The sequence below is a fragment of the Labeo rohita genome, chromosome 5 (assembly GCF_022985175.1).
Source record: "Labeo rohita strain BAU-BD-2019 chromosome 5, IGBB_LRoh.1.0, whole genome shotgun sequence".
Classification (NCBI taxonomy): Eukaryota; Metazoa; Chordata; class Actinopteri; order Cypriniformes; family Cyprinidae; genus Labeo; species Labeo rohita.
Window position 1 is genome coordinate 27,924,142 of NC_066873.1, and position 110,239 is coordinate 28,034,380.

The 110,239-nt window shown below is 37.2% G+C and overlaps 2 protein-coding genes and 1 long non-coding RNA gene across 3 annotated transcripts; 2 read left to right on the plus strand and 1 right to left on the minus strand.

The window, feature by feature from the left end:
• Positions 1 to 325: 325 nt before the first annotated feature.
• On the plus strand, positions 326 to 81,171 carry spns2 (SPNS lysolipid transporter 2, sphingosine-1-phosphate). The gene is made up of 13 exons (XM_051109435.1): positions 326 to 769; positions 23,750 to 23,815; positions 46,384 to 46,520; positions 52,301 to 52,452; positions 57,148 to 57,214; positions 60,568 to 60,710; positions 61,701 to 61,853; positions 61,940 to 62,129; positions 65,462 to 65,527; positions 66,041 to 66,139; positions 71,193 to 71,356; positions 75,715 to 75,751; positions 78,834 to 81,171. The coding sequence occupies exons 1-13, from the start codon at positions 538 to 540 to the stop codon at positions 78,843 to 78,845; spliced, it is 1,518 nt and encodes a 505-aa protein (XP_050965392.1). The 5' UTR covers positions 326 to 537; the 3' UTR covers positions 78,846 to 81,171.
• Positions 81,172 to 95,459: 14,288 nt separating this feature from the next.
• On the plus strand, positions 95,460 to 102,208 carry LOC127166215 (uncharacterized). The gene is made up of 3 exons (XR_007827867.1): positions 95,460 to 95,606; positions 97,950 to 98,108; positions 102,059 to 102,208. It is a non-coding gene; the product is annotated as an uncharacterized LOC127166215 (long non-coding RNA).
• ruvbl2 (RuvB-like AAA ATPase 2) lies at positions 99,753 to 108,854 on the minus strand. Its single transcript, XM_051111334.1, has 15 exons — positions 108,750 to 108,854; positions 108,024 to 108,078; positions 107,771 to 107,826; positions 107,509 to 107,650; positions 107,191 to 107,320; positions 106,796 to 106,862; positions 104,969 to 105,075; positions 104,493 to 104,586; positions 104,266 to 104,389; positions 104,043 to 104,137; positions 102,534 to 102,652; positions 102,322 to 102,441; positions 102,088 to 102,217; positions 101,871 to 101,985; positions 99,753 to 100,032 (listed from the first exon to the last, which is right to left on the minus strand). Exons 1-15 carry the CDS (start codon positions 108,759 to 108,761, stop codon positions 100,007 to 100,009), a joined length of 1,392 nt encoding a protein of 463 aa, XP_050967291.1. The 5' UTR covers positions 108,762 to 108,854; the 3' UTR covers positions 99,753 to 100,006.
• Between the last annotated feature and the right edge of the window lie 1,385 nt (positions 108,855 to 110,239).

The following is a 110,239-nucleotide window of genomic DNA, read 5'->3' on the forward strand; positions in this document are numbered from 1 at the left end:
TAAGTCGCACCCCGTCTCGAGTCTACATAAAAACTGACCATGAACTGCTTCCAAGCGTAATGTTTCCCCACGGCTCGCACGCTTTCTTTTCAATAACACCTTAAAGGACAATAGAATATTCCACGTCATTTCACTCTGAGAAAAAAGAAAACAACAGAGACAAAGCAACTTCGGACGAGCGCCTTGGGCGCGCTCTGTCACTGCTGAATTTCGGTGACATTCCCTTCTTTCACATGAGCATTCCATGCACACTGCTTCCTTCAGATTGGGAGGGGCGGGGTTTAACACGCAGCCACGCCTCCATCACACAACACACTACAGAGTGAGAGAAAAGCGCTTCCCGAGCGCTCAATCCTGTCACTGCACAGACATGAACGAAGCTCAGCGAGCAATAATCAGATCAATGATTTATATTCTTCGCGATTAACACTTAGTTTTTCTTTTCCGCTCCAAGGTGCTACACTTTTTCCGTCCTAGCCGTCCTGTCTCCGTTCCGAAATCGTTCAATCGTTTGCGCTGGATCTGTCGTGCCAGAAGATGTGTGTGGAAAGCGATGGATGTGAAATCGAGGGGTGCAGCAGTTCGGATGAGGTGCACACGCTGTCTGGAAGCATGAGTCCGACTCTCAAATCCAGTCCAGACCTGCATCCCTGCAAACCTGGGCAGAAATTCCGTGCCGCATTACTCCGATGCCGGTCTCCGCTCGTTGCCGCCGGGATTCTGAGTTTTGGAAATGTGCTCAATTACATGGACAGATACACCGTAGCAGGTAAGACCAGTATTTTCTTGGCGCATGGACGCTCGTTTTAGTGTCTGGCTCGGGAGAGCGAAAACCGGGCTAGTCATCATTTGTATTGTTTAATGTTTCACTTACAGAGTGGTTTCAGTTCAAACCACCGACCTGGGAAATCACATTTAAACATTAACATAAGTCAAGTGATCATTTACATATCTCGCTGCACACGTGCTGAGTTTTATTGAGCAGGTTATGACAGTCTTATTCTGTGTGATTTAATCAAGCCATCCGGATTGAGAGGTTACCATTATATCGATTACCACTGTGAGTGATCTTAGATCAATCTAATCTGACCCTATGCCTCCCAAATGACTGAAAATCCAAATCCAAATGACAATGCTTCCATGTATAATTTCATATCTATTTATGAAGCTTTTCTTCCACGTTACACATAGGCTCCTATAATCAATTAGCTACTAGTGACAATGTATACAAACACAGCAGCTCCACACAGTAAGTACGTAAATAATCTTAGCTTTGTTAGTATTGTGTGCAAATGTACAAAGCGACCTAAAATCACGTAACGTAGCCGATTTATTAACCCATCTGATGAATATGGACAATGGACACCGTCCGAATATAATACGCTTACACATACATACACAGACCTCAGCGTTAGCGATATACCCGACGATATTACAGTGTGAAGTAATTTAGAGCAAACTTCTCGAGGGACACATCTTATATCCAGGGGTTTTATAAATAGTAACCTCAGCAGCGCTACACACAAGATGCCCTTGGTATCAGGAATCAAGTTATTCAGGAATAAAAGGCAGAGCGCAGCCGCGGTCTGACATGTTTCCATAGAAACTAGAACAGATTTAATCTACTAGTTTTTATGTTGTGTCAAATTTAGCATCCCTCAGAAAGTGTGGATTAATTCGTTTATTGGATGGGTACTCGGTGATCTGAGACGACATGTCAGCTGGCATTTGCTCCAGCACACTTTGTGAGGGGTAATTTTCATAAATAACTAATGATTAGAGAGATTTGGAACAAGGTAAAAGCGCGCTTTTAGCTAGGGATTTTTCGGATAACCGTCAGGATACGGTACTTTATCCATTTCCCTCTGCTTTACTTGTAATAGGCTATAGCCTACAACTTTTTTGAGCTTGTGTGTGTTTCTTGACAAAATTAGTCACATTGTAGTTTTCTTAAGTTGCATACTCAGATATACAAACCAGGTATTCGATACGCAATTATTTGTTGGAGCTTGTAAATTAAAAATTAGTAGTGTTATTTTTAATTGAATTAAATACGCCTAACATGTTGTATAGCTTACTTGGAACGATTTTTTTACTACATTATAAAAAAATAATAATTTTCAGTTTATGACGATTGCATAAGTGAAATGGAAATGTTCGCATTGCCGGTTCTTGCCGCGCTGAACAGCGTGTTCCCTCTAGCGCGCTTCAGACACTTTTGACAGAGCAAGATGCTTGAATGGCGCGCCGCTGCAGCATGTACTTCATTGTAATGGGGGGCTGTAGTTATTCAGCATGCATCAAAAGATATGAATGCAGGATCCGCTCTATCAAAGTATTCTCTCATGCTTTTAAACATGCAAAGGTGCGTTGCCAGACGCTCGCGCGTTGAAAGCGAACAATTAAGGATGTCAGTCAATAATTCAGGGAATTAAATTTGCGAGGAATTGAAAGAAAATTAGCAAAGGCAACGTTATCACCCGTGGCGGTGGATTGTACAGGCTACAACAGGGTTTAGCAGCATTGCATAAGTCAACCGAGCTGTGATAACATTATGAAAACGATGTGTTTACGTGGGATATCTCATCTAATCTCGCCTTCTCCAAAATCAATCCCTTTTCCTAAATAGATAGTTTTTTTCTTTCTCTTTCATAGATAAAAGCATCAATGTGAGGTAAATTCCATCAATTTTTACTCAAGTGATGTACACAGTTATTCAGCCTTTTGGCTTTTAAACAATGAGTTGCATCTGAACAGTTTAGATGAATGAAGAGAGTGAAATGGAGAATATGTGTGAGATGATGACTGCAGAGAGATTGCAGCAAATTGGTCATTTCTCAAGAGAGGAGTTGTGTGTAAGTGTATGTGTTTATCTGTGAGTGTTGCAGCAGCAAACTGCGTCTTGTTGTGCATCTCTTCTACACCTCAGTTCCTGATTGATCATGCATTATGGGATGTGTGTTTATGTAAGGGTGAAGCCCCCTTCTTGGGTAAAGAGGAGAGGGTAGAGCTGACGCAGCCATCCTGCAGTGGCAACGACCACTCTTTACTATGAGAGAGAGAGAGAGAGAAAGAGCGAGAGAATTATCCACATGGTTGCTGAGACAGAAACGGTTGTCCTCACCACTGCCGTTCAGTCATTTGTACTGCAGTCAGACTGACACAGGCAACATATTAATGACTTTCAGCAGTGGCTTGTTTGTGGGTTTGTGTGTCTGAGGGTACATTGGGATAGTTCACCCCAAAACAAAAAATCATGATGTCATATTTCATATTTAAAACACCAAAATGTTTTTCAGACATTGAAAGTCGGAGGTTAGTGTTGTTTGGAATTTCAAAATATCTAAAAACAGAAAGTTATACGGGTTTTGCAACTAAAGTGATTAAAAAATGACAGCTTTTTGTTTTTGGGTGAACTATTTCTTTAGGGCTCAAAGAGAGGTTAAGCCATCATCCAGACGTAATTCCTGAAGCATGATGCTTTAAGATTTGCAGCGATGTAGTATAAAATGGTAAAAGTTTTAGTGCAGCAGAGCAATTTAAGTTGCACACATAAACTCATGCACGAACGAAATAAAATCAAATGTGCATGCAATCGCTGCTTGTAACATCAAACAACTTTGCACTGCTAAAATATAATTAATGCAGTTGCAATGACTGAAATTGGGTCCAATAAATACTGTCACTGTGAAAACTCTTAATTTGAGTTTTCTTGCTGTTTTAGTCATACTCATTTACTGCCAGTTCAACTTTTTACAAGCAGTAGGCTGTGGTCGTCTTGGATCAACCAAAATCGCTGTTAGCTAGAACCAAATGTTAATTCTCAAAAAAGAAGGGGAAAAAGCAGCGTGTGTCATTTTAGCCTTGTCAGCCTTATGTTTAATTGATTGATATTTATGTGTGTGAAAGGGAACAGCAAAGCTCTAATTTGGCTGTTTTCTCCACCTAAACAAAACTAGTGGGTGTGCAGTTTTTATAGTGGAGGAAAGACAACCAATCCCTCATGAGGAACCACAGAACAGACTGAAGCATAGAGGAAAACCATGCTAGTATGTGAATGTGTACTGAATCTTGTGGGGAAAAAACTGCTTATCGCCTGACAGGGTGTACTAAGGATGTAATACGGTCACTACAGGCTAGACTATCTACTAAAACTCATATCTGACTAGTCAAAGTCATAGGAATGATTTTATCCCTCTTTATGTTTAGCCCGAGGTGCATTCTGCAACATTTGCCCACTTCTTTCACTCCCTGTTGGCCCATTATATTTGTCCACTATCTATATCTGTCTCTTTCCGTCTCTAACACAGCTTCCAGTGGGACAGAGAGATCAGATTGATGGGACTGAGGTTGTGAACCATTTAGTTTGATTAAATTTGTGGTTTGGCTGTGATGGCTTCGACCCAGGGAGGCTGGTTGGCTGGCTGGCTGGCTGGCTGGCAACAGTCCCTCCAGCAGACAGACTGAGCTCAACAACAGATTACGGTTAAGACAGGGATTAGGAGGCACGGGGAATACCACAGGGACGTGCAGACGGAGGCCACTTAACATTATTTGATCTAAGATCCTTCATTGAGCCACCGGCCTGACGCCTGCTCTAATGAAGGCAGTTCGACTGGTAATCTGGATTATGAGGTGCAGCAGGTACTGAAAGGTGCAGTTTTTTTTCCTGAAGGCATCTGAGGTATGAGGATGTTTAATCTCAAGACAAGTGCTTAATTAAGTGTGACAGGTAATCCAGCAGCCAGAGGAGCTCCCTGAGGTAAAATAAGCATGTCTGCACATTCATATACACAGACTCACAGTTTATGAGGGAAGTGGAGACTACAGTAGTGTACATTTTGCTGCATTGCTTTTCTGCATTAGATGGTCCAGTCTAGCTGGCTCAGCTCAAGTTCTGCCTGGACACACTCTTTGGCAGTCTCTTCTGTAACACACACACATACACACACGTGCACACTGTCATTTCCATTTGTGCCCCTTGTGGTGCGAACTGAAGGTGTGATAAGGCCTATCAGCAACAAAACAGTGTGCTGTACTGGAGGAGGTCAGCAGCAGTAGCACGTAGCACATGAGCAGCACATACAGTAATGACACCAGCTAAAGCGTTACATCATGTTGAAAGAGATCCAATATGTTTATACATTTATTTAAATAAAAATGTACTACTCAGTAGGTTGCTTGAAAAACTAGCTCACTAATCACTTATAAGAAAGCTCTGTACCATGATGTTTTTAGGACGAGTTTGCATTAAGGTGCTGTCACATTTAACATTGTTCAGCGAATTTTTCCTGAAGTGAAATCCAAACACTTTAATAGGAATCCACCTACCTGATCTCATAATGAAAATGTACCTGTGGGAACTTATTTGCAAGACACAAAATACGTAGTAAGTACATATAACTGTAGTTTCAAACAGAAATTAACACTAGAGGCGGTAAAAAAGAGAGAGCTTGCAATTTCTCTCATACACAGTTATGATCAAAGCTCCATATGTTTTGTTTTCCGAACATAACAAGCTTGCTCGGTAGCTTGGCACGGAATTGTACTTAGGATGTGGAATCATTGGGTAAGAATAGAGTGAAAAACATAACTTGTGATGAAAAAGCTGAAAGATGAGAGATCGAAAAACAAGGTAAAATGGCATGCTTGTGATTGCGTTTTTGCGTCACATTCGCTTTTGTACTATCGGGTAGGTTTAGGTGTAGTGCAGGTGGTACGTTATTTTAAAATGTCACGGAGCAGTAGAGTTATAGTACCACTCAATGGACACTTTAAGTCAGAACTGACGTATAAAACTAACATCACATAAAACGTACGTTCATCTGATCCGGGAAAAAAATTAATACTCTTTTAGCACCACGCAGTGGAAATTTCACATCAAATATGTCATGGAACATACATGGTGGTACGTATTTTGCGTCTTGCGGCAAAGTTCCCACAGGTATGTTTTTGTCATGAGATTAGATTGGAATCTACACATTTGGAAATTTCACATGAGGGCAAAATATATTCCTGCACAGACTTTAAAACTGGTTGGTCACTCAAATTCATTGCACTGACCAACAGAAAGATGCTTGATTTGAGAGTGGCTTCTATGTGAACTGTGCTTTATACATTGCTATACTATTGACAATAGACAATGGATCATTTCTAGCCAAGAAACTTGGCTGACATTTCTGTACCTTAGAAAAAAATGTTTAAAAAATGGCTTTCTTACTGAAATATTACATAGAAGAACCATTTTTGGTTCTGTTCAGGGAACAGTTCATCAAAGAACCATTTTTATGAACACTTGAAGAGCATTCTTCCACCATATAGAATCAGTGTGCAATGGAAAGATTTTGTGGATGTTAAAGATTCTTCATGCAACCACTGATGCCAATGAAGAACCTTTATTTTTAAGAGTGTTATTTATTTTTAATATACCTGCAACAAACTGACTGTCAGTATTGAAATGAACCGTTTAGGTTTAGCTGTGGTGTCTTGCTCCTACTTGCTCATTTTACCATGCTCATATGAAAGGAATCTCAACAACAAAAACATGAAAGTAATGGAAACACTCTCAGTAACTGAGTTTATAAGTATGTCTCACTCTTCTGAAACCCTGATGCAGAACAAATGGCTTCCATTTCTTCTAAAGTTAATTCCCATATGTACTGTAATTGTTTCTCACAGAAGCAGTTATAGAGCTGTTGTGTTTACTACTGATGTCTCCCTCAAACTTCAAATATAAATCCATTAAAGTAAACCCGTTAAAAGATGATTACAAGTTAGCTCTTAATGCTGGAGTGTATTGATGAAGATGCAGTGTATTTAATATCCCCCATAACAGCGCAGTACAATATTAGTGTTTGCAAAATGATTGGCGTACTTTAATGGGTTTTTTGTTTTAATTGAACAGATTTTGACCTCATATATAAAGTTCTCCCATATTAAGATCTCTTCTTTGGTGTGTGTGTGTGTGTGTGTGTGTGTTTTTATGGGGTTTTATTTAGCTGATGTATGTGCTGCTTGTGATAGAAGTGGTTGGAATTAGACAGCACCTCTTCCTTTTTTTGACACGGTGCTTTTCATGTGGTCACAGCATCCATTACACAAGCACGCAAAGCTATTACTGTGACAGCTTGGCTGCTTAAACCTAACCTAGCCCTAAAAGTTAGGGAAGAAAGTGAGCTGAAAAAGTTCCAGCCTTCCCGAATCATTTATTTTCATTCATCTGCCTCAGCTGTTTTCTTATAAAGAGCGCACAACCATGACCGCCTTTCTGACCTCAACAATAAGGTCAGTGTATAAATATATATAGACACGAGTGGCGTTCAGCGGTACAAGTTCTCATCTTGCTCCGGAGAGGCTGTATTGGGCAGCCTGACGACTCTCAAAATAATCACCGACACAATCAAGTCCACTAACAGCCTCTGAGAACCCGGGATGCGATTTTCCCGGTTTATTTTTTAACGGGCTTGTCTTTCATTCGGCCCATGTGATGTTCATTTAATGTAGCGTGGATGACCCAAACAAGGCAGAGAGTGTTTGTTATGTTTTTGCACCAGAGCATGGCTGCCGTGCTTGTTTAAATGGCATTGACCCTGTTAATATAATTGGTGGCCCACTTTTAGCTCACTGCATGTCCAAACAGATGCGTACTATGTGTGGGTGTTTATCTATTTAAAAAAAGGGGATTTGCTGTGATTCTCAGTCTCAACGTGTGTCTTTTGATGGAGTGTGTCTAAGGGATTAAGGGCGGAGAGTTTGACAGACAGCTGTACAGGAAGGTAAAGGAAGCGGGGGGAGGGGTGCCTGAGGGGGGAGCGCACCTGTGAGATTTGAAGTCTCAGGTATGTCACTGTGTATTAGATCAGGACTGTGCAGAAATGTAGTGTGGGAGACATCCTCAGGCTTGACCTCTGATCCTATCATGACCTCAAAAGGCCAAAAATACTTCAACCACTTATTCTAATGCAATTTTTACGTTAATTGACAGATTACCAAACTTACAACATTTTTACTGTAGCGTTTCTCATTCATTTTCCATTAAAAGGATGGACATTTTTTGTCCTCCATATATCTACACACAAACTCAGTGACCTTCACTTGTTTCCGGATGCAACGTAACAGCTAAATCATTGTGAAAGCATAGCAAATCCCCATAGGTGCTATAGAGATACTATAGAGATAAGCTCTAAATATGAATGACGTGAAATCATATTTGAGTCGTTACTCTAGTTTTATGAGTGTGGATAATATTCATAGATAAGTCTGATAATCTGTTCTGCTTTCAGATAAGACTTCTGTGTAAATATTGACCAAATCAAATCAAAAAAGGGTCAGTAGGGTAAACTACTCTACTAAAGCTCAGCTTTGTCCTTAAAGTAAGCCTTCAGACGTGCTCTGCATTGCCAGGACAAATATTTAAACTGGACTTTACTGCATGTCTGTATTTGCAGTCTTATTAAGGAGGAAAATATGTCATCTTTCCCTCTATTCAATAGTGATTGAGTAAATAATCAGCCACCGGTATTACATAACATGTTATTTCCCAGTAGCTTAAGCGTGTATGTGTTTGACTGGCTGCACAGTGCAACACAGTGTCAGTAGGTAAATAGGTTCAGACCTCTGTCTATTTAGTGAAATACAGTATCTGTTAATGTAGGGCCCAAAAGACAGATATACTGAAATATCATCTCATCAAGCCAGTGTTTGCCTGTTGTTTTTGTTGTGTATTCCTGTCATTGTATGCCATCTCGTTTTGTTTGTCACCTCGACGCATTGCGTGTCAGAAACACTTTCGCCTTTCAGTGGGAAATCTAGCTCTGTTGTTTCAGTGTGTGTGAAGAGTATATGTCTAGGGTTTAAAGGCTCAGGTGTGCACAGGGGAACAGGCTGTGCTTTCTTAAAACCTTAGGACAGACAGTTTCATGTCAACATACTGCCCTGTACATTTAAAGGGATAGTTCACCCAAAAATTCTGTCATTAATTACTCACTCTCAGTGTTGGGGGTAATACATTACAAGTAATGTGAGTTATGTAATCAGATTACTTTTTCAAGTAACTAGTAAAGTAACGCATTACTTTTTAATCAAATAAGTAACGCCAGTTACTTTGTTTACCATTTACTGACTGACAAGTCTCCTGTCCCCATGTTGAGAGAAATTGGAAGTACAGAGGCGTTGCGCGCACTGTGTAAAAAAGCATTACTGTAGTTCTAGACTAAATGTGTACAAGCATTAATTAATCTCAGTATTCATCAAAATAAATTAAAACAGTGAAATGCAAACTCAGAATATGACGCAACCATACTAACAAGAAAATATGACTTTAGATAAACTAACATTTGTGCTTCATTGTTTTTTTATTGCTGAAGGGTGTTGAACCATCATCTCCTGCGTAATACTGTACAGACGTGAATTTACTTTTGCTTCAGCCTGAGGCTTGTTAATTTCACTTGTTGGTGTGAATGGGCTTTACATTTTCAATTCTAACTTTTTATATTAAAAAACAAACAAGCAAACCCTGCCCAGATTTAAAAAGTAACACAAAAGTAATGCAAAAGTAATATAATGCATTACTTTCCATAAAAAGTACCAAAGTAATGTATTTAGTTACTATTTAGAGACCTTCGTTCATCTTCAGAGCTCAAATTTTTATCTGAGATCTGAGAGCTTTTTGACCCTGCATAGACAGCAACGCAACTACCACGTTCAAGGCCCATAAAGGTAGTAAGGACACTGATAAAATAGTCCATGTGACATCACTGGTTCAACCAAAATTTTCTTTTTGCTTAATGCTACTTTATTCAAAAATTTCTTCTCTTCCGTGTCAGTTTTTGACATGCGTACATGAAAGTACCACAACAGATCAGGAGCTGCCGTTGTGTCGTAGAACCCGGATGTGCTGCGCCTTGTTTACAAGCAGAGGATGATGCATGCTGTACATGTCTTTGTAAACATGTCTGAAGATTTCGACAGAGGATGACTTAGAATTTTTGGCCCATCCTTACTTACTTGAAACAGAATATACAGACGATGAACTAAGAGAGATGGACATTCCAGTGAGACTCATTCATTTCTCAGAGCTATTCATTTACCAGTCCTAAAAATAACCCCCTGCATACTATGGAAACAAGAATGCCTTTATGTATGCTGAACGGTACGCAGGGGCAGACTGTCGTTCTATTCATCATAGTAGCATAGTTTCCACAAACATAATAATAGGAAATGTTTCTAATCAGCATATTGGATTTCTGAAGAATCATGAAAACTGGAGTAATGGCTACTGAAAATTCCGCTTTGCATCACAGGAATAAATCACATTTTAAACTGTATTTAAAAAAAAGAGGAGTTATTTTAAATTGCAGGATTAGTCAGCATAAGTCACTGCTGTGCCTCCTGCACTTCATTCATCAACAGAAAGAAAAAAAAGACTATATATGAACTACATAATATAGCAGGCTATATTTTTAAACTGATATAAGTCTGTGTTTAGGCGCCCCTGCTATATGACAAGTACTTAAAGATCTTAGTTTCCTTTAAGGATTAATATGGTATTCTTACCAGGTAAGCCACAATAGATTGAGTTATTTAGCCACACCAGAACATAATAATTACCCAGAACTAACGCCTAAAATACCTGCGTGTGTATGTGAGGTGTGTGTCTCCACCTCAGTGATGTGGAATGTAGAGGTAGAGCTGGAATTCCAGTGATGCGGTTGTTTTGTTTTCCCACAGTTACTTTAACTCCGATCTATAGTTACCAGTCACCAGCCCACGCGACAGAAAGGTGCTCAACAATACAGAAGAACCAAGCCAAAAACGCTTCTTTGTGGCACTTATAATCTCACACCCTCTTTCTGTCTTTCTCTTGGGTTTCGATGGTGGAACATTTTGGTGGCCTTTTTTATTTGCCTTCAGGATCAAATCTAAGACATACTGTCTCTCGAGAGTGTCTTGCACTGTTCTGCATTAAACTAGACCAGGAAGAAATGAGATTTATCTCTAATTCATGAAGGAGAAAGTGAGATGGATCACTGCGCTGGAGAGTTTCAGCTGTTCTCAATGAGAGTGGATGAAAATAGTGCTTTGCATAGCAAGAACATAGATGTAATAAAAGACACTGGGACAGATAAAAATGATCAGGAGGTTTGTGTGGGTGTGTGTCTGCGTATTGATTGGATAGAATAGAGGTTTATGGGGCTACAGTCAATTACTCAGACTACAGTATCCCTTGAATACATGCCACATGTGGTTCTCCTGTAGATATTGATTTCAGGCAGCCCAGTTCTGGTGCTTGTGGGACATTCAGAATTGAACTGAGAATGCTTTTTAAATGAAAAAGCATAATGAGAGATGCTGAGTCAAGAGGGATTTATGACAACTTTCCTGCCATATTACATTTTATAGTTATTAGTGTCTTCTGTAGGGTTCGCTGGGGTTATGAATGCTTTATCATCTCTAAACCCATTTTTGACCCTTAGGTATTAAGTTGAATAAAGAATTCTTTATTTAAGAAATCATATTTTTTTAAAAGTATAGCTATAAATGGCCTATACAACATAAATCAAAAGAGAAAACCGTGAAACATTTATATGTGTAGTTTTCACTCAACTGGTCATTATAACTGACCAGACTAAACTATATATATATATATTCTTTTTTCACACACATTTCTCCTACTTCCATCACCCTCAGCTGTCAGTTGTCTGAAGCTCATAGCCACTCACACAGAGCAGTACAGCTACAGTCTAATGTTAAATTGAGCTTGAAAGACCAGCTCTCAACATAGGCTTTTTCAGCCCTAAGTGTGCTGAAATGCCTCATCCAATTTGGCACACTCTTTTTTTTCCTTTTCCTCTTTTCCCAGCTTTCATTTACCCTGTCTCGTGACACCTCTTGACTCTGTTCTCTCTGTTTGTTGCTCAACGCTGTCAATTACTGCATTGAGAATGGTTTGGCTCGCTATTCCTTTTGAAGCTTCATTGATTAAGCTCTTCTTCTTAGACATTTTCTGAATCAAAGAGCTCATAGAACGTAGTTTGTATTTTAGTATTCAAACACTGTCCGTTGACACTTTCAGGTAGTATTTTGAGTGTCCAAATTCTTCTTCTATAACTGATGTAATTAATGCAAAATAAAACTAATATAAAGAAATTCAATTTACCATCTCAACATGTTTGTCAGAGGAATATGGGCTAATTAATGATGCCTCACTGTAGGTTTACACTTCGAATGGGAACGGCAGTGATTAAGAAAGATAATCAAGCACTTCAGCAGTTTTATTCAGGACTAATTATTATTCACAGAAGCGGGCACTGTTGACGCCCCCCTGGGTGAGACCCACCCCACTCCTACACAGCTCTTACAGAACAAAGAGAAGACAACGAGAATAAGCAAGAAGGCATAGTGAGCGAGAAAAGCCAAATTAAATCTCATTACAGGCAAACAACAAAAAGCCCTCATAATTACACTAATCCCTTTCTGTGTTATGTAAAAATAAAAAAATAAAAGCAAAGCATCAGGATTAGGCTACAAACGAAGCACGTCTAATGTCAGTCAGCAAAACGCTAAGCCAGTTAATGGCTCGACGTCATCAGACGATGTTGCAGCTGTTGGTGCAAAAATGGATGGTGATGAGATTAGCATTAAGGTAGCATGAACACTAACAGGAAGATGTTAAGGATCCCATAAAATCAAAGTTTTAGTCATGTCTTAGAGTGTATTTATTTTCACTACCATTACATTTTTTTTTTTAAATTCCTATGCTCACCAAGGCTGCATTTGAACAAACATAAAGTAAAAATGGTAATATTGTAACGTTATTATAGCTAATTCTATTGTCATTATTTCTAAATATAATTTATACTTGTGATGTAGCCTATGTTTTTTTTTTGCAGAATTCTTTGATGAGTATAATTTTTTTCTGATTATTATTTTTTTAATCATTATATATTTCTTTACTACATGCACACACTTTACTAATTTGTTCCCTTTGTTTACTAAATTGTGTGCACAAATGACTAATTCATTCTCTAGTTTTTAATTAACTAATAATTAGTTTTAAATAAATGAAATAATAATTTGCTCTGCTTCCTGTCCGCATTCTCATAAACCTGGTGCTGTTACAGTTGAAGTCAAAAGTTTACACCCCCCTTTCAGAATCTGCAAAATGTTAATTATTTAATTATTTCATTATTTATTGGTTTTCCAGCATTTTTGTGTATTTGAACCCTTTCCAACAATGACTATATAATTTTGAGATCCATCTTTTCACACTGAGGACAACTGAGGGACTCTTATGCAACTATTACAGAAGTTTCAAATGCTCACCGATGCTCCAGAAGTAAAAACACTGCATTAAGAGCCTGGGGGTGAAACCTTTTGAACAAAATGGAGATTCTTCTTATTTTGTCTAAATATCATATTTTTTCATTTAGTACTGCCCTTCAAAGGCTACAGACGATAGTTACATGTTTCCCAGAAGACAAAAATTAAATTTACCCTGATCTTCAAATTCAAAAAGTTTTCATGGCTGTAACGAAAGCAAAACTGGCTATACATAAATGGACCAGCCCTTTAACATATCTCAGATGTATCTCTAAATACCTTCAACATAGTTCTAAATCAGTTTTAACTGTCATTGGGACAGATAAAAATGATCAGGAGGTTTGTGTGGGTGTGTGTCTGCGTATTGATTGGATAGAATAGAGGTTTATGGGGCTACAGTCAATTACTCAGACTACAGTATCCCTTGAATACATGCCACATGTGGTTCTCCTGTAGATATTGATTTCAGGCAGCCCAGTTCTGGTGCTTGTGGGACATTCAGAATTGAACTGAGAATGCTTTTTAAATGAAAAAGCATAATGAGAGATGCTGAGTCAAGAGGGATTTATGACAACTTTCCTGCCATATTACATTTTATAGTTATTAGTGTCTTCTGTAGGGGTCGCTGGGGTTATGAATGCTTTATCATCTCTAAACCCATTTTTGACGCTTAGGTATTAAGTTGAATAAAGAATTCTTTATTCAAGAAATCATATTTTTTTTAAAGTATAGCTATAAATGGCCTATACAACATAAATCAAAAGTGATGTAGCCTATGTTTTTTTTTTGCAGAATTCTTTGATGAGTATAATTTTTTTCTGATTATTATTTTTTTAATCATTATATATTTCTTTACTACATGCACACACTTTACTAATTTGTTCCCTTTGTTTACTAAATTGTGTGCACAAATGACTAATTCATTCTCTAGTTTTTAATTAACTAATAATTAGTTTTAAATAAATGAAATAATAATTTGCTCTGCTTCCTGTCCGCATTCTCATAAACCTGGTGCTGTTACAGTTGAAGTCAAAAGTTTACACCCCCCTTTCAGAATCTGCAAAATGTTAATTATTTAATTATTTAATTATTTATTGGTTTTCCAGCATTTTTGTGTATTTGAACCCTTTCCAACAATGACTATATAATTTTGAGATCCATCTTTTCACACTGAGGACAACTGAGGGACTCTTATGCAACTATTACAGAAGTTTCAAATGCTCACCGATGCTCCAGAAGTAAAAACGCTGCATTAAGAGCCAGGGGGTGAAACCTTTTGAACAAAATGGAGATTCTTCTTATTTTGTCTAAATATCATATTTTTTCATTTAGTACTGCCCTTCAAAGGCTACAGACGATAGTTACATGTTTCCCAGAAGACAAAAATTAAATTTACCCTGATCTTCAAATTCAAAAAGTTTTCATGGCTGTAACGAAAGCAAAACTGGCTATACATAAATGGACCAGCCCTTTAACATATCTCAGATGTATCTCTAAATACCTTCAACATAGTTCTAAATCAGTTTTAACTGGAAATACACAGGAAAGAAAACAGCTCGTCAAGTGATTTTATGCAGTCTTTAGCATGAGTATCTGATGGAAGGGAAGGTAATTGAAGCTTCTGGTTGGCAGTTAACATTAGCACATAACCAAAGAATGCTATCAGATCAGTCTGATAGTAAGGGCAGCCGTAATTGCACTCCAGTTTCTGTCAGCTGCTTTCTCTCCTGCTAAATTGCTCAGTGTAGTCAGTAGCTCATTTAATGAAACAAGCAGCTCATTTAGAGCCTCGGTGTGAAACATCCCCTATTTAAATGTATAGTGAACATTACTGTTTGCTGTTGCTAACATCTACACTCATGCATCTCAGTGTCTGTAAGTAGAAAACCAATCTCTATTTTTGTACCAGTGTATAAGGAGCAAGTATACTAATATGTCTGCAACCATACGTTTACTGACCATACGTACTCCTATAGTGATGGGGAGTATCTAAGGGGAAACCAGGCAACCTAGGGAATTTTTTGTTTGCGCTCGAGTGCCTTCTGACCACTGCACAGCTATACATCTGACACATTGGCTTACACTCCAGAGGATAATTCTCTTATGAATTATTAATGCACAAATACTATATGCTGTTTCTGCATAGCACCTCTGCAAGAGAAAACCTCTTCCTTTTTTTCTTTTTATGCAATATTTAAAAGCAAGTGATGTGGTCTAGACTAGCTACGGTGAAGAAGCCTTGCAGTGCACACCTTATTTACACTATCCAGGAATGCTTTTAGTATAAACAGAATATATTTTCTGTGCATTTGTGATTTAATATGTATAAATTGTTAATTTTTTTATGCACACACGCATCTTAAAGCTAGTCTCAGATCAGCAGCGCAGCATACAATGCAATACACCGACAAGCAGCGTTGGCAGCCTGCCTGAGGGTGAGGCAGTAATGAGGAACTACTGGTATAAAATGGTGAGGGAATTCCAAAACACCCACACCCGCAAACGCCCACTAAAACACACACCCCCGCTCCTCTGACATCTGCATTGTGTTTATATGGACTGCGTGGTGGTTAAAGGCAGAGTGGAAAAAGCATCCGTCGCTTCGCGGGATATGTATGGACCCGGCGGTCAGGAGCTCGCCAGAGAACAGACAAGCATGCTTGTGGTCAGCTCTTACCCTGCCTCTGCACTCTCGTAGGTTTGGCTCAGTGTAAGAGAGCAGACGCTTTGCAGGGAAGCTATGAAGGGTTAACATGGGAACAGTCTTTTTTTGCTTTCGCACATATGTAAGTTCTGTGAGCTGAGGTGTTGTTATATCAATCCCTGTGACACTTTTGAGAAGGATCACCCTTAGCTGATGAGAAAAGCAGAGAAGCAGGGGATGGGAAAGGAGAAAAGGAAAATAGGAGGAAGAGAGCTTCAGGATGTGTCAGCAGCAGTATAGTGTACCCGTGGTTTGCTAGAATGAAAAGAATGAGGGAAAGAACTTCATAACAGAGCAGAGAGGAAACATTCTCTTACCGCAAAGAGTAGCATTACACAGGATATGGAAATGTACGTTTGTACTGCAGTTTGACCTACCACATACACACACACAGGGCAAATTCGAAACAGTTGTGCCACTTTTGAATGCAGTACTGCAGTACGAAATCCTGCGTCTTATTTACTAACCACCTGCATTCCAGTTTAACCAAGTGCTACTCGTTTTGTTTTTCTCAGCACGAATACATCTCAGTTTGTATATAAACTATTTACTGTATGTTTATAGTTTGAGCTTTTTTCCCCACATTGCACTGAAGTGAATTTCATTCAAAAGACATGTTTGTGTACACTGCTATGGCTGCAGTAATTCATCAACTAGTGATCAAATGATAGATGACAATATGCACCGTGCACTGAAATGTATCATTAATGTTGTTTCTTTAGTTATTTGGATGCTAAAACTACACACACAAAGGCAAACAGCAATATCCAAGGGTGAGCTCTTGATATCTGGCAACCGCACACATGAAAGCTCGAGTAGTAGACGAATGTACAGCAGTCCGCAATAATATTTTGTCTTCTGTTTTTCGACTAAAAAAAAAAAAAAAAAAAAAAAAAATTACTACACACACAAAGGCAAAGAGCACTATACGTGTACAAAACCAACATCACATAAAACGTACGTTCATCTGTTCCCGGGGAAAACAACAAATACTCTTTAAGTGCCACCCAGTAGACATTTCACGTTGAATATGTCACATATTTCATGTATTTCACGTCTTGTGGAAAATTCCCACAGGTACGTTTTCGTTATGAGATCAGGTGGGTTATTTATCAAATGATGATCTAGTGATGTAGGAGAGCATTATAACAAAGCTATTTTAGACTATTGGATTGTAGTGGTGAAGCATGCTAATAACCAACACAGCAGCTACAGCAGATGCAATTTATTCTCAGTAAAATCCCCTCACAGAGTTCTGCCTATATCTAGCTTTGCTGTTCTCCCAGTTGCCTTTCCTCTCACCTCTCCTCGTCTTCTCAGTTACAGTATATAGGGCGGCCAGCCTCTCTGTTGCTATGCCTTTATCCTAACCTACTTCTCTCAACCCTGAAATAGCACGGGGTTGCTCAGGTCTATCGTCTCTCTTTTGGGGATTGTAAAATGAGGTCTGTCCTATCACTCAATGATCCTCGTTTTCGTTCTCTCTCCCCAGACGACTAGACAGTCCTCTGGGTCTACACTGTGACGTGTCTGTGTGTTTATAAAAACAAGAACTGGGTGTAGTACATATTAATGCAGTCTCCCCATGTTAATGAGCTTTTGTCTGGATTGTAAGAAAAATGTTTGCCATTGTTAAAGCTTTTGACAGCTGAATAGATGATGTTTGCGTTTCAGGATTTGACTGTATTGGAATTTCAGCCGGTGAACCACTTCCTGTTTGAAGTGAATAGATGGTTTATAAATGTAGACGTTTCCCACACACAAAATTGTGTTGACATATTGCCAGTTCACCTTAAGAGTAGGTTAGCATATCAAACCTCATGGATGAGCTCATGCTCACTTGATAAAACAAGCACTTAAACTTACAGCCTGACTTTCTCTTATCAGATCAGACAACTGTGGGTCCAAACAATGTATGTATAAGATAGTATCATGCCAGCTTGCGTAAATCAAATGCTGGAGGGCTCTCCTTGAGCTTCCAGGATCCATTAAACAGCTTCACTCCAATGAACTCCCCTGAGATTTGAAATAGCACTAGACGCATTAACAGAACTGATTTGCTCATCCTGACCCTGCTATTGCTATTGGTCAGTCCACCGGTCAATGTCCAATGGGTCTCCTGGGGCGCCACTATAGTGAAAGCATTATATCAAGAAGCATCATTCATATGCACTGCATCTTACGCAGTTGCCTTACTATTAGCATATCGCCATTTCACTGCACCAATCAGCTGATAAGATGGAGGCCCACATCAATGGGTCAATGTTTCATTAGCATTAAGGATAATGAAACTAGTGTGTAAGAAAACAAAAGGCGCTCTTTCTCACACCACAATCTGTTTGCATTGCAGTTTTACTGCGTGATTGTAAGCAAATGTTTATTTGAATCTAAATTAGCGGATTTCGTTTATTTTGTTACTAATCCATGACTTCATTAACATTGCATGGAATTTGCAAAATGAGCATTAGAGGCTTTTTGCATGAATTATTTGTAAAGCATGGGTTAAATAACAATAAATGGCATCATAAAGTATATATACACTACCAGTCAAAAATCTTTAAAAAAAAAGATTTTTAATGTTTTTAAAGAAGTCTCTTCTGCTCACCAAGCCTGCATTTATTTGATCCAAAATGCAGCAAAAACAGTACAATTTTGAAATATTTTTACTATTTAAAATAACAGTTTTCTATATATATTTTAAAATGCAAAAAAAAGCTAAATTTTCAGTCTTTAGTGTCACATGATCCTTCAGAAATCTTTCTAATATGCTGATTTGCTGTTCAAGAAAAGTTTTTATTATTATTATGATCAATATTTAAAACAGTTGAGTACATTTTGTTCAGGATTCTTTGATAAATAGAAAGATCCAAAGATCAGAAAGATCATCTGAAATAAAAAAGTTTTTGTAACATTATGCACTTATACCATTTAAAAGCTTAGAGTCAGTATCATTTTTTTTTTTTATTTTGGGAAAGAAATTATAAAAATGAATACTTTTATATAGATCAAAAGTGATGAAAAAGACATTTAAAATGTTACAAAGATTTCTGTTTTAGATAAATGTTGTTCTTCTAAACCTTCTATTTATCAAAGAAACCTAAAAAAATTCTACTGTTTTCAACATAATAATAATACATTTTTTTTGAGCAGCAAATCAGAATATTAGAATGATTTCTGAAGGATTGTGTGACTCGAGTGATGCTAAAAATTAGGCTTTGAAATCTAATCTAAATTTAATTTTAAAATATATTCAAATAGAAAACAGTCATTTTAAATAGTAAAAATATTTCAAAGTTTTACTGTTTTTGCTGTACTTTGGATCAAATTAATGCAGGCTTGGTGAGCAAAAGAGATGTCGTTTTGATCTTACTGTTCAAAACTTTTGAGGGGTAGTGTGTATATATATATATATATATATATATATATATATACATATACATACGTTTGAAAGTTTTATGTATATCCACACTGCTTCCATAAGTGTGTTTATCTGTTATCATGTAAAACAAGTTTATTTAAGATTATTAGAGCAGATACATTTTTAAAGAAAACTGATTGTATCTCATGCAGAGTTATGCTGTAATTGTACACTCTGTTCAATGACTGTTGGTTCTCAAAGTCATTCAGTGATGTGTTTTGTATGCAATAGATCAGTCACAACAGGCAGGGCAGCATTCTTTTACCTTCAGTATCTGTTGCGGTTTCTTCTTTTCAGTAAGTAGCTCTAAAATAGGCTGCAACAAAGTGCAAAGCAGGTGACCGTATCAGCCAAACCTGACTGATATTTCCATGTAAGAATCAGATAAAGTTTTTGCTAAGCCAAAAAAAAAAAAAAGAAAATTTCTTTATCATTGCAGAGTATTTTTTACTTCCCTGACCAGGCTGACTTGACCAATCGGCAGCCGACCTTTCCCTCCTCTACGTGTGTGTGTGTGTGCGTGTGCCCGTGCCGTGTTACTATGGCAACACCTCAGGGCTGGTGGCATCGAGGCGGACACTAGAAGGTCGATGATTCTACTGGTGCCATTTGGGGCATTTGCATCACCTTGTGTGGCATCGCCCACATTGCCTACAGTATGATGCAACATGTAGTCAGAGCGGCTGCACCTCAAATGCTTTATGACAGCTGTCTCTGAAAAGTTTCAAGGTGTTGCCATGTTTTCCCTAAACAGTACATCTTTATCAGAAGAACCAGAGAGAGAAGAATTTAGGGCAGATCACATACGGGCAGTATCGCCTGCCAAACACAGAACATAATTTACTAATAAGACAGTTGCTCTCATGGCCTGGTGTTGCGCTGTGCACGCACTGACCTACTAGTACCAGTCTCTTTCAGTTAAAAGTCCTTACTTTATCATGTTAAATAACGACATACTAAATCATATTATCAAGTGGTTTACATCAGCTGTGCCTGTGGAAGTTTTGGTGGGAAGAGCGTGGTGGTGGTTGAGGTTGTGTCTTTGGCAGGCGTGAGGGTGGGCAGGTGCAGTCTCGGTTGAAAGAGGAGAAACGCAGCACCATCTGGCACAGGGATCCCCCTCCCAGTGGGAGGAGAGGGAGAGACGGAGAGATTGAGGGATGGGGGGCAATGGAGGAGTGTGACCAAGGTAATTAGTACACTGCCTTAGATTAGATGGATGGAAAGAGGGCGGGACCACCCGCTCCTGAGCATAGAGGAGGATTGCAGAAAGCCAACGCCCCCGTCTCTGCCCCATATCCAAATCAAGACATTTTGCATGGAACTAAAAAAAGATAAATCCGTCAAGTACTTCAAGTTTATCAGCAGCCTTTTAAATAGCAAGTCAGGAATTTATACTTTATAATTAGGGATGCACAGATATAAAAATAATTCATTTTAAATGCTACAAGTTAATTTAGAAGTCTCAGTGTTATAATGTAAAGGATGAAGAATGGATGTACCTTTGAAATTTTTTTTCTGAACATCTTTCACCTTAAATATTTAACCTGAAGTACCCCTTGAGGTATTAAGTTAAGGAGATAGTTCACCCAAAAATGAAAATTCTGTCATTTATTACTCAACCTAATGTCGTTCCAAACCTTCAAGACCTTTGTTCATCTTCAGAAAACAAATTAAGATATTTTTGATGGAATCTAAGAGCTTTCTGACCCTGCATAGACAGCAATGTAATTACCACATTCAAGGCCCAGAAAGGTAGTAAAGACATCTTTAAAATAGTCCATGTGACATCAGTGGTTCAACCATAATGTTATTAAGCTACGAGAATATTTTTGAGCGCAAAGAAAACAAAAATAATGACTTCAGTCAACAATTTCTTCTCTTCCGCATCAGTCTTCGCCGAGCGTTCAGGAGTACAACGACGCATATGCGTGACACTGCTGATTAAAAAAGAAATTTTTTTGGGGGGTGAACCATCCCTTTAATCTTTTAATAATTTATTAATTTATTTCATGACATGCAACTGAACAAATTATATAAATATTTTATATTATATTATATTATATTTTTTTCATTTTATATTTTTATTATTTAATGAATTCTTAGCTTTTCATAAATCCACAAACCTCCAGGGGTTCATGAACTCTGCTAAAAATGACACTTAACACTACCAATAAACACTTTAGGTAACAGCCTATTTTTAAACCATTTATTCATCTTAGTAAATGTTAATTTCATCATTTACTAACACATTACACATGTTAACAGTATTTAAATAAACTTAAATTATTTAAATGAACTAACAATGAACTGTTGTATTTTTATTCATTAATGTTAACAAAGATGAATAAATACTGTAACAAATGTATTGCTCATTGTTAGTTAATGTGTGTTAATGCATTACCTAACATTAACTAATGGATCCTTATTGTAAAGTGTTACCGGTTTTTCAAAGACTAACCGTGAGTGTTACGTGATGGCAAACGTGATCTAAATGTCTCATTTTACATTAGTACATTAGTAATCATTTTTAGAAGATGTACCCTGGTGACTACCTGACCATATCATGTATCTGTGTGGTTTGTTGCTGTATTTGTGTGTGTTTTGGCTAGGAGTGTGAAGAGCTCTTGATCAGGGCATTACTCCCTTTTCAGTGTAATTGCAGCTTACGTGTTGCTGCCTTTAAATCATCAGTCCCTCTCATCTCTGCATTCCTTCTTTCTGATCACTTTAAAGTGAAAAATTAAGCCTCTGGAGCTCTTTAACTGTCTAAGTCTTCTCAGACATACGCTTTGATCTTCCATTTGTGAAAAGCACACAGCATTCAGACACTTCTAAATGCAGGAGAGGCTGTAAACAGGGTCTGTGATTGACAGCCAATGAAATTAGACAAGAGCGATAAAGATCCAACATGCTTGACGTTATCTCTGATGTTACATCTCTCTAAAACGCTGAACAGTCTTGTATGAGAGAGAAAGAGGCATCTGCTTCACAGGCTTCACGCACCCAGATCAAACACCTAATGCTGCCGAAGCGTCTCTTAATTAACCGTCTCTGGCTAATCACGTCATGCTTTTTAATGTCTTGTACAAACACAGACACATAACACAGGAGTGGCTGTGAGAAATAAAAATAGCAATTTGTTTCTGTTGCTGCAGTGGCTTTAGTCATCTTCGAGTTTCGCCTTGATCGCTTCGCGGTTTCCCATCGCCACCCGTTTTGACTTGTCACTGGCACGTTGTAGTAAAGACGTACTGAGAAGAAGCACTTTGGCAGGTGCAGGCTTGTCCGCACACAGTGACAAATGCAACATTCTTGTCACACGAGTCACGCCACCTGCTCGCATTCCAGCGCAGCCAGTGTCTTTTCTGACTGTCTGCAACTCAAGGTACATTCAAAGTGCCTTTCCTTCGCTTTTCTTTTTTATTCGGAGGACATACAAATGCTTTTGCTATGCTTTAGTACAACAGGTCATTTGCAATTTATATTAGAGCATATTTGTATTTGATTTTTTTTTTTTAAGTTATCTTTATTTTTTATATATATTTTATTAAATTACACTACCAGTCAAAAGTTTTTGAACAGTAAGATTTTTTTTTTAAGCTTTTTGAACATTAAACTCTATACCATTCAGAAGCTTGGAGTTAGTACAATTTTTTTTTTTTTTTTGATGATGATGATGCTAAAAATTCAGCTTTGCAATCACAGGAATAAATGACATTTTAAAATATATTCAAATAGAAAACAGTTATTTTAAATAGCAAACATATTTCAATTTTTTTTTTAAATAATGATTAGAAAGTTATTCTTTATTGTCTGTATTTAGGGTTTTATTTTTCATGTATTTAAAATAGTGAAGACATTAACCTGGAAAAAAAGAACAGTTTACTGTTAGAATTGTAATATCTGTACACCACCAATTTTGATTAAAGAACACAATTACTGTTAATAATGTGCATCAATAAATCATACACAATAAGACCAGAAATATTTATTAAGAAAGTCAATTAAAGAATGCTGAGAGTTGAAGAGTAGTCCAGAGTTGAAGTGTGTGTGTCTGTGTGTGTGTGTGTTCATCCATAGGATCCCACATAAGCCTATAATTGTTCTGTTGTTGAGGATCACAAAAGAAATATTATAAGAAACACCTGTCAATATTATTAATTCTTTAAAATGTTTAGCACATTCATTCTGTACTTATTTCTTTAAAAAGAGACTCAAATAGTTTTAACACTAATTGTTGCCCTTAAAGGCCAAAATTTACATCAGAGAACAAATACTAATGTCTCCCTGTCTCTGTTTCTTAGGTGTCCTCCTTGACATACAGAAACATTTCGACGTTGGTGACAGCAGAGCGGGCTTGTTGCAAACAGGTAAGTCTCTCATAATCCCATAATTACGTGGTTTTGCAATCATGCAGTGTGTGCACACAGACTCACTGACTTATATCACTGACATGAGGTGGAAGAGCAGACTAAAATCCATTAAGCTCCCTGCAGCTGGAATGACAGGGATAACAAAGGAGGAAAAAAAGCTGTGAATGAGGTGCTCCAGCTCCACCTCTCTACTTCCCAAAGCCAGTGTAATTGACTGTGCTTGAAGCACTTGTTTGGGTCTAAAAAAAAACAGAGGACTGCCACAGTTGTTTGGATTGGATGGAGACCCACCCTCCATCATGATCTGTCTATTATTCAACAGTGCATGGGCATTACATAGATTTTCCAATATTTCTATTAAGGAAAAAGACCACAGTATGGTGCAGTAAAACTCCAGTGAGGTACATGGGAAGCTATAAATGTTATTTTTCAGTCTGGTTGTTACAGGAAACTGTAATCGTACTGCAGTGGATGCCCAACACTGTGAGTTCCTTTTAATGGGAGGAAAAGACTAGTTTACTCTGGAAAACAAACAGAGCTCTTGTTAGCTCAGCGATGCTTGCGGTCTTTGTTGCTAACGTTTATAATGTCTAAAATTAAAAAATGACTAATAATCGTCCACTCATTATATGCAGATGACAGTGAAGTGTAACACATTATGACATCATTAAAGGTTATTTGTGGTGGGTGAGGAATCAGTGTGAATGTGTACAGAGAGAGGTGAATGAGAGGGTTCAGTGTTCGAGCGGCTGGCTTGTGCTGGGTCAGGTGGGGGGTTTTGGAGGCTGTTGGGTTGGGCTTCCTGAACTGGGCTGGGTCCACGTCAAGTGGCTTTTGTGAAGGAGAGTTACTATGTTGAGGTCCTATTGGAGAGCTTACCAGCCCTATGAACACTAGCACACACAAATTGTACCTGTGTGTGTGTTCACACACATACTTGCGTGTGCAAACAGAGACACCGTCATACAAACGAATATATACAAAAAGCACACGCTCACATACAGAGGCTCATTGAGCAGCTGCACAGACGAGGATGTCTAGGATTCAGATCCAACTCAGTGTTTATCTATTGGCCCTATTCATTAGGTTTGAAAATATTAGAATAACTGGCCCATGGAGACCTCACATAAACCTTTCAGTATTTAAGAGTGGGATATTTTAATTCTGGGTGAAAAGGGTGAAGTAAATAGAAAAATCCACACCTCTTAAAACAGGATAAATCTATGGAAGCCCCTTGCCACCACTAAATAAAAATTAAAAAAGGTAATTACAACTTTTTATCTCACAACTGCGAGTTTATATCCTTCCATTCTGATTTTTATAACTCTCAAATGTGTTTATATCACACAATTCGGACTTTATGACTCACCATTGCAAGTTTATATCTCAGTTCTCAAGAATTACAGAATTGCACAATACAAACTTGCATTTGCAAGAAAAAGAGGTCAGAATTGCGAGTTTTCATCAATTCTGACTTTATTACTCGCAATTGCGAGTTTATATCCTGCTATTCTGATTTTATAACTTGCAAATATGTTTATATCACTTAATTTGGACTGTTTTTTGCAACTGAGAGTTTATATCTCGCAATTCTGAGAAAAAAAGTGAGAATTGCAAGAAAATAATTTGCCTAACTACCTTTTTAATTTTTGTTATTCAGTGGTGAAAATGGAAGAAAAAAGAAAAATTGCTGTTTATTAAAATTTTAATTTTGTGAAGTCAATGCTTAAGACAGAAAAAAATGCCAGCAAATAATTGTAGAGCAAATAAATAAAATATAAGTGTATGTATATTATTATGTATATATACTACTATTTAAAAGTTTTAAAGTGAGACATCAGATTTAATTCAACTCAATTATATTACATAACTCACTGCAGAGATGAGTGAGATGTAAAAGGAAAACTTTATTCTGTCAGGCCGTAAGAAAGAGTTCTTCCTCTGTTTTTGCTTAGCTGACCAATTTAGACTGCAGAAACTGTCCTGTCACTCACTGAAGAAAATGTGTTTTTGATTAGTCTGTAATTGGAAGCAAATAAACATTACAGTTCTGCTTGGCTCAGGTTAACCATAGTGAATGACTGGCTGGAAACGTTCTATAGGTTGATTCTCAGCAGGGAATCGGTGCTTTGACAGCATGGCAGCCAATTATTAGTCTATATGCTACAAGAGGGATGGCACCTCTCACGCTGTGAATCTGTCAAGAGATTCACTCTAACTAGGGGTTAAATTGGGACGTTTGAGGTGGGACGCCTTAAAATCTGGCAAGACATGGCTCCAGCAATACAAACAAATACATGTACCATAGGTTTTACAGCACATTTGCTAAATTTAGATGGAAAAAAACACCAACAAAATCTGGACTGGAGCAAGGAGGAGATGGAATGGAATAAAGAAGTTGAGATTTCTTACTCTCGTTTAGCAGCATGACTGTCTTTGCACTAATAAAATGGTGCTATACAAAATATCAAAGCAAACCACATCCTGAACCACCTAGAAAAACATGAGCAGGGTAAAGTCCCTTTGTTAAGCAGTGCATGTGGTCAGTGCTTTGAGTGTGGAGAAAGTGTCTGTGGCAAGTTAAGTTTGGCCTCTGCTCCCAGTCTGACCTCAGTCTTCACACAGCGCAACGAAATTTCAGATGCTCTGGCCACTGGCTGAGAACCTCGGTGTGAAAAGTTGGTTGAAGGGATGGCATGAGATCAACCGGAGTGTGTCATGTTGTGACATACTCTGATTTGTCTGAGTTTAACTAACAAATGAATGTTTTTTTGTTTGTTTTTGCACACACATCTGTTAGTTTGACAGAGCTGGGTTTCCAAAATCCACAGACTGTGGCAGGATATCTTAAAAGTGCACATGGCAAGGAGAGATGTTGAGATTAATGTCTTAAGGAATGTCTTGAGGAATAGCTGACTAAGGCAGTGTACCATTAAACAGGAGGTGAAATATAGCGACGGGTTGGGAGGAGGAAGCTTTCTTTAATATAATTAAACTCACAGGCTTTTCTTTGAAAGTCAATTTGTCATGATGGTGTGTCATTGTCATAACAAAAGGAAGTAAATATACAGTAAATTAGTGAATGATGGGCTGTGGGAAGACTGGAGTATCAATTATCACAAAGATGAGGTCATACCGCAACCTCAACACAGTGTGATTCAGGCCTTATGCATCATTAATTTAATGCGGTGAGTACCAACACACTCATATTAACAAAATCGAGTAGATAAAAGATTCAGTTCCTGCAAAAATATTTCACATATGTAAAATATGGGTTATACGATACATATCTGCGTTGTGTCCTTCAAGTGATGACCAGTGTCATATTCCCAGACAAATGCGTGTCTATACTTGATATTGACACACAGACCTCTCTCGTGTAACCTTATGAGGGCAATATTGACTTTACGCGATGTGCTTTTGCCTGTGGCTGTCATACCTGTCAATCACCTTCATGTCCACAAAGATAAAGCTTTTAGATCTGATCCCACACACAATGCTCTCTCATGCTTTTTTTTATTTTGCCCCGGCTGAGTTTTAACCATCAGACTAAGAGATATTAATTTCAGATTAGCTGGAAAGAGCAATTATTGTTGACGGTGAACAAGAATTGACTGTTTGCTAGCCACAACACCTGTAGGCGGTCCTGGATGTCTGCGAGATGGAAAATGGAAATAATTAAGATGGAATGAGGAAAGAAGAGAGGGTTAAGCTGGATGCTATTACTGTCCCGAGGGCCTCCTCCTTGCTCTTTTGTTTAGTAGGTGACATCGGCATTTTAAGGATGGGTGTGGGGAATCTAGACGGCCTCTCTTCGTCTAAAAGAGAAATATTTGCTGAAGATGGATAGATGAGGATGAGCTTTAGACAGGTGAACGTTAAAATTTCCTGTGGTCTGCGGGTAGGTTTACTAGGTGGTCCTAGTAAACCTGGACTCATTTTTAATCCTAAAAAGGTTTGCAGTTGTTTTGACAGAAATAATTAGAAACTAAATAAGTTTCCTCACAAAAATGTGCTTGCTTGACAGTGCAATCATCAACTGCTATGCAGTTGATAAAGGAATTCAGAGTAGGGCTGCATGATTTTGGGGGGAAAAATGCCAATGAGTGTTTGTAAATATTATGATTGAAAGTTAAATACTATAAATAAATATTAGGTTTGCTGTGCCTGTTTGTAGGGTTGCACAATTTGGCCAAATATTTTGTGATCATATATTAATATGACTATAAAATACTACTTCTACTACTATTGATAATTAAGTGAAAATATCAAAATAAGAAATGTTGTAAAATTACAATATCAAAATGTATTGTTTTTACACATTAAACCATCAAGCATTTATGTTAGCAGTAAACCACGGGTGCTTTTGTTGACAACAACAGGTTTATATAAAAAGCCCGTTTCCACCACTGAATAAAAAATTAAAAAAAAAAAAAAAGGTAACTGTGACTTTTTCTCTCACAATTCTTACTTTTTTTCTCAGAATTGTGTGATACAAACTCCCAATTCTGACTTTTTTTCCTCAAAATTGTGTGATATAAACTCACAGTTCTCAGAATTGTGAGATATAAACTCAAACTCTTAGGTTGCAAGGTTGTCTCACAATTCTGACTTTGTTTCTCACAATTGAGGGTTTTTATCACGTAATTCTGAGAGAAGTGTCAGAATTGTGAGTTTATATCACTTTATATCTTTCAATTGCAAGTTTATATCTCACAGTTATGATAAACAAAAGTCAGAATTGTGAGATAAAGAGTCACAGTAACCTTTTTTATTTTTTATTTACTGGCGGAACAGGCTTCCATAGGTATATGATTTCTCATAACAAATTTGGAAAGACGGTTGGTTCTATATCATGATTTTTATTTTGATTAATTATCCAGCCCTAGTTCAGAACAGTTGTTAATGTGTTGTCTACAGGCCCAAGTCAAAAACGCCGACCTCAAATATCAGTGATATATGTATCCACATAATTTTTAGATTTTAAATATTTGAAATCAATTAAAAAAAAAGTGTTTTTATTATTTTGTTTGCTTGCTAGGTTAAAAAGTCCAATTTCTTAGAAAAGTAAAAGCAAACATCTCAACCAGATGCATAATTTGATGTATTATTCATGTCCATAGCACAAAAGCTGTTTCCAGACTTGAATACTGAAGGTTATATGTTTTGAGTATGAGCAATAGTAACTAATCTTTTTTAGAATGACAAAGATATGATACACTATGTTTCACTTCTCTGACGATACCGTAGAGACTCTAATTAGACTGTACTGCTCTAAAGGTCAAAAGGTCGGTGCCCTTTGGTCAAAGATGGCAGCTCTTGTCTGCATGTGAGGTGTGTGTCTGCCGTTGCCTCCAGTCCCATCTGTCACAGCAGGAGCGAATGCTGCTTTTGAATCCTGACACGACTCCGCTGAGCCTGTGCCTTCGTCTAGCCGCTCTGTCTGGGGCATGTGTTGTATATAGCTGCAGTCAGTCTATGGCCGGTCGGTCTGTGAATGAAAGACTGCAACCCAGGTGTTTGACTACATCCACCCAGACAAAGAATGCGCTATACTGAGAAGAAATTTCTGTGGATTGTGACCGTCAGGATATTGGCTTACATAGCCATGAGCCATTAAAAGACGGTGAGATGTCAACCACAGACACACAGGCCTCCTGTAGTACTGTACTTCCACTGTATGTTTACACAGCCACAATTGTCCCCTTCTCAGCTTTCGTTTTAATGGTGGATCTTACAGTTTCTGATTTCTTTGGCCTGGACAGCGTGGAGCTACCGTATCTGTGTATTATCAGCTGTTCACACTCCAACCACAGCTGTACTATGATATCCCTCCGTTATTCGTCTCTCGGTATCATTAGGCTTCTCACAAGACATTGCTCTGTAGCTGTTTTCGCTGCACTGTCAATTTGACTGGCATCTAAAAAAATGAATAAATGGATTGCACAGCAGGAAAGAGACAGCAGGAGACGTGCTCGAAGGAGACGGACGTAGACTAAGCGAGAGGGGTGGAAATAAAAGAGGGAAAGCGCAGCACCTGCTCATCATTCCCATAGTCAATGGCAGAGAGATGTAATGATCCACAGCCTGTGTCAATGCGAAAACGGGGGGAAAAAATAAAAACCAATTTCTCTCTCCATCAGCCTGGCTTTGACACTGGGTAATGAGCAATCAATACAGCAAATCCACATCTCTGCACATGCTATGAATAGATATGTAGGTCTTAGAGCTTGAATCTGCTTTAGATCAGCCTGATGGGTAAATTGCACAATTTCCACACAATTTTAAATAAATAGCTTTTTGACATGCATAATTTTCATGAGAATTAAGCTCATTTTTCTCCAGAATTCATATGTATACCCTGCAGCCAATCAGAGCAAGCATTAGCCCCAAAGTCAGGGAATGGCCAGCCTCAAGTGAAATTCACAAAGGCATCCTCTCTTTCATTTAAAGAGTCTGCTTGGACAGTTTCCTTTGGACAGTTTCCCACATGTAATACAGGAACAGACAGAACAAATCATATCATCAGACCCAATCATATCTGCCCTAAAGCTCTCTCAGTGTTCAACACAACAAAGCATTTTTGACTAACCCAAAAGACGTTTGGCGTTGCACAAAACCTTAAGTATTTTCTTGTAAGATGAAGACATGCACAAATCAATACAAGGCGAGGGTCTGTTCTCTGTCCCCTGTGGACTCAACCACCCATTCACACACAATACATCTCTCAAGGTCAAACCGTTTATTACAGTACATTCAGGGAGAGGGAACATGGGTGTGATTATTTGATATATTATGTGTGTACGTGAGGGTTTGTGTGCATTTGCACTTACCAGCGTGAGTAAATTTGTCACATTGGTTTGAACAGCTTTAGACAGACACACACACATTTACACACTCTGTCATTTGAACGCTGGCCTATCATTAGATGTACAGCTCTGGGCTGGAGAGGAAAACTCCACACCCACTTTAAAAAAGCCCATATCCCACGCTTCTCACACACCAGCTCTCAGCTACAACACGGAGTCTAACCAGCCGTAAGCAAGGAAATTACAGGATATTATCTTTTCTCGAACTCAATTCTGGTTTCTAACCAAGGCCAGTACTGTAAAAATACAGTTAAAGCTCCATTTCCCATGTACGTCTGTCTTCTTTTACCTTTAATATCCATAGTGAAGGAATTTTAGTGTCAGAACATATTTCCTGAGGACTAGTGGGAAATAACTGACCACGAGTAGTGTTATTAAACTGCAGCCAGTTTAATAACTTTTTTTTTGCAGGGTGACAGTGGTTCAGCTCTTTACACAATAATATAAATTTGAACCATTCATTAATTAATTCATTTAAATTCATTCATTAAAAAAACTGTCCAAAGAACCAACACACTGCTTCACAGGATTCATTTTAGTGAATCACTTTGTTCACGAAATTCATTTTAGTAAATCACTTGTTTGTACAGTTCATTCAAAAGAACCTATCCAAAGAAAATAATTCATTGCTTCACACGATTCATTTTAGCAAATCACTTTGTTCGTACAGTGCATTCAAAAGAACCTATCGAAAGAAAACAATTCACTACTTCACAGGATTCATTTTAGCGAATCACTTTGTTCGTACAGTGCATTCAAAAGAATCTATTGAAAGAAAACAATTCACTGCTTCACAAGATTCATTTTAACAAATCACTTTGTTCGTACAGTGCATTCAAAAGAACCTATCCAAAGAAAACAATTCACTGGTTCACATGATTCATTTTAGTAATCCGTTTGGACAGTTCATTCATTAATTAAAAAACTGTTCAAAGAAACCGTTAATCTGTTTGTTTATACATTTCTTTCAAAAGAATCTGTTCAAAGAAATGATTCACTGCTTCATTTCATCATTTCAAAGTCGTTGAATGACATTTTATATAGTGAAATAGGTGAATATTGCCGTTTGTCATTGTATTTACATAAATTTGACTGTTTATTTGTTTTATTTGTTGCATTTAGTGACAATTACGGAAAAAATGAATGAATCATTTAGGTGAAAGGAATCACAAGATTCTAGTTAATTAGAAATTGAAAACTAAACCGTTCAAAATGAATTACAATACTTAAAATTATGATTGTCTTGGGAAGCTAGCTTCGAAATAGCTTCTCCAACACAGTTTCTGTGCACCAAGCTGATGAAAATTCAGTACATAAATTTTCATCTGGATTCAATTTAAAACCTCCAGTGGACATTTACAACATCTATGCTGTGGTGTTGTTAGTCTATGTGTGAAAGGTTGTAAAAGTGCAACTGCGTTTCTTCAAAGAAGTATGTTCCTGTGCATAATGTGTGCCTACACACCATGTAAATGTCCCACACACATTCTCTCTGCTAATACTATTCAGCTGGAAAGTGTTGAGTTGATCTTCCCTTTTATCAGCAGTGCTCTTCTCCTCCCTCTCAGATCTGTTGAAAGGCACGAGTGCAGCTGAGAGCTAATAGTGAGTGGTGAAAAGCGTAACAACCTAACACCATTTACCACCACTTCCACATGTGGGCCACACAATCGCAAGGGTTCACCCCAGAACCTTGGCAGTCCCAATCGTGGTGTTTCAAAAAAAAAAAAATGTCATTGGTACATTCTGGTAAGCTACAAACCGTGTGGCCTATTTCAGGGAAGCTTTACCCAACAACTTACATATAATAGGCCAAGAAACATATGCGCTCTCACACACATAAATCAAACACACCCACCGGTAAGCCAAGACTACTGAAGCCTGAAATAGTTTCTTTGAAATGGTTTGCAATGAAGTAAACGAGAGGAATGCGGGTGATGTTCAGCGGGTAGCCAGTCCTGTGTGTTTGTGTTGTGGCGAAAGCGTGAGCTAAACCCTTCATTGAGGGGGAATTCTGACAGAGCGTGAGCGTGTTAGGTGAGAAAAATCCAAAGGTGGAGTCTCTAGGTAGACACACAGATACATCCGTCATAGACATGACAGTGGCTTCTTTCTGGATGCCAAACATCAAAGCAAAAATGTAACTAACACTACAAAAATGGCCTGTAAGCCTTTCATGATAAGTGTTTCCAAACTCTTCACAACAGTTGTGTTGACACTTTCAACATTTTAGAAGTTAATTAGCATTTCCATCAGATACAGTACATCGGTAGACATTCTGATATGATAAACCTTCTTCACAAAAACATCCTTGGATGTACACTGCTTTCCTAGAGATAAGAAAAGGAGAATAAAACTTCCTAAACACTCCCTTCTTCATTCTCTTTAATTTAGGCCTGATGCCTTTGAGGCTTTTATTAGACCACAACTTCTGTGACGATGGATAAAAGCCGGACAATGTGGCATTGTACTAGTATTTGATTTTCCGAGTTGTATTGTGGTAAAAATAGCAACCGGTAGTGCCAGTAGCTCACCCAGTGCAACCATTTGATGTCATCAACGCAAAATGTGCTTTGCACCGAAAGTAATGGCACCCTCCATAGTCAAAAATGTAAATAATTGTAATTCTTTCAAGGGTTTTCTACTACATATTTCAGTAAGAAGTTATATTAAGCCTACATTAAGCACACAAGTCTTAAAACCCAGGGTTCCTTTTAAAGGCAAAGCATTAGGTTTTACTTTAAAATGTTACATAATTTTAAGGGGAACTCTTGTGGTAATTCTACACTGAGAAGAGAGCGTATAACACCTCCCTGAGAGATTTACAGTAAAGAGGAGAATCTTGACACAAAACTGGAGTATTTTTTCATACTTTTGTCTGTGTTCTCTTTCAGCAGAGATATGCAAAGGTGTATGTGTGATGTGAATATGTTTTTGGGTGTCAGGCTTAGTCACTGCATGATTTAAAATTGAGTTGTCAGTTGCAATAGCGCATTTCACAAGAGATATTGTTCCGAAGCAGATTTAGAGAGTGCCTTGCATAGTTTTGATACATCATCATTCAGAGCGTCATTCAGAGCATTCTGACTCTGAGATTGTTTGACTAGCTAGGTTTTGCTTTATAAATAGTTTCTGTCTGCTTTCTCATTGTCATTATGGAGATATGAAAACTATTATAACCATTGTAACTATTAAAATGACATAAGAGTTCCACTCCATTAACATCATCTATATCCTATCCTGGACCTATATGGGCCATTTTACAGAATTGGTTCAAACTGATATTTATTTAATTTTTTCTTTGTAAATTATGAAACTTTATGTAAAAATGTATCCTGCATTTTGTGTCACTACTAAAACAATGCATGTTTTAGTCTATTTTAGTCTAACTAAATCCATTAATTGATGATCAGGAAATATTCCTGTGTCCCCCTCTCTCATAGCTACAACATGTGAGTAGATAGATCCAATCATTTTGAGGTAAATGTGTATAAAAGTCTGAGTGTAACTTTAAGGAACGTCACTACCAAACACCTTTTTTCTTTTATTGCATTTAAGTACGCTTTTTTGGGAGTTATTCCATAACATTCAGTTTTTATATGTATACCACTGTTCAGTTGATTAGCATATTTGGGCTAGGTTCAAAAGTATCTAAAATTGTCACTGCTGAAACAGTCACTACCGAAATATTTGGTGGAGTTTCAGTAGTGACATCTTTGTTTTTTTGGTGTTATTCCATAGAATTGTCACCACCGAAACAGTCACGACCGAAACATGTCATCATTGTTTTGTCAGTGACAAAAGGGAACAATCCTCATCTTTGGGGGAAATATTTTTTTAGTACAGCTATGCAATTTTTTTTGTATTTTAGTATGTGAGTTAAAATTCTGTAATGTGACTGGTCGCTACCAAAGCATTACAGTCACTACCAAAACATGGGATGGAATTTTTTTATAAAACATTAAGTATACTGAATTATCAACTAAGATGTTATGATAGTTTGTGGTTCAATGTATATTCGAACTAATGAATCCTTAACTTTGAAATCAGTATGATCAACTTTTTGCCTTTTACAAAGAAAAATTAGATTAAAAATAAAACAAATCTCATAAATTACACTTGAAATATTGTTAAAAATAGATTTTTTTATGGATTTACCTCTGAAAATAATAATAGGTCAATATAGGTCAATATAACCCTTCCAATTAAATTATTATTACTGTGTTTCAGTAGTGACAAATTTGGGGAGAGGACAAAAATTCCAAAACTTTCTGAAAATACAATATGATAATTAACAGCACAATTACTAGAAATGTGTACTTTGGAAATTATACAATTTGCATACATAAAATTTTTTTGGAAAAATACGTTTCCAACTCTGACTCTGGACCAATTCTGTAGAATGGCCCATATAATCATAACTCATTAGTTTGCAAGCATTTTTAATTTTTTGTTTATTTGTTTTTTACCTTGTGGTATTGTTGCTAATTACTAATTTGCCATTTTTGTATCTAAAAATGACCCAGGACAGCTCAGCCTCATTTACCAGCAATAATCCACGAATTGTTCCCGCTCTCCCTCCCACAAACCAACGCAGACACACATTTTTGTTTCTAACCACTTTCACATAAAAAGTGCAGTTAGCATGGGCGTGCAGTAACAAAACAGCACACTCCAATTCAAATGATACTGCGTGCTATAAACCACATGAAAGTGCTTTTTGTTATTTTTCATTCAGTGCTCAATGTCATTCTCACTCTGTCTTTCTGAAAACTTTTAGCTGTCTTATAAAACACATTGCATGCTCGTAAAAAAACTGTAGCCTTGTGAATGCCACAATAAAGAATTCTTCAGCCTTGTGACATTTAACTGAATTAAAAATTGTCGCCACTTCGGCCTTATTGTGATATAACTGTCCATTTAGCCATGTTTTAAACACAGCTCTATTAAAGTCCGCTTCACTCAAGCACATTTCTAATGAGGGATGGAAAAAAGTCTTTCTCTGTGTATGAGGAAGTGGAGGGATGGATTGTGGGCAGCTAATTCATGGACAGGCTGCCCCTGAGCTAATGGCTAAGCATTTGTCGTCAGCCTTTTTGAACAGTTTTGAACAGAACAGAGTAATAGTCACTTGAAAGCTTTCCATCATGGCAGCTGTGACGCATCCGTTTTCCTTGCTGCTAGCACTAAACATTGACAGAAGTGTATGAGAAGTGATAGTGGATGATGTATTTTTGCATAAATCTTTCAGTGGCTAAACAGTTATGTAAATTGCAGGATTAGGAGTATCAGCTGTTTTAAAGACAGATTTATTTTCTACTTTTACAGCAGCAGCTAATATAAACTACCTATCTTTTTTCCCCCAATGTGATGTATTGCATTTCACTGTTTTAATGCTGACTTTTCAGAACCATTTATCTTGTTATATTAACACACAGTATACATGAGGTGACCTCTGTTTACTGTGTTATTATATCCTTCGTGAAAAGCTGAGCTTTGAATCTCTTTGTTTAGCTTCCACTATACTTTTATCTGTTTGTTTTGGCTTGATTCATTGCGCTGTCTTTTTACTCTCAAACAACTCAACATCCTCTCATATTCTTTTGAAGCCTCTGCAGATTGTAGACACACAATGAGAAAAGACACATGCAGGTATTCAACCATCCACATATACAAATATACACAGACGTCAGACAGTTTCCTGTTTAATGTCACTTCCTCAGCATCTGTCTCTCTGCACCTGCAAAGTCCATAGACTGTCATTTGTCTGAGCACGCTGAAGAATGAATGGATCCGACATGCATAATTCACTGTGTCCGATTGTTCTGTGGCTTCAGATGTATTACAACAAATAGGTTACTGTTAATAGTACAGTGCTAAGATTTTCTAAGAAATTAAAACCAAATGCTTTATTTATTTATGCTTTATAAATTTCTGACTAAGTGTGGCCATTCCTTTTTCGTTAGAAGTGCAATACCAGCATACCTTCATGCACCTGACGCAGTTGTCCAGTGAAAACACCAGTCAGGTGTTTTTAAGCTGAAACCAAAACAAAACTGTGGTTCAATGGTTCCTTCTTTACCACCACACAGCCTCTTAACCATTTAAGGACTTGTTTTTCATCTCAAATATTTTAAATAAATATTTCCATGATCATTACCTGGCATCCGCTGACACATCAGCAGTACATTTGAATCAAGAAAGAATGTCACTTGGCACGTAAAAGATCACAGAACAAAGCACTTGCCATCATGGCACAAATATGCCATCAAATTTAATGTGAAAACAAAATGGAAAGTAAAGATCGCATGACATGGCCCAAAATGAAACAAACAAACAATCAAGGAAACTAAAACTTCTGCATACTGTAAACATCTCAGGTGAAGCATCACTTTAAACACACTGTACACAAACACTGCTGTAAAACATAACAGCTGAGTGCTGTTCTCACTGTCTATTTATATTGGTTGAACATCACATTTAAAGGCCAAGGTCTGGCTATTCGATTACCTTAAATGTCTGGCTATAAGATTATGAGATCAAGAAGTGAGCTGGAGTGAGCCGATAAGAGAAGTATGACGATTTAGTATGATGAACACACTCCACTGCCTTAGCGGAGAGATTCCAGAACAGAAGGAGGACAGAGAGAGTGTGCCCTTCATCAAGGTCAGATCATGGACTTGACTGTTAACTAAAGAGTTTAATGAGTTGAATACAAAAACAATAGGCTTAAAGACACAGTATGAACAACTGTGTGTTTGACATGTATTTTACTTTCTCTCAGGGCCTGTTTACACTTAGTCACCTTGTGTGTTTTTAGTGATCAGATATCTATCTGATTTGTTAAAATTGTCCCATTTACATTTGGCCACATAAATGTGTCTCTGCAAAACGGATATAAATTCCATCTTCAATTCCTGTGCTATATGCAAATTTAACAGAGTTCACGTCAAAGAAACAGATATGCAAAGCACATTTATTCATCATCAGGTAATATTAAGATCAAAGCCTGCAACAGGAGAGAGCATTATCATAAGATAATTTAGTATCACTATACTTTTAAGGGATTAGTACACTCCTGAATTAAAAATTCCTGATAATTTACTCACCCCCATTTCATCCAAAATGTTCATGTCTTTCTTTCTTCTGTCGAAATTAAGGTTTTTGAGGAAAACATTCCAGGATTTTTCTTCAATGGGGATCAAAGGGTCACAATCTGTAAAGACTCTACGTTTATTTGTGTGCACTTAGAATAACAACGAAACGTTGTGCTTTTGTAAAATAATGAAAGCAAACAGGATGTGCTTTCTGCCATCGCAGTCTCTGTGAACTTGTGAGCGTAACTTTGAAACTTTGTGTATACTTGTCTTACAGACTTGAAAAGTATAGGCTATCTATATAGAGTGAAATGTCTACTTTTCAGATTATATAATCCATATGAAACATTTAGGCGCATCATAATATAAGCTTTTTTTTGCATGCGTTTGAGCACTTACTAGACTATGTAGGCAATTAAAGGCTCATTATTATGATTTATATGGTTTATTGAACGTTCAACTAATAGTTGACTAATCCGACCAACTACTAGCAGACCAGAAAAATATTTAGTTGAAGGCAGAACTAATCAATTTTTATTTTTTTTTAAAAATGATGCAATCATTTTAATAGATAAGATCCTTATTCTTCGTCTGGGATCATGTAGAGCCCTTTGAAGCTGCATTGAAACTGCAATTTGGACCTTCAACCCATTGATCCCCATTGAAGTTCACTATATGGAGAAAATTCCTGAAATGTTTTCCTCAAAAAACTACTTTTCGACTGAAGAAGGAAAGACATGAACATCTTGAATGACATAGTGGTGAGTAAATTATCAGGACATTTTAATTCTGGAGTGAACTAGTCCTTTAATGAGGATGATTGTGTATTGAGCGACTTTCAGTTTCATTTACGGCAGTTTGCATATTAGCTTGCTTTAGCATTAGCGCTGTCGTATCTGACTATAACGTCATACATATACACAAAAAGAGATAGAAAGTGCTCATTAGGCATTTCTGAAATTTATCCTACAAACTAACTTCTACAAGTTTTACAGCAAATAATCACGATCCTCTTGCTTTGTCTCTATAGATGCAGTTTCACATTATACATTTTTCATGCAATGTTGCATTCATGACGCAAATGCATTTTTCCCCTAATCTAAGCCTTTTAAATCCGGGGTGTCCCTGACATTTTCCAGCTAATTATGATGTCTTCACTGAGCTCAGCCTTCCCCTTATTAACCTGTTGTATAAAGGCAACCCAAAAATTTGCATGCAAAAGGTTTTATAACACTTTCTAAATGAACTAGTGGCCCTGACGGCTTTGCTTTCATAAAGTTAAAACTCTTTCAGTGCATTCAGCAGTGCAGTTGAAACTGTGTTGATTCCACCCTGAAGTGATGCTTTTGTGTGCGTCCTCCTGACTAGCTAGTCACGATTTTTCTGTGTCCAAACACCCACTCGCACACCGTCCGAAAGAAATTATTAGAGGAGAACAGAAGTCATTGTCACGCAGGTGAAGGCTTCATGGCCGAGCGTGATTCTCCTTGACGGCGGGACAATGCTGGTTAAAGCTATGGTGATTCTTGTAGACTGAGTCACAAACTGCATAGTGCGGTACAGGTATAGTCCTCTGTTGTCATAGTAACATGTCTCAAATAAAGCTTTGGTCTTTGATCAAAGCAAGCATTAGTATCCTTCGATTCAGCCTACACAGACACTCAAATGCACAATTAATTGAATAAGATTTCATCTGATCTGTTAAATTAAAAAGAGCCTGAAAATGACCATCGACTGATATTGATTTTAATATTCTAGGTGTCTCATAATTTTTCTGAGGCTACTCCTACACTTATTACATCACTCACTCCTACGTCAACTGCGATTGAAGGCTGAGTCACGAAGTTGAGGCGTTTTTCAACGCTGCGAGTGAAAGATATCCAAGCAATTAAATGCAGTGTGATGTCATTAGTTTAGTCATCCACAGCTATAGCCGACCACACATGACCCACTTCTGCCCGTTAAATCACACTCGCGCCCACACTGGTTTAAATCGCCATTGGCTGTATGGGGAAGGCCGAGTAGGAGCTCTGGATGCTTCATTCATTTTGCCACAGCCCAAGTACAGTATGTGTGGTCTAGAAGTGTCAAACAGCCTAATGAGCCTATTAAAGCAACTTCTGAAGAGCTTGACATTACAACACGTTACCAGCGTAAGGTTTCAAACATTACAAAAATGTTGTGGCCGCTCTGCCATGCCCGATGTGATTTAAAGTAGATAATCACGCTATGTAGCTTGCATCGCGCTGTAATTTGCATCAACAGAAGCAGGTTGGGTTTCTTCCGTTTACAGTGATTCACAGGTAGCGGAATGCAAACTGGCATCTTGGCTATTTCATTACGGAGTTCTGCTGTCAAGCATCGACCACAAATTCAAAACTGAGCTGTTTCAGGCGTGTGGCATTTCAGGCACTGTGGGAAAATTCTGGTTGTTCCTTTAGTCAATGAACATTTTAAAGAATTTGCGTTTAGCTCAGAGGTTTGGTATGTTGCTGACAATTAGACTTAAATAAGGTTGATACTAATGCAGTATGTAGAATGCACTGAGAGTGTTGTGAAAATACAGGAAGTGCTGTCAAACAATTAATCACGATTATTTTAATTTACATAATATAAAGGGTTCAGATGCAAAACCCTCTAAAAGCAACCTCAGTCAAAAATGAGATAATGGTGAGAGTGAATGCTCTCGACATATAGTATACGTCCATCAAATACTTCAAACTCAGAAGTACCGGTACTTCGGTAGAAACCTATATATAGGAACCTGATAAAATGCTTATTTTAAAGAAAAACGTCATTCATATGTGTGTGTACGGTGTATATTTATTATGTATACATAAATACACATGCATGGATATATTTAAGAAAAATATGCTATGTTTATATGGTAAATATATTTATATATAATATCAATTATATGAATAAAAATATATCCACTGCCCTCCAAAAGTTTGGAAACACCCCTGGCAAAGTGTGGTTTCGGACAATATCAGCATAAATCCTTATTATTTTTTGGTGCAAATACATTAAAGTAACTTGACATTATCATTGAAGACCAGCAATAATAATTTTGATTTTGATTACATAATAATGGCAATATATACATGTCAAAGTCAGACATGCCCCTTTGCCAGCTGTGATGCCTGGTTACTGGTTTAAACTTGGCCCAGGTTTTTAAAAGATTTTTGGGTCAGCACACCTTAATAGCTTCAACAACTGATTGCCAATTAAGTTTACAATACAATGATTTTAGGCCCAGATTATGCAGAGCTGTAATGGCTGCTAATGTTGGATATTTTGATGAATCGAAAATGTACGTTTTTTTCTATGTATAAACTGTTTATGCAATAAAATATGTTTTCATGGTTTGTGTTGTCCCTTATCAGTGCAAAATTATCACAAATTAAAAACGACTCATGCCAATGTTGTCCAAAACCCCACTTTTCTAAGGCGTTTCCAAACTTTTGGAGGGCAGTGTACATGTAAATATTTTCAAAATATATACTGTATGTGTGTGTACTTATATATCCATAATAAATATACACAGTATACACACATATGTAAACAAAAACTTTTATTTTGGATGCGATTAATCACGATTAATCGTTTGACAGCACTCATTTTAAAATGTTTTTTCCAGTGTACAGCAGTGTTCTAAAAATTAGTATACACAGTTTAAAGTTTTTAATGTTTTTGATAAATGTCTGTAATCCTCAACAAGGCTGCATTTGGCATTTGGAAATACAGTAAAAACAGTAATGTGAAGTATTATTATAATTTAAAATAACTGTTTCTGTTTCAACAAATTTCAATAGATATGCCATTTATTCCTGTGATGGTAAAACTTAATTTGATTTCTTTTATGAACAGCAGGTTCAAAAGAACAGTATTTCTTTGAAATACATTTTTTAGCAATATAAAAGCATTAACTGTCACTTTTGATCAATTTAATGTGCCCTTGCTGCGTAAAAGTATTTCTTTTAAAATAAACTTTCCAAGTTCATTTATTACAAAAAAACACAAAACGATGATAACTTGCAGTTCAGTAAGTGAGTCAGATGCTGATTCAGTAACTTCTCTGTTTGATTTAATTCAACGAAAGATCGGTCAGATTGTTTAAATCCAACTCCAAACACATTCATTAAAAGAACCGGCTCTTTAGTTCATGAATCGGAAAAGCAATGCGGGAAACACTGATGTACACAAGAATATGGTTTGATCCTATAGAATCATATCAGGTAACAGTAGGAGTCAGTAAATTACTTTATTTAGTCGATCCTAAAATAATTAACCATTTGAGAAGCTTCATTCACCAGCCTATATACTATCCTATTATAAATCCATTCACCTATATCTCCTGTGTGCCTATTATTAGTATAGTGTGAATCTCACATGATAAGCCTACATGCTTGCCATAGAGAAGTACAGTAGCTAAACTGACTCCCTACAATGAATCACTGTACCACAATTACTGAAACCATTTCTTCCACTGCAAACATAATGCAAAGTTTGTGTAAAACCCAAAGAAATATTCCAGTAAAGGACTTTTCCTTGAACTCCAAGATGGTTTTTGATATTTGTGGGTGTGATAGTGTATATACAAATAATCTACTGTATATATTAAGCAGTTCAGTTAGCCTCCTTGGTTCCTGTTGCTAAAAACAAAGCATGGAAAACATAACTATAGCAGTGGAATATAAAATTGAAGAACTAGTGGGCTGTTGCATGACAAAGACCAAATATAAAGGGTCACCACGCTCTGACAGACAGGTTAAAGAAAGCAAGTAAGAAAGGGGTGAAGGTGCAGTGTTTGTCATTCTCTGTCAGAACTGTGACGGGACGTAATCCATCTTTATATCATGTTTCATCCCTCAAGGAAAAAAAATGAGGAGGGTAACGGAGGAGTATGAGTGTGTACACTCATCTATCTGAGACCTTTTCTGACAGTTTCAAGACAGCATGAATTTTTAAATAGAAGGCAAGTAGCGGTGAGTGACAGAGGAACATTGCACTCTAAACGAGAGGGAATCTAGAATGACATTTACAGGCGGTGAATCAGCCGTTTGAAACACATTACATACTTGCTCATGTTTTCTTAATAAATCCCCTCAGAAAAACGCCATTAGAGGTCACATAAAGCAGCGTGCTTGCTTTAAGTTAGATAATTCCCACAGCAGTCACCTGGAAGGACAGGTGAGGTGTGTGACATGCCTCGAGGCATCTTAGAAATACCATTATGAGGAAGTATGTTCGTGCTGAAGAGCTTCAGGGGAATAACTTCAGGTCAGAGCAACTTGCAAAAGGCAAACTACAGAGCAAAAACCTCTTTAGTCAAACATGCACCAAGTGATTTAACCCTTTAACTGTCACTCCCATTTTTGAACACAGACATAAAAATGCACTATCCAGACTTAATTTTTTATAATTAACGAATGAAAACATTTTGTAATATGATTTTGATGTACATTTTCTGTGGTAATGCAATGTCTGATTTTAAAATTTTGAGATTTTACGTTTTGCACCGATATATAATTTCTTATGATTTCTATTGCATGATAGGGAAAAAGGCAATGAAGAAAATCTTTTGTGACAAAGGTCAGAACTCATGTTATGATGTAGATTTTTTAAGTTGCACTCTTAACATATATTAATCTATTACTTTTCCTACATAATTTCTAACACAAAAATATGCTAAAATATCTATTTAGGAGTCTTAGACCTTTCCATGATGTATAGTTTGTCATGATTAGATTAGGATTTATTTGTAATATGGTGAAGTAAACTTAGGCGTCCCACTGGGTGGACGGTGACAGTTAAAGGGTTAAATAAAAATTAGGAAATTTTAGCTGCAAAAGAATGAGGATGACCAATCTAAATTAAGTATTCTGGAGAGATGTTTGGGTAACACTTTACAATAAGGTGTCATTTGTTAACATTAATGTATTAACTAACATGAACAAACAATTCACAGTACATTTATTACACTATTTATTAATCTTTGTTAATGTTAGGTAACATAAATACAGTCTTTCATTGTTCATGTTAGTTCACAGTGCATTAACTAATGTTAACAAACACTGTGATTTTAATAATGCATTAGTAAATGCTGAAATTAACATTAAAAGCATGCAGGGGAAAAGCTTAAAGTGCATACTTGCTCTTTTAGCTCGTCTACTTTGTTTCTCATTTGAAAATCGCTCTGAATCAGCATCTGCTAGATGACTACGTCAATGTAAATGTCTACTCTTTGTCCCTCAGTCAGAAATCTGTCCTTAATGTGAAACTCGCCCTATAAGAAAGAACACCCTGATCTGTCTAACATGCTAATTCAGAGCAAAGACTTCATCGGGGAAAGCTGAGGCATGAATATTTCAGGAGCCGTTCACTGCACACATGTTGTGCATTCGGTGCCGGTCCATATGTTCACTGTCTCTGGATACTGTGTGTCTCTGTATCTCTCTCTCTGTCTCAAAGTCCCACACAAAGACACAGGTGTAATTGATGTGCAGTGTTATATGATGTGATGAACACAGACAAGAAGTGAGGTCATTAACAGAGGAATTAGCAGAGGACACGGCTCAGACGGCTCAGGGTAATGGGAGGAGATCAACATCTCAGAAAAAGGGAGAGGTGTTGATTGCTTCAGTTGAGCTGTGCTTAAATGAATCACAGCCTGTGGGATTGCTGTTCATTCAGAATATCATCTATGAAAATCTATCCTCTGATTAAATGCAAATATATATGAGACCCTGGACCACAAAACCAGTCATAAGGGTGAATTGTATGCATCATCTGAAAGCTAAATAAGCTTTCCACTGATGTATGGTTTGTTAGAGACAAAGGACAATATTTGGCCTGAGATTTACTATTTGAAAATCTGGAATCTGAGGGTGTAAAAATCAAAATAGTGAGAAAATCGCCTTTAAAGTTGTCCAAATGAAGTTCTTAGCAATGCATATTACTAATCAAAAATTAAGTTTGGATATATTTACAGCAGGAAATTTACAAAATGTCTTCATGGAACATGATCTTTACTTAATATCCGAATGATTTTTGGCATAAAGAAAACTTTTGACCCGTACAATGACTTTTTGTTCCTCCTGTGTCTTCAATTTTGAGATATTGCTGCACAACAGAGTACCAGTTTTTGCTATCATCTCATTTTACACAGCATCCTCATTATCAAATCAGACCTGCCCCACAGTATATTTTTGTAAACGAGTCCAGCTTTGACTCATTTAGACCACACAAACACAGTTAACTCACTTTTGTTTTGCATTTACTCAACACGGAGCGTTCTGAAATCTTTTTCATTTTTGGAACCATTTTCAAAGGCAGCCTAATTACGATCACTAAGCGAGAGAACTCAGGGATGAAATAGCAGATCATTTAGCATAGTGCTGCTGTAATTTGTGCAGATTCGAGTGTGTGGAGAGAGTGCTGATTTCCCAGCAGGCTCGGTGTGGGCTCCGTGCCTCTTTCTAGAGTGGATATACTCAAGTCGGGCCGGGCTTTGGCTTGAACTAGCAGCCAAGGATAACACAGGGCAATGTTTCCGGTGGCTTCAGCAAATTCAGCCTTCCGCAAAAATTGGAAGTTATTAAATATCCAAACATGGCCACTGATCAAGGGTGAAAGATTGCTGAAACTTCAGCCCAGACTTTTTAGCCTCAGACTTGGTGTGTTACCAAGGTCTCTCAAAATTGCACTGCATTTTGCTTTCTCTGTAAGCTTGCGAACACATCCTCACATTGCATAACACAAACACAACCACTTTAATGTTTATGCAGATGGCAAAAATTCTTAGAATCTGCAGCTCTGAAGTTTCAATATAAGCATTAGTACCTTGTGCCATCTATGCAAACTCACTACGAAAGCATTTCAGATGCAACTTCCTTCAAACCCGAGTGGAATTTTCGCATCAGCAACTGCAGGATTAAGAATCTTACAGTGTTATTACGGTATCTGGACACTTTTACAGGAAATATTTAAATTAGCTACATCCAAATTTGCTTTATTTACTGCAACATCTGAACACAGAAACACAGACGCAATGTGAAAAAAGGAATTTACTTAAGAACTATAAAACAGAAATATTCCAAAAATTTAAATATGAAATTATAAAAATGGAATAAAACAAATTAAACAATTAAATATATATTAGAAATGATCAAAACATGAAACAAATTGAACTATAAAATGCAATAAAATCAAATTAAAATCTAAAAAATCCTTAAAAGATGCATGTAGCATCCTAATCTATGATGTGAATTATGACAGCATTAAGCAAATGTACAGTCGTGGAAAACTGCTTGGTTAAAGCAATCTTATCAGAAGAACAGTCTTGTGAGTAGGTTTTGTTTGACCATTAGTTAATGGGCAGGCATACATAAGAGGATTGTGGGTAGGAAGTGAATTAGGGAAACAGAAAGGGAATCTTAAAGCTTCCTCCTCATTTTAAAGAATAAGGATGTGGATTTACAAGCTGCCATGAGTGGACTTCTTTTTTAAGAACTGACTATGTGATTTTGATGCAACCAAGTATGAGATAAATGTGAAACTCAAAGTGAAATATTTCTGCTTCTGTTTTTATTTCCAGTCTTCATCTGCAGTTTCATGGTGGCCGCACCCATTTTTGGATACCTGGGGGACAGATTCAACAGGAAGATCATTCTGAGCAGTGGAATCTTCTTCTGGTCCTTTGTGACAATGCTAAGCTCCTTTATTACCAAAGATGTAAGTGTCATACTCTCTTTCTCCTCTACAAACAGTAGCCTAAACCTTGCTCAGAACATCTTAAAGCAATCATATCATCATGATTATCATTTTAGGAGAAGTTTTAAAATATAAATGTAGTTTGTTTTTGCTCAGAAGGGGTTAGGTTTGTTCTTGCAGTGCTAGTTGGGTATTTTTAGAAGCAGAACAGCAACCCAGCCCAGCAGTAGCAGCATCTCTAGAGCTCATTCAGTTTCTGGCTCATTTGAGAACACTTGCAAACTACATCAGAGTCATTCAGCAAAGAAGGACTCATTTTAAATATAATAACTGAATGCAGTGTACTTTATTATTTAGAAGTCTCTCGTTCTCACTCTCTCTCTCTTTCCCCTTTGCTTTGCTAAGATGAAATGATTAAATGACATGCTCACTTAGCATAACACTGGGCCTGTCTCCGAAGACCTCTTGTTATAGCTCTACTGCAGTTCGTCATCCTCTTTGTCTTCTCTCTATATCTTACTCTCTATTTCATCCAGGCCTCACACAATCATGTCATTAAAGCTACTAAAATTACAAATCAAAAAGCATTTGTTGCCACTGGTAGAAGATTTGACTGCAAATACAGATGAAGTCAAAAGTTTACATACACTTTGCAGAATCTGCAAAATGTTAATTATTTTACCAAAATAAGAGGGATTTTTTTTATTTAGTACTCACCTGAATAAGACATTTCACATAAAAGACATTTACACATAGTTCACAGTCCTGTTCAAAAGTTTACATATGCTTGATTCTTGATTCTTTGTCCTGAACAGTTAAACTGCCCACTGTTCTTCAGAAAAATCCTTAAGGTCCCAGAAATTATTTGGTTTTTCTGCATTTTTGGGTGTTTGAACCCTTTCCAACAATGATTGTATGATTTTGAGATCCATCTTTTCACACTGAGGACAACTGAAGGACTCATATGCAACTATTACAGAAGATACAAATGCTAACTGATGCAAAACAATGCATTAAGAACTGGGGGGTGAAAACTTTTGAACAGAGTGAAGATGTGTACTTTTTTCTTATTTTGCCTAAATATATATATATATATATATATATTTTATTTATTACTGGCCTTTAGAAGCTACAAAGGATACTTACATGTTTACCAGAATAAAAAATAAGGTAAATTTACTCTGATCTTTAAATTCCAAAAGTTTTCACCTCCCAGCTCTTAATGCATTGTGTTTCCTTCGGAAGCATCAGTAAACGTTTGAACCTTCTGTAATAGTTGCATATGAGTCCCTCAGTTGTATGATATTTACTTTAGCAATCAACTATAGTTAGAGAAAATATCATAAGAACAGAAAAGCTATCTGACATACAGGCAGTATTTAAGCTGTTTCTTTAAACATCAGTATCTGATCTACATCAGTAAACCTACTGAGAGGAAATGCTGAGAGGAAAACTGAACCAAACTGAGAAAGGCAGGCAAAAACCACAAAACTTAAATTGATGCTTCTTGTCTAGAATCCCTCACAGACCATCTCAATCAAATTGTATGTGTGCGTGTGGGGCCAGTCTCCAGGGAGGCTATTGCAACGGAGATAGAGAGTGGCAGCTAATTAAAAGGCCATGTTAATGAGAGGAAGACTGCAAAATGACAACAGAGGAATATTCCTTGTAGCTATGATAACTGATTTAGTGATATCTAATGACGTGTGTATTTGTGTGGGGTTTGCCTCTCATTAGCCTTTTTTGTTTTGTCAGTGAGCATGTGGAGACTGCATGCTTGTCTATAAGATGTGTGTGTGGTTGGAATATGACGGCCAAACGCCACGGGGGGTATAAATGCGCTAATCCCCTCGATCTGCAATGCTGAGTCGATACTGACAGGACAAGCCACTCTGCATCAAAGTCACATGATCCTCCAAGACCGCACACATGTGCACATATGCATACATGAGTGTGGAGACTGCAGATATCCCTTTATCTGTCAATCATCCGACGCACGGTGGGCTGTTATATAACGTTCCCCACCAAGAGAAATCTACAGATCATCTCGCATTTACATACAGACTCAACATCATAACCATCAGGCTAATGTTACCTCAGTGTTGGTGCAAGGTCTGCATAACATTATTCGTAACAATCCTAAAGAGAGTGCTGTGTTTCATAAGAATACACTCAAATGATGAAAAATACTATTATGCCAAGAAATCGTCTTATGGGATAAGAAATCTGAATGACGTAAAAGTGTTCTCTTGTATTAGTCCGATGAAAATCATAGGTTGTCCAGCACTGATACACTTTGCTTTGAAAAGAAAATATCTACTAAATCTCTGTATGGCTTAAACTGACCTTACAACCTCTTGCTGATCTGTTCATCATCTGAAATCCCTCGTAACTCAGTGTTCGGCTTCTTTTAATGAGATTTCTCAGGGCTTTGGGAAAAGACAGTCAATTCACTGCACTGTGTTGCTGCAACAATATTGAAAGACAGTTTTTGTTAAGTAAAGCATATCCACATTTTTCTTCCCGTAAGAGTGGGTATGGCCATTTGTACATTTTATGGGTCTGACTTCTGGTCTCATCCGCGTCCAGCTATTTTTAGCTGTACAAAACGGCTCATTTTGATATTGCAAATTGTTGTGTCTTACCTTATTATTTTAATGTATTATCTTAATTATGAACACACTAGTTTGTAATGCAAACATTTTTGCGATTTGCTGCACACTGTTATTCTTCTCGTTATTTACCTATAGCGGATAATGAACCGAAGGTCTCATCCATAGGCTTACTTCCACGTTGAAGAAAAAGGTGGATAATTGGCAAAACTTCAGGATGTCTGATTCCCATGACCCTATTTAACATCATTGTGTCACTTTTGTCAGATGACAAGAAAACAAAACATCAGGGGGTGTCAGTGGTGGATTTTAGTTAGATATGCACATATTCATGCAGAATGTATTTGAAAGCTCATGTTTATGTATATGGTTTTGAGGGATGAGGGAAGCCAGACGTGTACAGTCAGTCCTACAATACTGCAGCCTCATGAATTGGTTGTGGTCTGGAACAAAGACAAAGAGGCAGATGTGCCGACTTTGTTGTTCAAGCTTGGGGTTTTAACCACTTAACCACAAGCTCAAATAAGCGGAAGTGTGAATGAGAAAAAAATCTGACTGAATACTTAGAAAGAAAGTGATACCGAAATACATACAATTACATATACATCCATTCTGTCAAGACAAAAATCTAAATAATTAAGATAAATAATTTTTACTAAACCACTTTTGCAAATAATCATAGACGAAACATTGACTCCTGAATTGAAATTTCCTGATAATTTACCCACCCCCATGTCATCCAAGATGTTTGTGTCTTAAATTAAGGTTCAAGAAAAATATTCCAGGATTTTTCTCCATATAGTGGACTTCAATGGGGATCAATGGGTTGAAGGTTCAAACTGCAGTTTAAACACAGCTACACGATCCCAGCCGAGGAATAGGGGTCTTGCACTAGCTCTGCGATCCTCGACTTCATGCATTGCATAATCGCGTTGGAAAGGTCACGTGCGGTTAGTTCTTCGTCTGTGTACTCGGGTTCAAAATGTAGGGTAAGTTGAAAACTCCATCTCATTTTCTCCTCCAACTTCAAAATCATCCAACATCGTTGTTATACCTTTCTTGTAAAGGGCGTTTGACTTTCTTTGCACGCTCGCTTTGTAAACACTGGTTCGGTACTTCTGCCTACGTCATGCGTGACCTTTCCAACATGACTACATAATGTGTGAGGTCGAGCTAGTGCAAGATGAGCATTTGTGGTTAAAAAGTGTATCAATTTTCTTTCTTTTTTCTTTTTTTTTTTTTGAAAATGACAGATCGTTTTGCTAGATAAGACTCTTATTTCTTGACTGGGATTGTGTAGAGTCCTTTAAAGCTGCATTGAAACTGCAATTTGGACCTTCCACCCATTGATCCCCATTTAAGTCCACTATATGGAGTAAAATCGTTGGAATGTTATCCTCAAAAGCCTTAATTTATTTTCGATCTGAATAAAGAAAGACATGAACATATTTGATGACATGGGGGTGAGTAAATTATCAAACTTTTTATTCTGGAGTGATCTAATCCTTTAATGTGTGTGTGTGTGTCTCATCTCAACTAACAGTTCTCCAGACGTGTGTATGTTCAGCAAATGACAGCCCAAGCATTAATTTTTCATGTGTGTGTGTTGGGGTAAAAGGAGGAAAGGTTGTGTAAAAACAAACAATCAGTCACTCTCCCTCTCCGCCATCCCTCTATTCTCTTATTCCCTCACAGCACTTCTGTCAATAAACAACAAGCACATAGCTTTTGTCATTTCTGAGTCACGAAAAGCAGGAAAGGAGCTGAAAGAGAGAGTGAGCAGGAGGGAAAAGGGAGGGATAGAGAAATCCTCTCAGTGCCAGAGGATAACCCAGCTTGCTGCAGTCTCTCTTTGCTGATTCCTGTCACGTACACTAAAGAAATTCCCCTGCTGAGAATTATGTAACATTCAACAACAAGTAAAGTTGTTTTTCTTTTGGCTGTATGTCGTGGGGCTGCTGTCACACCAAAGACTGTCAAGTGAAAAAGAATAAAGGATGAAAAGCAGGAAAGGGAGCGAGGGAATCCCAGTAATAAAAAGTGACCATCGAATGGCCGGAGGACATGAAGGATTGCTGCCTCTGTTTTGAATTAAACATAAATTCATTCATTTAGATGCATTCATTAAAACTTTCTATTCATGAAAGAATCCATAACTGTTTCTTTACCACCAAATCAGCATACCAGAATGATTTCTGAGGGCATGTGATTTTAATAATATTTCACAATATGACTGTGATCAAAAATGACTATATAGCTATATGTGCACAAGCTCACACACATCTCATTAGCACTTACAGGAAGCTTGTTAGTACACAAAAGTCTGACACAAGAGCATCTGGCCAGTCAGGTGGCTTTGTGAGCCCCCTCAGGAGATATCACACATGAAAATGGGCTATGACAGATCTGTATGTGTGTGTGTGTGTCTGCTGTATATGTGAATCATATCATAATGGGATGACCTGGTGTCTCTAGAGGGTGTCCATGTTTGCTCCTTACATTTTGCCTCCCTCCATCATTGTTGGGTGTGGCTAGACTCCCCACTGCTTCCAGACTGACATTTTAAAAATGAGATATTGTTAAGGAGAGTGAGAATAACACATAAAATGAGGTCAACACGTAAAAAGAAATGGACTCTAAGCACAAGCAACAGAAAAATCTATAACTAGCCTCCTCAGTTTGGGCGACTGCCAGGGTGACCCAAATTCTCCACAGCAGTATGGATGTCCATTACACGCCCACTGTTAAAAGTCTTCACATGAACGACTATATATACACAACAAGTCTAGGCCATTTCAGGGAAGGGTGGTTTCTTAGTCTGGCTTCCTTTCTCGCCAATAGAGGTCAGAGGACAACAGCCACATGTTCTCACTGTTTCACAAATGTAGGACACTTGCTCCTTTGCCACTAACACATGCTCAGTTTGGATAAAAAATATTGAACGTCTAAAAAGCCACACAAACTTGAACACACTCTCAATGTAATATGTCAATTGATAGATTTATGAATAAGTTTCAGGGCTCAGTGAGCTGTTACTCCTCAGATGCACAAGAGACTATTCATTTTTTTTCAGACAGGTAACATCTGTAAGGTGACTAGCTAAAAAATGCTACGAGGCAGTTGCCAATTGAATACTATATAAAATAAATTCCTTTGATTTTTCTAATCATGTGACCTCTTCTTTTACAGTATTACTGGTTGTTAGTGCTGTCCAGATGCTTGGTGGGTATTGGAGAATCAAGCTACTCATCCATCTCTCCAACCATCATTGGAGACCTGTTCACAAACAACAAAAGGACCGTGATGCTCTCTGTCTTCTATTTGGCCATCCCACTAGGAAGGTGAGTATTAATGGACATTAATGATAACCAATAGCCTTAATTGCTTTCCACCCTACTACCAATAGCCAACCAATTCACATACATCTATTCATTTCCAAGTATAAAATGGATAAAAGGACTCATTTGTCATATTTACAAGCCATTTTAAACAATAAATAAACAGCACTTAAGAGTGGTTTTGTGGTCCAGGGTCACATTCATATACATTTTTTTTTCAGCTAAATGAGTAATAAAATCACTGGTTTAAAATAAACCTCACAACATCAGATGTGTGACTATTTATTGGTTCATAATAGCCAAACAAATCTATTTTCCACATACTCCATGCTTGTCTCTTAATGATCAGACAGAAATATAAAGATTCACCGTTAAAGCTGGCATCACACTAAATATTCAGAGATATGGGTTCAGGGAAGGGAAAGGACAGAGTCCAGGCGGTCTAATTTTGCTTAAGCAATTTAATTGTAAGTGTGCAGATGTTCATTAGAGGTGATTTTACAAAATCTGATATCCAACCTGGACATTATATTGCTATTTAACCAGCCATGATGAGAAGTGTAATGTAAATTAAGACATTTCATGTCAGGGTAGGTGAACTGTAGCTGAGGGGAACAGCTTCTGACAGCCAGATAATCTCAGATACCATCTCAACCCAGTAAAGGTCAGTTGTGGACAATTGAGCTCAGCATTTTGTGTGGTCATCGCCTCAGACGGGCCAAATGGACAGTGATATTCTAAATCTGCTACTGCTGCTGCTGTGAAAGACTTTAAGCTCACCTATTACGGTCACTTAACATGGGCCGTGGCATTTTCTTTTGTTCACTGAGCTGGAAAAAGACGAGAGAAAAGGGGGAAAATAAACAGAGGAAAGGTGATAAAAAATTCATGATTGTACGTGCGTAGCATTTTTAGCTGCATTGTGTTCACAGACAACATCTTGCAGTTTAATTGTTAATCTGATGGGGAAGACAACAACACAAAAGAGTATATGTATAAAGAGTTTTATACATGCAGTCGAATAACACCGCATGGCTGTTCCCCCACTAAACTAAGGGAAAGAAATATCCGAACACAGCAGCTGTCGCCAAAAGACCTGTTCTGAGTGCTAGTAATAGTATCGATGAGAGATTGAACGCAGTTAGAGGAAAGGACGGGATGGAAAAATAGCCGGCCCAGGAGATTTGAGGTATTTGCAGGCTAACAGGGGTTCGGGCCTAACAAAGCGATCGACAGTACGAACAATAAGAGGTGAAAGACTACAGCGCTACAGTGTGCCGCCTCGCTTCCTGTCTAGCGCACTGTTTATTTGCAGTCAGGTTGTTACTGTTTCCAGGAAGTGACTTCAGCCATGGGAGAAATGTTTAGCAGGAAATTTGAGTCCTCTTATGGGCATACAAAACATTTTAGTTGCTAATCAACATGGAGACACATGGTAATACTGACAAGTTCGCAAATGCTTAAAAGTAATCATCCAATCAAGAACATCAATAAGGCACCAAGTGGCCATATTCAATAAATAAACAATTAAGTTTACATGCTTAATTAAGTTGAATTAATGGGTTCTTGGCATTGAAAGTCCAGTGCACACTAAAAGCCATATGTATTCACTGATAAGGTCCTATTGTTTGATGGGTCAGGTCAAATTGGTCCATCAGTCGGAAATGCCAGGGGCAGTCAAAGATAAACAATGTGGTTTACCTGCTGAGCGACAGCCTGGCGCGAGTGTCTGGGAACACAGGAAGTGGGTATGAGGTTAAATGCTGGGAGGGACACTCCAAATTTAAACAGAAGGATTAAAACGCTGCAGTTATTCCAGGGTCTGATGTGCAATAAAACACGAACAACCCCCAAATACAAGAAGTGTCTGTTCCAAAACACTCTGTTAGTATATGTGACCCTGGACCACAAAACCAGTCTTAAGTAGCACGGGTATATTCGTAGCAATAGCTGACAATACACCCTTTGGGTCAAAATTATCGATTTTTCTCTTATGCCAAAAATCATTAGGATATTAAGTAAAGATCATGTTCCATGAAGATATTTTGTAAATTTCCTAAGGTAAATACATCAGAACTTAATTTTTGATTAGTAATATGCATTGCTAAGACCTTCATTTATACACATTTCAGGGCAATTTACTCAATATTTAGATTTTTTGCACCCTCAGATTCCAGATATTCAAATAGTTGTATCTCAGCCAAATATTGTCCTATCCTAACAAACCAGACATCAGTGGAAAACTTATGATGATGATGATGATGAAAATCTCCATTTCAAAAAATTGATCCTTCTGACTGGTGATTATGTTAACACCTGATCAAGTGAGGCATTTTAATCTGGTTGTAACATGGAAACTTGAGTTCACACAGCTTGAATTCTGCTGTCATTAAAACAATGACTTATTGTATCTATGGCTTCCATACACCTTCACTAGTGACAAAATTGCTATGAACCCTTAAAATAGCAAACACTTTTCACTTTCTTTTGCTTTTTACACAGCAGTGTGAGAGGATTGGTAACAGGTGTACAAACATGGGAGGGAGACAGACAGAGGGAGTGAGAATGAGAATTACAAAGAATCTGATGCAGAGAATAGTGAAATGGAGAGCTGATGGAAACAAAAACAGCAAAACACCCAATCAAGTTTTTTTAACAGACTATGACCAAGAGACGAAAACAATTCATACAGCGGTCTCAAACCAGACTCTCTGCATACAGAAAGAATATTTCGTATGCGCTTCATCCACACCGAGCTCATAACATGGCAATTATGAACTTTATTAGACTGTAAACAGGATGTAGAGCTGAGAGAGTTTGGTCTACGTCTGAAGAGATATGACTCACAGATTCCTCAGATACCGACTAAGCTGAAATGATCCCACCTTGAGTGGCCGTCTTCCTTTTTCCTTATATCACTCTCTGTCAGGCAGTCTCGCCTTAGACAGGCTTAGAGGAAAGTTCATGAGACGCATGCACTCTGCAGCCGTATCCTACAACCTCAGACAGGGATTCTCAGAATTAGGTCATCCGAACGTTTGAAGTTAGTATTTCACCACAATCCCCAAATCCAAAAACCCAGTGTGGGAAGCTGGCGTCTCTCCCCAGTCATCTCCCTTTCTCTTTTCCTCTGAGCTGATCTGTCATTGTAAGCCCCTAAGTAATGCTAAGTGCTTGACTCGCTTACATAGCCAGAGGTGATGTTCAGTGTAAAGCCATTATCAGCGGCATTAGTATGCATGTCGAGTTCAGGCAGTCTACCCAGCGCATGAAAGTTTTAGGGTCCATGACACAGCTTGGGGTGGGGAAGACAATCGGGAAAAGAGACAGACCGAGTAAATGAGGCAGGCACATGGCAAAACAGCTTTAAAAAACTGGGATAGTTCACTCAAAATAAAAATTCTGTCATTAATTACTCACCCTCATGTCGTTGCAAACCCGTAAAACCTTCATTCATCTTTGGAACACAAAGGCCAAAAGCTTTTGGAATATTTTATCCATGTCCTTACTACCTTTCTGGGCCTTGAGCCTGGTAGTTGCATTGCTGTCTATGCAGGGTCAGAAAGCTCTTGGATTTCATCAAAAATATCTTAATTTATGTTCCAAAGATGAATGAAGGTCTTACGAGTTTGGAACGACATGAGGGTGAGTAATTCATGACAGAATTTTTATTTTTGGGAGAACTATCTCTTTAAACCAAACCAAGTTGGTCATACTGGTCTGGTATGCTGGTTTTGAGGGGATTAGAGCACTTGTCAACTGGTCAGGCTGGTAGACCTGGTGGCTTAACCATCTAACCAGATGAAAACCAGTTGGGTCTGGCTGATAGATCAGCTCCTACAGCTTAAAACCAGCTTGGGCTGGAAGAAAAGCTTAGATCAGCCTAGACCAGTGTTATTTTAACACAAAACTAAACAACTAAAACTTACGACTTCAAATCTAACTAAAATAAAATAAAATAAAATAGGTTTTTTTTCCCATACATAATATGTATTATAAAACTCAAAAAATGCATAATTTTTGCCCAACAGATGGCAAAATCATTGATAATGCTGATCAAGTTACATTTCTACTTTTTAATTTCACCAGTTGGCACATTAATAACTACTAAAATGAGACTCTAGACCACAAAACTAGTCATAAGGGTAAATTCTGATATTTATACATCATCTTAAAGCTGAACAAATAAGCATTAATGTATAGTTTGTTAGGATAGAACAATATTTGGCCGAGATACAACTATTTGAAAAACTGGTATCTGAGGGTGCAAAAAATCCAAATATTGAGAAAATCACCATTAAAGTTGTCCAAATGAAGGTCTTAGCAATGCATATTACTAATCAAAAATTAAGTTCTGATATATTTACAGTGGGAAATTTATAAAATGTCTTTATGGAACATGATCTTTACTTAATATCCTAATGATGTTTGGCATAAAAGAAAAATCAATCATTTTGACCCATATAATGTATTTTTGGCTATTGCTATTGCTATGGCTATTGTTTTGTTGTCCAGGGACACAAATGTAAGTACAAACTGTAAAAAAACAACAAAAAAAAACTTTATTAAAATTCAAAACTAAAATAACTCTGGCTTACACCAGCTATTCCCAGCAAACCAACTGGAGAGTGGATGTTTATGCCTGGAATATGATATGTTTGCCTGCGTATAATGACATGTTTTGCTCTCTGTCCACAGCGGTCTGGGCTACATCCTGGGATCCATCGCTAAAGACGCTGGAGGGCATTGGTACTGGGCGCTGAGGGTAAGAGCTGCTGAAATGTCTCAGTGTGTTGTATCAATATTTTAGAGGAAACACGCACAGCCTCCACAAATACACCCCATTTCCTCTCGTCCAGGTCAAAAATATCCCTAAAACCCATGGCGGACAGGTGAATCCTGAAATATCCTCGTCCAGTCTCTTGAAAAAGCAACATAACATTCCTGCCCCTTTGAAGCTGGTGCAATTGGCACTGAGAACCCAGCTAGCTTAAATGCATTAATTTAGCATTACCTCAGGTCCCGCTCATGCACGCTATCCGCGAGTAACGCAAGAACAGGGTCTTCGCAGTTCTCACTGCGCTCTTTGTGCAGCAGAAACCCAGGAGAAGAGGGGGCTCGCTTACACAGACCCTTTTGTTGTGGGATATTCCTCAGTAGCCTTGATGTATCACAGCTTTAACCAAAAGAGCCAAGCCGAGCACCTTTTAATGCAGCTAAGGTTACTAATTTGTGAAATGATTGAGGGGGAGGAAGGGCTGTGGCCTGTAACTTTTTGGGCAGTGAAAGAAAGACAAAAACAACTTTTTGAAAAGGCCTCTGAGGTGCTTTAGATGATTTAGCTCAGTGATGTTTTAAAACCAGCCACTTTGCTTGTTCAGTTTAAAATTTAACAGGTGAACGCTCAAGTCGGGCTTCATTGCACGTTCCTTTTGCAGGGTCATAAAGAATCCAGAGTGTCTCATGTTGAACCTGAATTATGCTCGATGTGTGGCCAGCTCTTAAAACTCAAATGAGGTTTGGCTGTCGATCTCGTAGGCCTAAAAGGAGACTTTTAAACAGTGTTAAACTCTCTCAGGCTTACAAAAACACCTCTCTACATGACAGTTATATGACCCTCAGGAACATGAATAGCTTTATTTGGAGCTACTTTGTTGGAACACTTTTGCAAACAGTAGTGGAGCGCTATTGTTTGCAGTAGAACATTCCTTGAGAAGACAAAGATTGTGATTCGGGGACTATTAATCATCAGTGGCGCTTTAAAAGATTATAAAAACAACAGACAGATGAAAATGTACTCCATATCAGCCATATCCTGTTCAGAGGAGGGAAAAAACATTTCGTACCACTTTCCGCTTGTTTTGCAGGGCCCTAAAGAACTCAATCGCCTTCCGTTCTCGAATAGGGAGTGTGTTTTGTGGAGTGGAGGATTAGATCATAATTATTGAGAGCCGTATCAATCTTCTGCAGGTCGGAGAGCGGAAATGCCAGGAGAAATAGCACCTTGATCTCTCGTTCTTTGATTGCACTCACTCTTTTTGGTGTCCAAGCTCTAACCTTAACAAGCACGAAAGGAGCTACAGAACTAGTTTGAGATTGGTAGGAAAGGGCAGCATCTGATAATACTATAGGTAGGGTGAGAGACAGAGTCAGAGTTCAAGATGACTGATCAACGCGGGCTTTGATATGAAACTAGACCGGAGAGACTGGGAGGGATCCCTTCAGTGTGACTGTCAGAAAATAGGTCCACTGCAAAGACCTCTTTTATGGATGCTGGGTTTTCTAGTTATGGAGGGATAACAAGACCAAATCCAGGCTTTAGCGGGACACTGCGGCTCTGTATCAAAACCACCGCAGTGCACACAGAGACACATTCAGTCCACAGAATCACAGCGTAGTTCAGAAAACAGCAGCACGTCAATGGGACGCAGTGATCTGTTTAACTTTCATTGTTCACTATAAAGATTTATACTGTTGAACACTAATAAATAAATAAATAAATAAATGTAATAATAATATTTTTTTCTTATTTTCTTCTCCAGTGGAATAAATAAACATTCTTACAAAATAACATAAACCAAATAAATAAAACATATTCTTAGACTACCAGTCAAATGTTTTTGAACAGTAATATTTTTTATGTTTTCATAAAGAAGTCTCTTCAAGCCTGCATTTATTTGATCCAAAGTACAGCAAAAACTGTAAAATTCTGAAATATTTTTACTATTCACAATAACTGTTTTCTATTTGAATATATTTTAAAATGTAATTTATCAAAGTGACCAAAGCTGAATTTTTAGCATCATTACTCCAGTCTTCAGTGTCACATGATCCTTCAGAAATCATTCTAATATGCTGATTTGCTGTTCAAAAAACATTTATTATTGTTATTATTATTGCCGTTGTTGTTATTATTATTATTATTATTATTATTTTCCTATACTCACCAAGGTGCATTTATTTTGCATTATTATTTTCACATTTTGTACATTTTTTCAGAATTATTTAATGAACAGAAAGTTCAAAACAAAAGCATTTATTTGGGAAAAAAACACTCTTACAGACTATGAACTTTTTAAACAGGAGTGTATATTAAGATATAAGTCCTATTATCTTAAGTTTGCTTATACATTTAATTTCATTTTAATGTATCCTTTTTTTTTTTTTTTTTTTTTAAAAAAAAAAGGAAAATAAGACAAAAGCACTCCTGATAACCAGACCTTTACACGCACACATGCACACAAACACACCCATAAGAGCCGCAATTTTCTACAGAGCTTTGAATTAATGTGCTATAAATGATCTCCAGGAGGATTGCGTCTGACAGACAGAATTGCTTTGGCTTTCACAAGCGACGGAGGCGCTTACGCTGCTTCCATGTGGGCGAGCGGACCAACAAACACATGCGCGCACACACATACACACACTGCTGTGCTGTAGCCATCAGGAAGGATGATAAAAGAGATAATAGCTCATGGCCTGGTGGACCGCAGCTGCTCCTACACAAGGGAGAAAACTGAGAAAGAAAACGAGAGGATAGAGTAAAGAAACATCACCTAATGGAGTCTACTTCACACTGCAGACTAGTACACTGCCTACACTACACACCCTTATGTGAATAGAAATAAAACTAATCTGTAACATACTAAACCATAAGCTAATCACAAAATATCACCACCATTACGGGCTCAGCAAATAACTTGCTAGACCAAACAGGATGTGAGACGGATTCTTATTGTTCAGCCCACAAAATTTTGTTTAACAGAAGGCACAGACTCGCAGTAATACAAGCAAGAATGTTTAGTCTAGTTTACAGCGGAGAGCAATGCGCTGAAAACACTCTTAAGTGGTATTTTTGCATTTTTATTCCAAAACAATTTGATTTATATAAGATAATAAGACTTGATTTTTATTTATTCTTAAATTACTAGCAGAGCAGAAAAAATAAACTTAATTCAAGATATATTGACTGAAAACATCATAAAATCTCAAGCAGTATGTTTATCTTGTTTCAAGGATGTGTAAATAATTTTCTTAAAAACAAGACATAAATACAAAGGAAAATTATTTGCGTTTTTTAAACCGTTTTTTAAACTCTTTTTTTCTTTCTGTCTCAAGGTTTCTCCGATGTTGGGGTTGACTGCTGGGACCCTTATTCTCATCTTTGTTCCTGAGCCAAAGAGAGGGAGTGCTGACCATATCGCTGGACGTATAAAGACACGCACTTCCTGGCTCTGTGACATGAAAGCTCTCGCCAAAAAGTATGCTACTTGTTTATTCTCTTTTTCCGTTCATCACTCAGGAATGTAATGAACCAAATATGCAGCACTGGGGTGTACAAGATGTAATCACTTAACAATCAACCGTCAAGTCAAAATACTGGATCCTTCAGTGTCTGTAGTTTTTATGGTCCTGCCTTCACTTGAAATTGTTGACAGTGTATTGAAGTTTGTTGTGACAAAGTATCATTCAACTAATACATTTTAAATACATTCTGTAATTTTAATTGATCGTTTAAAAAAAAATTATTTACAACACTGGACCAACCATCTTTGTTGTGACCAAACTAGGGGTGGACAATATACCAGTAGAAATTTGTCAACCGGTAGAGATTTTGGACTATCGTCTCTATCGCGGTTACAGGCTCATGTGACAATTCTGTGCTACGTGGTCACGAAAACTTATCGTCTCTGTGTGTTTTTAAGCACTGCGGTTTAAAAACAATTGATTTTAGGCTGTTGAAATGCAGTCAGCTGTGAAAGAGAACTCATTTTGTTATATGCACACGCTCTCTGAGAGACTAGAGCACGGGAGTATAAAACCAAGTTATTTTTGCTGTTTTATAGGCCTTGAACGGTTAAATACACATACTTATGTGGCAAAATGTCTGTCTTTGCAGTGTTTTTTTTTTTTTTTTAATTTAGGCTGGTATTAGTTTTTTGTGATATTGACACTGGTGACAAGAATTATGAAATTTCTATGGTATCAAAACTTTTGATATCACAAAGACCTTATTTACAGCAAAAACATATTGTGATATATATATTGTTACTGTGAAATTAAAACTACTCATATCGTGATATAAGATTTTGGTCATATTGCCAACCCCTAGACCAAACTGACAAATTAATGAAGCAAGAAAAAAAAGCAAGAGTAACAGAAAAGCATGTAAAAATGCAGATGCAGAAAAATGCAAATGCAGAAAAACTCAGGAATTATGCCTATTCATTCATTTTCTTTCTGCTCCCCAGCCGTAGTTATGTATTTTCATCTCTGGCATCAGCCGCGGTGTCATTTGCCACGGGGGCATTTGGGATCTGGATCCCGCAGTACTTGGTCAGAGCTCAGGTGGTGCAGAAGACAGCAGTGAGCTGCACCAATCAACCATGCAGCAGCAAAGACAGGTCCGAATATACACAAACTGCTCAAAATGTAATGTACAAATACAAAAATTAGACTTTTGATAACTATATTTCTCTCTCATCTGCAGTTTGATATTCGGAGCCATCACCTGTGTGACTGGGCTGTTGGGAGTGGTAATCGGTGCCGTGACCACACGGCTCTGCCGACAGAAGACGGAGCGTGCCGACCCGCTGGTGTGTGCGGTCAGCATGCTGGGCTCTGCTATCTTCATCTGCCTCATCTTTGTTGTGGCCAAGAAGAGCATTGTGGGAGCGTATGTAAGTAACCCTATTTTGACTGTTCAGTTTCAGCTGATTTCAAAAGTCCACACTGTTCTAAATATCTTCCATTGGTTACACATCTATTATTGTTACAATATTAAGACACGTCACGTAAACAGCTCTCGTTATATTAGTTGCCATGGAATTATGGCGTAAACACTGAGATTCAAACTAAGATTCATGTTGCTTAACACTGTGGCCTGAATATCTCTAGTACAACTCCCTTCTGACTATCCTTGTATTATAATGAATCCTCTCAGTCAAAGTGAAATAAGGTCACTTCTATTCAGAGTTCAATATCAGGCTTTAAACGATATAAAGTCTGTTGCATTCAGTGGGTTTAACAGCCATAGTTGCTTGGCAGGGTTGTTAGGTCCAAACCCAACACTAAAAAGAATAAGAGCGACAGGCGCTGCGTACTTGTTTAATTGGCATGTAAAGCAGGAAAAGGGAGCAGTTTTCACAGTTACTGCTGAGAAACAATAGGCTGTGGCATTTCTGAGTCACTAATAGAGAAATGTTATGCTGTATAAGAAAACAAAAAAAAATTCTACCAGGTCATGGTCACTCTTTTAACAAAAAAACAATATGGTCAGAAACTAAATGGAAGACGGTCCCTGAAGGGCCAAACCGGACCAGTAGTTTCGTAAGTGTTTATGATGAGAAGTCTGATGAAAATGTATTTTTAGGGACTGTTTGTCTTTCCTGAAGACAAAAGAACCTAGTACACCATGATAATGCCAGCTATCTGGTGTTGTGTTTGAGAAATCATGAGCTTGCTCAAAGTTTGCCGGCTTATCTTAAATATAGAAGGCCAGTTACTAACTGTACCCTTAAACCTACCTGGTTTTGCAACCTTTGTGCCTTTGTTAAAGCTGTGATGATTTCGAAAAGATTTACAAAGCTCACAGTCTTACCTGTGGGTAGAACTGGCGACTCAGGTGTCTAGTTGGGGTCACATTAACACATACACTCTTGGGTTGAATCTTGACCTATAAATGGCACAAAAAATACTAATTAAAGTATTATAAAACTTAAATTGAACTGCCCACTGTCCTTCAGAAAAATCCGTTCAGGTCCCACAGATTCTTTGGTTTTTCAGCATTTTTGTGTATTTGAACTCTTTTCAACTCACTTTTCATACTCATATGCAACTATTACAGAAGGTTCAAACGTTCACTAATGTTTCCGAAGGAAACATGATGCATTAGGAGCCAGAGGATGAAAACTTTTTTTGTCTTCTGGGAAACATGTAAGTATCTTCTGTAGCTTCTGAAGGGTAGTACTAAATGAAAAAAATATGATAGTTAGGCAAAATAAAGAAAATGTACACATCTTCATTCCGTTCAAAAGTTTACACCCCTGGCTTTTAATCCATTGTGTTTCCTTCTGGAGCATTAGTGAGTGTTTAAGCTTTCTGTAATAGTTGAAAAGATAGATCCCAAAACCATACAGTCATTGTTGGAAAGGGTTCCAATACACAAAAATGCTCAAAAACCAAAGCATTTGTGGGACAGTAAATGAATTTATAATGTTACAAAAGCCCTCTATTTGAAATAAAGACTGGTGTTTCTAACTTTTCATCAAAGAATCCTGAAAAAAAGTATCACAGTTTCCACAAAAATATTAACCAGAACAACTGTTTTCAACATTGATAATAATAAGAAATGTTTCTTTAGCACCAAATCCTCATATTATAATAATTTCTGAAGGATCACACTGAAGACTAGAGTATTCAGCACTGCAATCAAGGAAATAAATTATATTTTGAAATATATTAAGATAATAAATATTTACTTTTACTTAAAATTGTAATAATATTTCACAATATTTTACCATATTTTTTAATCAAATAATGCAGCCTTGGTGAGAATAAAAGACTTCCAAAACCAATGAACACAATGGTGTTAATAGTCATTTTAAAAAATCACAATTATCTCACTTAACCTTACAGCTTTACCAATTTATAGCAAATTGGATAATGTGGAAATGGAAAAAGTGTATACCTATCAGTATTACTGAGAGCAACAGGGCAAATTCTACAGTAAATTATCACATTTGAGGTATTTATAGAAATGAATGACACATCATTTGGACCACAGGCCTTCATGCCATCTTGTCAAACAGGTAACATTACAGTGTCAGTTCTGGGTAAAAATATACCCAGCTCCCAACTAAAAACATGAGCGCCCTTTCAATCACTTGTCAGGAGGCTTCTGTAATTACATCCAAATGCAGCATACGAAAAACAAGGAATCCAAAACTTTAAGATGGGAAAATATTTAGAGTGAGAAAATTTGATAGTGACAGATGTGCAGTCTGAGAATGTGACAGCATGCTGGAGCTCTGTCAGGGTCTGCTCCAGCAGGGACAGCTGCTGTCTCGTCAGCATGTTGGCTGATCACACTTCAGCCCCTAAACAGAGTCCTGCAGGGCTTTACAGTTTTAGCCTGTCTGTCCGTCCGTCACGCTGTCTAAGCCTCAAGTCACTTTGGGACAGGGTTTCATACATGTCCAAACACGCACACTTTCACGCTTTCATTTCCTCACCTTGTATTCAGATATTCTTTCACACCGGGCATCTAAATGCAAGGTTCCAGAGCCATAAACTAAAACCATCACCTCTGTTTTACACCCTGAGGTCATTCCTCTGTCAGCCCTGTTCAACATATCACTCTAAGCTCAACATAAGTCAAAACGACCACTGAACGATCAGTTACAGTTCTTTACACAATCCCATCTGGTTTGACCCCAGCAGCTGCCGTCAATCGCATTCTGGCCTCAGAGTTGTGGAGAGACCATCTACATTCTGTCAAGTCACCAAGATTATTGGAGATATTCAATCCTTGAGTCTCAAGCACCTTGAAAATCCTGACCAGACACTGAGGGATATCAGTTCATTTGTGTGGGAATGCTGAAGTCAGTTAGTCTGTTCTCGTGGGATCACGCGAATCTGTTAAAATAACTTGTTAAACGTAACACGTTTTCAGCCGCCAGACATTTTAGGTTCCACTCTAGTATAATGCAAACCGCTCGTCTCTTTTTTACGGTTTGGAACGAGACATGGTTCTGTTGCCCTCAAATCAAAAACTGCACATAACGCAACCACAGTATAATGACAGGTTTTCATATTCCACAACATTTATTGGGGTTTTGTGATTTAGTAGATGAGCTGGGTTAATTCAGCCTTTAACCAACTGGAAGCCCTGCTATCCATATGTACTTATGTATACGTAGAGTAACTTTTCATTTTAAAGAATAATATGATTGGGCTTTCTTCTTCTATTTTTCTCCCCTCACTCTCTTTCTCCCTCTCCTTTTCTCCTCAGATCTGCATTTTCATCGGAGAGACGCTGCTCTTTTTGAACTGGGCCATTACAGCGGACATTTTAATGGTTCGTATTGAAAGCCTGTATTTATCTGCTGCATCGAGTGGAAACTTTAAAGCCTTTAACTGTAACAAAAGTGGTCATCTTCTCAGGCTAGTTTCTTATTTTGAATGGTGGGACGCATGACTACGAGGTTTGGTATAGCCTGGGTGGGGCCCAAGACAAAATTGCTGCCTTTGATTACGCTTAATGGAAACGCCACTCATGGAAAATAAAACGAAATAACATTTTCAGTTCGAATGTTTTTGTCTGAAGGAAGTGAGCGAGTTAGAGAAACTCAGAGAGAAGAAGTAAACAGAGTGCATGTAAGGTAGGGTGAAAGATTTAGCAAGAAAAGCTGTCATGAAGTTGAGTCAGCCAAGGTCTTACTGCATACTTAAACTCCAGTCAGCTTCGGTCAGTGTAAAACGCTCTGACAGCGTCTGCTTAAGTAAGCACTCGTGGTACTTTTGTTTTCCTGTTATGATTTAATGTAAAATTCTCACAGCTGTTTTCACATCACCTCTTTTCTCTTTCCAGTATGTTGTCATACCGACCAGAAGAGCCACTGCTGTTGCCTTCCAGGGCTTCACCTCGCATTTACTAGGGGATGCTGGGAGCCCGTACCTCATTGGCTTGGTAAGAATGTGCTACCTACTACTACACATTAAAAACAACCCAGCTTGGGTTATTTGGCAACCCAGCTCTGGGTAGATATCAAAGTCGTTTCAGCCAAGTCATTTCACGGCTTTCATCTTTGAAACGCCTCTCGCAGGCAAGTGCAGCTCCAAATCTGGAGCAAGCTTACGATTAAATTTCAGGCTAGATCAGCCAGTGCGCATGCACAGTACTGAGCACACGTCTCAAAACGCTGACTGTTTCTATAGCAACCGGGACTTCTAATGGTAGCTGCAGTGATGCGCTGACTTTACTAATCAACGATTGGCTCTTTCATTAAGAAGGCGGGGCTTCACGGCCATAATGAGCATTGCATCTTTCCTAATTCAAAACTATACGACTGACAGGTCTTGGATATTCTATAGTCTTTGGTAGATATTGGACAGAACACATGCTGGGTTATGTTGACTCAGCTGGTTGGGTTAAATGTTTTTACCCAACATTCTGGGTTGTTTTATTTATTATTTTAACATAAAATTAAATTAAATTCAGTATTATAACGAATAAAATCAGTTCACGTTATGCAAGGCAAAAGGCATTTCCATCATGCAAAATGACCACTGCTGACGCAGCTGACTGACATTTTGTCTTTGTTTGTTGCGTTATGTAATATAATATAATTTACAGTGTAGTAAAAACTTCATAAATTAAATAAAATGTACACAAGCCTTATTTCGCTAAAGAACTGCAACAAATTAGCAGAGCCAAGAACCGCTCTCTCCTGTATAGCATCCAAAAAGCCTGCGCTCTGACTGTAACTCAGCAGCTGGGTTGTTTCGTCGGAGACAGGCTCAAACCACCGGTTGGGTAGAAAAAAATAACCCAGCACTAAAAATGACCCAGCAGCTTAGTTACAGAAAAACTACCCAGCACTTGGGTAAAAAGTATGTAAAATAACCCAATAAAATGACCCGACAGGCTGAACCCAGCATTTGGGTTACAAAATAACACAGCATTTTTTAGAGTGTAGTATTGAGTACTTGGCTTGTACAGCCATTATAGAGTGGTTTTGGGAGTCTAATTAAGCAATGAACTACCTAAATGAAGTCTAAACAAAACACTGAAAGGGTCTTTTTACATGCAAGTATGCCAGCAGCCAATTTCAATACCCACAAAAGTCAGAGTGCACTAAATCGAGAATCACGAAGAAGAATCAGGTTATTGACACGCAAGTAGTTTTGAGAGAAAACATAATGCTGGAGGGAGGAAGTCAGCAATTTTGAGCTCTCAAAGCTACGCAAAAAGATGCATGGCTTCTTTTCTTGTTCACAATAGCAGATTTACACAAAAGCCCTCTGAAGGTTTTCCCGCTTTTCTGATTTGTGTCTTTCCAGTAATACCTTTCCACAGGAGACATGATTGTGTTTGTATACATGCCAGTCAACAGCTCATTCAAGGCTACATTTTATCCTCAAGTGTTCCCTTCGGTCTCTTAAACACTTGCGTGTAACAATAAGCTACGCTGCCTTGTGCCGTGTGACATTGTACTCTATGATTCTGTACGTTGACCCTGGATCTGCTTCCCCTTTCCGATTTCCACTTGCGTTCATGTTAAGAAAACAAAGCCAAACCGATCACAGTGCAGCATAAATTCATCATTCTTCTTAACTCCGGAAAAAGCACACTGTGGTTCCTAGACTTCCGACTCCTGTAGACATTCCTGGCATTCCGAATAGGAGCCAATGGAGTTGATCCAAGCTAAACAATAACTCCTGTCCGTGCTTTTGACAGGTTCAGAGCCCTCTGTCATGTAGGATTCAAGGTTCAGACCCATTTTTCCCTTATTTCATTATCACCTTCAACCTTATGCAACAAAAGTTCATTTGAAGAGTGTTTGCTCTTTATCTTTCTTACACATACCCCTCAATACACTGCCATAAGCACAGGGCAGGAGCTAAGAAGTGTGTCTAATCTACCTGTATATTGTATATACAGTATTTTTATCCTTTCATCAACTGGAATATGCTAGAACCACCTGTTTAGCACAGTTAATGATTTAACGACTTGATGTTGAATCTGACCTGCGCTGTTATGCTAAGGCACAGGTGCCAAACTCAGAGTTTAGTTCCAACCCTCCTCCAACACACATACCATGTAGTTTTCAAATAAGCCTAAAGGACGTGATTCACTGGATCATGGTTTAATTAGAGTTGAATCTATACTCTGCAGGGCAGTGGCCCTCCAGGAACTGAGTTTGACACCCTTGTGCTAAGGTGTAGTTTTAGATGCCTGTGTCATGAGTTATTCTCTCAGATACTACATCGAATGAACGGAGTAGTACACTTTCCCAGCTCATAGCCATCTTAAATTTAAATGTACATTTATGCATTTGGCAGACACTTTTATTCTAAGTGACTTAACACTACCCTTCAAAAAACTGTACTTTTAAAATGTAACATTCTTGTAATAGCAAAGCTGAAATTTAGGCATTTTAATATGCTGATTTGGTGTTTAAAAACATTCATTATTATTACTATCACTACTGCAAACTATGATTTTTTTTCAAGATTCTTGATTAATAGAAATACATCATTTATTTGAAATTTAAATCCTATATAACATTCCTTATTGTCATTTTTGATTAATTTAAGAGGCCCAGTGCTTAAAAGTATTAAACCCCAAACTTTTAAACTTTTAAAGTTTATGCATTTTATCAAGTTCACTTTGTATTGCATAAAAGTTTCTGCCAGATGAGTAAGTGTAAATTCTCTGGGAATCAGCATATGCTCCCTGCTGAAAAAACAAAACAAAACAATATACACCATCACAAAATCTGTAATGGTTTTACTGGTTATAACGGGACTTGTACTGGTTTTAAAGGAAACTGTAAAGGACCCCGTGGGTTTCTACTGCTAATTGGTCGCCTTCTATTGGTGGCTTGTTAAAACCACTAAATCCTAATGGAATATGCCCCAAAACACACTACAGTAAACAATTTTTTAATGGTTTTAATGGTTAAAAGTTGATAGTTTGTAATGGGATTTGTAGTGGAAACCATTAGAATTTGTTTGATGGTTTCTATTGTTTTTTTCAACAGGGTTGCTAGCGCTTTGCTATACTGTTTGGCTACTCTTTTCTCAGAGATCAGAGGTCAAGTTCACTCAAGTCGCAGTGTTAGCAGCTCACCACATTCCATCTGTTCAAAACATCCTACCTGCTGACAGACAGCTGGGCAGTGTAGTTGTAATTCTGTCCATGTTTTGTGATGTTTCATTTATGGTTAGTTCACATGACATCTTGGAATACAATGATCTTCTATTTTACCTCTAAAATGGTAGCGCTGGTAAGTCTTCAGCGGAAGTGTGTGGACATTCTGGCCTGTCAAATCCAGGAATGTGGGACCAAGTCATGCATCAACAGTTACTTGATAATTTCACTCCGGAGGTCTGGCGGGCTAGTGTGATGGTGGCTGTGACGTACTTCTGTTGCAAAAAATCTGCCAGCTCTGAATAATAAAAAGAAGAACAGATTTTAGTGAAAAACCACAGGAACTTTGACACAGGGCAGTGACACTATAGTTTTTTTCCACTTATGCGTGCAGTGACATCCAATGGCTTACTGAAGAAAGAAATTTAAGAACATGTGGCGGGCAGGCATCACATTCTTCTAAAAATTGAACAATGTGTGCAGTAGACCTATGAATGAATAACATTTCCTAAATACCTGGTAATGCTCCATTTTACTCTAACTGACGTAAAAACATTTAGAGTACCTGTGTGAATCTATACCCTTAGGCATAGTGGGTGGCGTAATTATCTATAAAAATAGGCTATCAGCTGAAATCTACCATCTTTTTTTGCAAAAACCTCATTAGACACGCACCAGAAATGTTCAACCTCAGCCCTATTTTTATCAGTAGAAATAGTTCATGTTTGGCATCATGAAGGCTGACACAAACACACACATATAAGAATATGGCCTGCTCACACACACAAACACACGCATTTGCTTAGCTATCCAAATGGGGACACTCTTACACGTTATAACACTTAAAAAAAACTATAGTTTACCAGTTTTACAAATGAGGATATCCCTAAAACTGGATTTTGTCAGATTTAGCTTACTTCTGAGTACAAATTTGTTCCCAAAATATGGCTAAGTGAATACAAAGACATACAGACCTCACTGTCAGCATCTGCTCGCACACCTTTCAGAGTCAGCATTCCTATCCAACCCACGAGACTTACACGCTAGTGCTGATAAAGGATTAGCCATGCTAAAGTGAATAAAATGGACTCTGAGGAGATTATTAGCTCTGCTAAACATCTTCTTAATGCTGCTTTAGTGTCTTTATGTCAAAATATAGAACGTTTGCTTTATTTTCTAATAACATGCTACTTTAGAATAGCCAGAACAAGGCATTTTAGCACTAGAAGTACCTTTTTGTTTACTGTTCTGTTATAAATCATGGGCTTGGCTCTGAAGAGCGTATGAAAGCAAGATTTGAGTTTTGTGCCCTTTAGTGTACTCCTAGAAGTTAACAATTTATTTTTAGTGGATGTAGGCATTTAAAAATGATCTTCCTGGAAAATGGAACAAAAAAAATTGCTGACTCACCCTGCACTACTCTCATACTATTTTTGTACAATCAAATGCTCTCTAGATGACAATATCCCCTGCTAATATCACATAGGAAACACGTCATGTGGTCTTTAACATTAAGAACCAGTTGCTGACTAGTGACTGAGGGAATCCTAAGGGAGTACACAGCATGTAATTAAATCAGTTTGTAAAACTGAAACTTAACTAAATGCTTTCTTGATTGAATCAATAGCTTAATTAATGTTTATTGTCTTTTTATAGATATATTGACTTAGTGTTCACCAGATACCAATAGCTTAAAACAAGCTAACATGATTAACCGCTCACCCAGTAACTGATTGACACAGCACAGCTCTTGAAGACAATATTAGGAAGTTAATTATTACATTAATGTCGCTGATGGCTCACAGCAGACTTTTCCTTTGTTTGCTAATGAGTGCTCTTTTGTTTGTGTCTCTGTGTGTTCCTGCAGATATCAGACGCGCTGCAGGAGAGCTACGCTACGTCATCGTTATGGCAGTTCCTGAGTCTGGGCTATGCCCTCATGCTTTGCCCCTTTGTCATCGTTTTGGGGGGGATGTTCTTCCTGGCCACCGCCCTTTTCTTCCTCGACGATCGTGACAAAGCGGAGAACCAGTAAGTGCCTAGACCTGTAGTCATAACCTTGAAAGCAGTAATTCAGTCCAATCTTTTTACGTCATTCTGTATTCTGAAAACTATCTCAAGACATAAAGGTGCTTCCGTTTCAACGGTTCCTTACTTTACATTCTTAAACGGGGTTATTATTTCCTATTTCCTCCACTGACAATGACAATCCGGAGAATGGCGGTTGCCATGGTGATTATGATAGCCTTGGCCTTCTTTGTGAGCCTGGTGAATAGCCTCAGGTGGATAGTTAATCTGTAAGGATGAGCGGGATGGATAGATGGACAGAGATCTAGATGTATTCTCAAACAAAGACACACGAAAGTGATCTGCCTACAGAAAAATGACATTTTACGTGGTTTTCAGATGAGCTTTAGTAGATCAAGAGCTTCTCTTACTCAAATTATTACCTATTATAGAAGAGATTTTAAAGGATTCCACTTCCAGAATATAAATTGATAATTCTTGAACATTTACTCACCCCCATGTCATTCAAGATGTTTATGTCTTTCTTCAGTTGAAAAGGAATTAGGGTTTTTGAGGAAAACATTCTAGGACTTTTCTCCATATAGTTGGATTTAATGGGAGCCAACGGGTTGAAGGTCCAAACTGCAGTTTTAGTGCAGCTTCAAAGGGCTCTACAGCAGGGTTGCCAGGTTTTCAAAACAAAACCCACCCAAATTGCTACTCACAACTAGCCCAAAAGCGTTTTGAGGAGGGTCCCCCTTTAAAAACCGTGTTACGGGGGTAAAATAAACGTTTTTTACCAGGGTTCCCCTGGTAAAATTAGCATTGGAGGGGCTAAATATTACGTTATTGGGGTCGCTTCAACCTGCGGACATGAAAAACATCCCGCGGCAACCGTGTTAAAGTAGCCCAGTTATGCGGGAAAACCGCAGACTTGGCAACACTGCTCTACACAATCCCAGCTCAGGAATAAGGGTCTTATCTAATGAAATGATCAGCCGTTTAAAAAAAACTAATTTATATCCTCTTTTTTATTTATAATCTTTCTTTGCACAATCACTTTGAAAACAATGGGTTTGTACTTCCGCATGACATTTCCAACGTGACTACGTAATGTATAAAGTAGAGCTAGTGCAAGACGATCATTTGTGGTTAAAAAAGTGTTTTTTTTTAGAAAATTACGATCATTTTGCTACATAAGACCCTTATTTCTCGGCTGCGATCGTGTTGAACCCTTTGAAGCTGCACTAAAACTACAATTTGGACCTTCACCCCACTGGCTCCCATTGAAGTCCACTATATGGAGGAAAATTCTGGAATGTTTTCCCCAAAAACCTTAATTTCTCTCTGACTGAAGAAAAACATAAACATCTTGGATGACACGGGGGCAAGTAAATTATCAGGAAATTTTTATTCTGGAAGTGAACTAATCCTTTAAAGTACATGTAATGTTAGTAGACTAGCATTAGGCAGAGACAAGTGATACAACTAAGCAATTTTATGAAAGTAGCATTTATGGCCAGTTTTTTCAAGACTTTGTCCAGTAAAAACAGTCATGACGACATGAGAAGAATTGAAGATCAAATAAACCCCAATGTTGTCTCTTGCTATTCAAGCTACCCATACATGTCATTTCATTTTAGCATGGCTCTAGGATACTTTGTACTATATATGTATATTTAAACATAGGTATTTTAAAACAGACTTTCATCAAAAACATATGCTACTTTGGTTATGGAAAAGTCCCATTCCCTTAAAAGGTAAAGACAAACATGATACCCGAACTTTGGGACTCACTTTCTGTTTTGCGGCCGTCTTTTATCAAGTGGATTTCCTGTGTGTGTTGCCACTCAAAAATGACTTCCTTCCTGTCTGCTTGGGGACGTTTTTAGGCAGGGTGGTATGCTGGATTACTGTGGAAGATCTTCCCACGATAGGTCTTAGAGACAGCCCTCCTGGTTAACTTTTCTTCTCGTCTCGCCATCTATTACAACAGGCAGATTAATCATTAGAGTCATTTTTCACATGGAGCTACTCAGCAGGATTATTAAATGTTCTTTTTCCTGCTATATATCAAAAGTAGTGGAGTACAAATAGTGCACTTGAAACCACAGATACAGGTCTTAAATAAATCAATCCTAACATGAATAAATCTTGACAAAAAATACAGTGACTATGTTTGAAGGTGTTGTGTCAAACAGAATAATATATAACTGACTGTTTTCAAGTAGGTTTGCTCGAAAACTTCCCAATTCTACTATTGGTCAGATAAACAAATAGCCCTGCCCAAAAACTCACACAATTGGTGGAGACAGTGTTGCTATGCCAAGCTGGTCAGACACTCTTACAAACAGAACAAGGTTTTTAAAGAGCCACAGTGCTTTCCTTTTTTTCAGGGAAATAAAACTATGAATGATTTACAGTTGTATTTGCATATTAAAATGGGATGAGAGAACATATTTTAACATCAACTTCACTTTAAATATGAAATATTTAAATTTAGAATATGATAATAAAATGTCACCTTTAAATTTAGAATAAATGACAAATAGTTTACTTTTAATTTTAGACTCAATTTTATAACAAATCCACCTTTAAATGTAAGAATTTAAAGAGCTTCTAGAATAGAATAAAAGATCCTTTAAATTTAGAATATAACCTTTTCAAGGCGGTCTACTCCCACTGTTAGTTGCAGATTATACAGAAGAATTACCACACTGGTTTTATGCAGCCACTGAATTGCAGCTATATATGCATTGTAATGATCTGCTATATCATGCATGCCAAAAGCAGCAGCTACAGATTAAAGCAGTTATATTTGTGGATGCAGCGTATACTATCAGCTTAAATCCTGCTGTTATGAGCCTGTGCAATTATACATTTAGTATTTCCAACAAATACTCTTATATAACACCCTTCTCGCAATTTTAATAAGCATTGCATCATCACGAGTCATCATCCAGTCTAAAAATAGAATTTTAACTGTGCTGTTTCAAGCCCAGGAGTCCTTTATTTGCAAATATCTTGTTACACGAATATAACATTTTTGTTTGACTAAATCTATTTATAGACACAGCATGCAAAATGAAAGGCGTTCACTGGAGCGGAGGAATATATATTGAGCTTGAAGAGTACTTTATTTCTAGGCTGTTAGCTGTTTTGGGCCGTGAGGGAGCCATTTATAGCGCAGGGGAAAACACTGTGCACCCAAGCAGTCACGCAAAAATACACACACGCACGCATTTGTCTCGTATCCTTTGCAGCCTGGCATCAGTTGGCATGGTGTCCATGGGGATGTACTGTAGATATAAGCATTCCTGAACTATGTTTTAAAGCACTAGTAGCCTGTGAAATGTCCCCACTGAGATTTCCAATTTAGTGAATGAAATTACAAGAAGGCAAGAACTGAACATCTTATCTTAGGGCAAAAAAAGAAAGAAGTGAAAAGTACTTCTAACAGAATTAAGAATAATAGATAACAGAATAATCTGGATCCTCACCAACTTCTGTCACTGCTCTGACCGCTTGTGGTCACAATGAATCAAATCACCGCTGTACCTCATTTTACTCAGAGCTTTGCATCTAAACGGTCAGATTTCATTATTGCTGCTGTAAATTTGTTAGGTAAAAGTTACCAAGACTTTTTAAGCCAAGGACCAAAATCGTGTAATACAGGGTCAGTATTACAGTATATTTGCTCCCTGGAATTGATTTCCAGAAGCATTTTATACATTCATGAGGGCAGTTATTATAATCACCATACTATGTTGTCTTACTTAAATGTACCAAATTACTTACTTTTTAATTAATTACTAAGCACCTCTGATTAGCGTGTTTTCAGCACTGACTAATCTAAGCACCTCTGATTGGCCAATGCAATCTTAAATTCAGCAGAAATGCATTTCATTGGTTAAAAGGCTCAACGCTGCACAAAAAGCAATATGATGTAGTGTGAGTGATTAATTCCCACATTCATATTTCATTTTAATCTTTTTTTTGCCCCTTTGTCTTAAATTTATGGGGCATTTTTTCATTTTGGTGGCATTTTTGCCACAGGCCCTCGTTGACTTCCAACCCTGGTGTAATATATTTATTTTTAATATTAGCTGAAGAATATTCACTGTTTCATCAAGTTAACATTGTATTTTTTCTACCCAATTAAGAGTAATGAGCTGGAATTTTTTTTATTATGCCTTAAACATACTAAATATCTATAATAATAATAATAATAATAATAAATTTTATTTGTAATACACAATACTCCTCAATTAGGAAATCCTGTTGTCCTGATGTGTAGTGTACAATTATAAAAAGCATTGCACCAATACTGTATCTATACTGTTTTCCCCTCATTATTGTGTTTTTGTCTTTTATTTCTCCAGAGTAAACCAGCTATCCCGACCGCCGTCCACAGTTAAGGTAAGAACTCAAATTCCCGCAAGTCTCCAACAAAGGCCCCCCTTCTTTTCCCCCCTACGCTGTTATCCTGTTGACCTTTTAAAAGAGCATTCAATGGTTCAAGCTTATTTATGAAAAGGTATTCTGGACTGTAAAGGGAGAAATAATAACATACCACCTTTATGAAATTCCAGAGCTGCACACTTAACCTTTATTTACCCTTTGTTTTATACATACTTCAGCACAATAGAATAGAATAGAATAGAATAGAATAGAATAGAATAGAATAGAATAGAATAGCTTGACATTGGCTTTGGGCTCATGGTAGCATCACCTTTTCATTCAAATCTGGCTCGTCTTCAAGTCTCTGTTCCTGGCCCCTTCCCCTCGTTCTCTTATCAGCCTCTCGCACTCACTGAGCCTGTTTGTATAATTACCATGACTCTGAATGCCCCCAAAAAACAGTAGAGCATCAAAAGAAAGAAAAAGAAAACATCTAACAACATCAGGAAATAGGCTTCCCTAGTTGCCAGTTTTTTAGGTGGAGGACAATGTGTATGGGAGCAGTACACTAAAAATAACTAGTCCCCCAACTATTCGGCTGAGAGGGCGGATTGTAACCGTTAAATGTGGTCATGTATTTTTGTTCTGCAGACAGGCTGTCCCAAGTTAGCTGTCCTACTCCTCTACACCGCTTTCTAATTAGCAAAACTACCATTCTTTATTAGGTTAACAGCCTAAACTGACTACAGTTTAACAAGAAATCAATGAAATATCTCCGTTTGGAAGCAGCGGAAACCGTGGCCTTGAGGGTTAGCCTGTCAGAGGCATATAAATTAGCATAAACAAGCGTGTAATGGCAAGACATATTGCCTCAGTCACTTATATAAATGGGAAAAGTTCTCTGATCAATAGAGGTCAAAGCACAAAGTGCAGAGGAAAGTGCAGAGTTACATAACAGACGGACACCCACACACCCGATATTAGAAAAAGAATTATGAGGCGGCACGGAGATGTGACAGTGGGAGTGGGAGTACGGGTACAGGAAAAATCACTGTTGTGACATTAGCCTTGATTACGGCCAAAGATTTCAGACAGGAAGGGCTTGCAACTAAAGCAATGAGAAGATATTAGAGAGAACAAATGAGAGATGAAAAGGGAAAACAATACGGAAATGGACCACTGCATTTGGATTATAAAGCAGATGGAGGACTTGCTAGGCACTAAAGAGATACTGCACATTGAGTGCTTAAATCTAGTGGACAAATAATGGCATGAGGACAAAATGGAGAGTCGTCGCCATAAAAAGCTGGTCTTTAGAGAACATCTTGTAATTAAATGATACCACAACCAGATATGCCCTTCAGCCATTCACCCTTCGGGCAGTTAAACATGAATGGATTTCCTTAATACACATTCTATTCAGTATGAGCTGGAGAGTTATGTAGGGCCCTATGGAAAACGCGAACAAATCACGGAATCCAGTTATAAAAATTTACTGTATACAAATTTTGGATTAATAAATCAAAAGTAGGTCAGTACACTTAAATCAAAATGTGATATGGACTAATGTGTATGAATATTAAGCTGCAAAAAAATACAGTTTAAATATAAATCCTGCATGTACTGTGTGTCTCTGTGTGAATAAATAGCACAGATGCGTGGTTTTGTTTACTGCACATACGGAAGCACGTGTGACACTCGCTGTGTTTTTAGCTTCTATAGCCTCAATATACATAGACATAATCTCTATAACTGCCCCAAGAGTCATTTCATGAGCATTTTACTATTTAATTTGAGAAAACTTATTGGCATATACAAACAGAAACTTAAAGGTCTTCCCAGCAACCCGTCAAAAAAAAAAGTTCAGTTTAACTTGAAGAAACTGTGACAGAAATATATTACTGAATGTAATGATAGTACTACTATTAATAAAAAAATATTATTAAAACAATATATATATATATATATATATATATATATATATTAGATATGCTTTTTTACATTTTTTTAACCATTAAAACAGAGTCTAGAAAAATTTAAATGGAAAAAAAAATGAATTTACGGGAAAAAAAACAATAGATTTTATAGGGCCCTAGTTATATACGCTACCATTAAAAAAATTGTGGTTGGTAAGATTGACTGATTTACTATTTATTCATTTATTAAAGTCTCTTATACTCATCAAGGCTACAAATATTTGATTAAAACATTGTGAAATTATAACTATTCAAATTAACCATTTTCTATTTTAATATATTGTGAAAAGTAATGGTGATGGCAAACCGTAATCTATTTTTTTCAGGATTCTTTGCTGAATTGTGCAATTATTTGAAATTAAAAAAAAATTATAACACTATAAATGTCTTCATGATCAATTTAATTGTAAAGACATTTTGTTTACACAAGGTGATGACCCTTTACTTTAAAATATTTTTTCCACAAAGCTATATCTTGGTTTTATTACTAGCAAAAACATATTAAAACAAACACAATTAAAAAACATGAACTTGAAAACCCACAGTTTAAAAGACCAAATCTAGCATTAGTCCATAATTACAGAATTTTCTGTGTATGAGTGTGTACCACACAATGAAGAAAACGATGATTTGTTTAATAGTGGAAGAGCTTCTAGGCAGATTATTTGTGGCATAATGATAGCCAAATCCCAAACAAGACCTTGGGTGCTCCGTAAACATCACTGATGTGATTATCTGAGCATAATACCCTAGTATTTAACATTTTAGTTATGCTGCATGAGCCAAATACAGTACTATTGTACTCTGTTGTTTCCTCTCTCTACTATATTAAAATGAGCCTGAATAAAATAATTGTCAAGCTCGTGACGTACACATATTGTGATATCAGTGGGGCAGCTGTGGGATGCTTACAGAAGCTCTGGTTGCAGTATGTGTGTAAGGATGGGGGTTGGTTTACCTCACCAGCAGCACCAGACAGATGGCTCAGTGGGTACTGAGTTATAATAATTAAAATGAAACATCCTGTTGGGAAGCCAGAGCCTAGAATGTTATTGCTCCAAGTTTTATTCAACAACTACAAACCACCACAGACTGACCCCTGTTTGTCTTTTCCATTCCCTCAGGTTACCAAATGAGAGGCGGCTGTAGTAATGAAGAAAAAGTGGGTTGAAAACATGGGCAAGTGGAGGAAGAAAAACAGAAGGACTAAAACTAGCAGCTATACGCACACTCAGCATACTCTCGGATCACCTCTATCATATCATCTCTGCTTTTTTTTACGTTTCATCCTGTGAAGGCCGTTCTGAATTCGAGTCGCACCTTGCTTGCCCTAGGAAACCTTCAGCTGGCGAGAGGTCAGCCAATCAGCAGCTGGTGTGCAGCTATTAATGATGTATATAAAGAGCCACTTCGGCTCCAATGGGTGTTTGGAAGAGGGTGCGCTAGCGCGCTCAGTGCCATACTACTGAACACAGCACGGACACACGCTCCCGTCCTGTCACGCTGCCTGTCGATCTGCACCAAGTGCCATAGCATCACATTCCTAACGAGGACCAGTACCAATGATGCTCACAGCCAACGAGGGGCTCACCGCTATGCCAAAATCCACAAAAATCTGTAAATACAGAACTGAAGGAATCACATCACATCAAATACCCAACAAAAGCAAACTACAAGGTGAGCCCTGCCTTAAGAAATCTGGCAGAGGCACAGGTCTGGTCCCCAGTCACTTTTCTTTCAGAAAGATCTTTTTCTTTGCTTATTATTAAATGTATTTTTCCATTCTTTTTCTTAGCACTTACCATTTAATGCAGTGCCAGTGAAATCATGCAGCCACGCATGACACCTGAGACCGCTGAAATCGATCATTATCTTTTCTCTTCTTGCTCTGACTGTGTGTTTTTACAAATGAAACTGGAGGGACTTCATAAACTATAGCTGAAAGGGACACTGGATTGTAAATATGATCTTTTTTATAATGAAGAAACAACATGTAAATGCTTTCATACGGAACTGTACTGAACAGGATAAATCGCATAGTATGGTCAAGAGGAGAGCAGAATGCTGAAAATTGTTAACAAGTGAACAAAGCCAAGGTTATCGTCACTTGCCTAGCATTTTTCAGCGAGAGTTTCTTTCCGCAGTGCTGGGTTACCCACCCAGACAGGCATACCTTTATTTCAACTGCGGATAAGATTCACAAGCTCAGTCTATAAGAATGAAAGTCTTTGTATGTTGGCTTACCTTGCTCATTTGGTTTTACATATCCCTTTACTGAAAAAGAAGAGAAAGAAAGGATGATAGTGTATCGCAGCCAAGTTAATTAACTACACTGCAATTCATCCGTTTTCAAAAAGGGAGAATTTGAACTCAGAGGTTAAGCTAAGTCCGGATTGCTTTTTTTTGCGGATTCTGTGAATTTTTGTGGATTTTTTAAAATCAGATAACAGATATTTGAATATGTTGCATACACTAAGAAAAGCACTTTGCTTTTCACTAAGTAGTCGTGGATATAAAGAGAGAGGTAAAACTGCAGAAAATATCCATTGTTATTGGCCTGTGTGGTTTCGCTTCAGAATATAGTTTGTAATATATGCAATTTAAAAGATTTCATCATGAACAAACATGAAAGCTTTGACAGTGGCAATAATTTGTATATCCTCATATTTAGCAAGATTTTCTCAGAGCACACACATACACACCACTGTCACTTTTCTGCAACCTGGTGTTACCAAATCTGTCTGCGTCTGAAGCGTTCAAATGTAAATCTGTTTTTCCTCATAGAGAAATAGAGGCTTTTTCCTCATTTTGAAAAAAGCACCTTGCCTATAGCTTGAAGTGGGAAAAAGCCGCTCTGTGTTTTGAAGGTCTGACTTAACGTATCATGTGAAATTACCGTCCCTATTTGCCAGTCATATCCTTTTAGCTTTCATCATGCCAGGTGAGAAGCATTTGAATGTGATTCTGTCCAATCCAATGTGTTTACACATGCAAATTTATCTTAATGAAGCTTTTTTGTATTATTATTATTATTCTTTTACAGATGTCTTTTCCTTTCTTTTTACAAATATGAGTTTTATATATAAACACCATAAAGATAAACTATATTATGCAGCAATTTTAATATATTGTAAACTGCTTTGATGCAATGTATTTATTATGTTTTTGATTTGTTTATTTGCAACCCTTGCTGATAAGATGGAATAAGGGGAAAATAATGTCATAGATATTATGTACAGTTCTGTTTCTGTTTGTTTTTTGTTTAACAATGCCTCCTCGTCACCATTTGAAGAATCTTTCAGTTGTTCATCTCAGAGAACTGTGTTTTCACAGGAGCCAATTATTTTACTAGTTCACACACACAGCATGACTTACACTTATACAAAAGTACATGTATTGTGTACCAACATGTTTGTTAGACCAATGAACTGATACTTTACCTGATTTATTTTGCACAAGCAACTGGGTGTGTGAATAATGTGCTGATCAGGGGGTTTTTCTCTTACTGTCTAATTCAATAGTTCTACACTGGCATTTTGTAAGTGCTAGCTTTGAGGGATTATTACCCATTCACTGCCTGGCTACTAGCTTTTCAAAGTTATTTTACATGCTGTCGATGATTATATGACTATTGTTGATTTGTTTGTTGAAAGGCAACACTCACGGTGATCTAGATCTGATGAAAGGCTGGCTTAATATTTGTAAAAGGCCGGCCGAGTTCATTTTTAATCAACAAAACGCTACTGCTAATGAGCAGTTTTATGAGATCATTTTAATTGCTGAATCGTGAGTGTTGAGTATTTCAGATTGCACATTTTCTTGTCATACAAGAATTCTGTAAAGATTAACCTATTTCTGATGTCAAGCAGAAATTAAAAGGTGATTTTATTTTTTAGAGCAAGTGTGATTATAAAGAAAAGTATCTAGGACGTTTACTGTGATGCTCCCACAGGGATATACACCTATATGTAACTGATCAAAATAAACTTATTTAATCAAAACACAGCAATACAGTGTCTTTTTTACATTATTCATTCATCACAAATGCACCTGGTTGTCACTTTACAATAAGGTTTAATTATTTAGCTCTGTTCATTAGGTATTATGACCTTACAGAATTTATTCAACTTTAAAATATACCATTATTTTTTGTTAATTAAAAGTGTCATTTAAAAGTCTGTGGTCAGTAGGATTTTGTTTTTGGAAAGAAATATTACTACTTTTATTCACCAAAGATGTACTGAATTGATCAAATGTGACAGTAAAGACATTTGTAATGTTACAAAAGAAAACTTTACAAAAGAAAAGTTTTTAGATTTTAAAATACATATTTTAAAATGTATTAAAATAGAAAAATAGTAATTAAAAAAAACAGTATTTCTGTTTTTACTGTATTTAACCTAATAAATGCAGCCTTATAAAAAGATCAGCAGACTACGTTTGGGATCAGTAAGATTTTAATGTTTTTTTTTTTTTAAAGAAGTTTTTTATGCTCACCAAGGCTGTGTTAATTTGAAAAATACAGAAATGAAATGTGAAATATTAATACAATGTAAAATATCATTTTTCTATTTTAATATACATTAAAATTGAATTTATTCCTGTGATCAAAGCTGAATTTTCAGCATCATTACTCCACTATTCAGTGTCACACGATCATTCAGAAATCATTATAATATGCTGATTTATTATCAATGTTGAAAATAGCTGTGCTGCTTAATTTTTATTGAACCTGTAATATGTTTTTCAGGATTCTTTGACAAATAAAAAGTTAAAAAGAAAAGCAGTTATTTAAAATAAAAATCTCTTCTAACAATACACACTACCGTTTGACAGTTTGGGGTCAGTAAATTTTTATTCTTTCTTTTTTGTGAAAGAAATTAATACAGCAAGGATGTGTTAAACTGCTAAAAAGTGATAGCAAAGACTTTTTATATTGTTAGAAAAGATTTATATTTTGAATAAATGCTGTTCTTTTTAAGTTTTTATTCATCAAAGATTCCTGAAAAAAACATAGGTTCCAAAAAAATATTCGACAGCGCAACTGTTGCCAACACTGATAATAAACCAGCATATTAAAATGATTTCTGAAGGATCATGTGACACTTAAGACTGGAGTAATGGCTGATGAAAATTCAGTTTTGCATCACAGGAATAAATGATATTTTAAAGTATATAAAAATAGAAACCATTATTTTATATTGTAATAACATTTCACAATTTTTTTCTGTATTTTTGATCTACAGTAAACATTACAAGGCTTTTGAACGGCAGTATATACATATACATTCTTGGCAGATCCTTCCTGATTCCCAGAGTGATTTAAAAGCAAGACACCCAATCTGAGAGCTGCACTCCTACAGCAAATGAATGGGCTCTAATGTAACAGAGCCCCATTAGCGCATACCTGGCGGGACAGAAAGGAGACTTTCACTGCTCCTGAGCATGAAGCCCTCTCTCTTCCTCTTTTTCAGTGCTAGGAGGAGGGGTGGGCAGAGCAAAAGGTTTCATTTTCATCGGCCAGTGAAAGAGTCAGCCTGGATTTGAGGGACTGGATAAAGTCCAGCATTGTTTAGAGAGGCACACTGCACCTCTGTTGCCCGGCAACAGTTTCTGTGACTCCAGAGAAGAAGAATGTAGATGGAGAAGGTCACCAGTGTGTTGACAAGACATGAAACACCTACATAGCCAGTGACTGTTGCTGAAAATATGAGAAAATGTGCCTAGCAACAGCTGTCACATTCATCCATATTACAGATGAAAAAAACAATATTTGCTCATGGTGTGAGCCGAACCGCATATGAAAGCAAATCGAGAAAGTTCACAAATAACTGCAACCGTAGCCACAGCTGAGTACAGAATTACCTCAGAACCGAAAAACTTCTGAAAAGCTCCTGTAGACACTAACTCGCCAAAAAAACACACAAAAAGAACAGAAGACCCACAATATCTCCAAAAAGTCTTCCAATAATGTTGAGGTGTTAAACACAGGGTTGATGGCCTCAAATGCTCCAAAACTGCTTACTGTGGCTGCGTTCAATCAAAAGTATTGATCACGGAGGCTTTTCTAATCACAGGTGACCCCGTCTAACCTTTGACAGGAAGGTCCTTATCTAGTTTAAAGGAAACATCTCAACGTTGACTAATTTACAGTCTAACCATTCAGTTTCAGTATTACACACTAAAGATGTTCTTTCCTGTTGACAGCCATTTCAATATTTACATTTGTAAGAAAATTAAAGAGCATATTAAAAATATTCAGGCATGTTCTGAAATGAATGGAAAATCTGTTGGATTTCTAAGAAAAAATTTAAGTCAGAACAAACTGGCATCTGTGTTTATATTTAGATTGAATTAAAACAACAGACTGTATTGATGAAGTGATGAAGAGCTTTCTCCACTGGACACTGAACTGCGATAACCTGACAGAAATGCACTGGCCAAGCAAACCAAACCTAATTCTGGCATGACAGCATGAGAAAACACTGTCAAAGTCAACAGAAAAGTGGAGATCTGACAGGAAACTCTAGGGTGTAGACAGGATATAATGGTTCCTTATACTCAGCAGGAAAATCAATGTGGCGATTTCTTTTCCATGGAACTGTTAAAACATTCTGTAGGCCAGAAACAAAAAACAAAAACGAGGGTAATTTTAGGGGCAAATTTAAGTTTAAGCAAATAGTTGCTGAGGCACGTGTCAGTTTTTGTTTGGTGATTTTGACAGCTCTCTCTTTTAAGCTATTTTGCTAGTTAGAACATTAAATCCATACGTAGACGCCTCAGAACTGACATTGGAATTTAGTTCAAAACCCTTGTTCTCATTAAAACATTGCTGAGAAAGGCATATGGAAAGGATATCATCCAAAAATGAAAACATTTACCCACATCACTCCAAACATGTATGACTTTCTCCTGTGGGAGACAAAAGACATTTTGAAAATAGTTTTTCAATGTCTTTTGTACAATGAAAGAATACAGAAGAGTATTTATTTTTCAAAACATAATTTTTTGTGTTCCACAGAAGAAAGTAAGGACAATAGAGTGAGTAAATGAACTTTATTTTTTGGGTGAACTATCCATTTAATACATAAAAAATTTTTGTTAGAGCAGAAGCTGCTTTGGAGGTCTTGAAAGGTTGAAAACTAACAAAATACATATAAAATAAATAATTTCCACTTTCTCTTAAATTTCAGGCTGACACAGATTACACACTGCCCTCCAAAAGTTTGGAAACACCCCTGGCAAAGTGTGGTTTTGGACGATATCAGCATAAATCCTTATCATTTTTGGTGCAAATATATTAAAGTAACTTGACATTATCATTGAAGACCAGCAATAATAATTTTGATTTTGATTACATAATAAAACAAAGTCAGACATGCCCCTTTGCCAGCTGTGATGCCTGGTTACTGGTTTAAACTTGGCCCAGGTTTTTAAAAGATTTTTGGGTCAGCACACCTTAATAGCTTCAACAATTCTTTTAGAATACTGAATATGCATTTGTAGGAGTTTCCCTTTCAGACGCAAAATTTATTGGGGGAGAGTTTAAAAATGAATCACGCAACGTGATTTACTAACATTTGCGGCTTTATTTAACATCCAAAAAATCATGACTTAAAGTAGGTGGTAACTCTCGCTGCTCTTGGTAGATTTCGCTGGTCATTTTGGAAATGTGGCTGCGTCTGTGTTCTGTCAGTAAATCACACACAGAATTTTCCCCTCCCATCGGTGCTTTTATGGAATTGCGGTCTAATGTTAATTTTCCCTGTTTAATAAATCTAGCCTTTAAAGGGCACCTATTATGCCCTTTTTTACAAGGTGTCTTACAAGCTGCTTACAGGTATCCCCTGAATGTGTCTGTGAAGTTTCAGCTCAAAATACCCCACAAATCATTTATTATATCATTTTGAAAATGCCTATTTTGAGTGGAAGAAACAGCAGAACCCGGCTGTTTTAGTGCATGTCTCTTCAAATGCAAATGAGCTGCTGCTCCCTGCCCCCTTTTCCAAAACAGGGCTAGCAATTTCAGCTATCTCAGATATCTGTCAAAAACATCTGTTTGGTTTGGATTATCATGTATATCATGCTAAAATCTCACTTTTTAAAGCCATATCAGTTTAATTTTCTTATATACGTTTTTCTGGACACACACATCCAAAGCACTAAACTAAGTTCTCTTTCATATAGACGTTTGTAGGGTTGTCCAAAAGAAAATTCCGATTTCTGATATTCGTCGAATTGAAAAAAAAAATTCACATTTATGGATTTTTAGGTGTGTGTCAGACAGCCTTATCAGTGGCACACGAGATGCGATGACGATGTAGGTAGGTGTCATTGCATTTTAATGCTTTTTTCTAGCCTATCCTCTTGAACCCACTTGCGCTGCTCATTCAAAATATTGCAGAAAAAAAGGAGATTATGTTGTTTACGTCAAAACTAAAACCAAGTCGTTCACACAGAATGCATATTTTGCACATTTTCTAGAGGGACATCTATCACACTTGCACTCGCGTCTTGCAAAAGCATTTTTTCCCCTAACTGAAATTATGCATGTTAAATTTGAATATAATTCGAATTTTGATAACATTCAAGTACAAAATTCGAATTTGGTTTTTCAGCCATTTTGACAGCCTTAGAGGTTTGTTAAAATCACACATGAGTTACAAAAACACAGTCAGTTATGTCTTTGAAGTTAAACAACTAGGAAAGAAATCACATAGCACACACTGCTAACACACATTTATGTTCAAACAACATGTAAAAGTGAATTTTGCATAATAAGTGCCCTTTAAAGAGTTAGTTTACCCAATAATGAAAATTCTGTCATTAATTACTCACCCTCATGTTGTTCCAAACCCGTAAAAACCCTTCATTCATCTTCAGAATGTAAACTAGTTGCCGCGCATCTGGGTTCTACGTCAGAATGGCGGTTCCTGCATCAGCAGCACCACACGCATGCGTTGTGGAACTCTCATGAACGTGCGTCAAAGACTGACACAGAAGAGAAGAAATTGTTAAATACAGTCGTTATTTTTCTTTTCTTTTCGCAAAAAAGTATTCTCGTAGCTTTATAAAATTACGGTTGAACCACTGATGTCACATGGACTATTTTAACAATGTCCTTAATAACTTTCTGGGTCTTGACACATTCATTTTTGTATCCACAGTTGTGTTGCTGTCTATGCAGGCTCTCGGATTTCAACAAAAATATCTCAATTTGTGTTCCAAAGATGAATGTAGGTTTTACAGATTTGGAACTACATGAGGGTATATTAGTAACTAATGACAGAATTTTAATTTTTGGGTGAACTATCCCTTTAATACCTTATAAAAATACAAAAACATGTGGTGAGTGCCTGATAATTAGTATGTAAACTAGTTTGAGGGTATGTAAGGTGACTGAAACTTCACAACTCTCTCGTACAGACAAAGAAAAACTCGACTCTCACAAGAGTACACCCGCAGCTGAAAAGCATAAAAGACATAATCTGTGGAGAGCCACATGATATTCATGCTGTCTGATTATGAATGAAGTCATTCCGCGCACGTTTTAGTGCAGTCAGCGTATTTGCTATTCCTCCTCAAACGCCAGAGACCAATACAAAAGGTCAAAGCTAAGAATAGCACCCTACAACACAAAATTTAGCATAATTGTGCATTTAGGGACTAAAATAACACATGCTTAGTTTAAAAGCACACTTCATTAAAAATAGAGACAAAAGAAGCCACACTCTCCGTCTTACTCATTAATATAAAAAAAAAGACAGACAGAGAATAGCAGATGAGAACAGACATATCTCCTATCTAAAAATAAAGCCCTGGGGACAAATTCAAACCCGTTCACAAAATTCAACAGAATGGAGGCATCCAACCGTACTTCTTCTATGAAAAGAAAAAGCTTACGGCTGTTGTAAGTCTGATAGAACAGCAATATGAACAGCTGAGGACTACTCAGTCACATAAATATATATTCTTACCTGAATATTATCCTAAAGTTCCCACTAAGAAAACAATATCCACTGGAGGACGATCACAAACAACGCGGTTTCAGCCACGATTGACCAATCAGAGTTAAGGATTTCAGAACAAAAGATAATAATAAAAGATATTACAACAGTCAAAAGCAGATAGAACCAGAAGAATACAGGTAAACAGCAGAACACAGCACTCCCATTATGAACTCATTATCTTTAGCACTAATACAATTAAGAAGCTTATAAGCTTGGTAATTCAGACTGACATGCTAAATTAATTGCCAGTTTAAAAATTACTTTTAATTTTCATGCCACCTTGAAACACATTCATTCACTTATGAGCACCGACATGGACTGCAGTGTAATGCAATGTGTTGGTTATAAGACATTTTTTTGTAAAGGAGTCTCTGTTTGTTAGACAAAGATGTGCAACCTAATTAAATTGCTAATGGCCTCTTTAGCACTGATGCTTAAGATGGATTGTACAAGTATGTCTTGCTTTAGGCTTTTAAATTTACGAAAGCCTCATGGTGTGTTTTAAGGTCATTTGTGAATTTTCGCTTCCACACACGCTGGCTCTGTGTCTTCAAGGCAGACTGATCTCACTAATCAGCTGCAGTGCACCAGTCTAACAAGACTCAAGTTTACGTTCTCTATGCTCATTCATTGTCGTGGTTATTTCCCATTCATCACGAAGCACATGCATGTTAATGAACACAGCTTGCTGCATGTGACTCATTCGCAGCACTTCATGAGCCCCTGCAGTGGAATCGACCAACTAGAGCATGTATGTATGGCCTACTCAACATATGAGCACAGCTGGAAATGTGCCAGGAAGACAAATGGTGCAAAACATGTACATTCTGCTATTCTGTTGTTATTGTGTTTAGGAATAAAAACTTAAATAAACCATTTTTTGTCAGTAGCTCCAACATTTTCCTGTATTTTCACAAATCTTCAAGAAAGCTTGACCTAAAATTAATGCATGTATATATGAAAAACAATCATCTTGTTAAAATCTACATATATAGTAGTCAACATTTCAAGTGGATCAAAAAGGTTCATCAAAGTTGTACCAAGACAAGAACGTCTATTGTTTTAATTTTAGGACAACTTTGATGAAAAGTTTTGATCCACTTCAAATGCTGACTACTGCATACTGTAGCTATATACCTACACACACACATATACATATACAGTATGTACATTGCCGTTCAAAAGTTTGGGATCAATAAAAATGTTAATGCTCTTATGCTCATAAAAGTTCCATTAAAAAAATACATAAAAAAAATAACAGAACAAAACAAACAAACAAACAATTCTCTATTTTACTATACTTTAAAATATAATTTTCATCAGTTATTACTCCAGTCTTCACTGTCACACAATCCTTCAGAAATCATTCCAATATGCCAATTTATTATCAATGTTAGAAACTGCTGTGCTGCTTAATATTTTTTTTTGGAACCTTATACTTTTTTCAGGATTCTTTGATGAATAAAAAGTTTAAAAGAACAGCATTTATTTATTTTATATTTATACTGACCCCAAACTTTTAAGGGTAGTGTATATAACTGTTCAGGACAAACAAGGGACTCATGAACAACTTTGACACTGAAGACTGGAGTAATGATGCTGAAAAATTCAGCTTTGCATCACAGGAATAAATTATTTTCTGCAGTATATTGAAATAAAAAAACTTTTAAATTGCAATAATATTTCAAAATAAGTGTTTTTCTTTTCACACTGATTTGAACCTTCTGTAATAGTTGCATATGAGTCCCTCAGTTGTCATCAGTGTGAAACGATGGATAAAAAAAAAATAATAATAATAAAGAAAAAAAACACACACGCAGCTGTGGATCATTCAAGAAACAAACAAACAAAAAAACCCAGTAAAAACAGTACTAAAAAATCAAGAGTATGTATATTTTTATTAAAATGTATACAGTATTAAAAATCAAGGGTATGTATACTTTTGAATAGGGTCATTTTTATAAATTCAGCTGTTATTTTCTCTTGTGGACTATATGTAAACATCTTTTATGTGAAATATCTTATTCAGGTCAGTACTAAATAAATACCTCTTAAAATAAAATAATTAACATTTTGCAGATTCTGCGAGGTGTATGTAAACTTTTGACCTCAACTGTATATGCAATATCATGTAGCTCTAGCTCACAAACCAGCATTATCATCCCAAAAGGCACAGATTCATAAAATAATTTGTAGTTGGCAATCTGACCAAGAAAGAACTTTAAATTCATTTGAATAATGACTGATTCCTGAAAAAGTTCATGGTGCACATTTTAGCACTGCTTTCATTACAAACAGTAGCAACAAATTAAATTAAAATAAACATTATTTGCATGTACTAGATATTATATGGCACAACATCAGTATTCAGGGATTGCAAATGCTTCTGTAATAGTATCTGAGTGTTATCAGCACCTGTCATGCCCATGAATCCATTATTCATGCATGCAGTTACTTGTGACCCAACTCTACAATCTGATCTTATACATGTTGTGAGGATTTCTCAAGGTCTCAAACGTGGAGAGGAAATTTCTTTCTCGGTCACCCAGCTTTCCACGTTGACATATCTTTGTGAACTTATTTTCTACACTGTTTAATGCTACAATAACATTCAGAAGAGAAATATCTCAGTTCCTGGCCATGCCAAAAAGTTCCTCGATGACAAATTGCTTCCCTCCCTCATGAGGAGAGAAGAACACTGCCTCTGTGCGTGGAGGCCTGCTGGGCTCTGACGGATAATGTGGATCCATGCTGAAACTGAGTTTAACCCCAGATCACCTCAAAATACCTTTCTTTCTCTCTGCTTTTCTTTGCTCACCACACAGGCAGTGCAGAAATGCAGATCTGTGTCACTGAGCATACACATACGATTCAGAATTGTAATCTTTTTAGATTTTATTAGCAATATTTAAAGTAAATTTGCACAGCTATAGTAGGATTTTATGTGGATTACAAGAAATATTGCTTACATATAAACACAAATCATTGCTTCTCTCTATGATTTACACAGTCATGTTTATATAAAGCCTTAGCCACTGAGTTTCAAAGCTGGTTGAGCAACATGAACGAGTACAGTGACTCCACAACCAGCGGTCCTTCAACTCCACCGGTCCTTGACCCCCATTACACTTAGACTAGTGTGACAATCAGCTAAACACTCATTTACAAAGCAAACAGCTTGTTACATAACTGAAAGTGATTTTATAATCAAGATCATTTGGGTGTCATCGCATCTACACACAACTCAGCTGCTCTATTCTTTCAATTTGAGCCTGCTTTGTAAAGCACCATTATGAAAATTGAGTATCATCAGCCTGGGAGCAATGCAACTGTAATGACAATAGAGAGAGAAGCAAATGAGGGGGAAAACTGTTTACACTGTTTTGTCACACCCCTGCAGCAAAATCTCCTTCTAATACTGCGGCACCGAGATGTGACACACACACACATCAATGGGAACAAATGGGGGGCTACTCTGGAGGCATGTGTGTGTGAATGCACTCTCAGCAGTCTCCTGTAGGCTGTTCTTAACTGGGGAAAATTAAAGGATTGCAGCAGAAGCCACAGATGGAAAACGGAAGAGTGAAGTGAGGAAAAGCCTGTCATTTTAGGCTCAAAAGTTCACATGGGCTGAGGTCAAAACAGACAGGATAATAACCTTTAATGACAAAACAAAAAGTGTCATGAGAATTTTCGATTTCTGAGGCCAAAAAAATGTAACTATCTACTGTAGAATTCTAGTCAGGGAAATTAGACATCACTTTGTCATTAAGTAGTCTTTATCAGCAGACATATTCCCTGAATCCACCCTATGTATCTGAACACATACTATTTCAATAATATTTATATTCTAATGTGTATTAGAGTGAACCCATTTCATTTATTACTAATGCAAGCAGGGTGTATTTTGCAGTATATTTAGCATTTCTTATTATTAAGGTTGAAAATACACTGACCAAAATTACAAACGCAACACTTTTGTTTTTCCCCCAATTTTTCATGGAGTGAACTCAATGATCTAAGACTTTTTCTATGTACACAAAAGGCCTATTTCTCTCAAATATTGTTCACAAATCTGTCTAAATCTGTGTTTGTGAGCACATCTCCTTTGCCGAGATAATCTATCCACCTTACAGGTGTGGCATATCAAGATGCTGCATGCTTAGGCAGCATGATTATTGCACAGGTGTGCCTTAGGCTGGCCACAATAAAAGGCCACTCTAAAATGTGCAGCACAACGCCACAGATGTTGCACGTTTTGAGGTATCATGTAATTGGCATGCTGACTGCAGGAATGTCCACCAGAGCTGTTGCCCATGAATTGAATGTTCATTTCTTTACCATAAGCAATCTCCAAAGGTGTTTCAGAGAATTTGGAAGTGCATCCATCCGGCCTCACAACCGCAGACCAAATGTTACCACACCAGCCCAGGACCTCCACATCCAGCATCTTCACCTCCAAGAACATCTGAAACCAGCCACCCAGATAGCTGCTGCAACAATCGTTTTGCATAACCAAAGAACAAATTGTCAGAAATTGTTCGTCGTTGTAACCGACTTGAGTGGGCAAATGCTCGCATTCAATGGCATCTGGCACTTTGGATAAGTGTTCTCTTCACGGATGAAACCAGGTTTTCACTGTACAGGGCAGATGGCAGACAGCATGTATGGCATTGTGTGGGTGAGCGGTTAGGTGATGTCAACGTTGTGGATCGAGTGGCCCATGGTGGCGGTGGGTTTATGGTATGGGCAGCGTATGTTATGGACAACGAACACAGGTGCATTTTATTGATGGCATTTTGAATACACAGAGGTACTGTGACGAGATCCTGAGGCCCACTGTTGTGCCATTCATCCACAACCATCACCTCATGTTGCAGCATGATAATGCATGGCCCCATGTTGCAAGGATCTGTACAAAATTCCTGGAAGCTGAAAACATCCCAGTTCTTGCATGGCCAGCATACTCACCGGACATGTCACCCATTGAGCATAGGATGCTCTGGATCGGCGTATATGACAACGTGTTCCAGTTCCTGCCAATATCCAGCAACTTCGCACAGCCATTGAAGAGGAGTGGACCAACATTCCACAGGCCACAATCAACAACCTGATCAACTCTATGCGAAGGAGATGTGTTGCACTACGTGAGGCAAATGGTGGTCACCTTAGATACTGAATGACCGATAGGCTTGTACTGTCCTTTCATCTGTTCTGGATTCCTGATGACGGCGTGCATGTTTTGGCGAATTTTTAAATTTAAAAGTTGTTATTGCTGACACGTAAAACTTGTCACCATCTAATGGCAGAACAATGTAACTAAAATCACCATCACAAAAAACACACTGTTTCCTAATACTAAATACTACTATTATTTATATAAAACATTATTTACTGAATAATATTTATCAGATGCCCATTTTCCACAAGTTGATATGATTCTTTAGGGTCTTAATGAAAAGTCTATAATATACTTCGGTTAAAAATTCTCAATGGTAGTGTAAAACAACAGCCTTTTTCCCTTGTCAAAATTAGCTCTGCAAAAATCATTCTATTCTGGTTGAGGTTGCTTTAAATGTCAATGAACTCTGCTCGCCCCGCCCCTCTCTTCTCTCTGTGGAGTGGCGAGCCTGTTTACCTTAGCCGCGTTTAGCTATATTTGCTAACTAGCGAGTTATTAGGAAAGGCGATCGCAAAGATTCATAAAAAAAACCTTAACACTCACTTCTGCTGTAAGTGAATCTGGATCACGAATGATTAGCGCAAACACACACAGATATATGTAGATCAGGAGGCGCATTCCATTCACAAACAAATGTAATCCACTGCATCTTCAACAGCTCAAATGTTGGGAGTAAATAACGACCACTATGTTCATTATTACATCCAGCAACACAACACCTCAATCGCTCAATCGGAGATATTCTTGTCTAACTGACATCCCCTAGATCAGACGCCACACCAACAGGCATCTGAGAACGGCTCGATTTGAAAAAGGGGATATTATTTTTACAGACTAATTAAAAACCACTGCATGGATTTTTATCATTATAGGGTAGATGTGTACATACACTGCCAACACACATTAATGTTCAAACAACATGTAAAAGTGAACTTTGCATCCAATGACCCCTTTAATAAACAACAACAACAGCAATCATAAAAGTTGCAAGGCAATGCAGTCAAAAGAACTGTTGTATAAATGTGTATAAACACACACACACACCAGTAATCCCTCAACATAGAGCAAAATCCACATGAAAGGATCCAATCATTGGGATCTTTCAAAGTGCAAAGTGGCAACCTTTGCAGGCCACCCTTCTGAATTTATCAATCAGCTGGCTGACCTCTGAACACTGGTCAGGTTCAAACACTAATTCTGTCAAGGGGTCAAGACTTGGTTGGTTATTATGGGCTAGTTGTAACTCCTGCAACTGCACAGTCAACTCCTGTGGGGAAAAAAGCAATTTCTTCATTGATGACCATTGAAAAGTACCCGTTATGACGACATTTTTAGAAGCAAAAAATAAAGTCTCTAAGCTAACTAAGCTATTTTCATTAGGTGCACAAAAATAGAGTAAAATAGAATAAAGTAAAAACTTAAAAGACCAGCACAACTCTAACTGACATAAAATGCCATAATGATGATATGACTTTATTAGCTTTTTGTCTAATAATTATGAATTAGTATGTCATAATTTCAACTTTTTTTCTTATGTACAAGAAATGGGCTTCTACTGTACATTATATAAGGCCTACCCTTGTACATATGAAGGGAAAATATGCCAAAAATAAAGATGGAAATGTCAATATCGGTGGTTTTAGAGTGCATTAAAGTTGTATTTTTATTCGTACATTTAGCTTGCACATTATATACACACAATGTCTTTTTCAGAGCCTTTGGTAAATGTAATAACTACAAAAGAGATGCACAGTCCTGTGATGTGCTACAAATAGATTTCCACACTAAGTGGCTAAATCACACATTTTATCTGAACCAAAGCAGAAACACTCTGTTTACTTCTCCCTGCTAAATATAACACGCCAAGCTGTGCGTGCGTATGAATGAAGCTCAAACATTGCACATAACTCCTGAGGGGACAATCACAAGCACACACCTGGATGTTTGTGTATCTGCCCGTGCTTGGTATCCATGTGTGTGAATGTTTGGCTACACAGGAGAGTGTGTATTTGTTTGAACAGCACATGTGTAAAAGTACCTTTTGGAGATAACATCCAAACATAGCCAGAAGCCAACATGTGGAGCCAGATGGAGAAAACAGCGCAGGTACTTTCCTAAAGACTGCCATTATTAGAATGAAAGTAAGAGAGAAAGACCATGACAAATGCAATGAGAAGGAAAATGATCTTGGCATACTTGCAACAAATCATATCAAGTATACAAAATATAAATGATGAAATGATGTTTCCATTATTTTTAGCATATTGCTATGCTGTTGCTATGTGCTTTCTTACTGGCTCAAGTAGTCAAGTCTCCAGATCCCTTCATCAATGCAAATCTGTGGGCTTTAATGCAGCACCAGATGAGTCAGATCTCTTTGAACACCTCTCCCCATTAAGCCGCATAATTTAATAATTAATATTTATGTCTGTAGCACAGACTGTTAAGTATGAATCACATGTCAAAGTTTAAAACTTGGGGACAGAGGTTCATTCAAACTCCTAACCCAGTCCATACACTCTAGCAATAGCACCACTAATGAGAAAGAGAAGGTGAAGAACAGCAAACAGAGCGAGAGAGAAAGAGAACAGGGTGTCCTCAGTGAAGACGGATGCTGCAGTTCTCGGAGCGTTATGAAGATGCCTGTTTCTAGGGAGAGGAGATGATGATAGCCGCATCACAGAAACCGCAGCACACCCTCCTCAGTAAGTTTTCCCTTTATACTTGTATGAAATAAAGTGAAAACTCTGCATTCAACACCCTTATGCAAGATGCGGGGTCATGTTGTCAGTGAAGAGTGCATGTGGTGGTTTTTTGGCGATTATGTCAGGATGATCCACACAGACTGATGCAATCTGTCAGGGTCTGAATGTTCAATCCCTCAGTGCGAGCACTCGCTGGTACCCCACAAAACACACAGATGGACCACGTAAAGAACAGATTGCTTCATACCTCAGTGTACTCAAATCCAGCAACACACACGGCATTGCATAACACGCATCCCAGCACAGAGGCCTGAGTATTTGCACTTGGTCATTTCATGCATTTTTACTGATAAGACAGATCAGACACTGATTAGACCGAAGTTTGAGTGCAAGACACATGGAAGGAGTCAAAGCTATATAAATTTCGCAAGAGCTGAAGAAAACATTTAAACAGAAATTTGGGTTTGTTTGTTCAGTACTGGCATCGTGTAGTGAATGCTTTTATTTGCAGAGAAAATGTCATTGGATTTACATCCATTTTGCAGAGACATTTTTGTTGAAAATCTGAATGGAATGTCACCAATCAGACAGTAATCTGTTCAGCTAAGTGTAAATATGCAAATAAGCACTGATATTAAAATTCTGGCTGATGCAATATGGTGATAACCAATCATTTGACAGTATCCACCTTATTTTTCCGGTAAGAGCAGGCACGGTCATTTGCAAATTTTATGGGTCTCTGGTCTCATCCATGCCAAGCTATTTTTAGCTGTACAAAACATCTCATTTTGCTGCTTGATATTGCAAATTGGTGTGTCTTAGCATAATATTTTAATGGATAATCTTAATTATAAACACACCGGTATGTAGTGCAAATAGTTTTACCATTTACTGCATGTTGTATTCTTCTTGTTATTTCCCAGCGACTAATAAACCAAAAGTCTCACCCATAGGCTTACTTCCACGCTGAAGAAAAAGGTGAATAAGGTGGATTGCATTACTGATCAAAAGTCCTGGATAAGACTTAAATAATAATAATAATAATAATAATAATCCTTTGTATTCAGCAAAGATTAAATTGATCAAAAGTGCTGGTAAGGGTGTTTACAATGTTATAGAAGATTTCTACTTAAAATAAATGCTGTTCTATATAATTAAATAATTCTGAAAATACATACATATATATATATATATATATATATAAAATACTGCTGAAAATTCAGCTTTTCCATTAGCTAAATTTTAAAACATTAGAATAGAAAACTGTTATTTTTAAATGTTATTTCACAACATTACTTTTTTAACAATATTTTTTGTTTTGAAAGATGGTCCAAGTTTTATATTTTGTCTAAGTTAATTAAAAATAAAACACTCAAGCTAAAATCAATTATTTTTAAAGGCATCACAACTATAATGTACAGTATGAAACATCGATTTTCAGTTCGAGATAAATGATAAGAATATGTTAAATTAATGTACATTAAAACATACACTACCGGTCAAAAGTTTTTGAACAGTAAGATTTTTAATTTTTAAAGTTTCTTCTGCTCACCAAGCCAGCATTTATTTGATCCACATCAAAAACAGTAAAATTTTGAAATATTTAACTATTTAAAATTACGGTTTTCTATTTGAATATATTTTCAAATGTAATTTATTCCTGTGATTTTAAAGCTGAATTTTTAGCATCATTACTCCAGTCACATGATCCTTCAGAAATCATGCTCAATTTTTTTTTTATTATGTTGAAAATAGCTGAGATTTTTTATATTATTATTTTTTTTTGTTCAGGTTTCTTTGGTGAATAGAAAGTTCAAAAGAACAGCATTTATACTGACTCCAAGCTTTTGAATGGTATAGCGTATAATGTTGCAAAAGCTTTTTATTTCAGATAAATGCTGATATTTGGATCTTTCAACTATTTTACATATTGATAATAACATTAAAAAATGTTTCTTGAACAGCAAATCAGCATATTAAAATAATTTCTGAAGGATTATGTGAGACTGAAGACTGGAGTAATGATGCTGAAAATTTAGCTTTGATCACAGGATTAAATTAGATTTTTAAATATTTTCAAATAGAAAGCATTCATTTTAAATAGTAAAAATATTTACAAATGGTACTGTTCTTGCTGTACTTTCAATCAAATAAAATGCAGGCTTGGTGAGCAGAAGAGACTTCTTAAAAAAAAAAAAAATCTTTTGACTGGTAGTCTACAATAAATACATTTTTTAAATCTAATACTGGCTGATAGCATATTTTTCATGCAATAGTTTAGATTTTGTATACTCCAGTCAGTTTCAATTTCCCATCATCTCTGCTTTTGAATTGTGACTCCAGCAGACACTTCTGTGATGCTAAAGCAGAGGATGTTGGGAGAGCTGCCCACAGATATGCGGCGGGAGACTGAGAGGGATTTGTGGGATACAGATGACAGATTAATCCTCTCGAGTAAAATGGAGAAACGGGGAGAGTTATGAAACATCACAAATATCTCAGGTAAGAAGGCTAAGAGGGAGCAGCGAGGCTCCTTTTTCCCTTAATCTCTCATGAAAGTGATTTGTATTCCAATAATGCTCCCTTAAAGCGATTTTTCAGCGCACTAGGTATAAAGTCCACAAAGAAGAAGAAAAAGTGTCTCATGATTAGTCAACCTAAGAAAGCAGAAATAGTTTTTTTTTCTTTTCCCCTAGCCAGTCTACGACCTAAAATAATCACGCAAGAAAAAAATCCTCCAGTCCATTAGTCTTTAGAAACAGTCATGCGTCCCCATAATGGTAGCGGATGTCATAACTTTCAGGGATCGCACTGAAGTAACTGGGCCTGGATTCAGTATAGCTTTCCAGTGCTTTTCTCTCTCACTGCCATTTATCTTGACATGTTAATGGGCGGTTTTGAATTACGACCTTATCTCTGGGACGTCGGAGAGGAGCGGAGAGTATGCACACAACCCTCTCAGACTCACAGACCTTTCCAATTTATATACCTTTGATTTCATCTAACTGCCCAGATTCATCCAAAGCTCTTTTGAGACGGCCAGCCAGCCAGTGGCGTCTACTCAATGTGTCTCCAAGGATTATCTCTTATGTTCTCTCCTCCATTTTAAAGCAGTCTGCTGTTTTGTTAGTCATGGTACTTTTTTAACAGGCAGACACCCTGTAAATGGAAGGCTATGTTCACTCATGCGGCGTACGGAAACGTCGCTTTGTAACCTCAGACATGATGACGACTGTGTGAGGCCCTTTTGCTAAGATTACCCCAAAGAAAAGGTCCACTGTCCATCTATCCACATATTCATCACACTGTGAATGAATTGGCTTGTCTTCTGCATGGTTAGCAAAGGCCAAACATCAAAACCTCTGGGTTTCTAAATCTCGCTCTGGTTTTGTTAAGTACATACAATTCTTGTAAACATGCGCCCACTGCCAAAATGCTGACAAACATCATCTGAAAGTTTCAAAAGAATATTAAAACCTTTCCAATTAAAAATGTATTAAAGGAAACTTTCTGGTCCACTGGTTAAAGTGGAAAAAAGAGATACATATGTACGTCCACTGTCAACTTACAAAATAAAGAACTGCTCAATATTGATTAAATACTGCCACCTAGCCAAGCACTGTGGTACTACAACTGATCAGCGGCCTGAGGAGAAAAGAGAAGCTTAAGTTAGTCTTACTAGTATTACTGTTAACTAAAACAACATCCAGTACTATTAAAAATGTATTCATTGAAATAAAACAGAAACAAGATCAAATATAAAGATTAGATGAAAAACAAAAACTTAAATGAGAAACGCTGCACTGGCAGCATATATATGTTTAATATCTAATTACTAAACACAAACACTGAAATAGCAAAAAAAAAAAAAAAAAAAAAAACAAGCCAAAGCATCATCTAATTCAAAATAAGAACAAATATTACAATAGTATATAATATTTAAAACACACACACACACACACAGCTTCTTAGAAGTAGAGAACATCAGAGAACATCAGTACTGTATATTAAATCGCTAAATTAAAACAATATCATAAGGAAGCAGATTTCATATACTGACTACAGAATCTGTGTTGTAGTCATCATCAAGATCAGTGTTTTCTGGGTCATGATGAGGACTTTAAATCACAGTGTCATTACACCAGATTTCATGGTCAAATAGTTTATTTCATTTATTTGGTTGCCATGTTACAGAGTTTAACAAAAAAAAATTGTTTTATTCAATGCAAACATATAAAATCTAGCAATACCAAGTAGCAAGTAAAGAAAAAAAAATGCCTAGGAAAAAACTTTAGTGCATGAACACACAATTGCCAGAACACTTTTAAAGGACGAGGTCATAAATGAGTAAATGCACTTCACAGGAGCAATGAATGGAGATGCGTCTTCACAGCTTTTCATTATGAGGTGTCCATCTGAGAAGATTCTGAAGAAACAGAAAGAGGAAGATGCTGTAAATCAATTTTAAACCCTAGTAAATTTAATAAGCAATATCACACTCACAATCGTGCTTTTGTACCGAACAGTAATATGGTTGAAGGAATGAGGCTGAAATTCAGCACAACAGCAAGATTGCAAGTGTAGTAACGTTTTTATACAACAGCTCTACAAAAGTAAAAACGTCACATACTAGTATATATAAAGTTGATTTAAAGTAACTTACATTTTAGATGTACAATTGCAATTTGTTTTTTGTGGCTCCGCAAATAAAAGTAGTTCCAAAACAATGTCATGGTATGTCATGGCTGCCACAAAGGAGTCACGTACACACTGCAAGTTTCAGGAGTGACAACCGCATTTAAAATGCGGGAATGAGTCCTGTTAATTATCACTCCATGTGTGTACAGAACAGCAGTCACTCCGGCATTTGTAACCTTAGCAACATTTTGGCATCTTGAGGGAGTCAATAAGAATTTAACCGTTTGGTATCTGCCATTTTTGGCTGTCGATTTTAACTAAACTACCGCTGATAGCCATGTAGTATTTTGCTTATGCTCAGGAGCCTGGTTTAGAGAGTGCTGTCTTGCTGTGTTGCCATGTCCTCATATTTATAAGTGCTTTTGGGCATGTTGTTTGATGTTAGCTCATAAAGCTAGGAACTTTGGCCATGTACACACAGCAGTTAAATTCGTTGTCAGTTCACCTTTTACTCCTTAATCACGTTCTGTACACACATAACTCACTAAAATACAGGAGTGACAACCGCATTCAACAACCGCATTAACTCCTGAAAAATACATGTAGTGACAACCGCATTTACAGAAATTCTATGCAGTCTGTACGGAACTAAACAACTAGTTGTTAATGACATATTTAAACGCACATCTAAAATGTCTCTTCTTCTGTATGCGAGATGCAAGAAAATAACATTGAAAGAAGTTTTTACCTTAGCACATTTTGACACGGAGCTAGTTGCGCTCATGAGCCCTGCGGTAAAGTGTCAGTGTTGCCAGATCTTCTATATATATATCCTGAAACTTGCAGTGTGTACGTGGCCTTTATGGAGTTAATAAAGTGGTCTGTTGCAGATATGAAATATTTTTTTTTTTTTGGTGTTACAAAGCATTTGCGTGTTTTAGTGTTTGTGATTGTTCTTGTTTGTTTTTTTTTGCTATGAAGATCTGGCAACACTGACACTTTACCGCAGGGCTTGTGAGTGCAACTAGGCCCATATCAAAATGTGGTTAGGACTTCTTTCACTTATTTTCTTACATCTCCCATACAGATGAAGACACATTTCTGATGCACTTTTAAATACGTCATTAGCTAGTTGTTCAATTCAGTTCAGTTCCGTACACACTGCGTGGAATTTCTGTAAATGCGGTTGTCACTACCTGTATTTTTCACTACCTGTAGTTTTCAGGAGTTAATATGGTTGTTGAATGTGGTTGTCACTTCCATATTTTGGTGAATTATGTGTGCACAGAACGTGATTAAGGAGCAAAAGGTTAACTGACAACCGAATTTACCTGCAGTGTGTACATGGCCATACAGACAAGTGCCGAAAAAAGCCCCAGCGCTGTTGGACTATATATGAGCTGTCTTTGAACACCGCTTGTCCAATTAAATAAGACCATAACTAAGAGGCACATAATGTACTTTTTGTATAATGTACAATAATACCATTCTGTACCATTTACCATCTAAAAATACCATTAAACATGTGCTTGCTGGGAAAAAAAAAAGACATTGTAAAGATATGACATATGGGCATGACATATGGACCCCCAGGAATCAGTCATGAAAAGCAGAGATGAATCTCACGTGTTTCATTGAAGAGGAAGGAGTCCTGATACTCTTTCATGTACTGTGAGGATCTGGACTCATCCAGAAAGAGAGAATACACTCTCTTAATGTCCTCCACTTGGACTTCAGTGCCCTGTGAGAAATGTAGAACCACAGTCAGACTAAAAATGCTTGTTCAACAGTTTCTTTATTGTATTTGCTTACAGCACTTGCTATATGTATGTGTTGGCATTACCCGACGTTTACGGCACACCAGGCCAGCAGTACTGATGAGCTGGATGGCATAACGGAGTGAAGTCTCCTGTCCGATACGGGTTAAAACTGTGTGTGCCTCCTCACTGAGCTCGACATCTTCCTCCTCACAGCTGAAACAAAAATACACATGTAAGACAAGTGATAAAAATAAATAAATAAATAAATAAACAAACCTCACTAAACTGCATATTATTTAACATTTTAAAAATCTCACCGAATCTTCAGGATCTGTCTAGTCTCTTTTTCAGTGTAAGGAGATGTTGCAATGATAAGCAGACGGTCAAGCATGTCAATGGGAATACCATGAGGACTCTGGTAATTGGTGCCTCTAATACTGTAAAAATGAAATACAACAGTGGATGAGGGGAAATGATCCACATTTTCATGATGCATTAACAGCTGTTAACGTTGTGTTTGTGTGTATACCGGGTGATGCCTCGGTTAGTGGCCATGATGAGTACAGGTGATAGATCACTCTCAAGGGCTCGATTCAGGAATGAAAAGCATTCTATGTCCAACATGTGGACCTCATCTATGAAGAGAACCTGCACCCAAAAAATTTTTTTTAAAAATTATAATTTCCATTGCAGACATAAATACTCCCATTTTCATGATTTTCCTACAGCGTGACAAAGTTATTTGCGAAAAACAAGATGCAAAGAAGATGGTAATAAGAGTTAAGGGGAAATTCACCCAAAAAATGAATATTCTGTCACCCTCATGTCATACCAAACCAATAAGATAATTCATCTTCAGAACATAAATTAGAGCTTTTTGACCCTGCATAGAGAGCAAAGCAACTACCACATTCAAGGCCTAGAAATAGAGTAAGGACATTGTTAAAATAGTCCATGTGACATCAGTGGTTCAACTGTAATGTCATGAAGCTAAAAGAATATTTTTTGTGTGTAAAGAAAACAAAAATAACAACTTTGTTCAACAATTTTTTATTTTCTGGCCAGTCTTCGTCAACATGCTCTTGTGAATGAGCGTCAAAGACTGACACTGAAGAGAAGACATAGAGCACAAAAAGTATTCTTGTAGCTTCATAAAATTAAGGTTGAACCACTGGTGTCATATTGACTATTTTATCGATGTCCTTACTACCTTTCTAGGCATTTAATGCAGTAGTTGCATTGCTGTCTATGCAGGGTCAGAAAACTCTCAAAAATATCTTAATTTGTGTTCCCGAAGATGAACGAACGTCTTACGGGTTTGGTACGACATGAGGGCAAGTAATTTTCATTTTTGGGCGAACTAACCCTTTAATAATGTAGGGTATAATAATCTAGAATGTAGATGGAATACCCAAAAAAATGTTTTTTTCCTTGGTTACAACATCCCAATTGTCAATTTAAAATCTTGTGGCATCATAGCCTTAGAAAAGCTTTTTTTAGATGATCCTTTGTAGAATTGTTTACCCATCAAAAATTGTTAACACTTAATGAGCAAATAATTTTAAAATAAGAGTCATGCAAAGTATTAATTGTATGTTATTAGGAATTGCTTTTTTTTTTTTTTACCTTTGGAAAGAATACAGATGTAGTATGGATGCATTACATGCATAAAATTTAATTGTTTATAATTTTTTTTTAAATAAACTCTTATTTTATTTTTAATTAATGTTTATATTTTTTAAATACACTATTTAGTTAGTTATTTTTGTATAAAAACTTTTAGGCAATTCTACAACATTTTATTGATTCATAACATTGCTTCAAAAAAAACATGCAGTAGAGAGTTAAATTAAAGTCACTGCACTTTTACTTCTTCTTAAAAAAAAAAAAAAGAGAGAAAAAAAAAAAAACAACAACAATCAATGGATGGAACGTTTTCAAAAGAAAAAAAGCCCTGAAAGAAAAAGTCCACTCCCTGTTTGTGGGCTGGTTCCTCTTATTTCAACACTTTAAAGGTTTATTTGACTAGTCTGCTTACCCCAGGAATGATCTCAGCTTTGCCTTCCTCTCTCCACTCTGACACTTTAGCATTGATCTGTTCTCGAACTTCTGACTTAATCTCTCCTGTGTCACCTGCAGAACAGACAATCAGTCATTAACTACAGCAAACGCAAACATCTATGAAGATTTATTTTCATTTTGAAAGGATTACTTTCACTGAGCATGCCATTATCTACTAAGCTGACAAGAGCGTGACAAACCTGAAAATAAGGCCAGGAATCCCTGAGTGCGGCTGTTGATGACGTCAATTTCGTGGAGGGAAACGGTGTGAACAACCTCCTTCCGTTTCTGCAGTTCTCCCTCTGGACATTGCACAAACTGTGTCTGAAATAAACAGCAAAAACAGTATATATTAAAAACAACACTCTTAGGGAAAACCTGTCATAGATTGATGGATTCATTTCACAGGCAAAGAGAGAATGTGTACCTGTGCCCCCATGGCATCGTAATCTCTTGCTCGAGTAAACGACCGCCCCAGCTTGCTAATCTTTCCTGTGGCTTTATCGATGGTGATCACATCACTGCAGAATATGAAATATGATAAAATGTGTTATCCTTTAATGATTTAAGCACTGGAAAAGCTAAAACAAAACCTTTTTATGACTTATATGCACTCTCTGACTACATATACACACATTCTCTCTGTACTGTAAACATCACGCATATGAATGTATGATAAGATGAATCTTTTCTCAACATTATGTCTTGAAAATTAATAATAAAAACAGTAATAAGACAACTCAAGGGCTCATTACTAGAGTTCAGATCTCATCCAAGTTCATCTAATGTTGTTACAGACACGATTTACACATTTTGTTAAAGAAGCTGGATGGCAGCCCAGTCTGATCAAATTGTTTTTACAGAAAAGTATATCACAAATTTTAGATTTAAAAATCTACCCACCCAGCTTGTACTCTCTCTTTACTGAGGCTCTCAATCATCTTGGTCCCCAGATCATAGATGGTTTCCATCTCTGTCGTCTTCAGCGTGAGCTTCCCCACTTTTGCACCCTTAATACAAATACAGAAAGGAGAGAAAATGACTCATGTCTGATTGAGTTCACTTAGGGACATCTCCTAGCTTCATACTGAGCACTATTTTGGGACACGCGTCCTGCATTCAACTTATCAGCGTAGCTGAAAACTCATTTCTCACTTTTATAATAACAAAGTTAATTTCCTACTGAAGAATGATAAATATCTTTAATAATTCTCTCCTGCCAAATAAATTTATTGAATTAAAATGCATTTAGGAAAGTGTGCTGTCTGATGAAATTCAAATGTTGAAATAACTATGAACCAAAACTGACAAGTAAATTAATTTATTAAAGGGGTCATGAACTGTCTTTGTGTTTTATTTTGTACTGTTTGCTGATGTCCACCTATAATGTTATCAACATCTGTTTGAATAGGTGTGGCAGATTGTAGACTCAGAAGTAAACGCTGACTGCAATAATTGGCTAACCGCGTAAATTAATTCCTCATAGATGGAAGCCGCTGTGATTTAGGTTTAAAACACCTAAATAACTCGGTACATATCAAACGATCTGTAAGAATAGACAAAGCAATATTGATCATGTAATGAAAACTGTAACACTTTTGTTGCAACATCAAAATCGTCTTTTATTTTCAATCTTTTTGAAAATCCCGTGCCGAATTGTGTTGCTCCACTTACTGACGTAACCTCAGTTCCCTGAGATAAGGGAACGAGCGTTGCGTCACTGACACTATGCGTAACTGTAAACTAATCCACAGTAAAATTAAGTAAACAAAGGATCAAATTCTTACTGACGTGGCCTAGAACTTCATTAAAAAAAACATTCATCCACTCTTTGCTAATGTTGGGATCATAAGGAAGGCAATGCAAAGACACTGGCACTGCAGAGCATCATGTTGTTTTTAAAGGCATCTTTATTTTTCGGTTTCTGCGTTGACCTGCGTTTGTCTCTCCAGTAAAGTTAATCTCTTTGCACAAATTGTTGGGCGGGGCTTTCTTCTGAGGAGGCGGTGCTTATCTACCTATTACATCATATATATGTGACCCTGGACCACAAAACCAGTCTTAAGTAGCACAGGTACATATGTAGCAATAGCCAACAATACATTGTATGTGTAAAAATTAACCGATTTTTCTTTTATGCCAAAAATCATTAGGATATTAAGTAAAGATCATGTTCCATGAAGATATTTTGTACATTTTGATTAGTAATATGTATTGCTAAAAACTTCATTTGGACAACTTTAAAGGTGTTTTCCTCAATACTTTGATTTTCTTGCACTCTCAGATTCCAGATTTTTTTTAAATAGTAGTATCTCGGCCAAATATTGCCCTATCCTGACAAACCATACATCAATGGAAAGCTTATTTATTCAACTTTGAAGATGTATGAATCTTAGTTTCAAAAAATTTACCCTTATGCCTGATTTTGTGATCCACATATGAACATTTCAAACTCTGATGTTTGGCAGACTGCCTTCAATATAAGCTGTTTTTTAGACTAATGACAAAGTTTTAAGTTCTGAAACGTACAGGATTTTTTTTTTATAGTACAATGACCTCTTATATTACAAAAGATCAAGGCAATTTAGCTGTCTCAGTTCATGACCCCTTTAAAGTAAAATTATTCTAGGCAGATGATGAGTCTGGTGCCGTAAGATCAAAGGTAACAAAACAGAGAAGTCAATTCAGTGAATCTGGTCTATTGAGAGAGAGAGAAGAGCAGAGACTCACAGTTCCCGTAGCAGGTCTGTCGATCTGAATCTCTACCACCTCTCCTTCAATGATCTCAGTCTCCTCTCTGCCAGACAACAAACACAAAACATGAGCAGTCATGCTACAATTTACGAAATATTAAATTAACTATACCCTAGAACTACACAAAAAAATGATCAAATGTATAATGAATTCATAAAATGGGGAACAATGTGTGGGTAAGTAAGCCAGCAAACAATTCTTTAAAATCCGCAATTAGTAAATAATCTCCAACTAAAGACAGCCCTTTAACCCCCTTTTTTTCCACAGGTCATAATGTCAAAGAGACAATAAGCATATTCATATTTTTTGTAAGTTCTTTGTTCTTAATTCAAGATTTCATGCTGCTCCACACTTCAGTCAGCCTCACTCACTTGATCCTGACTCCTATGGCTTTGCGGAAGGCCTGGCTCAGAGCTTCAGTCTTGCTCATCTCCAGAGAGAAAATCTCACTCCCAGCCAGAGCAGTGAAAGGTGTGTCAGGGCCAAGAGACTGTGCAATACCTGTACAATAAACACAACTCACTGCTTACTTTACAATGACTATGCAATATAACAATAGTAAAAATAACTATTTTTGATATACACCGTTGATAGTGATTAGCTCAATTTTAACTTCTCAAATGCAGTTTATTAAACACTGTAAATTAATAATATGCTTTATGTTATGATTAATGTATGCAAAAACTCACCCATAGCAATAGCTGTCTTGCCCGTCCCAGGTTGGCCAGCAATGAGGACCGCACGTCCAGCAATCTGACCGTCTTTGATCATTTCAAGGATCAGCCCGGCTGCCCTTCGAGATGCCAGCTGACCCACCATCCCCTGAGACACCTGACGAGACAGAGGTTCATCATTAGTATGGTGTTTTGTTCTAAACATACGGTTAGCAATATTTAAGCCAAAGACAAGTGTGTTGTCACTGGTAAATCAATCATAAACATTGAACATTACCTGACGTGGCTCCAAGGCATCGTCTAATCCCAGGCCACGAATGTGAGAGTGTGCACCTGTGAGAAGTCAAGATTTATGTCTCTTTATCAGCATCTTTACTTGTTCTTGCATATTCATTCTCTAAATAAATGGAGCTGTCTTGATTAAAACCTATTCTGGTGGCAAAAAATAAATAAACAGATAGACATAGACAGACAGACAGACAGATATATGGTTGGTTTTTACTGTTATTATGGGTTATTTAGTTTCTCACCAATCCTCTCAATTCGAGTGATGTCTCGAACCTCCGGAACCTTCGTGGCTGCCACCTTTCATAAAAATTAAAAAGATAAATGTAAAGTGTAAAGTAATTTACTAAGTAAGTGTGGAAAATTGAATATTAAGCTGCGTTTTAATGCTTACTTGTCATCTTTAGGTAATATGATCAATAAACAGCCGTTATGCGCGTGCGTTGCCATAGTGACACACTAGAGCAACACAGTTTCCAGCTAGCTGAACTTTTAGCAATGCCGCAAAAATGTGTATAATTTAAAATACGGGACCGTAATTTTACCACAGTAATGACAATTTGCAGCAAATGCGCTAATAATGCAGTTTACATAGGGTAGTTTCATACTTCCAATAAAAACAGTGACATGCATGCTAAGCATCATAAACACAAGCTATGGTTACATGCTAGTTAAATAGCCATTTCTAGGAGGACTTTCAATTTCGGAATATCTGGATAAAAGCCAGTTTCATAAATGCACCTCAAAATTTGAAAGTTTTGAAGTAATATTTAATTACCGTTGTAATAAACTGAAGCACATGTGCTAAAAGCGGCAAGCCCACAGACGTGTTTAACGTTACTGACAAAACATTTCAAGGCTCTACAGAAAGCACACAATAGTGGCAAACACATATATTATTTTGTATACAACCTGTGAGCATCGTATATTTGTCAAAAATCCTGAAATAAAACGCTGAATATCAGACTTACCTGCGCTGCCATGTTGTCTCTCGTAAGGCGGTTGTATCTGAATGGGTGCGCAGTGGAAACCCGTCCGGGTGGAACACGTGACCTCGATCCTGAGTTCTGGGTTAAAACTTTGTTTAAATGTGCGATTTGCTATGAATTTTGCAGATTTAAATTTGTCATCGATGTAAAATTGGCTTGTTACAACCCTAGTCTTGGAACCATCAGTGAGAATGGGATAAAAATAAAAAACTAGTTAATAATGTTTTGACTTGTATGCTTGCATGGTTGTAGTTTTACAGTCTTTAGCATAAAAGTTTATTAATCTATGACGGTCTATATTACAACTGTATGATTTCTAGCTATAATTTCATATGTCGTTTTAAGTACAAAACTACTTTTAAAACGTAATATTTGATGAAAAACAAATGCGTGAAAAATATACAGCGACATTTAAAAATGTATAAATGTGACACTGGACCACAAAACCAGTTATAAGTTTATTTGTTGCAATAGCCAAAAATACATTGTATGGGTCAAAATTATCGATTTTTCATTTATACCAAAAATCATTAGGACGCGACAAAAAAACGTTGGACCCATTATAATCAGTGATGCTGTCTACACTGGATGCGGCGCAGCGGAGAAGGGTCTGGCTGCAGACATGCACCTGCACTCTCAGACAGCCAGCGTCATTTTTTTTCCCAAACCAGTTAAGTGCAAACCACGCCCTCTAAGCGAAAACCCCACCCCGGAGCCACGACTCACACTCACGTCTCCGGCTCGATTTCATTGGTCAACTGATTTCATTGGTCAAACGCTGATTGGCTACACAGCGTCACGGCCGCCCCGAAACACATTAATTTTAATACAATACCCGAAAGGGATACACGAGTGAAACGATGTACTCACAGTTTACAATTTAAATAAAACGGTGTACAAAATGAATAAAAACAGTGCTTAAAACGACATATAGACTATAAAACATGCTCACAGAGTAGTTTAACACTCGAGTAAACTACACTCACGTATTATACAGAACAAAAACCGGAAAACACAAAAAGATTTTATATATATATATATATATATATATATATATATATATATATATATATATATATATATATATATAATTTATTTTTTAAACTTATTATTATTAATTCTTTTGTATAGCAAACAATATCTGACCGTTTGTCAGCGATGCATCCATCGTCAGCGACCTTGATTGATTTCTAAACTTCTTCTCAGGGCCAGGGGCGACCGCGTAACCGGATTGACCAGTGAAATCCAGCCGGAGACGTGAGTCGTGGCTCCGGGGTGGGGTTTTCGCGTAGAGGGCGCGGCTTGCGCTTAACTGGTTTGGGACAACTGCACTTCCGGAAGTGACGTCACTTGCAGTCTGTTTTATTTTTTACTTTATTTTATATATTTATTATTTTTCGACTCGCAATCGCCACCTGCACTCTCAGCTACCTGTGACGATTGGTGTGGATTGCAAGTGACGTCGCAGGTAG

Coding starts and splice junctions, on each gene's coding strand:
- spns2 (XM_051109435.1), top strand. CDS start 538: ATGTGTGTGGAAAGCGATGGATGTGAAATCGAGGGGTGCAGCAGTTCG. Junction 52,453..57,147: donor TTGGCCATCCCACTAGGAAG/GTGAGTATTAAT, acceptor CTCTGTCCACAG/CGGTCTGGGCTACATCCTGG. Junction 66,140..71,192: donor GCCCGTACCTCATTGGCTTG/GTAAGAATGTGC, acceptor GTGTTCCTGCAG/ATATCAGACGCGCTGCAGGA.
- ruvbl2 (XM_051111334.1), bottom strand. Junction 106,863..107,190: donor GCCATAGGAGTCAGGATCAA/GTGAGTGAGGCT, acceptor GTTGTCTGGCAG/AGAGGAGACTGAGATCATTG. Junction 102,442..102,533: donor ACTAACCGAGGCATCACCCG/GTATACACACAA, acceptor TCATTTTTACAG/TATTAGAGGCACCAATTACC.